The sequence below is a fragment of the Lissotriton vulgaris genome, chromosome 2_1 (genome assembly GCF_964263255.1).
Source record: "Lissotriton vulgaris chromosome 2_1, aLisVul1.2, whole genome shotgun sequence".
Taxonomy (NCBI): domain Eukaryota; kingdom Metazoa; phylum Chordata; class Amphibia; order Caudata; family Salamandridae; genus Lissotriton; species Lissotriton vulgaris.
This window is the reverse complement of record NC_141687.1, coordinates 1,808,870,936-1,809,015,114: the sequence shown is the minus strand read 5'-3', so window position 1 is coordinate 1,809,015,114 and position 144,179 is coordinate 1,808,870,936. Positions and strand designations below refer to the sequence as shown.

General features: G+C 44.1%; 1 protein-coding gene across 1 annotated transcript; it reads right to left on the bottom strand.

The window, feature by feature from the left end:
- Positions 1-57,578: 57,578 nt before the first annotated feature.
- TMEM86A (transmembrane protein 86A) lies at positions 57,579-115,457 on the bottom strand. Its single transcript, XM_086957870.1, has 3 exons — positions 115,321-115,457; positions 82,064-82,328; positions 57,579-59,617 (listed from the first exon to the last, which is right to left on the bottom strand). Exons 1-3 carry the CDS (start codon positions 115,339-115,341, stop codon positions 59,190-59,192), a joined length of 714 nt encoding a protein of 237 aa, XP_086813996.1. The 5' UTR covers positions 115,342-115,457; the 3' UTR covers positions 57,579-59,189.
- Positions 115,458-144,179: the final 28,722 nt, after the last annotated feature.

Sequence of the window (144,179 nt, the reverse complement as noted above, 5' to 3'; positions counted from 1 at the left end):
CTCTATATTGGGTGTGTACAGATTGCAATAGCGAAAGGTTCTATAAAAAGAGCAAAATGTATAGGTTATCGGGGGCGTCCTTATCTTTTAACCCTATTTATTGCACGTTCTGATATTTCTTGCATTTACAATGATTTGAACTTTAGTTCCCTTATACAAACTAGATATTAAATAAATCAGTTTTATAGGGAATCCAAATTTTTTAAGAATAAAGAAAAGTCTCTCCCAATTTACCAAATCGAAGTTCTTTTCTGCATCTACAACAGCACATATGCAGGTAAATGGAATAAAAAGATAATTGTCTGTCATGCACAAAGTCACTCTGATCTGAATGGATTACTGTTCCCATAGCTTGACTAATCCGTGTAGCTATAAGTTTTTGGATGATCTTATAATCTACATTTAAAAGGCTTATGGGCCTATATGAATTGATGTTTTCTTTATCTTTTCATTTTTTTAAATAATTGACTACCATTGCCAAGCGAAACGAAGCCGGGATCTCACCCCCTTCCAGAATATGATAAGCCAATTTTAACACTTCTGGATTTAATACTGATGCTAACTTTTTTTTGTACATTTCTGCCGGAATACTATCTTCCCCACAAGTGAATTTTGCCACCAGGGCCTGTGCTTGATCTTGTGATCATTTAGGGAAATCTAGCTTATCTAAAAACTCAATAAGCATTTCCTAATCCCCCCGTCGTTGAGTACTATATATGGATTCATCATGATTAAGAAATTCTTCCTGAATTTGTTGTGAATCTTTAATGCTTCTCTTTGTCAATGGATCTTTTATTGACATTAGCTTGTTTTTCTCTTGCCAATCTCTTGTGTGCTCTGCTAGAAACTTTCCTGCATATTCACTTTCTTCAAACACCTTTTGCAAATATTATGCCTTTGCATCATCATGCATAATAGTACTCCTGCATGCGAGATCTAGCTTTCTTAAATGCATTCTTATTGGCTATTGTAGGTGAACATTGCACATCTGCACTTGTCTGGTTTAATTCTATCTCCTGCTCTGCCCTGAGAATCAACCTTTCTTCTCTCTTGGCAATCTCCTTGGATATAATGTATCCACATATTGTTGCTTTATATGCCTCTCATATATTCTCAATACTGGCTGGGTTATTATTTAATTTAAAATAGTTAGCTATCTCTCTCTGTATCTCATTGCAACACAACTCTTCTTCAAAATTCACTTTATTAAAAATCCACCTTCAATTCAGCCTTTCTACTTTAATACCTGTTATTTCCAATTTCACTGCGGTATGGTGGGAAAATACATTTTGAATATGGAAGTATGCCTTTAACTGCAAATGTTGTGTACAGAGAAAAAAATCAAGTCTGGCAAATGACTTATGTCTACCTGAATAGCATGAATATTCGCATTTACCTGGGAAATTTTCCCACCACAGGTATAGTAGGCCTAACCCTTGCTTACATTCTGATATAGCAGCCGCCATTCATGGTTTTTTCTGCCTATGCTTCCCTGAGGATGAGTCAACCTCTGGACATAGTAGGAAATTAAAATCACCCCCTACAATAAAAAAAACTGGGAATCCAGCTCGGCCTGATCTAAACCTTCAATTGTTGTCGGATAATCAGTTATTGGGCTATATGTTGTGGCTATCCTTAGTCTGTTCTTATTGAGATACCCACTAATAAGAGCCCTTCTCCCCTCTTTATCTGTTTGGGAGAAAGTGATTTGCAGAGGGAAATGTTTGTTTATATATATTGCAACCCCCTGTGCGCTGCATTTGTGCATGATGAAACATTGATGTCTGGCCCATTGCTTAAATACTTTAAAATGTGGCTCTTTTTTTTGATAGAATGGGTTTCCTGAATAAGGACCATATCTGGAGAGTGTCCTCTCATCCACATATCTTTTTGCCCTAGCCTTGGCTTTGTTATTTAAACCATTAGCATTCAATGCCACAATCTGAATTGATTCTCTATATTGTGCTATCTTTTTGCATTACTAATATATCTAAAAACTCTATTTCGCCTCACTTTTTCCTCGTGGGTGATCATGAACCTACTTGTTTGTGAAAGGGCCTTTTGTCTCCTAAAGTGTAATGTGCCTGTAAACCATAATATTTTCGTATTTTAATACTGCATGTGTATGCCTTCAGTATGTTACCACACATTACTGTGTTTGGTTTGTCCTTTCCTAATCATTGTAAAAAAATTACCATTTACCTAATTTATATATACAGTGCTGTGTGTTGTGAAATAGGGCCCAGTGCTTGTTTGCTATATCCAGCTTAATACCCTTTTGGCTAGCCACCTCAAATAACATCTTCCCTCCTTTCTTATAAAACTATTAATTCTAGCTAAAAAGTGCCACGTGCTTGTGTGCCATACATGCACCCCATATGCTACCTAGACCTTTTCTTATATATCTAAGCATTTTTTACATTTATCGTTCCTTGCCTTCTGTTCACTAACATGCTGATAAATTAACATATTAAGCCCAGATGACCTTCTTGCAACCATTATTCCAAAATGTTTCTATTGTTCATTGCTACCCCCAGATCCCTCCTCTCCCCACCTCCCTCCAAGAACCTCCCTAAGGCGAGGATTGCCCACACATCCCAACCCTCCTTCAATCACCTAGAGCGCCATGTGTTTGCAACCCCAATGCACAAGTGCCTCCTGATTGGGCAGGGGATTCTTATGCCCATCTAGCCCCAAACTTGAAGTATATCTCAATTTATTAAATTCTGCAGAAAAGCCTGATTTGATTTAATTTGATTTTAGGATTTATATAGCGCACAATTGCCCGGTGGCGTCTAGGCGTTCAGCGGATAGGCAACCTCCATCTGGATTATGAAAGGGGAATTTAGCTAGCAAATAGCCAGGTTTTCAGTAATTTTCTGAAAGTAAGTAATGTCGGGCTGTTCTTGATCTCTATTGGGAGTAGATTCCACTGTTTAACTGTACCCAGAATAAAGCTTCTTTCTCCCCAACGTGCTTTCTTATATTTGGGTGTCTGAAGAAGTTTACTCTGAGATGAACGAAGGTTTCTAGAAGGCTGGTACCAAGTAAAATGCTGTCTCAGAAACCTTGGTCCAGTTCTCTGCAGAGCCTTGTAAACAAAACAAAGGGATTTGAATTATGTCCTTTTTATCATGGGAAGCCAGTGAAGCTTCCTCAGCCATGGGCACAAGGCTGGAATTTGGCAATGTCTAGCAGCAATCGGGCAGCTGCATTTTGTGCCCATTATAGTTTGATCATATATTGCTTCTGAAGGCCAATGTACAGAGCATTGCAATAATCAAGTCTGGTCAGGGCTAATGCTGTTTCCAGGGTTTTTACTGCTTTGTAAGGAATGAAAGTATTCACTTTTATAATTGCTTTCAGTATGAAAAAGACCGATGAGGAAACCTTGCTGACCTGATGTTGAAACGTAAGTCTATCATCAAGAATGAAGCCCAGGTCCGCACCTTACACACTGTGGTTAGGAGTAATCCCATATTTGAAGGCCACCAGTTCTGTGTCCAGAAGGAGGTGTCAGATCCTAACAAGGGCACTTCAGTTTTGCTACCATTGAGCTTTAGGCAGTTTGCGGTCATCCAATGGTCAATTTGGGTCATACATTGACGAAAACGTTCCATGGTTTCCTCCGAGTTGTTTGTGATGGACACCACTATTTGGGTGTCATCCGCGTAGGAGACCAAAGAAAAACCAAACTGCCTGATAATGTCTGCTAGGGGGGCGACATATAGATTGAACAATGTAGGGCTCAATGCTGAGCCCTGCGGCACTCCACAAAGAAGTGAAAACCGCTCAGAGCAGGAGTCACCAATCTGAACATATTGACACCATTGTTCAGATAGGATTTGATCAACGGCAGTATTTTTGACACCTGCTTCTTGGAACCTCCCGATGAGGATGTCATGGCTCACGGTGCCAAACGCCACTGATAGATCTAAAAGGATCAAGGCGGCCTTGGCACCCGTATCCAGTATTGCCCGGCGCTCCTCTACTGCTTTTAACAAGGCAGTCTCCGTGCTATGTTCCTGATGGAAACCATGTTGCAAGGAGTCCAGCAGATCTGCTGAGGAAACAAATGCAGACAATTGTGAGTTAAGAATCTTTTCAAATACCTTGGCTAGAAAATTAATCCTGGCGATTGGTCTATGTTAGAACCGGCTGTCTCCAGTTGGCAGAGGTATACACTTCTGACAAATAGGGACACTCGTTTTCTAGTCAGGGCAAGGGGATCACACCCTTCGATAACCCCTGCTCACCCCCTTGGTAGCTTGGCAGAGCAGAACAGGCTTATCTCAGAGGCTGTGTGTTAAGCAATTATGACCACATACAGTAATACAGTGAATACACTACAAATGGACACGACACCGTAGTATTATAAAAATAAGTATTTTTATATAAGGCTTAGCACAAGACCAAAATAACGACAAAACTGTACACAATCGGAATAAATACGTTTAGGAAGGAAAAAGGATAGTTCAAAGGTAGTTTCTTCTTTAGCACAAAAGTCTTTTAGTATCAAGCAAATCTTCTTCTTGGAAACACAGTTCTTAGCAACAGGGTAACTCACACGGGAGCTACACAACGCTGGGCAGAGTTAATCCACAGGTTCGGCGTCGACCGCGAGGAGCGCTACGTCGGGCCTGGAGTCACACGGACCCCCAACAACACAGTACCTTAGGAAAAGGAAGCACACGATGATCAGCGGCGTCGAGCAATCCGGCGTCGCGTCTTCGGTGTTGATCAGGCCTCAGCAGGCGTTGTCGATGATGCAGTTGCACAGAGTGAGCAGCGCTCACGGCGTCGAAGGGCACACGGTTGATGCGATCAGCAGCGGGGCAGACACGAGGTCCTCTGGAGTTAGAGCCGCACTCCCACTCACTGGCGTTGCTGCTGGCGTCGGTCGGGCCCAGCGTCCGGTCGTCGTGATTGCTGTTCCTTTCAGAGGTGCTGGATTCACACTTCCAGCGGATAGCACTTTTTAGCAGGTGAAGTCCTTTAGCCCTGTGACTTCGGCAGGAGACTGGCACTCTTCCAGTCCTTGGAGATTTTCTTAGCAAGCGTGAGAGTACACACAAAGTTCCTCTCTCCTGGTTCCTTGGCAAAAATAAAGAAGCACCGCAGGATTCCCCCAACAACAGCACACTGGCAGAAGGGGTAGGCAGTCCTTTAGATCAACAGGCTTCTTGTCCTTGGTTACAGGGTTCCTTGTCAGAAGTGATCTGATTTCCTAGTTCAGGGGTCCTTCTCTTATAGCCCTTTCCGTCTTTGATCCCTTTGTCTATGCCGGGGATTTCCCAACATCCTGGGTCTGCGGTGGGTGGAGCTAGGCAGTAGCACCTGGCCTATTCATTGAGCCGGGCCGGGTCCTCAGACGCCCCGCAGGAGGTGGAGCCAGCATTGACACTGGCAGGGGCAGAGCTATCGCCCTCCTGGCAGGAGGTGGGGCTAGGATCGTCCATGGCAGGTACAGAGCCATCAGTCGCTCGGCAGGGGGTGAAGCTAGCATTGTATCAGGCAAGGCAGGCTATCAACAACTACTCTCCCCCTACTCTCAACGTAATGTCCCACTCATCCCACACTGACTCATCCAGACCTCTTGGAGCCACCCAGCTCCTGTCACACACACGCAAGACCAGCAGAGACCAGATATGGTTAGACAAGAAAATAGACACTTTCTAAAAGTGCTATTTTCGAACCCAGAGTCCAAAGACCATCCACACCAACGGATGCGTAATTAAACCCCGAGTTCAGGGATACTAAACTCGACATTGCACCATGCTCCCCGAGCCAGCTAGGATTATAGCGTTAATAATCCCGGCTGCCCATTCTATCCAACGGAGAGCAGGCTACCTCGCAATAGTGAAGCCCTAAGATGGCGGCACTTCACTATCAGGACATGCCAACTTGGTCAGGCTTGTCCTACCTTACACTTACAATGCACCCTGCCCATGGGCCTACCACAGGGGTGACTAACATGAAGTTAAGGGAAGGTTGGAGGGGCTGGCAAGTAGGTATACCTGCGCAGCCGACGTGACAGTGCAGGACTGCACGTGGGTCTCGCAATGACCGACCCGTAGACATTCGTTTACAAGGCCGCTCCTGTGGGTGGCACAACACGTGCTGCAAGCCCACGAGCGGCATTTGTATTTACAAGCCCTGGCACTCCTGGTGCACTAGACTAGGGACTGACAGTAAACCAAATAAGCCAAACATGGATACAATAGATACATCATTTTAACATAGGGAGCACTTGCGCTATGGCACTGATCAGCAGTGACACGGCGCCCAAAGCATATACCAGCAAAACATCGTAAAACAGTAGAGGCAAACAGAAAAAATGGAGGAGAGACTCAAGCCAATGATGTCAGGTCTAACACGTGTCCCCTCCAGCTGAAATGTGGGGAGAACTACCCTTAACCTAGGGAGTCCTCATCACTAAGGCGGAAAAATCTGGACAGACCATCAGCATTGGCGTGATCTGTACCAGGGCGGTGTTCCACCGTAAAGTCCATCCCCTGTAGAGCAATGGACCACCTCAACAGTTTTGGATTCTCACCCCTCATTTGCATTAACCATCTGAGGGGCCTGTGGTCTGTCTGAACCCGGAAGTGAGTCTCAAACAGGTAGGGTCTTAACTTCTTCAGCGCCCAGACCACAGCAAATGCTTCTCTTTCTATCGCACTCCACCTCGTTTCCCTGGGAAGTAACCTCCTACTGATGAAGGCTACAGGTAAGTCTCGGCCCTCTTCATTCACCTGAGCTAGAACAGCCCCCACGCCATGCTCTGAAGCGTCCGTCTGAACAATGAATTCTTTTGAAAAGTCGGGTGCTTGGAGTATAGGTGCTGTGCACATTGCAGTTTTCAGGGTGTCAAAGGCCGTTTGACAGGCATCAGTCCAGATCACGTTTCGTGGCTGCTTCCTGGAAGTCAGCGAAGTCAAGGGGTGCACAATGTTACCGTCATCCTTGACAAACCTCCTGTAATAACCCGTGAGTCCTAAGAAGGCTCTCACCTGTGTTTGGGTTTTGGGCGGTGCCCAAGCCAGGATGGTATCAATCTTGGGTTGCAGGGGGGCAACCTTGCCGCTCCCTACTTGGTGCCCCAAGTACACCACAGAACCCTGCCCAATCTGGCACTTACTGGCCTTGATTGTGAGGCCTGCTCCGCGCAGGGCCAACAACACTTCCTGGAGGTGGCGCAAGTGTTCCTCCCAGCTGGCGCTGAACACTGCGATGTCGTCCAGGTAGGCGGCGCTGAATTCCTCCAGTCCAGCCAAGACCCGGTTGACCAACCTCTGGAAGGTGGCGGGGGCATTCTTCATCCCAAAGGGCATCACCCGGAACTGGTATAGCCCATCTGGGGTGGCGAATGCTGACCTCTCTTTTGCCCCATCAGTCAAGGCGATCTGCCAGTACCCAGACGTTAAGTCAAACGTACTAAGGTACCGGGCAGCCCCCAACCGATCGATGAGCTCATCAGCTCTGGGGATGGGGTGCGCGTCAGTCTTCGTGACCGAATTGAGTCCTCGGTAATCCACGCAGAACCGGAGTTCTGGTGAAGCACCAGGCGCTGCAGCCTTCGGGACCAAGACCACTGGGCTGGCCCAAGGACTGCTAGAGGACTCAATCACCCCTAACGCGAACATTTTGGAGACCTCCTCCTTAATGTACGCTCTGACCTTGTCAGTCACCCTGTAAGCCTTGTGCTTCACAGGAGGGCTGTCTCCGGTGTCAACGTCATGGACACACCAATGCGTGACACCCGGAACCAAGGAAAACAGATCCGGGAATTGTCCCAACAGGTGGCGACAATCCTGTTTCTGCTCAAGGGTCAGTGTGTCAGAGAGGACCACACCATCCACTGACCCGTCTTGCTCCTTAGCATACAGGAGGTCAGGAAGAGGCTCACTCTCCTCCTCCGTTCTATCATCTGTGGCTAAGAGCATGCCCACTTCGGACCTTTCTAAGTGGGGCTTCAAACGGTTGACATGCAGGACCCGCAAGGGGTTCCTGGGAGATTTCAAGTCCACCAGGTAGGTGACATCGCTCTTTTTCTCCACAACCTTAAACGGTCCAGTCCACCTGTCCTTGAGCGCACAAGGTTCCACAGGGGACATGATCACACTTCCTGACCAGGCTGAAGCTCTACCAGAGTGGCATTCCGGTCGTACCAACGCTTCATCTCCTCCTGGCTGGCCTCCAGATTTGCCTGAGCAAGTTCTCTGAAGCGCCGAGTCTGGTTCCGAAAGGCCAGCATGTAGCTGTATACATCCTGGGGAGGTTTCCTGGGAGATTGCTCCCAGCCTTCCTTGACCAGACTCAGAGGTCCTCTTACCGGGTGACCGTATAAGAGCTCAAAGGGGCTGAACCCTAGAGACTTCTGCGGCACCTCACGGTAAGCAAACAACAGGCATGGCAAGAGGACGTCCCATTTCCGCCTCATTGGTTCTTCAAGACCCATAATCATGCCTTTCAGGGTCCGGTTGAATCTCTCAACCAGCCCGTTTCCTTGAGGGTGGTAAGGAGTGGTGAACTTGTAGGTTACCCCACACTCCTTCCACAGAGACTTCATATAGTTCGAAATGAAGTTGGTGCCTCGGTCGGACACCACCTCTCTGGGGAACCCCATACGGGAGAAAACACCCATCAGTGCCCGTCCCACCACGGGGGCCGTCACTGTCCTGAGAGGGATGGCTTCCGGGTACCTTGTGGCATGGTCCACCAAGACCAGGATGAACCTGTTGCCCAGGGCTGTCTTGGGGTCCAGGGGCCCAACAATGGGGGTGCTGACCACCGGAAAAGGTTGGAGGGGAGCCTTCTGCTTCCTTCCGCTTTTCCCACTTGCCTGGCAAGTGCGACAAGTCTTGCAATGGATGTCTACATCCCTACGCATCTGAGGCCAATAAAAATGGGTGACAAGCCTGTCATAGGTCTTGTCCTGCCCCAGATGTCCAGCTAACGGTACGCCATGAGCCAAACCCAGTAGGAAGGCTCTGAAGCGCTGGGGTACCACCAGCACACGGGCTGACCCAGGTTCAGCAGCCTTAGGCTCGCTATACAGGAGGTCGTTCTCCCAGTACACAAAATGTGACCCTGACTGATCACCTGAGGATTGGGCTGAGGCCTGCTGCCTCATGCCCACAAGAGAAGGGCACTCTTTCTGTTCCGCACAGAATTCCTCCCTGGAGGGACCACCATCCTGCTGCCAGTGGGTCAGCTCGGGCAGATCTCCCAGTTCGGCAATTTGTTCCCCGGTGGGCTTCAGGGCATCCCCCTCAGGGTCTACCTCCTTCTGGACCACGGGAACAACGGGGGCCGGTTTCCCGCGCCTCCTGCCTCTTCTCTTCACAGCTGGGTCCTGGGCCGTACTTTCAGGCTCCGGGACCCCATCAACACCCTTACTCGCTGTCATGGATCGAGTGGTTGCACACACCCACTCTGGCACACCCAACATTTTCAAATGCGCTGCTCGCTCCACCTTAGCCCAAGGGGAGTCTTCCAAATCATTGCCCAGGAGACAGTCGACAGGCATGGCGGGCCTCACAGCAACTTGAAGAGTACCTGAAACTCCCCCCCATTCAAAGGAAACCTGAGCCACCTCACACTCTTTCTGGGAGTTATCGGCAGCTATCACGGGGTAGAATGCGTGGGGAACCACCTGCTCTCTGGACACCAAGTGACACTTGACAGCTGTCACACTCGCTCCGGTGTCTCTGAGAGCTTCCACTCTATGGCCATTAATGGTCACCCACTGCCTATATTTACTAGTGTTACTAGGCAGAGGGGGTGGAGGGACCATTTGCATGTCTCCTAGCGAGACCAGGGACATTTCTGTGGGACCCCTCCCACCATGGACAACCATCTCTTCCCCTCCCAAGGCTACACTTGCCAACTGACGAGGGGGTGCACGCGGCGGTGCATTTGAATCCTTTTTGGGACACTGGGGGTCATAAAACCGGTGTCCCACCTGCCCACAACCGTAGCAGGTTAGGGGGCCCCTATGAACAGGTTTACCCGTCGGGGCCCCTGACTTCTTCTCAGGGGGAGGCTGGGAACCCTTCCCTTGGTTCCCTTGGGGATTACTTTGGGGCCCTTTCTGAGACTCCTTCTGTTTACCCTTGTCCCCCCCACTCTTCTGCTGGGGACCCTGCCCACCTTTGGCTGAGTCTCCCACTGGACCCTTGTGGACCCTGGTACTGACCCAGCGGTCCGCCTCCTCAGCAAGTTTTCTAGGGTTAGATATCTTGCTATCAATCAGGTGCTGGCGCAGCTCTGGAAAACAGTTATTAGACAAGTGCTCCCAAGCAAACAAATCATAGAGAGCTTCATAACTTTCCACTTTGCTGCCCTTTACCCAACCATCCATGGCTCTGCAAAAATAAGACACATATTCAACCCACGTCGTACCAGGCAACTTCTTACATTCTCTAAAAGCTTGTCTGTACTGCTCGGGGGTTAAACCATATCGCAACATTAAGGCATCTTTCATATGAGCATACGACATCCTATCTGCAACAGGCATGTCTAACAGGGTATCTCTTCCCTCATTCACAAAGCGACCCCACAACCCCGCTCCCCAATTCTTCTCAGGGACCTGGTGGGCCAACAATGCTAACTCATATGCTTTAAACCATTGACCAATATCTTCATTCTTATTGTAATCTTTGATCACATCTTTCGGGAAGTAAAACTTACTTTCTGCAGGCTCGGATGGAATGCTGCCACCAGAGGGATTCAACTCTAACTTTTTAGCTTGGATATCCAGTTCCCTCAACCTGGCTTCAAGCTCCAAAGCTAACTTCTCTCATTCAAACTCCAACTTTTTGATCTCTAAATCAGCTTCCCTTCTACCTCTTGCATTTTCTAACTCCAACTGCCCATTTATCTTTAGCCTTGCCATCTCCATGTTGTAAGCTCGCTCCTTCGCCCTTTCTTCTCTTTCTTCAGGGGAAAGACCTTTGGAGGAAACACTGCTTCCGGGAGAGGGCACAGGTCCATTCACTGGCACCTCCTCATCCCCTTCCTCTGTGGGTACCACCACCACATCAGAGGGATTTCTGGATTCCCACCAGGCCTGCAATGCTTTATAAAAATCATCTTTTCTCGAGAGGCCGGTGGTAGGAACTTGAAACTGGTCGCAAAAGTGTTTCAGCTCATCTTTCTTGTATTTCTTTAGCTTACTCCTCTCGAACTCCTCCACAACAACGATAGCAGGGGCAGTGACTCCGTTGTCACTCATGGTTAAAACTGGCAGTGTTCAGAAAATCAAGTTTCAGGAAAGCGGAGAACAAAAATAGGATCCTTCCGAATCCGAATGTGACTGCGTTATGGTCTGCTTTCACTACGTAGCGCACACTAATCACTGTACATGGGTCATAAATGCAAGGTGCAAATCCTCACCGCTGCATCCAATGTTAGAACCGGCTGTCTCCAGTTGGCAGAGGTATACACTTCTGACAAATAGGGACACTCCTTTTCTAGTCAGGGCAAGGGGATCACACCCTTCGATAACCCCTGCTCACCCCCTTGGTAGCTTGGCAGAGCAGAACAGGCTTATCTCAGAGGCTGTGTGTTAAGCAATTATGACCACATACAGTAATACAGTGAATACACTACAAATGGACACGACACCGTAGTATTATAAAAATAAGTATTTTTATATAAGGCTTAGCACAAGACCAAAATAACGACAAAACTGTACACAATCGGAATAAATACGTTTAGGAAGGAAAAAGGATAGTTCAAAGGTAGTTTCTTCTTTAGCACAAAAGTCTTTTAGTATCAAGCAAATCTTCTTCTTGGAAACACAGTTCTTAGCAACAGGGTAACTCACACGGGAGCTACACAACGCTGGGCAGAGTTAATCCACAGGTTCGGCGTCGACCGCGAGGAGCGCTACGTCGGGCCTGGAGTCACACGGACCCCCAACAACACAGTACCTTAGGAAAAGGAAGCACACGATGATCAGCGGCGTCGAGCAATCCGGCGTCGCGTCTTCGGTGTTGATCAGGCCTCAGCAGGCGTTGTCGATGATGCAGTTGCACAGAGTGAGCAGCGCTCACGGCGTCGAAGGGCACACGGTTGATGCGATCAGCAGCGGGGCAGACACGAGGTCCTCTGGAGTTAGAGCCGCACTCCCACTCACTGGCGTTGCTGCTGGCGTCGGTCGGGCCCAGCGTCCGGTCGTCGTGATTGCTGTTCCTTTCAGAGGTGCTGGATTCACACTTCCAGCGGATAGCACTTTTTAGCAGGTGAAGTCCTTTAGCCCTGTGACTTCGGCAGGAGACTGGCACTCTTCCAGTCCTTGGAGATTTTCTTAGCAAGCGTGAGAGTACACACAAAGTTCCTCTCTCCTGGTTCCTTGGCAAAAATAAAGAAGCACCGCAGGATTCCCCCAACAACAGCACTCTGGCAGAAGGGGTAGGCAGTCCTTTAGATCAACAGGCTTCTTGTCCTTGGTTACAGGGTTCCTTGTCAGAAGTGATCTGATTTCCTAGTTCAGGGGTCCTTCTCTTATACCCCTTTCCGTCTTTGATCCCTTTGTCTATGCCGGGGATTTCCCAACATCCTGGGTCTGCGGTGGGTGGAGCTAGGCAGTAGCACCTGGCCTATTCATTGAGCCGGGCCGGGTCCTCAGACGCCCCGCAGGAGGTGGAGCCAGCATTGACACTGGCAGGGGCAGAGCTATCGCCCTCCTGGCAGGAGGTGGGGCTAGGATCGTCCATGGCAGGTACAGAGCCATCAGTCGCTCGGCAGGGGGTGGAGCCAGCATTGTATCAGGCAAGGCAGGCTATCAACAACTACTCTCCCCCTACTCTCAACGTAATGTCCCACTCATCCCACACTGACTCATCCAGACCTCTTGGAGCCACCCAGCTCCTGTCACACACACGCAAGACCAGCAGAGACCAGATATGGTTAGACAAGAAAATAGACACTTTCTAAAAGTGCTATTTTCGAACCCAGAGTCCAAAGACCATCCACACCAACGGATGCGTAATTAAACCCCGAGTTCAGGGATACTAAACTCGACATTGCACCATGCTCCCCGAGCCAGCTAGGATTATAGCGTTAATAATCCCGGCGGCCCATTCTATCCAACGGAGAGCAGGCTACCTCGCAATAGTGAAGCCCTAAGATGGCGGCACTTCACTATCAGGACATGCCAACTTGGTCAGGCTTGTCCTACCTTACACTTACAATGCACCCTGCCCATGGGCCTACCATAGGGGTGACTAACATGAAGTTAAGGGAAGGTTGGAGGGGCTGGCAAGTAGGTATACCTGCGCAGCCGACGTGACAGTGCAGGACTGCACGTGGGTCTCGCAATGACCGACCCGTAGACATTCGTTTACAAGGCGGCTCCTGTGGGTGGCACAACACGTGCTGCAAGCCCACGAGCGGCATTTGTATTTACAAGCCCTGGCACTCCTGGTGCACTAGACTAGGGACTGACAGTAAACCAAATAAGCCAAACATGGATACAATAGATACATCATTTTAACATAGGGAGCACTTGCGCTATGGCACTGATCAGCAGTGACACGGCGCCCAAAGCATATACCAGCAAAACATCGTAAAACAGTAGAGGCAAACAGAAAAAATGGAGGAGAGACTCAAGCCAATGATGTCAGGTCTAACAGTCTATAATTACTAGTGTTGCTGGGATCTACATTGGATTTTTTCAATAAAGGCAACATTGAGAAGAGAGAGAAAATGCCTGTGTTGATGATTTCGTTAAACAGTAAGTGGAGATGTTTGCTAACACTATCTGAAGCCATTTGATATATTTTTGGCGGGCAGGGGTAGGTGGGAGCTACGGATTGTGTGGAGCTCACAAACAGTGAAATCTGTTCTATGCTCGGTAGTACGAAGGTGCCTAAGACTCTGTTAGGACCTGTGAATTTTATAGAAGGGGAGGCTCTTAAACCATCTATTGCTTTGTCTAAGGGAGTATCAAAAATACTTTGCACCTTATCTTGAAAATCTCTGCCAGACGGTTGCAGAATTCAACACTACTGTCTGCTTTTATTGGTTCTGGTAATATGACTAACTTTTTGAGGGTTGAAAAAAGTATTTTACTAGATTTACCTGCCTGGCGATTTTTATTTGAAAAATAGCTACTTTTTCTGTCCAGGGTCATTTTTTTGTAGACATTTAAGGGCATATGCATCATCGGTACATTTTGCGATTTCTTAATTGCGAAAATTAAGGAATCGCAATTAAGAAATCGCAAAATGCTATGCATTAAAAAATCGCAATATTTTTTGCGATTCGGTATTTTTCCTTAATTGCGATTCACAATTTGCGAATCGCAATTAAGGAAAACCCATTCCCATTGATTCCTATGGGCCAAAAGGCCCATAGGAATGAATGGGAAGGCATTCACATTTTGCGAATTTCAAATTGCGATTCGCAAAATGTGAAAGCAATTTCAAGGGTGCAAGGGGGGGTCCAAAGAACCCCTCCCTGCACCCCTGAAATTTGACTTTGTTTTTTTTTTTTTTTTAATTCTTTTTATTAAAAGATTTTGAATATTTTCCGCCCTCTGGAACACAGAGGGGGCGTGGAACAAGTAAACAGTATTACATAACCATGAAATAATCATACAATACATCTCCATATACCATAGACAGAAACAGAAAAAAAAAGGAAAAAAGAGTTAGTTATAATAAACCTTATTCTTCAAATCAAAACAATACAACAGTCGCTTTTGGGATGGCTCAATATCCTATACCTTATATATTGAAAATGATATCCTTTATATACATTATATATACACTAGGTATTACTATCAATTAGATACAATTTATATAAAAGTACAGATTATATACATGTTCTATATACATCATCCTTCTTCCTTCCATTTCGTTATAGCCTCCCATATTTTCAAACCTAGTTTCCTCGAGTTTTTCCCCCTTCTAGAGTAGATTGCTCTTTCTAAATTATAAATACTCAGCAACCTGGCTAGCCATTGCTGAAATGATGGTGCCGTTTGATCTAGCCATGCAGATGCAATACATAGTCTGTACACTGCCATAGAGATAAAAATACAGTATTTCCCTGCTTCATCTTCATTACTATCATCTGCCCCTAGTAAAATAGTCACAGGTGTTAAGTTAACAACTAGTTTTAATGCCCTTTGTAGGAACATTTCTATTTCCTTAAGTAGTATAACTAAGCTTGAGCATGTTGCAAACATATGGATAGCATCTGCATTTACACTCATACACCTAGGGCAATGTATACCGGTTGTCGCTCCCCATTGTGCTAGTTTAGCCGGGGTATAATAAAGCCAATACAAAGTCTTGTATTGCTGTGCCTGTAGTGATGCAGAACAAAGAATATTTATCCCTAAGTCTAATGAGTTTTTAAAACATTCTTGTTCTATACCCAACTTTATTGACCAGGTTTCCCCCCATTTTGCCATGTCATCTGATCTGTGTTCATTTAGCTCTGCGTAAAACCTTTTAATAGTGCAATCTACTCCACTCTCTATTATTTCTAGAATATTGTTTTTTTCAAATCCTCCCGTCCCCCCTCTTTTATTTTGTAGGAAACTTCTTACTTGTAAGTATTTAAAAAAATGGTTACTTGGCAAATTAAATTTTTTCTGTATTATTCCAAATTGTTTCATCCCTTGTGTCCCCATAACATCCCCCAATTTTATTACTCCTTTTCTATACCACTCTCTGTATATTGAGTCAGAAAATATATCTCCCGGAAATGCCTTATTCTCATATATCCTCGTATATGTGTTGAATTTTCCCAAACCAAACTTTTTCATAAAAGCCTTCCATAAATTATGAGCTCCCAACATAGTCTTAAAGCGTGTTCTCTTGAAGTATGCCGTGTCAAAGTTTTTCAGAAAAATATTTTTGGTTTCTTCACCCATTAAAATACCGTATATTGCTAATGACCCCAGATGATCCTCTCCTTCTACTTCGGCACCCCCTATTAATCCCATCATATACTGCAGAGCAGCGGCCCAATAATAAAGCCTGACATCTGGTAATGCCCAACCTCCTCTTTCGCGTGGGAGTGCCAGGAATCTCGCCGCCCTTCTAGTTTTACCTTTGGACCATATAAACTTATTGATCATGTTCTCAATCTTTTTAAACCAGACATTGTCAAACCATAGGGGAATTGTTCGGAAAAGGTACAAAAATTTTGGCATAATTAACATTTTTATAATATTTACTCTTCCAACCAAAGTAAGATGGAGATTGTTCAGTCTGTCTAGCTCTCCCCCTACTTTCTGTATAATAGGGTCAATATTTAATTCTACTATTTTTTCTAGAGCTTAACGGTGGGCGGCCAGCTACGCTCCGTCTGCGGAGTGTGCGTAGTGCCGCCCACTCCGCATTTTGCGGAGCTGGCGGAGCCAGGCGGCACTACGCACGCTCCGCAGACGGAGCGTAGCTGGCCGCCACCCGCCTCCCTCCCGCCCTCCCTAAATACTTTAAAATAAAGGAACGCAATAATTTTAAAAGCACTTACCTTGCCGCCGCTGGCCGCCGCGTTCCCCGGGGCTCGTTATCTTCCGTCTTCCGTATTTTGCAGTAATGCGCATGCGCGGCCGCCCGCGCATGCGCATTTTCACGAGAAAATGCGCATGCGCGGCCGCCCGCGCATGCGCATTATTGCAAAATACGGAAGACGGAAGATAACGAGCCCCGGGGAACGCGGCGGCCAGCGGCGGCAAGGTAAGTGCTTTTAAAATTATTGCGTTCCTTTATTTTAAAGTATTTAGGGAGGGCGGGAGGGAGGCGGGTGGCGGGGCTGGCGGCCAGTGGTTTTGCGGAGTGGGGCTACGCGGAGTGCGGAGGTGGGCATAGTTTCTCGCCCACTTCGCGTAGCTCCGCGAAGCCCCACTCCGTGAACTCCGCCCAGGGTTAGAGCTGAAGTTATAGTTATTCCCAGATACGTTCCAGTCAACGCCACCCTAGAATCTTGACATACAGCCTTATTATTTTTAATAATTTGTGTTTTTCCGGTATTCAAGGAGTACCCAGACACTTTCCCAAATTCTTTTGCCTCCTGTTCCACGTATCTTATAGCCTCTGTGGGTGAAGATGTTATGACCGCCACGTCATCAGCGTATGCCAGGATCTTACACTCCCCCCTGAGTGTGACAATTGGGGAGATATGCCTGTTTTGCTCCAGTTTTCTAATTAACGGATCTAAATATATAGCAAACAACAACGGGGAGCATGGGCAGCCCTGCCTTGTACCCCTATCAATTTTAACTTTGTCCGTTAACCCCGCATTAATTCTGATTGCTGCACTCGGATCTCTATATAATGTCTTTATCGCTGTCAGAAAGCCACTGCCAAATCTCAATTTTCCCAGAACGTTCCATAGATATACCCACGATACACAATCGAAAGCTTTTTCAGCGTCCAATAGTAAAACCGCAAATGGGTCTCCCTTAGCCTCTGTCATATCCATAAGGGTAATTAATTTCCTTACATGGTGCGTAGTTCCCCGACCTGGTATAAAACCATGCTGAGTGGTAGTAACTAATGGTGTTATTACACTGGCAAATCTAATTGCCAGTGCCTTTGAATAAATCTTTGTGTCCGTGTTCATGAGAGTGATTGGCCTATATGACCCCGGGTCAGTCGGTGTTTTCCCTTTTTTGAGAATGACCACAATTTCAGCCTCAGACCAGGTATTTGGTATTGAACAACCCTTCTGTGCCTGTTTAAGAGTGTAAAGCATATCTCCTGCTAACTCCTCCCAGAACACCTTATAAAACTCTAGCGGGATTTTATCTGGGCCGGCAGCCTTTCCTGATGGTAAACTCTTCATAGCTGCTTTTACTTCCTCTAATTCTAACAATGCGTCTACCCTCTGCTTCTCTGTTTCATCCAGCTGTCCCCCCTCATAGTGGTTCAGATACTCCATTATGTCTACAGGATTTTTTATTTGATTTTCAGAATAAAGCTTCGTATAAAAACTCCTGAAGACTTCCCTTATTTCTTGTACATTAGTTACCATCATACCTGAGGTATCTTTTATTGCTTTTATCTCACCAAAAGATGTCTTCTGTCTAGTTCTGGCCGCTAGCATTTTACCAACTCTTTCACTCAGCTCATAGCAGTTCTCTCTGTTCACTGTGTATTGTTTAGCAGCCCTTTTTGCTATTTCTTCTTCTGCTGCCATTCTTATTTTTACAAGCTTTAGATATGCGAGATCCGTTGAATCTCCATTATCATTTTGGTCTGTTCTATTGGATAGTTCCTCCTCTGCCAACAGCAGCTCCCTCTTTATCCGATCATTTCTTTCTTTTTCCTCTTTCCTTTTTCTAGCCCCAAAGCTGATGGTCTCACCCCTTACTCCGGCCTTAAAACAATCCCACACTATCCCAACCGATGCTGTATGTCTATTTATATTCAAAAACTCAACTATCCATTTCTTCATATGTTGGATGTATGCATCCTCCACAAGCAATGCCCTTTCATATGTCCACTCGGAAGCCTTCCTTACAGCTTTCATACCCTTCAAGGTGACAATAAGAGGGTTATGGTCCGAGAAAAGTCTTGGTATTCTTTCAATCTCTGCCCCATCGATGCGTTGGCTGCTAATTAAGAAATAATCTAATCTCACGCTTAATCTATGAGGTGCTGAGTAGTATGTATAACCATCCTGTCCTGGGTTAAGAGTATCCCATACATCAAGTAATCCATTATTCCTAACTAGATTAGAGACAGCTTTAAAAACTCTTTTCTTCCTCCCTTTGTATTTAACTGGGGGTCCTAACCCCCACCCCAGGCCTCCTGCTCCATTAATGTTAAAATCGCCACCTATCAATATAGAGGGTGCCCAAGTTGCCAACTCGATGTCAATTTCTTCGAAAATCTCCGGATCGTCCCCTGTAGATCCATAAATAGACCCCAAGGTGACCCATGTTTCTCCAACCATACACTCTACTAGAGCCCACCTGCCCCATACATCCTCCCATTTTTTTCTAGTACATATGTCTCTTTGTCTTGCCATCACAGCGACCCCCCTATTCCTGGTGCCCTGCCTAGAGTGGGCTATAACTGTAAATCCTAATTGCTCTAATAGCCTAATTTCAGATACCTGTATATGAGTTTCCTGCAATATTAAAAAGTCCAGTTTTAGATTTTTAATCAAGGCTGCTGCCTTCTGCCTTTTTACCCTGTCATTAAGGCCACATACATTCCATGTCATAATACGAGTACTCATCCCGGGTTTTTGACAAATATAACCATAGGTTTAATCATTTTGAAAAAAAAGAAATTAACACACTTTGTTACCACGGCTTTATACATCACAAATATTTCTTTCATTTTGTTAACCTTTTTGTTCCATACTGTTTCCTGCATACCACATTTCTGAATTCCTCTGTGTTCCCTGCCCCCCCTGTGCCCCCCACCCTTGACCCCCACCCCAGCTAGCCCACCCCCCCTACAGGCAAATAGGTCCAAAGGACCTATGTGTGACAGCTGTGTCTGTCTGGATCCCGCGCCCCCCACCCTCCCCGCACCTGTTGTCTCCTGTACATTGGCGGAAAAAAAAAACATGTGCGACTTATTGATACCTTTCTACAGATTCTGCACAACAAAAAAAAACTTATATTTATACTGCTCTACTTCTACTTCTGCTTCCAGAGGCTATACCCTAAATCCTACTATCTTTTGCCAGTAAATCTACCACCAGATCACTATCGGCGTGCGCTTGCGATTGCGAATGGTTCTGCGAATTCCTTTCTTTAAGCCATGCCAAAAATTCAGCCGCCCTGACTTCTGAATGGAAGATTTTGAATTGGCCGTCTCTTACCACCTTAAGCCTGCTAGGAAACATTAGGTATGCCTCACAACCACTTCTCTGAAACGGGGCTATTAATTCCCGCAATCTCCACCTACGTTCTACCGTTGTGTGGCAGAAGTCTGGTCTAGCGAAAAATTCTACCTCCTGGTATCTGCATTTTGTCTGTGGCCTTGCTTTAGCCATTATCTCTTCTCTCAGCAAATAGTTGCCCACATATATTAAGATTGCTCTAGGTTTGCTTGAACCATCCCCCTTCCTTTGTATAAATGGGAATCTGTGAGCACGTTGGATCTCTGTCTCCCAGTCCCAGCCTTTTATATCTGGGAGTGCCCCTTTAAGGAGTTCTATTGTATAGGCTCTGACGTCTTTTCCTTCTCTTCCTTCCGGAATACCTAAGAGTCTGACATTATTCCTCCTCTGCCTATTCTCTAAATCTTCGAGCTTCCATAACACTTCACTATTAGTTTTTTCTTGATCCTGTCTAAATTCCTTCCAACCTTTCATTTCGTCTTCCAGATTCCCAGTTCTACCTTCAACTTCCGTAAGCCTCCCTGCCAATTCTGTACATGCCTTACTTACTTTCCGAAGGGAGCTTTGTATTTTTTTACTTTCCTGTGCTCTCTGACTCTCTACCCTCGCCTCAGTTTGAATTTGTTTAAGCATTGAAAAAATCATTTCAAGCCCCTTAGGTGAGTCTTGGCTTCGTTGATGTGACTGATTATGAGTCTGGGTCTGATTTTCAGATTGCCCTTCGTCTAGGGCTTCAGTGCCCTCCTTATACAACTGAGATGTGGCTGCATAATCCCAATCTAGTCGTTTTGCAACGTTTATAGCAGCTGGACTTATAGACCCTTTTGCTCTTCTCTTTTTCTTAGTCAGGACTTTTGATTTACGTTTTACAGCTATATCTTGGATAGAGAGCTCTCCCGAGCCTGATGTGGAGGTAGATCCTGTTTCTAACCCTGACAATGTCTGATCACTCCCCGAGTCTACAGTAGAGGGGTCCTCTGTCTCACCCCCCCCCCCGACCGCCCCCACCTCCTCTCTTTCCTCTTCACCCTCATTAACCGAGAAAAAACATTCATCACTAGGGGAGCCAGTTATAGTTGTCAATGCCTTGGGGTCCCTGCTAATCATATCCTTCGTGTTATTTTCGACCTTATCACCATTATCTCCATTGCCGTCGCCACCCCCATTACTCCCACCTTTTTCAGCCCCCCCCCCCACATCAGAATGACTACTTTCGAGTAGATTGCAAACAGGCAAATTATGAATATTGAGGCTACTTTCTCCCTCCCTTATCGCCTCTGAAATTTGACTTTGAATGCAATTTACACACACTTATGCCCTAAGGGCATGTGTGTGTGTAAATTAAAAGTTTCAAAAATGCAATTTGTGCATATTTGAAAGTTTTCAGCAAAATAGCATGAAGTACAACTTCATGCTAATTTACCCCTTCCAAAGTGCGAATTTGCAATTTCAAAATAATCATGCTTTGCATTTAAGACATCTGAAATTGCGATTTCTTAAATGCAATCGCAATTTTAGAAATCGCAACATGGTTGCGATTCCTAAAATTGCGAAATGCATGATGCATTCCAAATTAGTCAATTGCCTTCGCAAACGGCCCAAAATTGCGATTCGCACCGTTTGAGAATGCAATTGACGTTGATGCATGTGGGTGTTAGTGAATGTGCATAAGTGGATTTTTCACTATCATCATAATTCCATCCCCAGCATCTCTCTAGTTTTCTGCACAGTTGTTTCTGAGCGCGCAGTGCAACGCAGAACCAAGGTTCATATTTTTTGGCATGTTTAATGGTAAAGCTTCTCACTGGAACTAAAGTGTATACTGGGGACGTAATCCACTTCGTGAGGTTAGCTGTTGCCAGATTTATCTCTGGCATTAGAACTGGTTTTGAAACTGCTAGAGCGTTTTGCAGTGCCTGGGGGTTAATATTCCTCCAACTGCACCCTTTAGTTGTCTTGTAGGAATAATGGGTGCTTAGAGAGGAGTGAATATTAGATACTGCAAATATAATGGCTTTGTGGTCTGACCATGGAATGGGCAGAGTCGCTTAGATGTTCAAATAGGGGCTGGACGTAAATAGGCCATTGAGAGTATGACCGGCCTCATGCGTAGGATGCTTGACTTTTTGTTCCCTTCCTGTACTGGCCATCATCTCTATAATCAATACTGTGTTGCTATCATCCCTATTTTCTAGATGGTAATTAAAATCATCTAGGATGGAATAATCCTCTGATTCAAAACTTGATTCGATTATAGGACTAATCAGACCTTCAAAAAATAGTTTTGCAACTGGGGGTCTATACAGTAATGTTCCCTTGAACGTTATCACTTAGAGTGATTTTGAAATAAAGCAATTTGCATTCTGTACTTCTTACTACAGACGACCCTAGTATCTTTAGAGTGTCTTTTAGTATGATTGCTAGGCCACCTCCCCGTTTCTCTTGCCTATCATTTCGAATTATAGAGAATCCAGGGGTAATGTCTGAGACTAGGTCGGGATCCGAGGAGCTATCAGCCCACGTTTCAGTGACAAAAGCCAGGTCTATCTTGTGTGCTGTCAATAATTCAGCAAATTCTACATTATGTTTAACTAGAGAGCGTGTATTGATGAGCAAACCTAATACTTTTTTTGGAGAGATTAGTTGTTGACATGGATAGTTTGTCCCTGTGTTGGCAGTTCTTATTTTTGAAAAAAGAAATTTCGATTGACAATGCATACATGATTTTATTTCTTTGGAAGGGTTGAACTGCTGACAACTGGGCATCATGTAGTATCTATTATAGCTCAGTAGAGTATTTCGTGAATAAATCAGTCTGGACTCTGGTATAAGAGAGCAGCGAGCAGGGGTCATGGCCCTGGGTCCGGTCCATGCGGGGACGGGCGCAGACGGGCTTGCCTATGGCACGCCTTCGGAGCGCCGCCGGCACACCCGCTGCGCGCGTCTGCTGCGCATCTGCATTGGCATTCTACTTATGTGGTAGTAAGTAGGCAATGGTGCGCAAACTACAGCTGTCCCCTATGGACCGGAAGTGAGGCTGAAATCCCTCCGGTTCACCGGCCCTCCACAACAAACGGCACTTTCCGCGATGGAACGGGGCTGTGACAAGAGATTTCAAGTAAGCATGCTACAATTCACAGTGCAATCCAAACTTTTAGGACAATAAGAATGTTAAAAACTATAAAGTGTTGAGTGCAGTGCTAAGATCAATATAACAAGGTTTTGAAACAAAGATTGTGTCATAGAGGTATAGCAAAGATTCGGAGCAAGTTTAAAACAAATAGGAAAAAACTGATTCAATGCTTGGGAATGGCAGGAGTGTAATAGCGTGATATGCGGGAAAACCTACCGCTGGCCTGTGCTTCTTCTATATATGTGAACACATGGAAGCAACTCTTTATTAGAACTTTGAGGCTCATTGTGATGGTGGGTGGACATCAGTCAGCCTGTCATCATAGAAGTGTTGGGACCGCCCGCTAGTCATGCGGCGGTCCCACCAGCCCAATTAGGCTGCGCCCACCATACTGACCTTTTAACATTGCAGATTGTGCTGCTGGCTGCAGCACTGTTCGCAATATTAAAATGGCACAATGCGCATTTCTATGCACAACGTGGCAGGCACCACACGGTGCCTGCCACCTTGTGCATGGAAATGGAGTGCACCTACACCCTCCCCCCACACAGAGGGGGCCCCCCAAACCCAATTCCCGCCAGCCTTGAAATGCCTCTACCAGGGCACATCCTAATATGGCGGCGGTGCCTGCTGGCACCGCCACCATATTAGTGGCCATTTTCCGCCCGCCAGGCAATCGGTGCATTGCCACCTGCGGAAAAGCGGCGGACGGACGGTTATGGCGGTGATTCCCACCACCATCCTAATTTGGAGGTGGGTAACTCTCATTTGTGGTGACGGGAGGATTGCCACCGTCGGCCTGGTGGTGGCAGTACTCTTGCCATCATAGTGAGCCCCTTTTTTGGATTGCTGTATAATCGATGCCTGAGTGCCTCGTTCTTTGAATGTGTCAATCATTTTAACAAAATCCGTTTGTCTGCGTACAGAAATCACTGACATGTCTGACAAAATCTTAAATTGAGGAATTTCTTGAGTAGATAGTGTTTTCTTTTGAATGACTTTTGATAAGATGGATTCCCTAATGCGATAGTCCACAAAATTAACTAGAATTGTTCCGGGTATCTTGCATTAGCATGCCGTTGCGCTGGCACTCTAAGGGCCCTTGTAATAGTCAAGTCCCCGTCTAATTCAGGAATTGCCTTTCCTTTTTGAGAATCCACCCAATCACAGAGATTTAGGCCTTCACTTCCTGCTGGTACCCCCACTATTCAGAGATTTGATTGTCTATCATAATTTTCCAAATCCACGATTTTGTTTTTCGAACTTTTATTCTTCTCCAATTGTTTAATTTTTTATTTTATAATCTGTACTCTGTCTTCAAATATTCTGATTCAATTTCTGCTTCTATCAATTTTTCCAGAAACTTTGCGATGTTCCCTTCAATTTTCGGCAGTCAATTGTGCAGTGGTGCAATGTCATGTGCCCGAGTAGTTTTAAACTCTGTTATTTCTGACAGGATACTTTCAAGCATACTTTCTATTGACAGTTCTGAGTCTCTAAGATCTATTTGATGACTACCAGACCTGTCTATGCCTTCTCTTGATGCAGTTATTTGTGAGGAATCTTTCACTGTATCCTCATTGCTGTGAACTTGCTTAGCCTCCGTTGTTTTTTACTTTAAGTAGCTGCTGACTTCTATCACCTGATTGTGCCAATTGCATCTGCATTGGTGCACTTGCTTTATTCTGCTTGTAGAACAATTGATAACGCGTGCTCCTGAATATACTTGTAGTGGACTCTGCTGGACTTATTAATTTTGTATTCCCGGCTCTGAGGCTATTATCAATCCGACCTTCAGCGCTTTCCAGCTCCTCCAGTCGTGAAGGGGAGCCTGATGTTTGTAAATCAGAAGTATCACCACCACTTTCATTCTCTGATCCCCTTTCATATTGTATTTTGTTTTTATAGTCTTCATTGTTTTCAACATTTCAAAGCTGCTGGACTTTCAAATCCATTCTATGCAGGACCGCACTTTGCGGATGAGCTCTAGCAGCAGCTTTTGCTTGTTTCCCCTTTCTTCTCCTTTTCTGGGCTGGAGTATAGTGGCTGAATTATTCAGTGCTATTATTTGCAATCTTATTTTGTGACCTACACATGCTAAGGCAGCAACAAAGGCAAAGTCAAAAGTCACTCAATTCCTGTCTAATTGAAATCCTTGCCATATTCATATTTCTGTGTTAGAGAGTCAAATTAAGAGGTATAACAGTCTCTTTCCATTTTTTTTACTATATATTAACTGTATTGTTTCTCACATCCACAGCTAGGAGTTTAACTTTGCAGGCTCCACACCCTTCCGTCAGGCTGCCATGCATATATACATAGATCCACTAATCTGCTTTTGATAGCCCCCACGAGTAGTGAGAGCAACCCGACTCCTCGCCCCACAGCGTTCTCACCTAACCCTCCTGGGGTGCTACTCGTGATGCCTGTAGCCTGCAGTTGCTTCTCCTTGCTCTTCGGGTTACTCTTCTCTACCATGCCGACTCACTTTGCTTCATTCTCCGCTCGTCCTCCGTTCTGCTCACACTCCGATCAGCATTTCCAAGCCTGCTTGCTTTGCTTCGCTACTCCGCTCAGCCTCAGTGTCTATTTTACTTCCGGAGACGTGGCCTTCGAGTGCACTAGCAGCGACACGTGGGTAGCATCTGCTGCCATCCGATCTCAATCATCCACAGGTTATGTTTTAGTGTGTATCTAGTTTACCCTGACTAGAGTGGTGGTTCCTGTTTGGACAGGGAGCATACTTCTGCCACCCAGGAACCCCATTTCTAACACTAGCTAAACAACAAAACCTTACCAGTAGGCCTGGAATGGACTGGATGGGAGGGAGGTGCATATATGAAAACAAGATGGCAGGACTCAGAGTAATGCAAGTAGCAGTACGTAAATAAGGCATTAACCTTTGCCCTTACCTCCCTTACCTCCATTACATAATAAGATATAACAAAGAATGAGTCCTAGACAACCAAGGTTACATGCTGAAAATACTTTATTATATACAGCAAGAGTTCTCCCTCAACTATTCCACAAAGAAAGAACTGTGGAACCAAAAATATCCGTAACATCCAATTCACACATAATCCTTAATGTTTACCAATGTACATGGAATAGACCAGGTGGCTGCCTTGCAAACATCTGACATGGAAGCTCCCTCAACCTTTTTTTTAGAGGTAGACATCCCCCCGTGTTTACCTGCCCTGACCATATTACCCTATAAGGCAAGGATACCAGGAATCTAATCTATCTACTAAGTGAGGCAAATGATAGCTTCTCACCCCTCTTAGCTGTCCCACAGTTGATAAAGGCAGCTGCTATGAAGGAGGATACTCTATCAAGATATAGGAGAGCCCTTCTCACATCTAAATTGTGGAGCCCGATCTCTTCATCTAACTCCAGATTGGGAAAGAACTGAGGCAAAATCACCCCCAGGTCCTTAAGAAAAGGAAACTTAACTTTTGGCACAAAAGCTGGACCTGCGTGAAGGACAATTCTATCCTCAAAGATTTTGCAGAAAGGATGTCTATATGATAGAGAACCCAACTAGCTAAGCCTTCTTACTGAAGTGCCTACTAAAAGGAAAAAATAATTTAGCGCCAAGGTTTTATGTCAACTGATTAACCGATTTTAGAGGCTTAAAGGTGGGATCTTTCAAGGATTCCAAAACTAGAGGCAAATTTCAAGAAGGAAAGATAGCTAAACAATTAGGACGGATATTATTAAATCCTCTAAACAGTTGTTGTACCAACTACTCCTCCATCTGAGATGTTCTACTAGGTGGCCCTGAAAACTCTGATGGCCGTCCACTGGATCATCAGTATTAAAGCTTTCACTGCGATGTGGAAACTATCCTGGAAAGAAGAAAGGATGTGGGCCACGTCTACAGTTCGTGGATCCAATTGTTTAGACATACACCATCTACTAAAACATGCCTAATGTTTTTAATAGGATATTAAAGTAGATGGTCTTCTGGATGCTTGATGGGTTTCAGCTATGTCATTTGAACAACTCCTCTCTTTAACCTATTCCTATAACCTCCAGGGCATTAACATGAGCCTGGCCAATGTTTCCAGCTGCAGTGCCGGAAATACTAGGGGAAGTGGATAGGTGGGAGGTCAAAGCTTCTTTCCCATTCTCATGACTATCAGAAGAGGAACCCTACCAGAGAGGAGTCATACTGAAGCAATCAGGATCACTGATACCATACGTTTCTCTTTACCCTGAATGAGAATTGGAGAAATAGCGGGATCGAAAGAAAGCATTAAGCGGACGAGAGAAAGCATCTACATCCCAGACTCCTATTTCCTTTCCCAGTGAACAAAACACCTCTACGACTGGTCTCTCCACATGTCTGCAAATCAGGGCAAATATTTTAGGACATAAATGAAAGTCCTGAGATGTGGTAATGAACAGGCCTAACCTGAAAGCAATCAACTTGCAAATCCCTTGGATATAAACTGAGACTGAAACTACATTCAGCTCAGTCCAAGTGAAGAAATTGTCTGATGTTCTTGGCAAGGGGTGGTGCTCTTGTTCTCCCTCATTTGTTTATGTAAGACTTTGAAGTTAATTTGTCCATCCTGATCATAATTACCCTCCTCCTCAGAAACTGGGAGAAAGCCAAGATAGGTAAGTAAGTGGTTTCCCCCTCCCTTTAGCTGGATGACCTGATGCTCTGAAACAGAGACTAAAGTCCTTTTGTCCACTGAGAATCAATCCAAGTTCCTCGGCCATATAGACTGACATCCATTATAATTACTACAGGATCTGGAGAAGAAAGGAGGATACCTCTCAATACATTCTGGGTGTCCAGCAGTCACTGTAGTTCCTTTTGTGCCCCATGTGTCAAGATGAATAGGAAGAGACAGGTGCTGTGATGCTAGATTCCAGTATGCCAGAATGTGCACAATAACTTTGTGAAGTTAAAATCTGGTCTACGGTAACAAATCCCCTGAAACTGCAGCAATGATGCAACTGTTGGGGACGAGCGAGAGAGAAGACTCAAAATATGAGACTGTAGTTTGAACACTCTTTCATCTAGCAAAGTTACCAGACCCTTGTCTGTGCAGAACCCTGCCCATCTGCACCGTCTGTCCTGCAAAGGGACTAGTTCTGATTTCTTCAGGTTTATAAAGAAACCATAGTTATTTACTTTTGACAGAACTCTCTCCATGTGAAGTTGGAACTGAGCCCTTGACAAGCAATGAACCAGCCAGTCATCCAAACATGGGTGCACAAATAGGGGCGTGCATCCAATGGTGCCAAATTTTGGTTCCAAATTGAGTCCAAAAGGGAGAACCCAGAACAGAAATGAAAGTGGCCTTTGCTTTGGTCTATTGTACTCATGAAATGACGACTGGTGGATAAGGATATAGGTCAGGACATTCACTTGGAGATCTTTGCTGTTGTTTTTCTCGGCTGGAACAAAGTCATCTGTTACAAGTGAAAACTGTTGTCCTTCCTGTTGGATTTATAGAAGAATGGCTCCAAGACTTGTAAGAACTTGAAGGTTTGCCCTTTGAGGGTAGAGTTGTTTCCTGTCCTTAAAGGCTTTGGTGGTCATGTCGTCCAACTGATCCCCAGAGCATTTACGTCCACCAAAAGGGATCTTTAGAAAGAAAGGTTTCTCTGTAACATCTGCCCTCAAATCATGCTCACAGGTTTCTTCTGGCTAAAGCCATGGTGGTTTTAGCTACTGAAGCTGATTCCAGAACATTCGAAGAGGCATAAGCCATAAATGTTGCTTCCTGCTTCATCTGAACCAACAAATCTGAGAAGTCTGTGCATTTTTCAATTGCTCCTTAAAGAGCAGTCACCAAAAATAAGTCCTTGATCTTTTTATGGAGAGGTATAATGAACGAAGAAGTCCTCTCATGTGGAGGGAAAACTCCTCTTTGGAGAAGAAAATGGAGAAATACTCAGGTTTTCCATAATATGTTCCAATAATTCTGGCATCTCTTCTCTACAAATATACTTTCCAGATGCTGAAAAAGTATGAATTTCAAATTCGGAATGGAATGAATCATCCAGGGAATAAGACCAACTGGATTTTGCATCTTTTTTTTCTTAGTGGCCTTTTTTTCTTTTCTGTAAAGCTTTGGCTACTGCTGCTTCTGTCATGTTCTGCACCTCCACAGCCACAATTAATGCAGGGACATTAGGGGAGAATTCTGAAGGGCCTGTAGATCTTTCTTTGGCTTGAAAAAGCTACTCCTCCCTGGAGATAGATGAGATATGCCTTTTCTTGGCTCTACTCTTCCCCTCCATCACTGAAGAAATACTAAATGGAGGGGCAACAACAGCTCAAAATCAAATTCAATACCTAAGAAAATGCACCAGTGAAGAAGGCATGTCTCAGCAGTGCAACAATGGAGCATTGCCATTCTCAACCAACAAAATAATATAACTGCTAGCTTCAGAAATTGATTAAATAATGCCTCATTATTAATGTATTTTCGTCTCCTTTCTGGCTTTAGATCCACTGGGGGAGCCTCACTACTCCCTTCATAGAAACAGCAAACCCAAAGCACAACTCTGCCTTCCCTGATCCAGAAGGGTCAGCACCCAGCACCTTTGGCCCTGTCAGACGCCATCTTTGATCGCCACAGACAACTGTGTGTGGCCCACCGCTACCGCAGCTCTGGCACTCGCACACCGATGCTTGAAGAGGAAGAATGCATGCCTCTCAGTGCTCTACCCTCTGTTATACCTTTGCTGAATTTCTTTCTTGCTGGTTTTTAAAAATAGAGCAGGCAGCCGCAGCAATACACATGGCCGCCATGGTGGGTCTAAAGGTAAGACAAACTAAAAACAGGACGAGATGGGGGAAGGGGCTTTTTATTTTGGAAGAATAAATAGTCATTGGGAGTTCAAGTTCTGTGTTTTTTTACTTTCTTGATACTTTTGATTCTCTTTACTTTTAATTTCCTTCTTATTTGTTGAAAATGCTCTTGCTAATTTAAATTTTAAACGTGTCTACCAAATGAAAGCATCTTCATTTGGGACGCTTTATTTGGTTAAATGCAAGGCAATTTCGGATTGAGAAAGCTTATTGGGTCAGAAATGTAATGCTTTCATATACATGAATAATAAGGGGCACTGCCAGGTCAGAGTTAAGTACTAGAACTTTTAAATCTGCAGTGACAATCTTTGAAGAGTTGTCAATGTAGATCAACCCAGAAATTGTGTAACTATGGTATAAAATCTCCTAAGAGAAGACACAATGGTGAAGAATGCTCATGTTATCTTTGTGCTCCTGGATTTCATTTTCATCTGTACCTCATGGAGCAAACTGCAGCAGAGTGGATAGAGAAGGGTTTGGGTTGCACTTCATTAAGAACTACCACTGGTTGAGTGGAGTACACCACTCCCATTGGTTCAAGTTACTCTTGTATAGTATCCAATTACGTTGAACAAAAAGAATGCTTAGTTGGAAACTGATACTTGGTGGTGAAGTGAAGTGATGTATGGCATGTGTATCTTGCAGCCGACCAAGATGGCTGCACTTGCCTGAGCTCTGAGAATCCGGCCTCGATTCTCCACTTATCTGTACGACTCTCAACATCCAGGCAAGCCGGTAACTACCAAACAATCCCAAAGAAAGCAGTGGAGTGCCCCTGTCATGGGAGTAGGTGCGGTGACATAACATGCAGGTGATCGTGGGATGTGCGGTCTTGCAAGGGCGTGGCCCCCTATTACAGAGTGGAGGCTGCAGCCTGGCATTCGGTCAAGCAGGGCACCAGCACACCATGCGTGGGCCCCTGTGGACCCAGGGAGAGGACCAGTCCTGAGAGATGTCCCTGGTGCAATGAGGGCATTAAAGATAGTGATCGGTGGAATGACCCCTGCTTACCGCCATAAAGTAGTCAAAGCAGACACTGGTGCCCTCTATATGGAGCCATTTGCTCAGAGGATTCGTCAGAACTCTGCAGTGATGGGCATCCGCATGGGGGAATTTGTTCACACCCTCAGTCTCTATGCGGACGATGTGATTTTAACACTTGACGATCCTGGGAAGTCGCTCCCCGCCTACATCGCCGAATTGGAGACCTTTGCCACGGTGGCGGGCTTTAAAGTGAACTTGGGGAAATCGGCGGCCCTTGATATCTCGCTATCTACCACCACGAGAACTGAACTACAGAGACTCTTCCCCCTGAGCTGGTCTAGGGATCTGGTGCCCTATTTGGGCATCCTTCTGGCGCCCTCTATTCCTGCCATGGTAACGGCCAATTACACAGCCCTAGGCAAGAAAATCAAGGAAGAATTAACCCGCTGGGACAAAGGAACGCTATCGCTGCTGGGCAGAATAGCTGCGGTGAAAATGACCCTTCTACCGCAAGTCCTATATCTCTTTCGGGCCCTCCCGCTTCAACCCCCTAAGGGGTGGATTAGACAGGCCCAGACAGATATCGCACGCTTTGTGTGGCAAGGCCGCAAACCCAGGCTCATGAGAGCCTTGTCCACGCTGTCACCTGAGACCGGTGGACTCGGCATACCGACCTGCACGAATATTTTCAGGCGGCGCAACTACGGTATCTGGTGGAGTGGAGCAGGTGGGAATCTGACAAACATTGGTTATTCCAAGATCAGGCGGTGGCAGGCAGGACGCTACAGGAGGTGCCCTTCTTGCGCAGACCCCACCGCCCCCCAACCTTTATGAGTCCTTCGTTACGCAGGTTCCGCTTCAGGTGTGGGATGCTGTGAACAGCAAACATGAACTCACCACCTTTTCATCTCCGTTTACCCCGATAGTGGAGAACCCAGACTTTGGCCCCGGCATGGAGCCCGTAGCCTTTGCGCTCTGGCGAGCGGCTCAGTGCTCCGCACTGTTTCACATGTATGGCCCGGAGGGCGCCATACCCTTCCAGGACCTTCGTCGAGAATTCAACCTACCTGAAACGGAGCGCATGAGATATATGCAGGTGCGTCACTGGGCACTCCAACTGCAGGTGCGCGACCTAGCAGACCGAAAGCTCACGCCTTATGAGCGATGGCTGGTGACGCGCTCCTCAGATGCCAAGCTCATCTCAGACCTCTATAAGCTCCTGCAGCCCCCTCCATTTCACATCTATAATCCCGGACGGGAGCGCTGGGAACGGGAACTTGGAAGACCACTGAGCCACACTGACTCGGATCACATTTCCTACCGTGCACGACACTCCGCTTACCACACTGGGCTCACTGAAACGTTCACAAAGCTCTCCACCTACTGGTATTATAACCCCCAAGATTGCACGAAATGAATCATAATATTCCACAGACCTGTTGGCGAGACTGTGGACAGGTTGGCACACTTACTCATGTCCTATGGGAATGCCCTTTATTGAGTTCCTATTGGGAGGAGGTGTTGGAGGAGGTAGACCGATGCTTTGAAATTGAACTGCCACGCTTCCCTGCCTATGTTCTGCTAGGTCTGCCCAACGGCCTGATGTATCCCCTGAAATCTAAGAAAGGCAGACAGATAGCGATCGCCTTGGGCTCGGCAATCCAGAACATACTCATTCACTGGCGTACTACCACGATTCCCATTGCTGTTGGTTGGTTACACCGATTGTGACATGTCCTGGGAATGGAAAAGATGTCCCTCATGGTAGCGGGAGAGGTGGACACATTTGAGGAGTTGTGGTTGCCATTCCATACACTGTTGCAATCTGAATTCAGGGAGATTACCTGTCCCAGATACCTCAGGCTGCTACGGTTGACATCCCCGGCAGCCCCTTCCACATGAAATATTCAAGAAGAAAGTAGAAGCGAAGGGGGTGGGCATGCTGCAAAGTTGGAGAAGTGAGGCGTTCTTAGCACAGTACGTGGGTGGGGGGTGGGATTCGGTAATGGGGGTTGGGGGGGGTTGGGTAGGGGGGAGTTGGTTTTTGGAATTGTCTCACCTGCATGTGCGCCTGACATAAAGCACTGAGAGATGATGGACTTATCGCGCTGTATTTGCAGGCCGCACCCCTATAGCGAACTATTTGCACTACCCCTATCGAGACAACTGTAGTTGTTGGTTTGTATTGTTTCTCTTTTTCAATGATGCAATAAAATACTTTAAACCTAAGAATGTAATCTGAAGATTCAAAGGAATAGCAGCAAACAGGAAATTATATAAAGGTAAAACCGACATCCTGATTAGAGCAATACAACCCATTATAGAGAGAGGTAACTTGTTCCATCAAGCAAATAATGCCTTCACCTAGCTCATAAGGGGGATATAATTCAATTGGAATAAGTCATCAACATCCTCTGTGAAATACACCCCCAGATATCGCTTTGGTCTTGAATTGATTAATGGATACAAATCCCGTCATAAAGTGTCTCATGTGTAATTGCTTGGTAAAATCTCTGATTTGGACTTATTAATCTTGTGCTCACTCAAGTCTTCATATGTTTGGAAAATTGAAAAAACCTGTAGGAAGCTGGCTCTGTATATACTATACCAAAGTAAGGTATAGTATGCACAAAGTCCAGTGGATCCCCAAAGGTAGGCAGACGTAAAAGTAGATGACACCTTACTCTCTATTTGTGGTAGTGTGGGTGAGCAGTAAGGCTTTATCAGAGGGTAGTGTTAAGCATTTATTGTACAAACCCAGGCAAGAAATGATGTCACATACCCAAGGACTGAACTCAGACCAATTTGTTTGTATAAAAATATTATTTAGTGGTATTTTATTTTCTAGAACCAAGCCAGGCTTGGTACAGGTAAGTGTGATAATACTTTGCAAGAACATTGCAGTTAGATACAGCTTGAATGCAATTAGATTGGTTGCACGTAAGTTAACCAGTTACTAAATTTTCAGTTACTATTGAGATTACGTTGTACGTTACTTTTCAGATTACTTTTTACGTTACTTCTTCTACTCAGTGTGATATGCCTGGATATCACACTGGGACATTTCCTAGATAAAAGGTAAGTAAATTATTTTTTGGCCATATGCACTTTCTTAAAGTTTCCGACAAACCAACTCCACACTTAAAGCAATTTTCACAATGAAGCAGTCAATGCCGTCCTATGGGAGAAAACCAGGTTATCGGTTTAACGGTAAGTACTTTGGTTTGGGAGTTGTTTTTCTGGGGTTGGAACAAGTGCTCCCCCAGGGCTAAGGATGCACTCTCAAAGCACCCTCAGCGGCACTAGGGTGGCCGGGTGCAGAGTGCTGAGGCACAATGTTATTCAATGGAGGATGAGGGCTTTCGGTTCGTGGCTGTTCACGAGCAGGCCGCAAGGTTGTGGGAGCAAAGCTCCTGGACTTGAGGGCAAAGGGGGATCCAATTTAGCACACAAGGTGCACCCACAGTGGCAAAGGGGGGGGGGCGGGTGGAGGGTGCTGTTTTGGCATCGGGTGCCCTGTTGTTTTCAATGGGGATTCTCTGTTTGCAACTAACACTGCAGGCTCTGAGACTAAGATCTTCTGGGGTCAACCACTGGTTGGAGAGGTAAGTTGTGATGTATTGGGATGCCAGGACACCGTTGGTTTGTCCACCCAAGAGCATGGGACATCCGGTGCATGGGTGTCTTTTGGCGTAGGGTTTCTTTTACCGGCTTCGGTCGCGGTCGAGGGGATCCTCCAGAAAGAAGCTGCAGGCATCAGTTAGAGACTTGAGGTAGGTCAGGGATCACCAGATCCCAGGTCAGGATCCCGGGGAGACCTCCTCTTGGTGTTGGGCCACTTTGGCCATGGGCGTCGGGTGCAGAGTGCTGCAGACTCACAGATTTGGCCAGAGCCTGAGTCTGTTGGTGAGCACATCCGGTGCTCACGGGAGACAAAGTCTGGTTTGGGAAGGCAGGTCAGGTCCTCTAGGTTCTGGGGGGGTTGTTGGCTGCAGGATGCACCAGGGTTTCGCAGGAGCAGGTCGAGGTTGGGACAGGCCGGTAGGGCTTGGGCCAAGTCAGTTGGTGTCCTCCTCTTCTTCTTTCAGCACGGCTTCTTCGGGCCTTCTTCTTCTCTCTTCTTGTCTGGGGGGGCAAGGTTCAGGGTTGCCCCTAAACACTAAATTTAGGGGCAGTACAGGTAGGTACAGGTCAGGACCAATGGGTCCCTTCCTTGGGGTGGGTACACCCCCTATTATGCGACCCTCCAGTGGGTGGGGGTGTAAGCCTCACTCTGGTTGGCTGGGTCCCCCCCATCTTCAATATGGTGGGGACTCAGAGTTGTGCTTCACCTCGCCTCCCCCACCTGAGGGGTGTGGTTGGCAAAGGTGGGCACACCTCTCCTCCTAACTTGGTTTTCCTGCCGATTCTCCTGCCCAAAGTGGGGGTCAGAACTGGTGGGGGCCAGTTGCTGGGAGCAGGAAATGGCTGTAGTAGCTCACAAAGGCGGCAAGACTTTGAAGCTGCCCCTTCTTGGACCGGACCCATCCTAGGGGAGGAGGCTTGGCACCTCGACCCAGGATGCGCTTTGTTTCAGGACCCCGAGAGTGGCAGGCTCTCGACCCAGGGGTCCAGAATTATGTCTGGTGGTGGCAGCTGGTGAGCAGCCACTCGGCCAGGGCACTAGAGTTAGGTTGTTTTTCATGGGGCATCTCTAAGATGCCCTCTGAGTGCCTTTTTTCTTTAAATCCCACACTGGCAGTGTGGGTTTAATATGCTGAGAAGTTAGATAGCAAACTTCCCAGTTTTCAGTAAAGCCATTATGGTGCTGTGGAGTTCTTAATGACAAGCTCCCATACCATCTACTCTTTATGGCATTAATGCTCGTACAATGTCTAAGAATTAGACTCTTTAGGGGTACAGGGCTCATGCACCTGTACCCTCACCACTGGTATAGTGCACCCAGCTAGATGGGTGACTTACCTATGCCAGGGCAGTGGATTGTAGGCATGGCACATACGGATGTGTGCCATGTCGGCTCTTCGATTTGCTCTGCACCAAAGCACACAGCCTGCAATGGCAGTGTGTTTGTGTAAAGGTACTGGGCCTCTAAGGGTGGCACAATAAGTTCTGCAGCCCTTAGAGGCCTTCCCTGGTCACAATGCCAAATGAGGGTTTGCAACAGTACAGTTTAGGGAAAGAACATAGGCCTGGGTACCTGGTTGGCAGGAACCCAGTGCACACTCAGTCACAGTGCATCAACATTTGGCAAAAAGTTGGGGTCAACCATTCAAAAAGGGTCTCTTTACTACAAAACCCTTTTTCCATTTTCTATATCTGGCTGTAAAATAACACTATATCATCTGCATATTTTATTAGGAGTCATACCCTTTACAGGTGGCTCTATATTGGGTGTGTACAGATTGCAATAGCTAAAGGTTCTATAAAAAGAGCAAAAAGTATAGGTGATATGGGGCGTCCTTGTCTTGTAACCCTATTTATTGCACTTTCTGATATGTCTTGCATTTACAATGATTTGAACTTTAGTTCCCCATATACAAACTAGATATTAAATAAATCAGTTTTATAGGGAATCCACATTTTTTAATAATAAAGAAGTCTCTACCAATTTACCAAATCGAAGTTCTTTTCTGCATCTAAAACAGCACATATGCAGGTAAATGTTTCTGTGCAAAAAACTCTAGGGCTTCTGCTAAAAAAATTGAATTAAAAGATAGCTGTCTGTCATGCACAAAGTCACTCTGATCTTAATGGATTACTGTTCCCATAGCTTGACTAATCCGAGTAGCTAAAAGTTTTGGGATGATTTTATAATCTACATTTAAAAGGCTTATGGGCCTATATGAATTGATGTTTTCTTTATCTTTTCATTTTTTTAAATAATTGACTACCATTGCCAAGCGAAACGAAGCCGGGATCTCACCCCCTTCCAGAATATGATAAGCCAATTTTAACACTTCTGGATTTAATACTGATGCTAACTTTTTTTTGTACATTTCTGCCAGAATACCATCTTCCCCACAAGCTTTTCCATTAGCTAAAGACTTCCCTGCAGTTTCTATCTCGGTAAGAGTGAATTTTACCACCAGGGCTTGTGCTTGATCTTGTGTTCATTTAGGGATATCTAGCTTATCTAAAAACTCAATAAGCATTTCCGAATCCCCCTGTTGTTGAGTACTATATATGGATTCATCATGATTAAGAAATTCTTCCTGAATTTGTTGTGAATCTTTAATGCTTCTCTTTGTCAATGGATCTTTTATTGAAATTCGCTTGTTTTTCTCTTGCCAATCTCTTGTGTGCTCAGCTAGAAACTTTCCTGCATATTCACTTTCTTCAAACACCTTTTGCAAATATGATGCCTTTGCATCCCCATGCATAATAGTACTCCTGCATGCGAGATCTAGCTTTCTTAAATGCATTCTTATTGGCTATTGTAGGTGAACATTGCACATCTGCACTTGTCTGGTTTAATTCTATCTCCAGCTCTGCCCTGAGAATCAACCTTTCTTCTCTCTTTGCAATCTCCTTGGATATAATGTATCCACATATTGTTGCTTTATATGCCTCCCATATATTCTCAATACTGGCTGGGTTATTATTTAATTTAAAATAGTTAGCTATCTCTCTCTGTATCTCATTGCAACACACCTCATCTTCAAAATTCAGGTTATTAAAAATCCACCTTCCATTCAGCCTTTCTACTTTAATACCTGTTATTTCCAATTTCACTGCGGTATGGTGGGAAAATACATTTTGAATATGGAAGTATGCCTTTAACTGCAAATTTTGTGTACAGAGAAAAAAATCAAGTCTGGCAAATGACTTATGTCTACCTGAATAGCATGAATATTCGCATTTATCTGGGAAATCTTCCCACCATAAGTATAGTAGGCCTAACCCTTGCTTACATTCTGATATAGCAGCCGCCATTCATGGTTTTTTCTGCCTATGCTTCCCTGAGGATGAGTCAACCTCTGGACATAGTAGGAAATTAAAATCATCCCCTACAATAAAAAAACCTGGGAATCCAGCACGACCTGATCTAAACATACAATTGTGGTCAGATAATCAGTTATTGGGATATATGTTGTGGCTATCCTTAGTCTGTTCTTATTGAGATACCCACTAATAAGAGCCCTTCTCCCCTCTGTATCTGTTTGGGAGAAAGTGATTTGCAGAGGGAAATGGTTGTTTATATATATTGCAACCCCCTGTGCGCTGCATTTGTGCATGATGAAACATTGATGTATGGCCCATTGCTTAAACACTTTAAAATGTGGCTCCTTTTTTTGATAGAATGGGTTTCCTGAATAAGGACCATATCTGGAGAGTGTCCTCTCATTCATATATCTTTTTGCCCTAGCCTTGGCTTTGTTATTTAAACCATTAGCATTCAATGTCACAATTTGAATTGATTCTCTATATTGTGCTATCTTTTTGCATTACTAATATATCTAAAAACTCTATTTCACCTCACTTTTTCCTCGTGGGTGATCATAACCCTACTTGTTTGTGAAACGGCCTTTTGTCTCCTAAAGTGTAATGTGCCTGTAAACCATAATATTTTCTTATTTTAATACTGCATGTGTATGCCTTCAGTGTTTGGTTTGTCCTTTCCTAATCATTGTAAAAAAATTACCATTTACCTAATTTATATATACAGTGCTGTGTGTTGTCAAATAGGGCCCAGTGCTTGTTTGCTATATCCAGCTTAATACCCTCTTGGCTAGCCACCTCATATAACACCTTCCCTCCTTTCTTATAAAACTATTAATTCTAGCTAAAAAGTGCCACGTGCTTGTGTGCCATACATGCACCCCATATGCTACCTAGACCTTTTCTTATGTATCTAAGCATTTTTAACATTTATCGTTCCTTGCCTTCTGTTCACTAACATGCTGATAAATTAACATATTAAGCCCAGATGACCTTCTTGCAACCATTATTCCAAAATGTTTCTATTGTTCATTGCTACCCCCCAGATCCCTCCTCTCACCACCTCCCTCCAAGAACCTCCCCAAGGCGAGGATTGCCCACACATCCCAACCCTCCTTCAATCACCTAGGGTGCCATGTGTTTGCAACCCCGATGCACAAGTGTCTCCGGATTGGGCAGGGGATTCTTATGCCCATCTAACCCCAAACTTGAAGTATATCTCAATTCATTAAATTCTGCAGAAAAGCCTGATTTGATTTCATTTGATTTTAGGATTTATATAGCGCACGATTGCCCGGTGGCGTCTAGGCATTCAGCGGATAGGCAACCTTCATCTGGATTATGAAAGGGGAATTTAGCTAGCAAATAGCCAGGTTTTCAGTAATTTCCTGAAAGTAAGTATTGTCGGGCTGTTCTTGATCTCTAATGGGAGTAGATTCCACTGTTTAACTGTACCAAGAATGAAGCTTCTTTCTCCCCAATGTGCTTTCTTATATTTAGGTGTCTGAAGACGTTTACTCTGAGATGAACGAAGGTGTCTAGCAGGCTGGTACCAAGTAAAATGCTGTCTCAGAAACCTTGGTCCAGTTCCCTGCAGAGCCTTGTAAACAAAACAAAGGGATTTGAATTCTGTCCTTTTTATCATGGGAAGCCAGTGAAGTTTCTTCAGCCATGGTCAATAGGCTGGAATTTGGCAATGTCTAGCAGCAATCTGGCAGCTGCATTTTGCGCCCATTGTAGTTTGATCATATATTGCTTCTGAAAGCCAATGTACAGAGCATTGCAATAATCAAGTCTGGTCAGGGCTAATGCTGTTACCAGGGTTTTTACTGCTGTGTAAGGAATGAAAGTATGCACTTTCATAATTGCTTTCAGTATCAAAAAGACCGATGAGGAAACCTTGCTGACCTGATGTTGAAACGTAAGTCTATCATCAAGAATGAAGCCCAGGTTCCGCACCTTACACACTGGGTTTAGGAGTAATCCCATATTTGAAGGCCACCAGTTCTGTGTCCAGAAGGAGGTGTCAGATCCTAACAAGAGCACTTCAGTTTTGCTACCATTGAGCTTTAGGCAGTTTGCGGTCATCCACTGGTCAATTTGGGTCATACATTGACGAAAACGTTCCATGGTTTCCTCTGAGTTGTTTGTGATGGACACCACTATTTGGGTGTCGTCCGCGTAGGAGGCCAAAAAAAAAACCAAACTGCATGATAATGTCTGCTAGGGGGGCGACATATAGATTGAACAATGTAGGGCTCAATGCTGAGCCCTGCGGCACTCCACAAAGAAGTGAAAACCGCTCAGAGCAGGAGTCACCAATCTGAACATATTGACACCTGTTGTTCAGATAGGATTTGATCAAGAGCAGTGTTTTTGACACCTGCTTCCTGGAACCTCCCGATGAGGATGTCATGGCTCACGGTGTCAAACGCCACTGATAGATCTAAAAGGATCAAGGCGGCCTTGGCACCCGTATCCAGTATTGCCCGGAGCTCCTCTACTGCTTTTAACAAGGCAGTCTCCGTGCTATGTTCCTGATGCAAACCATGTTGCGAGGAGTCCAGCAGGTCTGCTGAGGAAACAAATGCAGACAATTGTGAGTTAAGAATCTTTTCAAATACCTTGGCTAGAAAATGAATCCTGGCGATGGGTCTATAATTACAGGTGTTGCTGGGATCTAGATTGGATTTTTTCAATAAAGGCAAAATTGAGAAGAGAGAGAAAATGCCTGTGTTGATGATTTCGTTAAACAGTAAGTGGAGATGTTTGCTAACACTATCTGAAGCCATTTGATATATTTTTGGCGGGCAGGGGTAGGTGGGAGCTCTGGATTTTGTTGAGCTCACAAACAGTGAAATCTGTTCTATGCTCGGTAGTACAAAGGTGTCTAAGACTCTGTTAGGACCTGTGAATTGTATAGTAGGGGAGCTCTTAAACCATATATTCCTTTGTCTAAGGGAGTATCAAAAATACTTTGCACCTTATCTTGAAAAACTCTGCCAGACGGTTGCAGAATTCAACACTACTGTCTGCTTTTATTGGTTCTGGTAATATGACTAACTTTTTAAGGGTTGAAAAAAGTATTTTACTAGATTTACCTGCCTGGCGATTTGTATTTGAAAAATAGCTACTTTTTCTGTCCAAGGTAATTTTTTTGTAGACAGTTAGTGATTGTGCATAAGTGGATTTTTCACTATCATCATAATTCCGTCTCCAGCATCTCTCTAGTTTTCTGCACAGTTGTTTCTGAGCGCGCAGTGCAACGCAGAACCAAGGTTCAGATTTTTTGGCACGTTTACTGGTAAAGCTTCTCACTGGAGCTAAAGTGTCTACTGCGGACATAATCCACTTCGTGAGGTTAGCTGTTGCAAGATTTATCTCTGGCATTAGAACTGGTTTTGAAACTGCTAGAGCATTTTGCAGTGCCTGGGGGTTAATATTCCCCAACTGCACCCTTTGGTTGCCTTGTAGGAATTATGGGTGCTTAGAGAGGAGTGAATATAAGATACTGCAAATATAATGGCTTTGTGGTCTGACCATGGAATGGGCAGAGTCTCTTGGATGCTCAAATAGGGGCTGGATGTAAATAGGCCATCAAGAGTATGACCGGCCTCATGCGTCGGATGCTTGACTTTTTGTTCCATTCCTGTACTGGCCATCATCTCTATAATCAATACTGTGTTGCTATCATCCCTATTTTCTAAATGGTAATTAAAATGATCTAGGATGGAATAATCCTCCGATTCAAAACTTGATTCGATTATAGGACTAATCAGACCTTCAAAAAATAGTTTTGCAACTGGGGGTCTATACAGTAATGTTCCCTTGAACGTTATCACTTAGAGTGATTTTGAATTAAAGCAATTTGCATTCTGTACTACTTCCTACAGATGACCCTAGTATCTTTAGAGTGTCTTTTAGTAAGATTGCTAGGCAACCTCTCCGTTTTTCTTGCCTATCATTTCGAATTATAGAGAATCCTTGGGGAATGTCTGAGACTAGGTCGGGATCCGAGGAGCTATCATCCCACGTTTCAGTGACAAAAGCCAGGTCTATCTTGTGTGCTGTCAATAATTCAGCAAATTCTACATTATGTTAACTAGAGAGCGTGTATTGATGAGCAAACCTAATACTTTTTTGGGAGAGATTAGTTGTTGACGTGGATAGTTTGTCCCTGTGTTGGCAGTTCTTATTTTTGAAAAAAGAAATTTCGATTGACAATGCATACATGATTTTATTTCTTTGGAAGGGTTGAACTGCTGACAACTGGGCATCATGTAGTATCTATTATAGCTCAGTAGAGTATTTCATGAATAAATCAGTCTGGACTCTGGTATAAGAGAGCAGCGAGCAGGGGTTATGGCCCTGGGCCCGGTCCATGCGGGGACGGGCACAGAAGGGCTTGCCTTTGGCACGCCTTCGGAGTGCCGCCGGCACAGCCGCTGCGCGCATCTGCTGCGCATCTGCATTGGCATTCTACTTATGTGGTAGTGAGTAGGCAATGGTGCGCAAACTACAGCTATCCCCTATGGACCGGAAGTGAGGCTGAAGTCCCTCCGTTTCACCGGCCCTCCACAACAAACGGCACTTGCCGCGATGGAACGGGGCTGTGACAAGAAATTTCAAGTAAGCATGCTACAATTCACAGTGCAATCCAAACTTTTAGAAGGACAATAAGAATGTCAAAAACTATAAAGTGTTGAGTGCAGTGCTAAGATCAATATAACAAGGTTTTGAAACAAAGATTGTGTCATAGAGTTATAGCAAAGGTTAAGAGCAAGTTTAAAACAAAATAGGAAAAAACTGATTCAATGCTTGGGAATGGCAGAAGCGTAATAGCGTGATATGCGGGGAAAACCTACCGCTGGCCTGTGCTTCTTCTATATATGTGAACACGTGGAAGCAACCCTTTATTAGAACTTTGATGCTCATTGTGATGGTGTGTTGGTGCTATGATGGCAGTCAGCCTGCCATCATAGCAGTGTTGGGACCGCCCGCTAGTCATGCGGCGGTCCCACCAGCCCAATTAGGCTGCGCCAACCATACTGACCTTTTAACATTGCAGATCGTGCTGCTTGCTGCAGCACTGATCGTAATATTAAAATGCCACAATGTGCATTTCTATACACAACGTGGCAGGCACCAGGCGGTGCCTGCCACCTTTGTCTAAGGAAATGGAGTGTACCTACACCCTCCCCCCACACAGAGAGGGCCCCAAACCCAATTCCCGCCAGCCTCTACCAGGGCACATCCTAATATGGCGGCGGTGCCTGCTGGCACCGCCACCATATTAGTGGCCATTTTCCGCCCACCAGGCAATCGGTGCATTGCCACCTGCGGAAAAGCGGCAGACGGACTTTGCATCTGCCGTGATACCCACCGCCATCCTAATTTGGCGGTGGGTAACTCTCATTTGTGGTGTCGGGAGGATTGCCATCGCCGGCCTGGTGGTGGCAGTACTCTAGCCATCATAGTGATCCCCTTTTTTGGATTGCTGTATAATCGATGCCGGAGTCCCTCGTTCTTTGAATGTGTCAATCATTTTAACAAAATCCGTTTTTCTGCGTACAGAAATCACTGACATGTCTGACAAAATCTTAAATTGAGGAATTTCTTGAGTAGATAAAGTGTTTTCTTTTGAATGACTTTAGATAAGATGGATTCCCTAATGCAATAGTCTGCAAAATTAACTAGAATTGTTCCGGGTATCTTGCATTAGCATGCCGTTGCGCTGGCACTCTAAGGGCCCTGTAATAGTCAAGTCCCCGTCTAATTCTGGAATTGCCTTCCTATTTGAGAATCCACCCAATCCCATAGATTTAGGCCTTCATTTCCTGCGGGAACCCCCGCTATTCAGAGATTTGATTGTCTATCATAATTTTCCAAATCCACGATTTTGTTTTTCGAACTTTTTTTTTTCTCCAATTGTTTAATTTTTTGTTTTATAATCTGTACTCTGTCTTTAGATATTCTGATTCAATTTCTGCTTCTATCAATTTTTCAAGAAACTTTGCGATGTTCCCTTCAATTTTCGGCAGTCAGTGGAGCAATGTCATGTGTCTGAGTAGTTTTAAACTTTCTTATTTCTGACAGGATACTTTCAAGCATACTTTCTATTGACAGTTCTGAGTCTCTAAGATCTATTTGATGACTACCAGACCTGTCTATGCCTTCTCTTGATGCAGTTATTTGTGAGGAATCTTTCACTGTATCCTCATTGCTGTGAACTTGCTTAGCCTCCATTGTTTTTTACTTTAAGTAGCTGCTGACTTCTATCACCTGATTGTGCCAATTGCATCTGCATTGGTGCACTTGCTTTATTCTGCTTGTAGAACAATTGATAACGCGTGCTCCTGAATATATTTGTAGTGGACTCTGCTGGACTTATTAATTTTGTATTCCCGGCTCTGAGGCTATTATCAATCCGACCTTCAGAGCTTTCCAGCTCCTCCAATCCTGAAGGGGAGCCTGATGTTGTACATCAGAAATATCACCACCACTTTCATTCTCTGAGCCCCTTTCATATTGTATTTTGTTTTTATAGTCTTCATTTTCTTCAACATTTCAAAGCTGCTGGACTTTCAAATCCATTCTATGCAGGACCCCACTTTGCGGATGAGCTATGGCAGCAGCTTTTGCTTTTTTCCTCTTTCTTCTCCTTTTCAGGGCTGGAGTATAGTGGCTGAATAATTCAGTGCTATTATTTGCAATCTTATTTTGTGACCTACACATGCTAAGGCAGCAGCAAAGGCAAAGTCAAAAGTCACTCAATTCCTGACTAGTTGAAATCCTTACCATATTCATATTTCTGTGTTAGGGAGTCAAATTAAGAGGTATAACAGTCTCTTTCCATTTTTTTTTCTATATATTAACTGTATTGTTTCCCACATCCACAGCTAGGAGTTTAACTTTGCAGGCTCCACACCCTTCCGTCAGGCTGCCATGCATATATACACAGAACCACTAATCTGCTTTTGATAGCCCCCACGAGTAGTGAGAGCAACCCGACTCCTCGTCCCACAGCGTTCTCACCTAACACTCCTGGGGCACGACTCGTGATGCCTGTAGCCTGCAGTTGCTCTTCCTTGCTTTTCGGGTTACTCTTCTCTCTACCATGCCGACTCGCTTTGCTTCGCTACTCCACTCAGCCTCATTGTCTCTTTCACTTCCGGAGACGTGGCCTTCGAGTGCACTAGCAGCGACACGTGGGTAGCATCTGCTATCATCCGATCTCAATCATACACAGGTTATGTGTTAGTGTGTATCTAGTTTACCATCACTAGAGTGGTGGTTCCTGCTTGGACAGGGAGCATACCTCTGCCACCCAGGAACCCCATTTCTAACACTAGCTAAACAACACAACCTTACCAGTAGGCCTGGAATGGACTGGTTGGGAGGGAGGTGCATAGAGGAAAGCGAGACGGCAGAACTCAGAGTAATGCAATTAGCAGTACGTAAATAAGTCATTAAACCTTGCCCTCACCTCCCTTACCTCCATTACATAATAAGATATAACAAAGAATGAGTCCTGGACAACCAAGGTTACATGCTGAAAATACTTTATTATATACAGCAAGAGTTCTCCCTCAACTATTCCACAAAGAAAGAAACGTGGAACCACAAATATCCGTAACATCCAATTCCTACATAATCCTTAATGTTTACCAATGTACATGGAATAGACCAGGTGGCTGCCTTGCAAAAATCTGACATGGAAGCTCCCTCAACCTTTTTTATAGAGGTAGACATCCCCCGTGTTTACCTGCCGTGACCATATTACCCTATAAGGCAAGGATACCAGGAATCTAATCTATCTACTAAGAGAGGCAAATGATAGCTTCTCACCCCTCTTAGCTGTCCCACAGTTGATAAAGGCAGCTGCTATGAAGGAGGATACTCTATCAAGATATAGGAGAGCCCTTCTCACATCTAAATTGTGGAGCCTGATCTCTTCATCTAACTCCAGATTGGGAAAGAACTGAGGCAAAATCACCTCCGGGTCCTTAAGAAAAGGAGACTCAACTTTTGGCACAAAAGCTGGACCTGGGTGAAGGACAATTCTATCCTCAAAGATTTTGCAGAAAGGATGTCTATATGATAGAGAGCGCAACTAGCTAAGCCTTCTTACTGAAGTGCCTACTAAAAGGAAAAAATAATTTAGCGCCAAGGTTTTATGTCAACTGATTAACCGACTTTAGAGGCTTAAAGGTGGGATCTTTCAAGGATTCCTAAACTAGGGGCAAATTTCAAGAAGGAAATATAGCTACACAATTAGGATGGATATTATTAAATCCTCTAAACAGTTGTTGTACCAACTCCTCCTCCATCTGAGATGTTCTACTAGGTGACCCTGAAAACTCTGATGGACGCCCTCTGGATCATCAGTATTGAAGCTTTCACTGCGATGTGGAAACTATCCTGGAAAGAAGAAAGAATGTGGGCCACGTCTACAGTTCGGGGATCCAATTGTTTAGACATACACCATCTACTAAAAGATGCTTAATGTTTTGAATAGAATATGAAAGTAGATGGTCTTCTGGATGCTTGATGGGTTTCAGCTATGCCATCTGAACAACTCCTCTCTTTACCCTATTCCTATAACCTCCAGGGCATGAACATGAGCCTGGCCAATGTTTCCAGCTGCTGTGCCGGAAATACTAGGGGAAGTGGATAGGTGGGAGGTCAAAGCTTCTTTCCCATTTTCATGACTATCAGAAGAGGAACCCTACCAGAGAGGAGTCATACTGAAGCAATCAGGATCACTGATACCATACGTTTCTCTTTACCCTGAATGAGAATTGGAGAAATAGCGGGATCGAAAGAAAGCTTTAAGCGGACGAGAGAAAGCATCTACATCCCAGACTCCTATTTCCTTTCCCAGTGAACAAAACACCTCTACGACTGGTCTCTCCACATATCTGCAAATCAGGGCAAATATCTTAGGTCATAAATGAAAGTCCTGAGATGTGGTAATGAACAGGCCTAACCTGAAAGCAATCAACTTGCAAATCCCTTGGATATAAACTGAGACTGAAACTACATTCAGCTCTGTCCAAGTGAAGAAATTGTCTGATGTTCTTGGCAAGGGGTGGTGCTCTTGTTCTCCCTCATTTGTTTATGTAAGACTTTGAAGTTAATTTGTCCATCCTGATCATAATTACCCTCCTCCTCAGAAACTGGGAGAAAGCCAAGATAGGTAAGTAAGTGGTTCCCCCCTCCCTTTAGCTGGATGACCTGGTGCTCCGAAACAGAGACTAACGTCCTTTTGTCCACTGAGAATCAATCCAAGTTCCTCGGCAAAATAGACTGACATCCATTATAATTACTGCAGGATCTTGAGAAGAAAGGGGATCCCTCTCAATACATTCTGGGTGTCCAGCAGTCACTGTAGTTCCTTTTGTGCCCCATGTGTCATGAGAAATAGGAAGAGACAGGTGCTGTGATGCGAGATTCCAGTATGCCAGAATGTGCACAATAACTTTGTGAAGTTTAAATCCGGTCCACCGTAACAAATCCCCCTGAAACTGCAGCAATGATGCAACTGTTGGGGACGAGCGAGAGAGAAGGTCAAAATATGAGACTAGTTTTAACACTCTCTCATCTGGCAAAGTTACCAGACCCTTGTCTGTGCTGAACCCTGCCCATCTGCACCGTCTGTCCTGCAGAGGGACTAGTTCTGATTTCTTCAGGTTTATAAAGAAACCATAGTTATTTACTTTTGACAGAACTCTCTCCATGTGAAGTTGGAACTGAGCCCTTGACAAGCAATGAACCAGCCAGTCATCCAAACATGGGTGCACAAATAGGGGTGTGCATCCAATGGTGCCAAATTTTGGTTCCAAATTGAGTCCAAAAGGGAGAACCCAGAACAGAAATGAAAGTGGCCTTTGCTTTGGTCTATTGTACTCATGAAATGACAACTGTGGACTAAGTGTATGATGCTTTGCAATATCACCACTTTGAAATTAATAGTATCTAACCAAACGTTTAGTCTCTTTAGATCCAGATCCAGCCTATAAGACCCTGAAAGTTTTAGGACTAAGAACAGGATGGAATAAACTCCTTGTCCAATCACCTCTTGAGGAATAGTAATGATTGCTCCTTTTTTCAACATATCCCATGCCCTTTTCAACACAGCTTTGCGTTTGGTAGGAGCTATGGGGACAAAAGTGAGAATGGGCCTAAAGTCTAGTAGAAGCTCTAAGAAGACTATACAAACAGCTTTCTTGATAGTGTTTAAGACGTCTTTTTGCTATGAAATTAGAAAAAACTGGATTTTCCACTCACTGTTGGAGGTGGTGGATAAGGATATAGGTCAGGACATTCACTTGGAGATCTTTGCTGTTGTTTTTCTCAGCGCCAAGAAACCGTATGGTAGTCGTGCGCTTTATAAATATTTGAATTTCAATTTCAATTTCAATTTACAAGTGAAAACTGTTATCCTTCCTGTTGGATTTATAGAAAAATGGCTCCAAGACTTGTAGGAACTTGAAGGTTTGCCCTTTGAGGGTAGAGTTGTTTCCTGTCCTTAAAGGCTTTGGTGGTCATGGCGTCCAACTGATCCCCAGAGCATTTCCTTCCACCAAAAGGGATCTTTAGAAAGAAAGGTTTCTCTGTAACATCTGCCCTCAAATCATGCTCACAGGTTTCTTCTGGCTAAAGCCATGGTGGTTTTAGCTACTGAAGCTGATTCCAGAACATTCGAAGAGGCATAAGCCATAAATGTTGCTTCCTGCTTCATCTGAACCGACAAATCTGAGAAATCTGTGCATTTTTCAATTGCTACTTAAAGAGCAGTCACCAAAAATAAGTCCTTGATCTTATTATGGAGAGGTATAATGAACGAAGAAGTCCTCTCATATGGAGGGAAAACTCCTCTTTGGAGAAGAAAATGGAGAAATACTCAGGTTTTCCATAATATGTTCCAATAATTCTGGCATCTCTTCTCTACAAATATACTTTCCAGATGCTGAAAAAGTATGCATTTCAAATTCGGAATGGAATGAATCATCCAGGGAATAAGACCAACTGGATTTTGCATCTTTTTTTTCTTAGTGGCCTTTTTATCTTTTCTGTAAAGCTTTGGCTACTGCTGCTTCTATCATGTTCTGCACCTCCACAGCCACAATTAATGCAGGGACATCATTAGGGGAGAATTCTGAAGGGCCTGTAGATCTTTCTTTGGCCTGAAAAAGCTACTCCTCCCAGGAGATAGATGAGATATGCCTTTTCTTGGCTCTACTCTTCCCCTCCATCACTGAAGAAATACTAAATGGAGGGGCAACAACAGCTCAAAATCAAATTCAATACCTAAGAAAATGCACCAGTGAAGAAGGCATGTCTCAGCAGTGCAACAATGGAGTATTGCCATTCTCAACCAACAAAATAATATAACTGCTAGCTTCAGAAATTGATTAAATAATGCCTCATTATTAATGTATTTTCGTCTCCGTTCTGGCTTTAGATCCACTGGGGGAGCCTCACTACTCCCTTCATAGAAACAGCAAACCCAAAGCACAACTCTGCCTTCCCTGATCCAGAAGGGTCAGCACCCAGCACCTTTGGCCCTGTCAGACGCCATCTTTGCTCGCCACAGACAACTGTGTGTGGCCCACCGCTACCGCAGCTCTGGCACTCGCACACCGATGCTTGAAGAGGAAGAATGCATGCCTCTCAGTGCTCTACCCTCTGTTATACCTTTGCTGAATTTCTTTCTTGCTGGTTTTTAAAAATAGAGCAGGCAGCCGCAGCAATACACATGGCCGCCATGGTGGGTCTAAAGGTAAGACAAACTAAAAACAGGACGAGATGGGGGAAGGGGCTTTTTATTTTGGAAGAATAAATAGTGATTGGGAGTTCAAGTTCTGTGTTTTTTTACTTTCTTGATACTTTTGATTCTCTTTACTTTTAATTTCCTTCCTATTTGTTGAAAATGCTCTTGCTAATTTAAATTTTAAACGTGTCTACCAAATGAAAGCATCTTAATTTAGGACGCTTTATTTGGTTAAATGCAAGGCAATTTCAGATTGAGAAAGCTTATTGGGTCAGAAATGTAATGCTTTCATATACAAGAATAATAAGGGGCACTGCCAGGTCAGAGTTAAGTACTTGGGGCCTCATTTATGACTTTTTGCCGTAGGGAAGCGCAGCAGGCCTTCCAGCTGCGCTTCCCTACGGCAAAAGAAAAGGGCAGAAATGCGCCGTATCTATAAGATACGGCGCATTCCTGTCCTTTTCCCCTGCGCCAGAGCACAATGGGCTGCCTGCGCCAGCGCAGGCACCCTTGCACAATGGTGCAAGGGTGCCTGCGTTGCGGGGAAGATTATTTTTGTACAGGAAGGGAAACCTTTCTGTCCAAAAATAATCACAAGAGGCTTTTCCTCTTTCTATGTGTGCTGCAGAATGCAGCACACATAGAAAAAGGAAATACGAGGAGAAATAAAGACATTTCTCCCTGTTGCGCCTCCCTTACGCCTCCCCTGGGGAGGCGTAAGCTTTTGGCACTGCTTCAGAGTTACGATTTCTGGTAAATCTGGGGCAGTGTCAAAAGGCCATGGATGTTGCTGGGAACGCCCCCAGCAACACCCATTGCACGCCCCTTTAGCGCAGAACACTGCGTTAAAGGGACTGATATTTATCAGGCAGCAGTACGCCACAAAAACTGGCGTACTGCTGCCTGATAAATACCACGCAGGCTTCTGCGCCACGGAACTTCATGAAAAGTGAAGTTCCGATGGCGCAAGGGGCCTCATAAATGAGGCCCTAGAACTTTTAAATCTTTAGTGACAATCTTTGAAGAGTTGTCAACGTAGATCAACCCAGAAATTGTGTAACTATGGTGTAAATCTCTTAAAAGAATACACATTGGTGAAGAATGCTCATGTTATCTTTGTGCTCCTGGATTTCATTTTCATCTGTACCTCATGGAGAAAACTGCAGCAGTAATGAGTGGACAGAGAAGGGTTTGGGTTGCACTTCATTAACCCTTTCGATGCACAGTTGAGCTGTGCTGATGACGAGCTGAGCTCGTCATGAAAGCAGCAGAAGTGCAATTTTCAGCACAGGGGGGGAAAACGCCTAGCAGCCAAGGTGTTAAGAACTACCACTGGTTGAGTGGAGTACACCACTCCCATTGGTTCAAGTTGCTCTTGTATAGTATCCAATTATGTTGAACAAAAAGAATGCTTAGTTGGAAACTGATATTTGGTGGCGAAGGGATGTATGGCATGTGTGGCTTGCAGCGGACCAAGATGGCTGCACTTGCCTGAGCTCTGTGAGTCCGGCCTAAATTCCCCACTTATCTGTACGACTCTCAACATCCAGGCAAGCCGGTAACTACCAAACAATCCCAAAGAAAGCAGTGGAGTGCCCATGTCATGGGAGTAGGTGCGGTGACATAACATGCAGGTGATCGTGGGATGTGCGGTCTTGCAAGGGCGTGGCCCCCATGACAGAGTGGAGGCTGCAGCCTGGCATTCGGCCAAGCAGGGCACCAGCACACCATGTGTGGGCCCATGTGGACCCAGGGAGAGGACCAGTCCTGAGAGATGTCCCTGGTGCAATGAGGGCACTAAAGATAGTGATCGGTGGAGTGACCCCGGCTCACCGCCATAAAGTAGTCAAAGCAGACACTGGTGCAGTGCGAGGACAACAGCAGCGTACCAGTCCTTGTGAAGGAGATTGGTGGGCCTGTTGGCATTAGGAGGGCAGTGACGGAAGGATGGCGAAGAGAAGAGGAGTTGGTCTAACGGCTAGGGCGGACGACCTCGAATCTGGGGAACCGGATTCAAGTCTCGGCAATGACAGCTGAACATACTGTGATTCTGGGCAAATCACTTAATCTCCTGTGCCCAACAAAAAATGAACGTGTCCTCATGTAATGCAGCTGGTGCTATGTAAAGTGCTCTGATACCCAATACCGAGTCAAGTTTGCGCTATATAAAACTCCGTAAAATTATTATTTTTTTTAAATAAATAAAAAGAAGGAGTACTGGCCATGGACTGTGAGGCCCTATGGAGAAGCATGTAGACTAGATCAGTAGTGATGCTGCCCCGATGAGTGTAGGTACTGTTCAGGGGGCCAAGTAGGTTGCCTCAGCGTTAAAGGGGGGGTTCTCCTCCCCTGTTCCCCTTCCAACTGGCTACTGGAGTGGCTAAGGTGTTTGGTGAGTGTTCCCCGCACCCCCGTGACTCCTGAGATGCCCCGGACTGGATGGTCTTTTGAGGCTGCAGTGGGGTAATATTGCCAGATGCAAAGCTGAGAAGCGAGTGGGAAGGTCAGCGAGGGATCCACCACCATGGCATCTGCTGTGCCAACCCGAACAAGGGAATTAGGACTATTGAGTTCCAAGTAGTTGCACCACGGACTGCTGATGACTGACCGCTGGTGTCACACTGAAGGCCAACTGAGCTGGGGGACAACCCACTGATGGCATTGCTCATACAGAGAGATCTTAGGGGAACCCTTGGCTTAATGAACTGGGGCAGAAAGGCTAACTCCATAACTGCTAATACAGAGAGTCTGATGCAAGGAGGCCTCTCCCCCCAGCATATATTGCCATGCAGAGTGCCAGTGAACTACAGGAGACCAGCGAACCTGCCCAAACTAGCTTGCCTACCGATCCTGGTGCTATGATGGGACAATCCAGGTCACTAAGGGATACCTCAAGGAGGAACACCCTGAGAGGGTTGGGTTGCTGCCTACCACCCAGAGATGTACTGCTGAGCCAAGCGGCGAGCACCTCTCCAAGGCAGAACTTCCCTGATATGTTGGACCTCATTCTCAATGCTGTTATTACAACCAGGGAGGTGTTGGAGGACAAGATCAACAAGGTAACCAGTGACTTGGGCATCCTCAGATACAAACACGAGAGACTAGCAGATAAGATCAAAATCAACACAGATGCATTCGGCGAGGTCTGACCACTAGTCAGCATATTGCAAAGTCGAGTACAGGAGCTGGTTAAAAGAGTGAAAATGCTGCACTGTACAGCTGACAATGCGGAAGGTCGCAACCCTTGAAACCGCATAAGAGTTGTGAAAATCCCCGAAAAAAAATCGAGAGGAAGATCATGATGGCCTACTGAGAAAAGTGTCTGACAGCAGAGTTGGCATCACAGGGACTGTCTCAATTGTTTGCCCTTAAAAGGGAGCACAGGGTGCCAGCTAAGCCTCCCTCCCTGCCGCGTGTGCTACCCAGGATGGTGGTGGTGCACTTGCTATATTTTCAGGAGAAGTGTGGCTCACTGGTTAGAAGCGGCAGACCCTGAAGCAGAGGTCGGCCCGGGACCAGGGTTCAATTCCCGACGTGGCAGAGTCTTGGGTCAATGTCCGTGGACTCGATAATTCTCGCCTAGGTGCCTACGCTAACCATGGGTCCCACTCTGCAACTCTGGGCAATTGCTTGCTTAATCTCCACAATGGCCCCAGCAGCGCCGGGGATGCCTGGCTTCACCTTGTAGGTGCCCTCTCACAGGGAAAGCCAGGACGGGTTCCCCAGCGGTATACAGCGCCAGGACACCACGTAACGAGGTAACAGTGCGCTTTACAAGTATACATACATTACATTACATACAGGACAGGTTTCTGATCCTTCAGAGGGCCCGAATGGAGGGTAAGATCCAATTAGACAATGCATCAGTCGCCAATTGTTCCGACTACACCTTGGAAGTGGAACAGCGAGGGTCCTCCTTCCTTGCAGTTAAAAAAGAGCTGCATAAGGCAGGGCTTCAATAAGCTCTTCTTTTCCTGGACATGCGTGAAGGCACTTGATGGAGAAAGGGCATTGTTTTTTTGATGTACTGATGCATGGGATTGGCTTGAAAAATTTAAGGTGGGGACAGATGCTGGAGACTTTAGAAGACAGCTGCTTCTGAAAAAGTGCTGGCGTAGGAAATGTGGTTCAGATCGGGCTGCGGGCCCTCTATTTCGCAATCAGCAAAGAAGAGAGCAGCTGCCTTTGATACTGCTTTGGCATGGCGGCCTTTGATTGAGCGATGCACAGAATCTGCATTGGAATCGCAACTGGGATCTCAGTGAGCCCTGGTGACTAAAAAAATGTGAGGCAGAGGAACACTCGTTCTATTTGCCAGTTCACAGCCTCCATGTTTATTTAGATAAAATAGTATACTTCCCTTAAGTTGCAGTACTACTTATGCATATGGAATACCTGGCTCTGACTTTATCAGAGCCAGGGCTACTCATGTACATGTACTGGAGTAGGCAGGGCTCATTTATATCCACCTGGGGACTCCCAGTCCCCTACTGCGAACACCCCATGCTTAGGGAACCTATAAGAGACCTGATTGCGGAATATTTCCGGACTAATCGGTATACAGAGTTAAATGACAACATTGAATGGGATACTTTTAAGGTGGTGGTGAGGGTACATTGCTTAGGTCAATCAGTGGGAGTCTGTACATCCCTCCGAAGGGACCTCTCTCAACTCAAAAACAATATCTGTAAGGTGGAGGTGGCAGGGCAGAGGCGTGCACAGGCTCACCCCGGTTGTATGACGGAACAATGCAGGGAAATACTCTGCATGCCACAATGTGTGGTAAAGGCATATGTTGTAAAAGCATATGCATTCTAAAGCCATGTGTGGCAAAAAAATTGTGGTAAAGGTACAACGTGGTAAAAACCTCACTGTTAAGACTGTTTCCTGCTCACCCCAGACTCATAGAGGTTAAGAAGTCCCATGCAATTATGTTGACAAAAAGACTGTGAGTACTTAATGGACATGAGTATGGACATGAGTATATGTCCACAACCTATGGAGAAGGAAGCCAGGCAGGAAGGCTCCTTGGATGGTTGATACACTCATAGGAAAGAGTACATCCTATCACGCAGGTCACTGGCCTTTCAGAGAAGATGGTCTATGCTCAACATGGCATACATAAAGAATTGAACTAGTATTACAGAGAGCTTTTGGGGCATGCGACCTGACAAATGAGGGGCAACACTCCCACGAATATTAGCAGAGGACAGGAAGACTTTGGGAGGTCCCATCACTGAGCTTGAAATTAGGGGTCAGACTCAGATGGCCTTCTAGTGGAGTTTTATCATACATGCTCATCCATACTGGTTCCCCCGCCAGCAGAAATGTACAAGGAGGCTTTTGAAGTGGGCCACTTACCACACACCACCAGGGAGGCTATCATTGTTTCTATTCTTAAACATTCAACAATGAGATTGATGTTGCCTCCTATAGTCCATTGTCCATTTTTTATTTGGATTATAAAATTCTCAGCAAGATATTGGCCACTCGACTACAGCCACATCTACCAACACTGGTGCATGATTACCAGAATGGTTTCATCCCAAGTGCAGCACCTCGTAAAATATAAAGTACCTGTATCGAATCCTGGGTGAAGCGCCACTGCTGCAGTAGCCAAGAAGCAGTGATTCCCTCGATTGACACCCACGAGGCATTCAATACTTTACATTGGGAATACCTACAAGCTGTTATGGCCAAGATGTCCCTGGGTCTGGAGTGGGACAAGCAGGTCTCCCTTCCTAAAACCACTGCAGTGGCACGTGTATGTACAGGCTTATGAATTTCTGAACTATTTACAATCTATAAAGCAACACAGCAAGGCTGTCCGCTCTCGCCGATGTTATTTACCTTAACAATTGTGCTAGTGGCCGGTATTCTGAGGCAGAAAGGCCAGAACAGGGGCATCTGTCTGCAAGATAAACAGCATCTTTTGTCACTGTATGTGGACGACATGCTACTGTACCAGAGAGAGGCACCGTAGGGGAGTGTGAACACACTAGAAAAAATTAGATTTGTGTTTGGGTTATGCACTAAAGGGGGCAGCCTGCACCTGCTGCAAGTCAGAAGGGCTACAGAAGCCCCTCGTGGCAGTACAACACTAGGATATCCTTTGGAAGTCTAGTTCTTTTAGATACCTGAGTGTTAGAGTCTATCACTCCGACACAGATACTCAAGAGGGTAAACTGGGAGGTGCTCTGTGAACCTTGGGAGGAAATTTTAAGTTCTGATTGATGCTACAGTTTCCCTTCATGGCCAGACTAGCTCCGACAAAGCTGATCATTCTTCCTGTTGCTCTTTACTACTGTGCGAATGTACCGTTGTGAATCCCACACAGCTGGTTTTGGTCCTTGAACACTTTGCTACAGGATAGTCAGCGCAACTGGGTCTCCCTACATAAACTGCAGCAACCGGCATGAAAGGAAGGACTAGGGGTCCTGTACTTTACTATTTTACAGCACAGCTGCAGTGGCTGGCCAGATCGCTTGTGGGTTCCTACATTGCTGAAGTGGGGGGTACGGAGATGAGCATAGAGAGGGTGCACTGCCTGCCCTGATGCTGGGAGTGATTCTACAGCCAGTGCAGAGACCAAAACTGTTAAATATAGCCCTCAGATTTTGGAAGGGTACACTGAAACTGTGGGGAGATCACAAGCTTTACATGCTGCCGCTGCCTTTGGTAGGGCTTCCCATATCTAGGGTAGGTTTATTCACCTCCTGACTAATGCAGGAGTGGACAATGGCTGAGGTGATGATACTAGGGAATTGCTATGCAGAGCCTAGACCATCTGACCGGAGAAAGCAACCTCTTGTGCACCCGGTTCGTGGTCTATGGAGCACTAATACAAGCTGTACGACATGTGATCGAGAACATTAACTCGGAACCCGCTACACATGAACAACTGCAGGTCATGCAGGCATCTCGGGTGATTTTCACCTAATCTCTTGGCTGTACAAAACAATGATGGCCATTCCGCTAGACGGCCCACCGCACTTATGTGCCCGATTGAAGAGAATTATAGGACGACAATTCCAAGGATAGAAATGGGAAAAGACCCTAGCACACACGTACACCCTATCCTGGAACACTGTTTCAAATTCAAACAGTTTAATTATTTACACACCAATTCTCACCCCACACAAACTGAACATTATGATGGGTGCCTAGCTGCCCTCGATGTGCGGAAGATGATGTAGATTTTGCATATATGGTATGGCACCACTCAGAAATCACCAGCTTTCGGACAGTGCTAACAGTAAAGCCCGAGAGAAAGTAGCAAAGACAAGCACTTCACACAGTGGAGATTTGCCTTCTGGAACATTACAGCTGAAGCCATTCTCCTAAGGCGAGCAACAGGTTTCTAGATCTGGCCTTGGGCTTAGCCCCTAGGGATATTGCGCAACATTGGAAGTCCCCATGTGGCCCGCTCCACAGTCTTTGGAAAAAAAGAGTTTGAAAACTGGCCAATGGCTGAAGGAGCTGCTTTGAGCTGTGAGGAGTACGGGGGTATCTGAAGAAAGGCTCTGGTGGAGCAATGTTTGGAGGCATTTAACAGCTTCACAGAAGCGGACTTACCAGCCCAATAGCATCCCACAGGTGGACATGGGAACAGGTCTTGAGGTCCCAGCATCTGGGGATCCTACAATAGCAACTCACATCAAACCCCACCCCTTACCCCACATCCATGGCTTACACCCACATATTCAGCAATAAATTGGCTGGCCACCTATCACCGTTGCTTTGCCCAACTTTCAAGTACATATATCGCCCTCACCTAAGTCTACGACGGGAATTGTTTGTTTAGAATTGTTAACACACACAGGCTTTCGGATGGTCCCTTGGGCCGCATGCTTCCACTTCCACAATTAAGGCTAAATTATAACGATGGAAATGTTATGTGCACAAAGTGATTGTATGTTACTGCGGGGACCACTGTACGACTTACAATTTTTTATTTGCTAAAAACGAAATCAATAAAAATATATATATTTTTTTAGGTTGGAAACTAATATTTACTGCAATGAAACCCGCACGTTTCAGGGATACTGAAAATGCTTATATGTTTCATAGGAATGTTCTTTATTTTGGAAGATTTGGTACAATGGCTGCTTTTGTGAGCTATAGTGGAACTATGTATTAATGCCCAATTTGAATGAATAAAGGAACCTGTGTGAATGTGGCAGTTGGCCAAGGAACATGATTAGGAGCACCACAAATTGAGTGATTCGTATAAGCAATGCTCCAACAATGAACCGGACTATGGCATCCAGGATTCAGCATCCATTTATGTAGTTTCCAGCATATCTAGACTCCCAATAAGTATGCAAGTGGCGCTACTTGAGATGGCTTGCACGAATTAGACATATGCCTAGTGGGAATTGGATACACCACATCACAAACATAAATACGGTCTGCTGTGTAGCCACCATATCATACTGATTTGCCATCCGTGCAAGTGTTTGCTTAATCTGAATTACGGCCTGAGTAATGTAAAGCTCGCTAACAAAATACCCTGTATCATAAACTACTCTTGCCAAGTATACTTAAAATAATTTCCATATAATAGCTTGAAAATGTAAGTGGTTGACTGAATTACATTTAATCCCATACATCTTGATACTGAGAAACCTCCTAGGCATCAAAGGCTAGATGTATGAAACTGCAAAAAATACCTATGAATAAAGTACAGTACGCCTGAACTCAGGTTCTGAAGGCCTCAGTGCTCTGGTACTAGATACACAATGGATTATAGCAGCACAGAGAACATTGAAGACCACGAGGGAAAGAAGGATACTCGTAGATTCTGAATTGTCTCACACGTTTTATCAGCACATAAGAAGAACGTCCATCTGATCAAAGTTTTTTAGTTCTTCAAGTTTTTACTGGCCGTGCAATATTTTATTAGCCTAAGGCTAGTGGGCAAGAACATAATTCTTTAAATGAAACCATGCAAATGTATTTCTAAGTGTGAGCAAAACCTCCTTTAGTGTGCATACAGGGACAAACCCAGAGCTTCATTACCCTTGGTCCCTTTCTCTTAAACGAAAACTCACACATATAATTTCTAACTCAACAATAATCAGAAAAAAGTCTGATAGAAATGAAGTGTTGTTCATGTTCTCTACAGAAAAGAACAGATGTAGAAAAAAAATGGCCCTGAGATCAAGACCAACAATGTTTGGCACACACTTTGACCACCAGTGGGGGTCAGAACGAATGCCTTCTGCTGGACAGTCTTTTTGACTGTGGTCTTGAAAATTAAGGAATATTTTGCTTGTGAAATGTGAAATGTTGCCATTGTTGGTGAGTCAAGTGCTATATAGACTCTACCTCAGGCCGGACCATAGTCTGCACATTATGAGTTCATTTAAAATACAGCCTTCTCTGACACCCAGCACCAACTTCAGTGTAACAAATACAATGTAATATTTAAGAAAACTCCAAAAGTTCTGAAGAAGGCAAAATGTACAGATGCATTCAGGCAGATAACTATTGTATGTACAAACCGAGTGCTCGTATGTTTACCACAAACACTGATATACACAGTGTTTAAGAGCAATCCGGTAGGAAAATTGGTGCTTCGAAGAAGCAATGTGTCCATGACAATGCACTGAAGCAACGAGAGTTATCCATCCGGGACGAGCACCAGTACCCAGGTCCAATACTATAAAATCCCCGAACCCGTCGGCCTATTTGAGCTTCTTGAATTCCTCTTCATCCCTGCTCTCAATCGCAGACAGCGCGATGAGCATCTGGGCTGCATAATACGTGACCATGATGATGACACGAGAACGGGGCACCGGGAAGCAGAACTTGTTCACTGCGATGGTGAGATCAGAAACTATAAACAGCACAGCACCGATACAGGCGGAGAGCTTGGTCCAGGTCCAAAGGTCATTGCAGAGCTGAATGCCGGCCACGGCACGCCAGCCCATGAAGGCAATCAATGCAGTGTACACGCCAACGAGGTAGGTGAAGGGGCCGGAGAGGTAGGAGTACAAGAGAATGTAGAGGAATCCTGAGATGAGGCCCATCACTACACCGGCTTTTAGATCCAGAGGCTCCATGCCAAACGCTGCCGAGTACAGGATATGCGCAATAGCAAACATTAGCAAGCCTGGAAAAGAAGAAATCGAATATTAATTCAAATAAATGCAGAGGCTGACAGGTAGACAAGTACAATTATTTATTTTGCAATATGTTGTTTTTCAGAGATGCGGGGAAGGAATTTATCTCGTCGGACATTGAAAATGTTATATTCATTTGTATCTTCAAGTAAATTAATGAGTTCAATAAATATTATCGCTTTGGCGCCATCAAGTGGCTGGTATTTCATATTTACTAGAAAACTGAGCTGTTAAAAAAATCATACATATGATTGTATTGGCAAGTATTTTAGCATTATTTTCTCCTCTAAACTCAGATTTGCTCAACGACAGCCTTCTAATCGGCGTTTCTTTAAGATTATACTTCACGTCCATTATTTTGGGCTTGATTCGCACACTAAATTAGACATCTGCTTCAGTACCTTGTAGCCTGGCACTCAGAAACTCTCATGGACCCCTCCCTCCCCATCCCCAAATAATAAAAAAATAGCCAGCTCGGCTAAATGCTAAGCATCTGTGAGAAATGACATTCCAAAATACTCATAACAAGGTCATGCCGTTTGAGTGTATATAGGGATGAGTATTAAAAAGCTGGATGGCACAACGTTTGCTATGGATATATTTCCGTTTTTACAGAAAACAATGTGAAGAAACGTGTTATTTTGTCAACACTTAAAGGACCTAACGGGTATAAATGAGATGTGCAAACCATGTCCCTCGACCTAGAATGCGGCGGGAATCCAGTTTCCAATAATGTGTGCGGTGTTGGGTTCCCGATGCGCCCGAAATTCTCGGTCTCACTCTACATGCCAACTTTCGGAGCAAAGGGTCGTTCCAGAATACACTTGAGGTTTTTGTCTTTCGATTCCCATGATATTTATCATTCACTCGTATGGAGCAAAAAAGACAATCTGGCATGGCTTTCGTTTGTAGAAAAAGAATCTAAAGGCATAAATGCAAAATGTGCCAAACGTTAAAAGGATTTTCCCATTCCAGAAAGCAGCCTTCCAGCTGCCACCCTATGGTTGGTTGTTCAAACGGAGGATTTCAAGGATTACTTTCGAAGCCAACACATCAGTCCCTCGCATGAAATCGGATGTGATCACTTAGTAACTGAGGAGAAAACATTGCGCAAACCCTAAAGCCGCATCACTTGTATAGGACGCGTGCATTACATATTAAAAGCACTAATTGGGGAGTTTCCTTATGTCAGCGTGAAATAAAATTCGACGGAAAAATGTCTCATTGGGAAGATGACTGGCAGATCCAGGCCTATACTGCCACCCAGAGGCTAATGTGAACCCAGCAATAATCTATCTGCCTATATGCACAAACTGATAAAGAACATTTTTTTTCAAAATACTTATTTGGTTTTCACAAGGTATACAGAAAGCGTATATCCGGGTACGCACAGGTACGCTCTGGTATCCAAGGCAACATTTTACATGTGCAAGCATAGCGTGAGGGTGGTACGCCTTAATGGATAACGCAAGCCTAACCTGGCGACCATACATAGCTCAAAGACAGGACAGGCAAAGGAAAGAAGAAGGGAAAGAAAGAGAAGAGAGAAGAGAGGGAGGAACAACGGTTAAACGAGCTGTAGCAACGGCATCATACTTAAAGAAATCTAACTGTAAGCAAACTTAGGGGCAACATACTACTAAAGAAAATGTAAACTGTTATTTAAGAGAGCTTTTAACCGCGAGTACTGTTAAACAAAGAATGTCTATATTGAGATTTCTTACAGTATAGTAGAGCATGTCTCAACCAACACACTGATGCACACAAATGTTAACAGACGAGGGACCCCTTACAGGAAAAGATACTGCAACTCAACAACCCCAGGGGACCGACATCTTCTCCCGTGTAGCTGGTGATGGGAGTACTTGTGTGGAAGCACATTTAATTTCTCATTTTATTATTATAAAACATCACGGTGTATCACTGAGGAGCATTTGAACTTCGAAACGCGTGTAAACCTGTTGAAAGTGGTTCGGCGAGACCTATTAACCAAAGGCAAAAACATACAGAGTTTCGAGTCAGTAAATTAACATTATCAGAAATACAAACTAAATAAATAACCCAGAGAGGGTAAATGTTCCAAATCAGGACTAGTGTAACAATTAATATTATAACATTTTTTCGGGCCAATTGTGCAATTAAGGATTTTAATTAACCATTTTCAGAGTATGAGAGAGCCTTCAATACGATTAGAGAGAATGTACTCCTAATACCCAGCTATTTTCTTTAAATATGCTCTCTCAAATTACCCACTCGCCTCCATACGAAAAGAGGGAACAGAAAAAACAATCGTTCATGTTAAGCAATTTGAGCTTCTTGCTTCATTTCAGACTCAGAGCTAAGCTGTACCACAACTTGCATAAAATAAATACATTTTCCAATTGCAAATTACATGGGAGATAAGTTAACATAGAAGACTAGAAAAAAACATTTTGACTACCCTGATGTGATGGAATTTTTACAATGGAATAAGCCAACATTATTTTGGATGTCTATAATAAAATCTTAACACACCTCCAAACCTTCCTCCCCTTTCTTTAGTGGTTATCATATCCCCTGATGTAAATAAAGATGTAACTTCACTGATTGTGGATCCTGAGCCCTAGGTTTTAGTCCAACATTTAACTCACACAGTGTTGATAAGCAAATTAATGCATCTGCAAAAGTATTGTATTTGTAACAGACTGGACATTTACATTTAGAAACAGATCCAACTAATAAAACAAAAAATGCAGAACAATGCTAGTTTGCTCATTTTCTTTCTCTTCTCAGGAAAAACTTTCTTTACTCATTTTCTTCTGTTTCTCTTTCCCTTTTCTCTGCATTTCTCGCCTCTATCTGAGAACAAAGAATCTTAGGCCAGATGTACGACTCGTTTTTGTATGCGCAAACGGGTTTCCGACCCGTTTGTTTATTCAATAACCTACAGGGTCATGTACAATTCCTGAATAGCGAGCTGCAACTTATTTGCAACTCGCTATTTAGAAATTGCGAGTCGCAATTAGGGAAGGGGCATTCCCTTCCTAATTGCATCTACAAATCAATGTACAAATGTTTTGTGACCACAATTGCGGTCGCAAAACACTCGCAAATTACCACCCTCTTCAAGAGGGTGGTAATGCAGTCGCAATTTGGAAGGGGTCCCTATTGGACCCCTTCCACTTTGTGACGGTCTCTAAAAATATTTCTTAAGGGCAGGCAGTCCTTAAAAAATGAAACAAAAACGTTTCATTTTTTTTTATTTTTTAAATGCAGCCCATTTACCTTTAAGGAAAACGGGCTGCATTTAAAAAAAAAAAGACTGCTTTATTTAAAAGCAGTTCCAGACATGGTGGTCTGCTGAACCCAGCAGGCCACCATATCCGGGAGGGCCTGTCATTCCCAATTGGCTCACAAATTGCGAGAGGCTCATTAATATTAATGTGCCTCGCAATTTGCGACCCGATTGGGAATCCCAAACAGTGGTCAAAACACTGTTGTACATGCAAAATAGCGCCTCGCAAATTGTGAGTTGCACAAGACTCGCAATTTGCAAGGCGCTATTTTGCGCATAGTACATCTGGCCCTTTATCTCTACGTTTGCATTAGCGTTAGCAATGCCTTCTGGTTTGCCCTCAGCAATGGCACATAAATAAAGCTCTAACATGTCAAGGACTTTCAAGGTTCATGTTAATCAGTAAACTCAATAGAGCTTGAAGAAAGAGGAACAGGGAAGAGCACTGAAAAATAACTATACATTTGTTAAAACTACAATAAGGTTACAGACATTACATTGTAAAATACTATTCTTAAACATCCCTGAAGCATACAAACCAAAATGTCATGACCCAAAAAGGGATGATACCAAGAAAGACAAACACATGTCAACGAAATCCAATGGGTCAGGCACAGCAAAGCCAAATAACACTACTAAACACACAAATATACACATACACATATAACCCTCAGTTTTAACATAACAGGCATAGAAGTGGTTGTGGAGGTAAGAGGGTGGATAGATCAGTTATGAGGAGATGGACAGATTATCAGTTGGATGGAAGTGTGAGTGGATGGAAGGATCAGTGTCTGGATGACTGTTAAGTGGAGGGATTGGAGAAATCCTTAAAAAACAGATCAGAAAAAGGTTAAGGGATGAGCTTGTTATATAAAAACAGACTGTCTAAATGGAAGGCACCTGGTGGTTATAATAAAAAATAACGAGGTTCCCTCTTCTGATCAGTTTCAAAACAATAATGACTATCACACTGCTTAGTCCTTCAAGTATGACACCATAGATGAAAGTAACTAACAGCCTCATTGATTACACCAATAAAGCCACAAATGGTGGTGGTTGACAGAGGTCTGCCCTGTGCCCCAGTATATGCTAAGCACCGCAAAGGCAGGGGTGCGAGCCCCACAAGTACGGAGCACAAGTTTCCCATTGCTCAGAATGCAAAAGGGGTAGTGGTACAGGCAACATAGGAACACTTCTTAAAGTGTAGCAATGCAAACCCCACATGATTAATTGAAAAGTGTTCATTAAGAGACGTTATGGTTCAGAAACATAAAAATATAATAAGATTTAGTTGTGCAATTCCATTGATGGCAGATGATAACATCATTAAAACTGAAGACTCCTGCCTATCTAAATTTCTTTGGAGCTATGGGAAAAATAGGTGGGCTCTTTTATACCTGTCTTTGCCCCTCGATATGGGAGGGTTAGCTATTCCGAATATCATGTTATATTTGTGGGCAGCCCTTTTTCAACAAATGACACCTTTACTTATCCCTAAAGCAGTAACAGAATCTATGCCAGCTCAGGATATACCATCAATCTACGCATTGGCAATTGGTAATAAAGCCAGAGGACTATTGCTAAGGCAGTTAGAGCCATCCTATTTAAAAAAAATCTAATTCAAGATTATATGTAGTGCATGGAATATATGGAAAAGAGCTTCTAAACTCCTATTAATTCCAAAATATACTAAGTATACTCCCCTGTGGCAGAGCTCAATCTTGCCACATCAACTTAATGATGGGCTTGCTAGAAAATGGGAGAGTTTGGGGATTAATACAATGGGGGACTTTCTTTGCCATGATCCTCATTTGGGATTTCAAAACCTACAATGAAAATGTGCTGCCCCTAGAAACGACTTCCTTAAATATATGCAAGTATTTACCGCTCTCAACCAAAAATCCCCCCAAATTAAGTTAGATAATGTTCCCTTGCTGGAAAGAATAGGGAAACGAGCTACCAGGATAGGCAGCATTTATGAATTGCTGATTCGGAATCAAAAAGATGACCTGGAGCATACCGAGAGAGGCTGGTCTAGTAGATTAGGAAATCCCAATGTTGATATTGACTTGTCTTTGTCACTCTTGTCTAAATTATTTTTAGCATCTAATCTCAAAGCCCAACTTCATAAAACCTTATATAACCTATACTTTACACCTGCAAAATTATATGCGTGGGGTAAAAGAGCAAACAGCAATTGTCCAAGATGTGGGCTCGGACAGGCAGACTTAACACATATGTTTGCAGTTTGCCCTAAATTAGACCTATGTAAAAAAATGATTTCTGACTATTGGGAAGAGGTCTTTGGGCATAAAGTCAAAACCTCAACTACACTTTATTTATTGGGTCATGATAGCACTCTCGGGCATAGTAAAGAGGAACCATCTTTATTTTTGGGGACAGCGGTATATCGGATTATTTTGGCAGCACGGTGGAAAGAAGTTGACCCTCCATCCTTCCAAATGTGGCTAACCCGTTTTTTTAGGAATTTATAAGCAAGAGTTAGCAATTTATGAAGCCAGGGGCACGAAGTCTAGAATACTAGGTGCCCAAATCTGGTCTCCAATTACCGCTTGGTATCATGATATAAGAAATATGTAAGCATCAATTGTAATGTTTTTTTTTGGTTTTTTTGCTATGTATTTTAGGAAGAATTTTCTAACTTCTTGTCTCCTTTCTCCTCTACTTGTTAGTTAACATTTTATATTTTGTCAATTGTAATTTTGGTTTTCAATTACACCTGTGTACGTTATGACTATGAAATATGTAATCTTTGCATTATCTGATCTTTGCTCTAAGTAAATAAAATTTTAAAAAAAAGAAAATCCAGTTCAATGGAGAAGCCTAAACGGGTAGAAAAGCAAAAATAGATGTAGAAGAGAGGTGGTCAACGGTACAATGAATGATGCAAAACTCTGAGACTTGAAGACCAGTTGATATAAGAATTGTATCTAACAAGCAAAGTAACACATAAAACCCTAAAATAATAGGCTAATGTGGGGAACAAATCAAATTAAAGGTGAGTTTCTCTTAATGGGCAGTAATCTGGAAAGGCAAGATTTGGGTTTCTTTAGTGACTAGGCCCAAAACTAGAAAATCTCCATCAACAGCTTCCGGGTTCGAGTCTCGGCAAGGACGCTGAACATCCTGGGCAGATCACTTAATCTCCCTGTCCCTAACAAAAATGTATGTGTCCTCATGTAATGCAACTGGTGCTATGTAAAGCGCTCTGATACCCGATTTGGGTCAAGGACGCGCTACATAAAACTATTTTTTTTTACTGTAACCAGAAAAGTTTTCTTTTGGGTATCCATATAGACACTGGATGATCCATAGACTATGAGCCCTGGCACTGAAAAAGATATTAAGGCCAAAATAACATTTCATCTTGCAGGATAAAACTTGTAGAATTCAGGAGAGAATGCAGGGGTGTGTGATTGATACTTGCCTCTATTCCATGCACCGGAGACTAGCTTCTTAGTTTTTCACCTCTGATATATTCCCGAATTAGGCCCATGTTGCAAAGCAGCTTATTTCTTACATTGCCCAAGAAAATAGCATAACTGATGTCAACTTTTGCACACATTTGCATGCATGACAATGTTGGATTTGTTTCTCTGAAACGACTTTGTTTACACATCCAGCATCGGACAACATAATCACGATGCCTTGAACATCATGTACTAGGCCTCTCCATGTACTGGGTACAAAAGTCATCTTATCTTCATCCAGGAGGCGACAATACTATCTACATATCCATAACATCACAAATTGCACATGCACATTGCGAGGCCACCTTTCCGATAGATTGGTAGAGGAGGTACTTCCGCTGACAATGAGGGTCCTTGAATTCTAAGAAATCTCGGGAGGGGTGTCCAGTTCATGGCCAAGATGGGATCCTTCACTCTATTCCAACAGGTATTGGGGTTGGATAGTCACTATGGGGGGATTCTTGGCTTTACACCCAGACAAACATTCTAGGAGTATGCTATATTACTGCCTTGTTTATGAGCCTGAATATATACAACTGTTTAGCACCATGGTAGAACTAGATCTACTATTTAACTTGTTGGTGCTTGTAATCACGTTTATCTGTTTCTGTTTACTCATCATTGCAGCACAAGTATTTTATGCAAGTATAACATTGGTTCAATAAATATTACAAAAACATCCCACTGTGAGTTCTTTGTATATTTATCTGAGAATAAGTAAGCACGACTGAAAGGTTCTGTACTGTTTCCACGATCCCTGAGGAATCAGGGGGTCATGTTCAGTGGTTGCCAGAAACTGTCCGCTCCCTGGTAGGTCAGGGGGGAGGGGGGGTTACAGTGGCACTATGAGCTAGCTGGTCTATAGGCCAACATATCCTGCAAGGTGTCTAGAATCAGTCTTGCCCCCAAGCCCTTAGTTAATGTTGTCCAAAAAATGCACAGGTCCTACGGATTGGTAGGAACTACACAACACCTCCTTATGAAAACATACAAGGCGCACAGGGCAAGAACTCAGAGTATGACCTTTTTGTCTGTAGTGCAAGCACAGCCCTTGTTTACACTACCTTGATCTTTCTTCATCAGTCAGAGGACCTCTAATAATGAACATTTGCAAGGGATATTCTTCCAGATCAGAGGCCTTGCTTTTAGTCTCAAATGCAGGTCTTGCCGAGGGCTTGTAATAAGACTTTTTCTGATGTTCCGTTTACCTTTCGTGTATGCGACTATCGATCTGGATAGTTATTTGATAAGTCCTTATAAGGAAGCAGGTCGGGCAACACTGGTGAGTTTGTCCTTCCCTCATCTTTCAACCTGTTCTAGAATAAGGTGAACAGGACGGAGACTGGCGAGTCAATCTCTCTAGCCAAGCCGTTGAAAAGTATGCAAGCCCATAGAACCTAATTTAGTTCCAAAAGCTTTTCCTAGGCAGAATATTCCTAATGTTGTTAGTCGAACATCTTTTAAAAATCTGTAAAAAAACTGGAAGGTTGTCCAAATGAGAACTGACATTAGAAACACAATTCATGGCCCATGGCAAAGCATTCTCGTTACTTAAAGGTGAAATGGCCCTGACAAGTGTCCAGAAAGATCTTAAGTTCCTAAGGTTTTCATCAAATTTCAATTCTGCCAAGCCAGCCAAAGGAGGATACACAGAGCTCTGTTGTAAAACGCCAAGAGATTGACCCTGGATCCATTTTCTACAGTCAGGTTTTGTGCTGGAAGAGTCAGGTTGTTGACTGTTGTCAATAGTTTTTGGACCAGATCCATCTTTAGATTCCACTGGTCACAACCTGCCAAGAGCTGGGATTCTTGGAACGCTTGGAGAGTTTCCTTTGTACATAGGAACAGCCTACTACCTCCAGAGGCAACCCCATACACCAGATTGACACTGAGAATCTGATTTTGCTCCAGAAATAATATCAAGTGCAGGAAGCGATAAAACGGAAGACCATTGATCAGGCCAGGCCGCAAGGAGAAAAAAACAATAAGTAGCAACTAGAGGAGGCAGAGAATCCACAGTCCATTGAACAAGCTATCTAGTCAAATCAATTGCAAAGCAACTGGACTTAAAATGGAAGGGTTGTCCTTTTTAGCTTTCTCCTGCATAGTGCTTGTGCTGTGTTTGTGAAATCTATTGAATTGAATATATCGTTAAAGGGACTTATAACCTGTCTTCACTTCTTATTGGTCCTTGTGCTAGTCAATTTACATTTCCTCGTTTCTATTGGTTGTCGGCATTTCATTTCCTGTTCTTCCTTGTGTGTTTCTCTTATCAATTTCCCGTCTGCAAAATACTGTGTTCATCTGCTTTGGTGGAACGTCTTTAAGCATCTCAATCAACCATCTGGAAAATAAAATAAAAACTAGAGCAACACCCTTGATTTAAAGTTACAGCACAGGCCCAATGCCATGGGGTCAGCGCGTAGTGACTTTGTGATCCCAGGTCTGCGTGCTGAGAAGCCAATCTTCGATCTCAACAGCACTTACCAGTCTCCACATGGCAACGAGCACTCACCAGTCCCCTAGGGACGAAGCAGGCACCCACTCTAGTTACCCTTCTCGCTTTCTTTGATATTTCCGGTCTGTAACATTGTTTTGGCCCTCCTTGCCATTATCTTCATCTCACCCTATTTACTTTAGCCCATACATATTCCTTTCTAACTTTCTGTCTCGAGGGATCCGTTTCTGTTCCAATGTTTTTTTACCTTTCATTATTTGAATTAACTTCTGCTCTTCTCTGTCTGATTTTTCCTTGCACTTACATTCAGGTCTTAGCTTTTTTACAATTGCCTGCAGCAAAGGAAGAATATGAATGTATTTAGAGCAAAGTGAAAACAACAAGACATCCAGAGCAGGATCCCGGACATTGGCCCAATCGGGGCAGCGATAGCCATGTTCTCGAGGCTCCTCACATTCTTAGAAATAGCCAGTGGCTGCTAAGCATTCTCTGAGCCTGACTGTACTTGTCAAGGGTGCCATTGAAAACAACACCCTCATGATGGAATTGTAGAGGCCGTTTGAATCTCCGTGGCAGAAGTTTACATACTAGACCTTAAGTGCATGGGTGAAGTGCTGGAGGGGGCACCGTTAACTCTCTCAAGCAAAAGGCGTCCACCCACCTTTTTCACAAGATGGACGCCGTCCAAACTGCCAAGAAGTTGGTGGGCCCCACTAAAAAATAGGCTGAATTCGTCCCGGTGTAATTTGCAAACACCGGGACACATTCAGCAGTGCCTGCACATGGTTGTCTGCTTTCTGATCGCAACAACGTGCAGGCGGGGGCTTTCTTATTTCACACTCCTGCTGGGCCGAATCTGAGGGGTCATCAGGCCTCCTTTGTTCGAGTCTCCTCACAGGCAGCAGCCAGGAGCTTCACACCAAGATGCCAATGAAGCCGAGGGGAAACAAAAGCTCACACCTTGTTAGCACTTCACACATATTTAAGAAAGGCAACTTTTCACTTTGTTCAGTCCCTGTTTAGGAGATAGGCATACACTGTAAGAACGTCAGATGCTTTGGTCTTTCCCTGTATTTACACAAATAAATGTAATTTATATAATGCTTGCTACCCCTGAGGAGGCATTGAAATAATTTCTTTTTTTTGTAAAGCACTATGGGTAGAGGAAGCTTACACTGACAAAAGACAACATTGTTTTATGTGTAGCTTTCAAAAGTGGGAATCTTCTGCCTACATCAGGAGGGTTTACCTGTGTACTTGAAATGTGCTCCAATGTACTCATGATTGACCTGCTAAACATACATGTGAGGTCTTAAGATCTGATGTAATTTCTTATGATGCCACTTCCTGTGATGTCATGCGCCGCAATGTCACACACAGTGATGTCACGAGCTGTGATGCCACTTGCATTCTCATTAACTAGGTTAGTCCCCCCACTTCTTTTTTTAGGACTTGTGCCCTGGGTATCTGCCTTATGATCCGTTCCATTACCTCATGCGACGGATGAGTGTTGACATCTGCTTGGCCTTGGCCACTGATTTACAACTTCCACATCTCCTAGATAGCCGTGACAGAGTGACGCCGCGATTGTTCCCCGTAATTGCAACCGAAAGGACTTGCACTATTGGAAATTAAACTAATTATAGTGCTTGGTTCACGCCATTAGTGTCTCAACTAGAGCACTGCCCATGCTGGAAATCATTTCATTTTATAATGTTCTATTGCACGTGTTGCTTGTAGCCGCAGACCCATGTTCTTATGCCATCTTATATGAGTATGCTCTCCAGTCCATTTCTCTTTTGCGATACGGGACATGTAGTTCTGCTATACATATAGGCAACTACTCACATGTCAATTGCAAAACCTATCCTAGACAACTGCAAATCACAGCTCAGCCTGCCCCAGACATGCATAGCCTTCTACTGGTGAATGAAGTGATCTTCAACTCAGGTTTCTTTTGTTTTATGTAGCCTAAATTGAAAAACTGCAGTCTGGAAAGTGCGATCAGATTTACATAAGTGTAAGCGGCGTATCATGGCTACATCCACACCTCTGTGCACTCACAGTATATGGTATATATAGAGGTCTTACGACCACCAGGGGTACAATGTATGACACATTAACGACATCATACAACAATTAATGATATACAAGGTGCATTGTGAGTGTGTGAGGGAAAGTTAGGTTCTAGGTTCAGATTTTGGAATTTTCAGGACCTGGCATTGAGTAAAGTGGAGGGTTGTGCGCATGAACTCAAGAATGGCTTTTCAACAGGTTTAACATCAACACTGGGCTTGCGTGGATCATCGCATTTATGTGATGCACCTTACGAACTGTGTGTTTTTTACCCATCTCAGTGGTATTCATTTTATGGACCTCAGGAGGATGAGAGACTGAGCAGCCGGGTAATGATTCAACCAAGCAATCTTTATCTTAGACATGGATTTTTGTGATTGATGCCTCCAATCAGTGAGCTCGTTCAATGGCTAGTAGGCAAACTTATGGCTGGAGCTTGGATTCTTATTGCACCAGAAGCAATTATATGTGTTGCCACCATATGTGTTACTACCCCTTTTAACTAATCTCCCCACTGGCAGTGATCTGTTGTGTACCTGGCCCACTAAGATGGTAGGGATTTACACAGCCACACAAGCCTAAGATTCAGACACAGACTCCTGTGAGAGCTTTCTGGGGCAGACTGGGTGTATCGCCCCATTGTGACCCCCCTGAAGGAACAGAGATCCAAGAAGCAGCCCAAGTAAGGGATCTGGACAAAGGATTGTCAGAGTCTTTTGACACCCTGAAGGAGGCACTGTGCACAGTACTCAAGACACCTAACTTTAGCAGAGTTTGTAGTTCAGATACTTCAGCGCATAAGATCTGGGGAATACTGTTTCTGCAAAATTAGAGTCAAGGCCAGCCAGTCACCTTTGTTAATAGGCACTATACTGCCTAGTTTCCAGCATTGGAGTACTGTTGATAGGGAGGTCTTTGTTGTGGTTCAGTCCACAACCTCTTTAGGACTCATTTCAGAGTTTAGACTGACCATAGACCTCTCAGATGGCTGATGCAGAAGAAAGGGGAGAACCAAAATTGTTAAAGTTGTCGATGTCCCTGCAGGGACTTCATTTTTCAGTGGAACACAGGCATGGAAGTAACCACACCAAAGCAGACGGCCTTTCCAGGTTCTACCATTTAGACAATGAGTACTGCCAAGCAAATGGTTAAGTTGCTCCTTGCCTTTCACCTAGGTGTGGGCAGGATGATAATTGTCTTTTTACGTGATCACCCTCCTTTTTTGGTGGACTGATTCTGCTGGTTTTCTAACTTTACGCGGTCTAGTCCTCAGTGCATGTATTATAACCCCTAAAATATGGAAAAGTAGCTAATCCCCAATTGGCATATTTCATTTTCCAGTAAGGCCACAGTACTTTGCATAAGAAAATACACCAAAGTTATAGAGTTAAATGTCACCTGTGAACTGCTTTACTTCTTATGCTAAGTTGAGAAGGGAATCATGGCTTCATGCCTACATGTGTAGCCTGACTCTTGTAGCTTTTTAACCTGCAGGCAGACCTGTCAAAAACCCTTATGGCAGGAGAGAAACATACTTTTAAATATTAACAAAGTCACACTTAAGTAGGTCTTGTAGCTCACAAGGTGCGATGGCTCGTATTTAAAAGTGGAGCACGTAAGAATGTAATGTTCGCATGCTCCAACAGTGACTAGCCCCAAAGCTATTTACACTGTTAGGGGCTTAGCTGGTTCTATTAAATCAAATATAAAGTAAATATGTACTACCGTATATTTGGTTTGGAATAAGCAACAGAGATGATTCAACAACTGTTTTTAATATTTATTAAAAAATAAATTCAACGTGAGGTTGGATTTTTGGTAAATATACAGTAAAAAGAGGCTTTTTAAAAGTTAAACTTTTCCTTCCTGAAGCACATGCAGGCAAATTAGCATTGGCCTGCCTGCTGATGGAGTTATCAGTGATGCTTTGATGAAGTGTGAAAAACTGTTATGTTGTGCAGATTTGTAGGGTGAGCTATTACTCGGAGGGTATCATGGAGCTGAGCAGATGTATATCTAGCTACACCCAGGTCCTAGTGGGACTACTCAAAAATTCAAGAAGTGAGGGGCAGGTCACTCGATGCTTTAGCAGTGATGTAGGAAAAGGCTCATCTGCCAGATATGGTTTTCCATATTTTGGTATTTGTGCAAGTAGGAGTCTGGACAGGTGGAGATGTCTGAAAAGTTTGTTAAAGGTATGCTGGGCTAATGTTATATAGTACCTTGAAAGTGTAGTTGAGCAGCTTGACTTACTGCCACTTGTGAATGGGGAGCCAGTTGAGCTCCTTCAGGTATGATGTGATGCAAGCTCAGCAAGGGTGGTTGAGAGTGGTTTCGGCCCCCAGGTTCTGAATAGTCTGCAGTCTTCTGGTGAGTTTCTTTGTTAATCCCGGAAAAGAGGGTGTTCCCGTATACCAGCTTGCTTGAGACCAGGGCATGCATGATGGTTTCAGGGTGCTAATCAAGAGTAATTTGTAAATGCAGCTCTCAAGCAAATGAAATGGCTTGGGCCTAGCAGGTTGGATCAGGGGAAGAATGAGACCCAGCTTAACCCAAGCAGGACAGTTTACGAGTGTCCAAAATCTTCATTAGCGTAAAGGGGACAAGGGAAAGACCTGCACTTTTATGGTTTAGTGATAAGGGAAGCCAGGACGAAAGGTGTGTTTTGAAGGCAAAACACACTATAGTTTCTTGGCTTTAGTGTCAGTGGAGGATGGAGCTGACCCTAGAACCAGTTTTATGTGGTTGATTGGGAAGGAACTGATTATTACTGTAAACATACCCCTCTCAGTGACACAAGCTCCCTCAAGAGGTAGAACCATTTTGCCATGTTGGATGTTACTAAAATAGTGCACTGTGGGATAGTTTGCAGTACGGCAAACAGGATGATCTGCAACAGTGGGAGCATTTGCCCTTAGGAACTTTTTACTCATGTGTCAAGGTGTGTTCAAGAGTTACCTCCACCATCAGCTAGTGAACTGAACAAAAGTAGCACCTCACCCCTAGTTCCTCAGAACACTTTCAGGACCTATGGCAAAATAAAAGAGGACTGAACCTGCTGTTTGAAACCTGTGTGGCAACCCGAAGGGCTGGACCTGCTCCAATGTGTATCTATGACTGAGAAGGAGACTCGAAGTGTTCTCCAAAGGTGTCCAATTTCAGAAGGACTTTGTTGGATACAGGTTCCAACTTGCCACACTGGAAGATTGGCATGAAAAGTATTTGCCCAATGAGAGTAATCTACTCAGGAAAGCTGAATTCTTCCACATGCAATGGTTAACATTCCACAAATCCAAAGTACTTCAATATTATATAATCACAGCCACTTGCTTCCCCATAACGGTGTTTCCTTATTGAAGCTGTATGTCTGTTGGTTTACAATGTCCCATTACCCAACCTCTGTATACAGATTTCTTTTCAGTCATTATACACCAGTCTAAATTCTTCTACTGCTGCAAATCCGGAGGCCGTTTAGCATGCAATTGTGAGACAATGTTTTGTCTTGCTACCATAAATTTCAATTGGAAGATCTTTCCACATCGGTTTACCTCATTATCCAACCAGACGTCTTGGATGTATAGCTTTGGACATGTTGGTTCTTCAGCTGTAACAATGTCACTAACACATGTTTCCACCCTTTTCCAGAAGAGCATCAGGGTGGGACAATCACATATTGTATGGAGGTAGCTGCGTGGTTGTTCAATCCTCTAAGATAAAGGTTTGTAGGCGCATTTCTAATCTTGGGCAGAGGTATTCTGGTTAGTTACATGGGTGTAAAAGATTTAGTTGGACCTGTCAGAATACTGCTTTAATTGCGACCACTCTCGGGGAAGTAATCACCATCTTACATTCCTCCTCTTAGAAGAATGTAATATATTTTTCCTACTTGTCCTTTAAATTCAACAGTGGGTCCCCTTCGTTGTTCACAATTTAATTTTTACACATCTGACATATTGCTTTCTGTGGAAGGAATTCAGGTAGTATTCTTCTTCTAGGAGGCTGAGTGCACTAGTGTTTTGTTGGTCAGGACATGTGTGGCAAAAGCATGTCTTAATTTTAAGTATCTGAACACCTCATTGTCCGCCATATCATATTCACTCTAGCTGCTCCCAAGTGAGTATTTCATCCAGCCCCACTCATGGAATCCCTCAATCGCTTCTACTTTCTTCAGCACGTCATTGTCCCATAGTATTGTCTCAGACTCTCAGTGTTGTTTGTGCATGTTGTGGCATAATCCCCTATATTTCTTTTGATATACGATGGCTGGGTAAACCTCTGGTCCCATTGCATGTCTATCAATTCTGATGGATGGCTCATCTAGGGGAGTAAAGGCCCAGTCGTTAATCAATCATTTGGGAAGCCCAGTAAAGGTTTTAGATGTCAGGGAAGGCCTCATATGCACCCCTAGTCAGTTTAGCTAGGATTAGCTAAGGTGCTCCTGCATCCCACAGGAGCATCTGGACTTCTGTCTCCACTTTGTTTCTTTAAAAGTCCGTTGAGACCAAGTAGGTGTTGTTCTGGAGGGTATAAATGAATAAAGGCAACACAGCTATTTTGAACACTGATGCTCCTCTCAGTAGGGACAGAGGAAGAGCCTGACAGTGTATGACATCATCCCTAAATCTATTAAGGACAGCATACAAGTCTGATGAATTGTTCCCTATCCCATGTGATATATATATATATATATACACACACACACACACACACACACACACACATACATGCATGCATACATACCCAAATACTTAAATCCATGTAGGTCAGTCAATACAAGGCACTGCATTGAGCCAGCCCGAGACCAAAGTGAGATGATGTACAGGACAGGTTTTCCACAGATGACACAGAAGCATGAGTAGCTTCCAAAGATTGTGAGTATATGTAATAATTGTTGCATTTTTTCTTCAGATTGATCCATATATAGTAGGGAATTATTCGCATAAATTGAAATTCTCTCATCCCATGCCACCTCCCACTTCAGACCATTGACCACAGTGCCTTTTCTTAGCCAGCATGCGAAGGGCTCCAACGCCAGAGCAAAAATAACTGGGGACTATCCCTGTTTCGTCCCCCTACACAGAATAATAGTGTCTCACTGACTTTAAACCTAGCACGTGGCCCCCTATAGAGGAGCCTTAGTCATGTCATATAGTTAGGGCTAAAACCCATTGATACCAACACTGTAAACATATATTCCCAGTCTAGGGTACTCAACAACTTAGTGGAGTCTAGTCATCACACTACAGTCAACTCCTGTACATCTCTAGTATATTCTAAGTATCTGAACAGGCACTGCAAGTTCAGCCATGCACTATGTGGCGTAATTCCTGATCAGTCATGGTGAATATGATCTTTCCAAGTCTTGTTGACAATATTTTTGCCAGTATCTTGGTCTCAATGTTGAATAAAGAGATAGGTTTACAGGATCCACATTAATCAGTGGGCTTGCTGGTTTTGGGCAGCACAACAACTGTTGCCATGCACAGATCCTTTGCCACCATCTTGTCCACTCAGCACTAGGATTGATATATTCTCCTGTTTTCGCCTATCAAGCCAGCCCAAAAACAAGTTTACTTTGTTCCTACATCATAACGCCTTTTGTGCATAGTTAAATATATTAGTGTTGTATTTCACCCATCGCTAGCCCATGGTATTCCTACTTATGCTTTTGTCAATGGCCCACCTGTTCATCTGCATCTGTTGTAGAGAGACTCTCCATTGTCAGCGTTTTCATTTTCTATCTGCTTCATCTCTCTTCAGTTGGAATTGTTTTTGCGACTGTAAGGGATATTAATCAGCCCATTGATGATCATTGCTCGTCTCTGCTTCATCTCATACAGTATCCTCTTTGAGATGGCTACCTGTCAATTTATCTTCTTTCTAAGATTCTTAATTTTCAGAATGAGTTGTGTGTCACTTTAGGGGGTGCTTGCCATCCTTATAGCCAATCCCATGTTTCTTCTAGTGTCTGGAAGTTCCAAGTCTTGTTTTCAGCGACTACTCTCAGTTTCACCAGGAACATCATCATATATTTGATTCAACAGTCTCAGTTCTCTTTTGACTGGTTTTAAACAACGCCATTTTGGACTAGCAGAGTAAAGGAGAGTACTGACATTTTCAAAGTGGAATTGACTAGGTTTTCTAGCTACTGTGAGGATTACATCTCTGCCTCCGTGATTAAAAAATGTGAGCAATGATTGTTTTCACGGGGGAGGGGAGGTTGGTGGGTACCCAGTCTTGCTGGGGGTATTGGCTCCCTCTGAGCACTTTCCACTGAGAAACAAATTGGAGAGTCCTTTAGGTTTAAGGGCATTTAGGATCCGATTTTCTACAAAGTGTTCCACACTTGGGCATTCCACCCTCTCAGGTATTCATACTATTCGTTTACTGTTCCTTTTTTATCCCAACCTGAAGCATTAATATGGCAATTTTGTTGTTCGTTACTTTTTCACTGATTTCATGCACATATGATTTGAGAAGGATTGACCTAAATCTTTATGGCATGGATTTTGGTCTTGTGCATTTTTTGTGGTATTTACTGCAGCAATGATGTCGCTAAGCATAAGTGTGTGATCTGAACTCTTAACTCTGCTGGCTACTATCAAGATTACCTCTCTGGAGAATTTTTGACTTCTAGCCAAAACTCTACTTCGTAAGTGGATGACTTCACACCATCAGACTCTCAGGCCTATTAAACTTAATGTCTTCTATTTCTCCTCTTGTGGTCTACTCGCTTGGCCTTACAAATACAATCTTTGCTTAAATGCTGTGGCATTCTGTATTGCAAATCTACTACGGTAGACAGTTCTTAGACTTGAGGCTTCATCCAAGACAAAAGACTCAATCTGTAAACCTAAATCAATTAAATTTCCAAAGAATCACATCTTGAGCTAAGACTTAGCGGAATGCGCCAGTTCACTCCTGAACAGGATCTTAAAACACTTATTCAATTGCTTGTTCTCTCACAGATCGACTATGGGAAGTCTATTCTGACCGTTCCCCCTGAAATGTATCTAGTCCCTGTAAAAGCAGTTAAATATGCAGCAGCATGCTTTATCTCAGGGATTAGCACATATGACTATATTTCAGTATTCCTGTGGAGAATGGAGCTTCGAACAAGATTGCGTGCATTACTCACAAGGCACTACACAACACCTCCCCGATATCCTGTCACTTAACTAAAAGTATCAGGTGACCTACACATATTTTGTAGTTCAGCAACCCTGTTCCTGGAACTCCCAGCCATCAAGATTACACGTATGGTACCACAGGCCTTCCCAAGCTGTGAGATCCGAATTTGGAACTCACTCTCCTCCCAAACTTCGCACCACTGCTTTTATAGAGACTTTCAGGAAGGAGCTAGAACCACTTCTCTTAAAAATGCGCCATCCAATCTGCATATCCTGACTGTGGCTCCCCATCTACATCTCCTTTGTTGGTGTGTTTTCTCCACCCTGTTCCCTTCTTTCAGCTACCTGTTCGTAACCACCATTGCAGCTTTCTTGTTTATGGTTTTCAAAGGTGACATAAATGAAACTACAATGCACGGGATGCACAATAACAATGGTACTTCAGTTAGCATGTAATAGTACATGAACAATTTAGATGCATTAAGATATACAATGCAAGTAAATCACCAGTACAGTAATAAACAGCAGAGGAGAATTACCAAAAACCATAGTCTGCAATATATCAATGTCAAGTGGGATACAACAATCTATTGCAATGCACAAATGGCACCAAAAAAAGCCAACTCTGTAGATATGTGGGAATGCACAAGTCATCATGTTCAGCTATTCTGGCACTTGTGAATGGGATCTTTCTTCATGGTCCTTCAAAGACCTTAGGGGGATACCACTGGTAAACCAATGCCAGGTAGGTGACGGCCAGCCCCAATGCTCTCCAAGTCATTTTAAAACTGTTTGTGGCAAAACACAATGTCCTTTAGCCAGTTCTCTACACTAGGCGACCGCCCTCGGCCCCAGTGTATCATAAGAGCAAAACTTGGCAGCCTCATAGTCTGATGTTTGAGGCATCTAAAAGACAAGAAATCCACTTTAAAGCATAGATCTCTGAAGGTATATGGTCGAAAATACTCCAGAGTTTCGGGCACTACAACAATTTAAGATGGAAATAATAAAAGCACCATCTAGTAATTTTCAATATTAGTTGGACATCAATGAAACAATGAGCTTCCGTTTTGCTGAATTGGAAGCAACAACTACTTACTACAGCAATGCTACGCACTGCCAAAGTGGCATCAAAGATAAAGCCAAGATTCTTTCCTTGCTGGTTGAAAAGTGAGGGTAACAAATTTAGAAGGTGTAATGAATGATACAGAAAATCTCAATTTGCAGGAAAAAAGTAATAAGCTCAGTGTTTGAAGCATCAATAAGCTGGAGAAAGTGGGCTGGCATTCAAGCAAGAATTCCAGTCAAAAGGTGTTTGAAGTCCAAGCCTCTACTATAGACAGCAGAAAATAAATTATACCTTGGAGTTGTCAACTTCAATTTGTACACACCAATGATCAATTTAATTAGTCAAAGAAAGGGTGCTGGCATACACTGGAGAGATGGTGACAAGGTGGTCCCTTGGAATACACCACACCTCAGCCTAGTGATTACAAAGTGTAAAAGCTTCATTTTAATGCGAGGAGAATGACGGAGTAAAATGCAATGGAACCATGGGGCTGTGCTGCCTGGGCCCCCACTGCCTTGGGGATTTTCGTCACTGAACATAATCTTCACAAAAGTTATTTACAAAAGTTTAAGCTATTGCCATTAAAAATTACAATCACTTTTATTTAAGTATTAATTATTTAAAAAAAATAAAAGCCATTGTTAATTGTAATATCAATACATCTAAGTCACGTCAATACAAAACATGTGACATTACAAATACTAAAAGTGTCACATATGCTAAAGTTAAAAGTATTGGCATTGTAAATAACAAAACATAAATATAAAATGTCATTTACAAAACCAATGGCTCCAACTTTCCTACTGCGAGACCTATTGGCAACGCCAGTGCTTGTTATGTAGAGGGACTAACCTTAGTTAGAAGAGAGGCAACTGAGCTTTATTTAAATAAGACTTAGTGGTGGAGATGTTAACAAGGTGAAACAATAACTCCTTATTGAAAATGCAGATTATTATTATCGGCTATGACGTCTGGAGAGTGGTATATATCTTCAAGTGAAGTTTATTCCAGCATTTAAGTTATTCTTGGAAAATGTAATACATACATCCAAGTGCCAAAGGTATAATAGAAAATGTTCTTTATCTCAGTTCACTAATTTCCCTAAAAAAGGATTAGTGCCAGTTTTCAGGATGCCAAGACCCATTTATTGCTTTGGCATTAACCAAGACCTTTTATTTTGATTTCACTAACATTATTTGGATGATTTACTTACTAAAAGGGGCTTTCAGCCAGCTCTCTTCACCCACTGGCCTGTTGTGTCATTCACACTTTGCTTCTGCCTACTAAAGTATACAGCATAGAGCAGTCAACTTTAGCCCCTCACTAACTTAACTTTGAGTGACTGCATTTAGCCCTTTCACAAGAGGCACATAAACACATGTTAGTTCACTTCAGTACCAGTGTTTTTACAGTTTTACTGTATTATTATTTTAGTGACGTCTTTGTGTGTAGAGAAATATTTGATAGCAGGATACTTTTAGCACAAAGAACATTCCAGCTTTATCAGTTCCTGTCTCCTGCTAATGGTGCTGTAAATTACATTTGGAATGACTTTTGTTTATCTGACGGTTGCTATTTCACAACATAACAGATTGTTTCCATTTGACACAGTGCCATTTGACACAGTTCTTTCAGTGGCCGCTGCCTTCAATAAAAAAATGGTGAGGCGTGAAGGCTCTACTCACTATAAACCCGGAGCTGGTGTATGACTGCTGCAGCACTACTCCCTTCCACGAGCAGGAAAAGGAAGGACTTCCTTCCTGCTTGTGGAAAAAAACTCCGTCCAATCCTGAAGCTGCTTTCATTGTGTGAGGAAAGCTCCCAGATTGCGAGCAGGCTCACTTAGCGCTCATTTTGAGGCTGGGGGCCTGTGCCACCACTCCCCAGGCTGTTTCACAGGCCTTGGATTGCTGGAGCTATACTGCACGTCGGATAGGACGGCTGTAGACATCCGGCCAATCCATCATGCGCAATGTAGACCAGTGCTATAAGCCTGCGTTTGTAGGATTGAGCCCAACCCTCATGCTGTAGATAGAGAAAGCCGATGCAGTGGCAAATAAATGAAATGTCATTCAAATGCCATTTTACTTATTTGTGTTTGCCAGCAGCAGGCTGGGCGACGCTTCTCTGCTTTTGAGGAGGAGCCGCCCCCTGTGTTCTTTATAAAGTAACTATTTAGTATGCACACAATTAAGTGCATTTATAATTGAACTCCTGTATGTTATGCTGGTATGTATTTTAATTGAGGACTAGTTATACTTGCAAACCAATTTAGTTTGAATTAGATTTATGAGGGCCTAGCAGCTTCCCGAACAATAGCGTTTTGCAAAGCAAATAAATCCAGTATTTATAAAGTGCGAACAGTTACCCGGAGGCATCCAGACGGTCCCAAGCGCCAGGATGCCTCCGAGTAACTGTTTGCGCTTTATAAATACTAGATTAAGCAAGCTATTGTCCAGAGCCACATGGTGCTGGGCTGACCTGCCGCCGGTGCCAGGGATCGAACCGTGGGCCCCAGATTCAGTGGCGCCACACCTCTTCCCTCTTCTAATGACAGAACAAAGCAGGAACTGCCAAAGCCAAAAAGCTGTCCACCATCGCCAGACCTATTGGCTTTGCCAATGCTTGTATAACTTGTAGCCACAATAAAACTTCTGAGTTTGTCCATAAGGGTCCCTGAAATCACAAAGGCCACTAAGTCAACTGAATGCCGAGAACACAACAGCAACACTGTTTAAAATGTAAAAATTTCACTACACTGCTAAGTTATGGGAGTCTGTGTATTTGCGCAAACTTCACTTACCCAAACATATTTTTTTAATGGGCATTTTACATGGTTTTGGAATGCCACTACATATACCACCTCAGAGCCACAGTCATCTTACTTTGGCGATGACGTGTATGATCACAAGCCACTTCTCATAAGTACTTTACTTACCATGAACAAAATAGCCTTGTTCTTGCCAAATAAGAAAGGCATCTCCCACTGCAGAGAATATCAGCCCTGCAAAAATCATTTTCACACTTCCACGGGTCACTACGAAATGAAATCCATGCGCAAGAAGAAAAACCCATAAGCAGAAGATGGGTAGACACTTGATGAGGGCACTGAACCAGGAAGGACTGGAACTAGGCAACCAGAGCACAAAATAGACACACGTTGCTTTAAAAAATGGCACCAGCTTCGGTCCTTCACTCTTCACCTAGAATAATAAAAGGAATTAATTAGAACTTCTGTTAGATGAAGAATAAACCCAACGGTTGGCTCTGATCCCTGTTAAACATTCTTCCTGCCTGTTAGCCATGCTTTTCTTTCAGGAGGAATTTCGTGGGGACTTAACAAACCTTGTGACCTTTGGCACACTTTTCCTCTGTAAAATTATGCAGAACCCCATAGAAACAAACTTGAAACTGTGATGCTATTTCAGAAGGGAGCAGAATAATTTGTAGTGTACAACGCAAACATGAACTCATGATTATTGTGTATTACACTGCTATACAAGCCAAATCTAAATTGTTTTATTTGCATACTCCAATTTGTATTTCTTTACGGTACATATAAAACTGAATTTTATCATTATCAGAAAATTAAAGATCACGTTGAAATTGGTTAGCATACAACGTGAAAGGCCAGTCTTAAACAACTCTGCCAGGCAGCCTGAATATTTGTCTTATTGTGAAAATCTAGCTTAAGGTGGGTTGAGAATGTTACATTGTTTAGCAAGCAGTGGCAAAGAAAATAAGTCTCGCCTATAGGAGAGCTATTGGCTTTGTCAATTTCTTTATAGCCATATTTTACAGCTGATCAGCTGCTGTGCTGCATGGCTGAAAGTTAGAAAACATACGCACTACAACTTGGCCAGTGCTGACTCCGAGGGGCAGTGATCGGTTTTCTTGGTATGGAATTGTTGTTATCTGCCTTCACAAAAAAAGTTTAATTATTTTACATACGTCCAAGCTGAAGTTTGCTATTTCGGCAACGCCTGAAGACCGTGTCAAAAGGGACAGGCAGGGCAAGAATCTCAGTGCAGTTTGTATCTTTGTATTATCTTGACACCCACTGGAGTGAATTTTGGGCACCTTTTTGCTGGAGGGCACAAGCAAAGAAGAGGGCGGTGTGGGGGATGGATGGGGCAAGCTATAATGGAGAATGGGTGGACCTGACAAGCAAAAATCCAGGAGGAGGACAATGCAGGACAGGTAGGGAGAAAGGGATTGCAAATAAAAGGAAACAAGCATCTGGCATTGTAGATGACAATGCCTTTTATTTATGTTTTGGTGTTTAACCCCTTGAGTGCTTGGGACGGAACCACTCCCTCACGAGCCACGGACGCGCTGTGCTGGTGACGGAGTGGTTGCTGATTTAAGAGAAGCAAGGGAGTGAGAGTAATAAGAGTAATACAACCAAAGGTACCCCCACAAAACATTTGTGTCCTGCCTGAGGGAAAACAGCCTTTACCATGTAGAACCATTACCACACAGTCTTTACCACCCAGGTCAGCAGGATGCAGGTAAGTAGTTGTACCTTTCCACATAGTACTGTACCACGCAGGTAAGAATTTATTTTAAATACCATTTATTTATTTATTTGCGGGTTTATAACGCGCTTGAATAAACTCCCGAAGGACTATCTCCGCGCTCCAGAAACACCAGTGGCAAAGGAGGGGCAGTTAATCCTAAACAGAGATTCATCATTGATAAATCTTGGCCAAGCCAGTTAGGCCTGAAACAAGAGGGTTTTCAGTTTTTTTTTTAAAGGCAAGATGGTCCGACCACTGTCTAAGCGGAAAAGAAGTTTGTTCCATAATGTTGGGCCTACCACTGATAGTGCTTTGCCTCCCTGTCTAGCCCTTTTAATCGTAGGCACCTTCAAAAGGAACTGATTGCTTGACCTTAGGGCGCGTGTGGGGACATATGGAACACATTTCTCTGCCAGATAAGAAGGTCCTAAGTCATGTAGTCCCTTGTGTACTAAACAACATATCTTGAACTTTACTCTTTAGCGAACAGATAGCCAATGGAGTTTTTCTAGCAGAGGTTTAGAAGGGGATCTGGGAGGAGCATTAAGGACCAATCTGGCCGCAGTGTTCTGTACCACTTGGAGTCGGTCCAGTACCTCTTCTTTTGCAGATGCCAGAAGGCCATTGCAATAATCGAATCGACTGAGCACTATGGCCTGGACCAGCGTCTTTCTAGTGGAGTCAGGGAGGAGTGGAAATACATTGCGAAGGAGTCCTATCACATGAAAACAGGACCCCTCCTATATTATTTCCATGTTGTTTCAAAGATAATTCCTGTTCAAGGCGGACGCCAAGATTTTTGATCACTTGCTTTGGTTCAGGAGGTGGTCCCAGATCTAATGGCCACCAATCAGGGGACCATAATATCTCGGCCTCCCCGAAAAGCATAACCTCAGTCTTACCAACATTACACTGAAGAAAGTTGGAAGACATCCACTGAGAGACCGCATTCATCCCTTCAGAGAAAGATCGCTTAACCTCCGAGGTGAGAGATTTAAATGGGAACAGCAGCTGGGTATCATCAGCGTATGACACTGAACAGAAACCAAAGGCTCTCATAATTTTTGCCAGGGGGGCCACATAGATATTAAAAAGGGTCGGGCTCATGCAGGAGCCCTGTGGCACCCCCTTGGTGATCTTAACCTCAGCCGACTGGAACTCGCCGATGGGGACACATAGAGTGCGGTCGGAGAGAAAGCTCTTTAGCCAAGCCAGTGCCATATCCTCCAGTCCACTCTCAGCCAGTCGATCGATCAAGATCTTATGTGATATAGTATTGAACGCTGCCGATAAATCCAATAGCACCAGGACAGCTGAAATACCCCTGTCCTGGTACATACGGAGATCGTCTGTTACCGACAGCAGGGCCGATTCTGTACTATATTTCGGCCTAAAACCGGACTGAGAGGGATCCAGGCTTCCAGCTAGTTCCAGGAAGTTAGAAAGATGTTTATTAACATGCTTTTCGATGAGTTTACCCAGAAAGGGGAGTAGGGAGATAGGTCTAAGATTGGACAAATTGGTCCATGGGACGGAGGTGTTCTTCCGGATGGGTCTTACCAGAGCCTTTTTCCACTCTCGTGGGACACAGCCCATGCTAAGCGAGAGGTTGACAAGGTTCTGGATTTCAGGACCAAGTGCCCTGCCCACTACTCCCATAATTCTTGCTGGTATCTGGTCTGATGGACAACCGCTCTTGATATTGTCAATCAGCCCCTCCACTTCCAACCGGGTGATATTAGGACAGTATATATACTTGTAGGTAGGACGGATGCCATGATTTTTCCATAGATAATGTCAATCTTATCAGTGAAAAAGCCTGAAATGTTGTCGCATAGTTGTTGCGATGACATATCCGTACTTTCACACGCCACCGGTTTTAGGAAGGTATTTAGAATCTGATATGGTACTTTAGGAGCTTTGCCAGCCACCTCAAGTTGCAAAGTAATGTGACTCTTACGGGCAACTCTGATGGCTTTGTGGTAAATACTCAAGGTCGTCTGGTAACTGGACTTATCCAGCTCCAGGTGAGACTTTTTCCAGGCTTTCTCAAGTTTTCTGGCGGCTCGTTTAAGAACCCTTAACTCTTCAGAGAACCAGACTTCCTGTTTTTTGGCAGGTCGATTTTTAAATAATTTAAGTGGGGCAATACTTTCTACCGCCGTATGTATGGCATGCTCCTATTTAGATAGGGCGGAATCAATATTTTCCGTGGGCTGAAAGTTTGGTGCACTATATATCTCCTTAAAGGCTTCATGAGATAATTATGCCATTGTCTTCGCCGTGCCGGAATCTGCAGAGAACGACTAAGAGGTACATACATTTTGGGCATGGAAAACTCTAATATAAAATGAGCTGTCCAATTAGCCTGTATTGGTACATAACACTTAATTAAAGGAAAATTAGAAAGAATCAGATCTAAGGTGTGCCCTGCCTGATGGGTGGGCCCGGTGTTACACTGCTTTAGACCTAGCAGGGAGAGATCATTCAAGAAGGACTGAAACTCCAAGTTATCCTTTAGCTCGCTGTGGGTGTTAAAGTCTACGAGCAATAGGAAGTCTTTGTCCATATTGACATGGCTTTGTCCACCAGAGAGCCAGAGACTTTTTTTATAGGGCCTAGAGGACGATACACTAGTGCTCCCTTCCTGCAATACTTGGCAGAAGTACCAATTTTAAAAATCATCATTTCAAAATCAGAATTACAGCATTGATCTAGAATGGAAACGGCTATGCTACATTTATGAACAATAGCTATGCCACCTCCTGTTTTAATAGGCCGATCTAATCTGATGATCTTGTATCCTTCTGGAATCCCAAGGGTAATAACAGGGACCGAGTGAGGTTTAAGCCATGTCTCAGTGATGAAACAGAGGTCAGGTTCATAGGTAGAAATGAGATCCCAGAACTCAGCATATTGTTTGGGCAAAGTTCTTACATTGCACAACAGATTCCTTCCTCAATGTATGGTTTCGACGGTAAATTCTGCAGTCGTGTATTGGGGGTGTTCTGTATTACATGGAATTGGATCGCCTAGTGCTTGAAAGTGACAGTGCCTACATGAAAACGGCCCCTCTGGAGGGGTTCGTACTTCTATCCCACATGTAATCCGAGGAGTTTCCCTTATGTGCATCAAGGCTTGGGAGGAATAACTCACCCTTTCCTTAAGAGCGCCACTTCCCTTTAAAGATGTTGGTGCCATGGCCCCTGGCCCCGTCCTGTCGCGGACGTGCGCAGACGGGATTCTCTTAGGCGCGTCCTTTGGTGCTCCGCTGCGCGCGACCGCTGCGCGCGACCGCTGCGCGCGACCGCTGCGCGCTCGGTAAGATGGAAAGGCTAAATAGCCCTGTCAGGCAAAGAGCTAGAGCGCTAACCGCTCGTGTGCTGAGAGGTCCCTGGCTCTGCCTGTCCCGCCCTCCGCTCTAAGGTACTGATTACCGAGTCGGACCGGGGCAGGCAGGCTGAAGAGACGAGCACAGGCTGTTTCAGGTAAAATGAATGTGCTCACCGTTAAAATGCGGCGAAAATGTTTAAAAGCAATTGACTAATAATAAATGATAAAGAATGTCTACAGGACATCCAATTGGCACAAAAGGATCAATGAACGGAAAAACGCTCCAATGTAAATACCACTGGCCTCAGAAGCGGGTCAGGAAGACACTGCCACCGTCCTCCCTACCGCACTGGGCCGGCAGTTCCTTCCGGTCTAAATAGCCCTGTCTGGCAAAGAGCTAGAGCACTAACCACTCGTGTGCAGAGAGGTCCCTGGCTCTGCCTGTCCCGCCCTCTGCTCTACGGGACTGATTAACGAGTTGGACCGGGGCGGGCAGGCTGAAAAGACGATTACAGGCTGTTTCAGGTAAAATGAATGTGCACACAGTTAAAATGCGGCGAAAATGTTTAAAAGCAATTAACTAATACTTTTTAGATTATGTTTTAAAAAGTGATTTTAGAGTTTAGGGACAGGTAGAAGTAAAGGGATGTAAGCATTGCTCTGGTGGTTACAGATGGGGTCTACTGGCACATATGTTTGGTGACAGTCACTTATTTTTCTACTTCAGACTTTGTTCCAAAGCAAGAGCAAGAAAAACTATTTTTTTTAAAAGAAGGGAGAGAAATAGAAAAAAAAACAGCAGTAAATGGAAAAAGCAGGGATAAGTAAGAATGTGAAAGATTGAGATAAATGGGCAGGGAATGACTGTGGTCGATGAAACAAATGTGAGGTGTAATCAAGACTATGCAGCCTTGGCATGTGGCAACCCTGCCAGTTGAAAGCACCTGACACGGACTTACAAGCAAAACTCTAGGCAGCAGCACTTGTGTTTTTTGCAAATAAAGCACTGGATGCAAGGGTTACTTAAGGGTTTGGGGTGGCTAGAGGTAAAGTTAGGTACGGGTGAATTGATATGGAACCGCCTGTCATTGTATGATAGGGTCTTGTATGGTATGATATGGTATGGTGCGGTTTGGTATGATAGAGTATGGTAAGGCCTGTCATTTGATAGTATTGCCTGTAATTGTATGGTATGGACGGTTATAGTACAGTATGGTATGATATGGTATGGTATGGCCTGCTGCTGTATTGTATGTTATGGTATGGCTTGGTATTTATTTATTTGAAAGGTATTATATAGCGCTGGCTCGAACGGGGGTATCAGAGTGTGTGACAAGAGTACAGAGGATTATAAGACAAGGTACAGTTATTCAATTGCAGAGCATTCATATAAAAAAACAAGAAGGGCAAGGAGCAATATACATGGAGGGCTAATTTGAACAGTAATTGGAGGCACAGGCAGCACATTCAGAGAGGTAATATTAAAAGGAGTAAATTCAGACAATGGGCAGGGAGCAATATATAAGCGAAAGCTCTCACAGATGGCTATTTTGAGCAGTAACAAGAAGCAGGGTAAGGTTACGTAAAAGTGAAAGGTGGGAGAAAAAAGATTGTGGATTGGGCTAATGTTGAGAAATAAATAGATAAGAATAGGGAGTGAGGTGGATGGCAAGAGATTTTTTGAGGAGTGGGGGATTGTAGTAGACGGAGGAGAGGGGAGAGATGAGGGGAAGGGGATGAGTGAACAGGGTGAAAAGATAAGAAAGAGGGGAAGCAGAGGTGAGAGAAAGGAATGAGATAAGGGAGAGTCAGGAGAATAGGGATGGGGCAAAGGAGAGTCAAGATGTGAGGGTGAGGGATAGGGAAGGGTGAATCAAGGGAAAAGGGATGAGGTAAAGGATAAGCAAGGCGGGGAGGCTGGGTGTAAGGTCGAAGGTGCGGATTATGGATCCCAATATTGGTTGAGGTCTTTTTTAAAGCTGAGGTAGGAGGGGTTACAACTCAGGTCATTGGGGAGAGCATTCCAGATGATTGGCGCATTTCCAGAGAAGGAGCAAGATTGTGTGGTTCTCTTTTGAGACAGGGGGGACGAGGAGGAGAGCGTTAGTACGTCTCATCGGTCTGGACTCGCACTCTTTTTGAGTTTGTGTGAGAGGTAAGATGGGGTATCTTGGTGGAGAGCTACATGCGTAATGCATGCCCTCTTGTAGGAGGATTGAACTTCAATGGGCAGCCAATTAAGGGCCTTAAGTGCTGGGGAGATGTGGTCAAAACGCTTATAGTCAGTGATCAGCCTCTCCGCTAAGTGGAGCACAGATCTGAGGGGGGACTAGGTGTACTTAAGGGATTCCTATGAGGATAGTGTTACCATAGTCAATTCTTGAGAGTACTAGAGTTTGGACGATCTCTTTGAAATCTTCAGGTGGAATGAAGGGTTGATTTTCTTCAAATGACGTAGAGTGAAGAGTGCTCCTTTGGCTGAGTTTTTTATGTGGTCGTTGATAGTTACGGTTTGTCAATGGTGATCCCAAGAGATTTCACTGAATTGGATAGGAAGAGCAGACAGTTAAGGGCATTAAGGTCAGAGATCCAGGATTGGATGGGGAGCATGTTGTTTTTTGGAGAGAAGAGGATGATTTCAGTTTTTTGGGGGTTTAGTTTGAGATGATTGGAGTAGAACCAGGATTGGATCCTGCTCAGGGTATTATTAAGTTGAAGTACGTCAGAGTGGGACCTAATCTTATAGTAAAGTTGGGCGTAGTCAGCATAAAGGTGATAATTGATTCCAGCGTATTTCAGAACAAGGGTAAGGGGTTCCATAAAGAGGTTAAAGAGAGAGAGGGAGAGAATATAGCCTTGAGGGACACCTAGGGAGACAGGAGCAGGGTTAGAGAGGCAGTCCTTGATTTTGATTTGTTGGGCTCTGTGTTGGAGATACGAGGCAAACCATTTGAAAACAAGACCGTTAAGACCAAAGCGAGTCTTGTGCGAGTTATGTAGGGAATGGTGGTTGACTATATCGAAGGCAGCAGAGAGGTCAAGGAGAATAAGGCAGGACTCACCATTGTCAAAGGAACAATGGATGTAATTGACTACATTAAGCATGGCGGTTTCAGTGCTGCAGCCTTTTCTGAACCCGGATTGGAAGGAGTCAAGTAAATTGAAGTTGTTAATGTGTTGGTCCAGTTGGAGTAAAGCACATTTTTCAAGGGCTTTGGAAAGAAGTGGGAGGTTAGAGATAGGGCGGAGATTGTTCAGGTCATTAGGGTCAGCAGTGAGGTTTTTGAAAATAGGAGTGATTTGTCCGAGTTGAAGGGAGTTAGGAAGACATTGTGTGGACAGGGAGGTGTTGATAATAGTAGTCCAGTAAGAGGCAATAACATGGTTTAGATCTAGAACAAGGTTAGAGGGGAGAGAGTCTTTGGTGTGTGAGGTCGGTTTAAGTTTGGCAATGATGTTAAAGACTTTTCTCTCCGTCATGGGATGGAAGTTAAGCCAGGATGCATTTCTTTTCAGCTGTAAGCAGGGAAGGTTGGATACAGGAAGGGAAGAAGCGTGTAGGTGGGAGGAAGGATCAGGAGGTAGAGTCAGCGAGGGGGGGGGGGAACGTGTAGGTGGAAGTAAGGATTAGGAGGTAGAGTCAGCGGTAAAGTCAGCGATGGAGTGCTGCGGGATGGTGAGGCGGGGAGGGGCAGGGTGCGGGGTTAGTGGACTCCGACATACGGCTAAATAAACCAAGTAAATAAATAAAACAATGTACTTTGCGTGCGCTACATGGCTGAGTTGGTGATGCAGCGTATGCAAGGAAAATTGTTTTAGTCTCACTTAACCCGTTCCGAGAGTCGGACGGCCAGGAGCTGTCCAACGTCACAGTGGGCGTGTGCGTCGGATGGCTCCCGGCATTCTGATGCACCCACCCATGGGGGAAGCACTTCCGCTCCCCCCGCGGGCCGCCCTTTAAGGTGCCCCCACCGTCATCTAATGACATCATTAGAGAATTCCCAACACGGTGGAAGCCATTTGCTTCCAGCACGTTGGGAAGAGAGGAGGTGAGTTTTTCCTCGGGGAGGGGGGCATTTAAACAAAAGGGGCATTGGGGAAAGGAAAGTGTTTTCCTTTCCCCTGATGCCTCTATAGTGCATTCCTGCTGCACGATCGTGCAGCAGGAAGGACCACTATACACCAGGTATTTTTTATTTTAATTGAATTACTATTAGGCGGAAGTGGCTGCTTAGGCAAGGGTTACTCACCTTATGGGGGCAATGTTTTTTTGGCTTTGTCTGCCCCCCTCGGGGCAGATTTCGCAAAAATGGCCCATTGGACCACCAGGCAATAATTTGTGGGCAGTGGCCCCTTGGACAAGGGTCGCTCCCCTTAGGGAACCATGTTTTTGGCTGTCTGCCCCCATGGGGGGAGGGAGCGGGGGCAGAAATAGCCATTTTTTTAGGTCTCGCCTAGGCAGCGCTAGCGCGGTCTCGTTGAGACGTGAAGTATATACTCAGGGCTCAAAAAATGTACTCGCCCGCTCGCAAATGCGAGTCAATTTGTTCAAGGGTGAGTCAGTTTTTAGGCCTACTTGACCGGCCTGCACCATTCTGAGCGCCAGTGCAGATCTACAGACACCAGTAAAGCACGCAACTTAAGTCCATCTCTCTCCTTTCAGATGGCTCCGCTCACCTTGCTAATAATTCATTGGTACCAAAAATGTCAAACAACTTGAATTTTCTGCAGCCAGTAAAGGAACGTAGCTGCCCAGGAAAAAGAAATACGCATCCATTTATTGACTCAACAGTGTGTGTGTGTGTGTGTGTTGTATTTCTTACTGACAGGCCCAACTAACTGCGTCACACAGGCTGTACTAGAGCTTGAATAGTCGGAGCAACAAGCTTGACCCCACACCATCTGCCTTGGCCTTTCCATTAGGTTGAGTAACTTGATTCCTGTGTCATGGGATGGCATTCTAAGAACGGGTGCCGCAGCTAGCACATTTCCGGTAATCATCTACACCATGAAGTACTTCCCAGTTCCTCAGTCCCTTGCGAGTATGGTCCTTCTCGGTAAATCACTGTAAATAGTGTTCTTTTACTGAATTGTATAGTAGCTGATCAAGCCATGGTGCTGATGGCCGATAGTGTAACCTGCAAAGGGAGGGGGATGTGAGGGTGAGCAAGGTGGGCCCATCTCTGGTTAAGGGTTCCCAGGCTACTGCATCATCTGTTCTCCCATTGTTCATTTAATTATTATATTAAGGTTATGGAGCCTGGGTCTGCATTAAAGTCCTGCACTAGTTTATTCTGCTGCTCCTAAAGCACACACAATTATTAGAGTGCAGTGTAAGCAGAACTCAAGTTGTTATCACAACAGCCTGTTAACCTGCCAGTATTAAAAAGCTGTTTATGCTTTTTGGGAGGCTAGGGAAAGATCCTGCAGATGTATGATTCGAGAGAAGTAGCAAACTATCGACAGGAAGAAAAGAAAGGAAAACGAGAAAGTGGTGAAATAGATTGTGTGTGGAAGTGAAACAGGGTGGAAAATAGGTAAAAGAAAACTAGAGAATGGAAAAAGTAAAAGGGTTAAGGAAGATGTGGAAATAGACAAGAGAAAAGAACAAAACAAATTTGGAGACATGGTAAGAAGAGTGAAGCAGAGAGAGGCAAGGAGAAAGAGAAAGCAGTGAGAGATGAGAGATGTGAGGGAAAATGAAGAGGTGGCGATAAATAGCGGTAAAATATCAAAAGGAAAATGCAAAATGCAGACCTTGGAGATAAAGCACAGTGACAAGGGGAAAGCATATGAGTGTGGACAGAATTTTTTTATCTAATAAAACGACTACAAAGAATGAGAACGAAGATTCCTTAAATGCTAAGCATGCCTTCTCGCCCCGCCCCTAGACCAGCCCTTGGCTCCACCGCGAGTGCACAGTTAAGTGGTGGTGAGTACCTGCACTTCTTTATTTCCACTTAAAGAACTGTCTATCGATGCTCCAACACCTGGCCCACGAAATAGACATAGATCTTAAAGCATGCCTCTTCATCCCCTTGAATTTGCTGTTTACAATTTGGTTTGCCAACGTTTTCTTGGGTTGTTTGCGCTGCAAATGTTTTTGAAGAAAATTCGTATGCAACCAATTTGTGGGTCGAGTGCATTGATGTTAGGTCGAGTAGAAAATTCTACCTGCAGGTCAAGTAAGATTTTTTAGAGTTGTCGAGCCCTGATACTATAGCGTGAAAGCTTTGTTTTAGCTCGCCCACTCTCCGCCCATTTTTTGTATTGGCTTAGGTCCTAAATGCAGCCTTCCCATTGGTTTTAGGCTAGTTAGTCCCTCCTCCTGACGGCCATGTTGTCATTTGTGTCCTTCCATGGCTATTGGCCCGTTTACTGTAAACAATATTTTTGTTCCTGTGCCTCCCCCGTGCCCCCCCCCCTCCCCGCAGTCCATGACTTCTTGGAACATCACCGCCCCCCCTGCACTCCTGTTTGTGCCTTTTTGCCTGCCCGAACTCCCTTTTAAAATGCAATAGGACTCGCATAAATGCAAGTTATATTGCATTACCAATGCTTGTTTTCAAAGTAATGCTTGTTTTTAAAGTGAGCTCATGGAGAAGCGGAAAGCCCAGCCCGCATTTATAAGCATGTAGAAGCGGGAGCCCACCCTGCATTTGTGAGCATTGAGAAGAGGAAGCCCACCCCGCATTTGTGAGCATTGAGAAGAGGAAGCCCACCCCGCATTTGTGAAGAGCTGCCGAGATCGGCCAGAACTGCTACCTCGAGAAATACGGAAGTCAGGCAAGGCTGCCTGACGTTGGGCAGAGCTTACGGCCCAGCAGAGGAAGTTCCTGTGTGCCAGTTATATTAGGTATGCTGTTTTTGTTGGACTTTGTTTATTTAATGTGCCTTGGTGATGTTTATACAGCGATTGATGTTTATACAGCGCGAGTTGTTTATACAGCGCATGATGCCTTGGTGATGTTTATACAGCGCGTAAGGTTTCGGCCCCTGCCGATGCCCCCCATAGGGTGGTTGTCAGTGCTTGATCCTCGTCCGCAGCAGCAGACAAGAAGCCAGCGCCCTCCCTGAGGTCAGGTGACGCAGCAGGCAGGGCTGCTCGGGCGGTGCATGCCTGTTTTTTCCTCTCGGCCTCCTTCCCCCTCTATTGTATTTTCTACTGTTGCTACTGCAGCGTTTGCTGTGTAACAACAAAATGGCGCCTAGACACTAACACACCATTAGACAGTTATGGAGATATGCGCATGCATACAGGAATGCAAATCAAGCATACTTACAGACACACACCAGCACTCACAGGCACACATATATGCACTGTCAGTCAGATACTTCACAGACACACATATAATTACTGTTAGAAACTAAGAGGAAACCACAGGCACATGTGCGCACAGGTAGTCAAACAGTAGCCCACACACGTGTGCACAGCATCAAGCAAACATGCACACATCCAGCAGGACCTCCACAGTCACACTTACACCTCTGACCCCACTCACACACCCACTTGTGCGCACACAATGTGGACCTCAAAGCGGTGGGAACAATAATCTTTGTTGGGCACAAAATATGAACTGCTTGCAATTTGGTGGCACATTTTAAAACCGCAGTTGCCACTTGCATCTGCCACTTGCATCTGCCAGGGTGCTATAAACGTCCCTGCGCTGCTTTCAGTTCTGCCACAGACACGTCACTGCGAACGCACGTGTCAGGCTGCAGCCAAACTCCATGCACACCATTGCACAGTCAAAGGCAAAGAATCAGAGCAGAGTCAACGCCTCACCTCAGGTTACAGGGGCACAGGCATTGTAATAGAGGCGAGGCTGTACTTAATAATTTTAGAGATTGGTAGATAGACGGGTAAATGGCTGACTAGGTAAACAGACAAATGGACAAAGGAGAAGACAGACAAACCCCGAAGGATGGCAGATAGATGGTGTAAGTCAGACAAGAAGGCTGGATAGACAGATTGACTGATGAATGAGAAATACAGGTATAGAGACAGTGTAAACAGAGAAACTGTTCTGTGAATGGCAGCCATTAAAACGTTTAGCTCACTCTTCTGTACCACTCCAGTAATATATTGCACTACGTGAATGAATGAATGGATACCATGTTTGTGTATTGGCAATACTTGAAAGAGTCCGACGTCTCTGAGCAGCAATGTGCACTGCATAGTGTGGGGTATATTTGTTGCTGTGATTGGATTATATTTTATTATTTCTGTTTTTTTCTAAAGCACAAACATCTTGGAGGACGTCACAGCGCTTTACATAGTCTGAGAGATTGGCATTTGATTCAAGATGTACATATAGTGAGGAATTACTAGAGATCGATAAAGTGATATGAATTTCTTCTCAGGGACATTATTGAGACGATAGGAAGTCTCTCCATGTGTTCCCATACCTGGCGTGTCACGCAGTTTGGTGCTCACTTTCACTCCATATTAAAGAACAGTAGATGTTTCAGCACCCAGGCTAATATGCTGAATTCCTTAATATATATATAAGGTCCCAAAGGCGAGACCGATGCATTGCAAATGCTTGTTTTATATAGGGCCATCTAGACCACCAGGGATTAATTTGTGGAGAGTGACCCCTTGGGCAAGGGCCGCTCTCCTTTGGGGGCAATGTTTGTGGCTGTGTCTCGCCATATTTTTATAAGATTGGGCCCACTATACCACCAGGCTTTGGTTTGTGGGGAGTGGCCCCTTGGGCAAGGGTCGCTCCCCTCTGGAGAGCATTAATTTGTCCGTTTCTGCCCCCCTGGGTGGCCGTTCCGCTGATTTTATTTTTTGGTATGGCCACTAGGCCACCAGGGATTTATTTGTGGGGAGTGGTCCCTTGGGCAAGGGTCGCTCCCCTTTGGGGGCAATCCTTTTGCATGTGTCTGCCCCCAGGGGGACAGATCTAGCCTTTTGTATGGCCACTAGGTTTTTAGGTCTCGCCTACGCAGCGTGCATGCGCTGCATAGGAGGAAACTTTTAGCCATCGGTCCCCTTTTTAAGCCACAACAGTGCATGCGTTCCATTGCCTTTAATGGCAACGCGTGCATGTGTGGCTATTCCCTTGCGGGCTCGAGCTCTGACACCATATCTTTGTAATTAAATTGCAAACATATGGTGTCAGCACTCGTTCCCGTAAGGGAAGCAGGCGCAGGCCCCCTCCTCTCTCCCTCCCTCCTGCTGCCAGCGTGAGGCGCAGCACGCTTGTTTTTCTATGTCAGTTCCCATGGGGCACAAGCAGGCAGCCACTTCCGTCTTAAAGCTGCGATCAGCTGTAATGACAGAAGTGGATGCCTGTTTGTGCCCCGGGGGAACTGCAGGACTTCAGACACAGCTCGCGCGCATTGCGCTTTCACTTTAACTCATGCCTCTCCGTTATTGCAGTTTTGCTGTTCTTGCAGCCGGAGGTGGGAGAAACTAAGGACAGATATGGGCGGCAATAAACTCTCATCAAGGCGATGTGTTAGGGACCCTGAATGCGGTCGGGAAGACTGTTCCCCCCACTTAGCAGGTGGGAGTCAGAGAGACAGAGGAGTCACCACCACCCGGCCCAGGAGAAGCCACGTCTGCCCTCAGCATCTGGCAAGGCAGGAGCAGTAGCTGTGGGTATTCACATTTCCACTTAGACCACCGCATTTTAACTATTCCTTTAAAGATTAGCACTGAATTTGGGCACCACTGTGCGATTGCATTCGCCGTATAATAAATCAAAGCTTCTTATGACTATAAAATCATTCAGAAACAGAGGTGCATGAGGTCTAACCCACGAGCGAAGTGCACTTGTGTTGTAAACAACAGAGTGCATTACTACAACCGCATATTACAAACACACTAAGGCGTTTGATTCTAAAAGAACCTCTAATAAATGATTTACAATCACAAACAAACTGCCTTTAAACCAAAAGGTCAAACCATTTCTTTTATGAAGCGGCACTTCCCTGAATAATAACAAGTGACAGAATATCTAGCCTTCCTGACCATCACCCCTTTAAAATGTCCACGCAGGGCCATGACTATAGTCTGACGTGACGTACCTGTCCTCGCTCGCCGTGAGAACCCTCTCCTCTTTGGGATGAGGAGACCTAAGGTGATTACATCCAGGTGGCCTTCTATCTTGTTAAGGTGGACTGATCTGCTGCTCAGCGGCTTGGAGTGGATCTCCGCAGCCATGTTGCTGTCTGATCACAGAGGCGCAGCATCAGCTGACAATGGCCGAAGCTCAGGTTTCACTTGGTGCGGGCAGGAAATGGCTACCTTAGTGTACATAATAGAGGGACTAGCTAAACTGATGCTGCTTCTTCAATGCTGGGGACTTTGCCTGCACAGTGCACGGCTAATTGTATTCTGCCTGCAGCCACGCAGGCCTGTAATAGATGCGCAGTTCCCCGAGCCCGCCACACTTTATAACCACGCATCTCGGCCTCCTTCTCGCAAGCCCTCTCGGCTACTTATGGCCTTCAGTCCAGCTCACACCTTCCCTTTCTCACTCGCTCAACTCCCTTCTGCCTCTCTATAGAGTACAAGTCATCCTCCCTCCCCCCTTCTGCCATGCACTCTTCCTCCCCCTGTCATTGCTTTCCACATCTCAGTCTCTCCTCGCCCTCTCTCGACTCTGAGCCTTCAGTTCCCTCTGTCTCTGCACATCTGTCATTTTGCCCATCTGTCACTCCCCCACTTCATCATTCAGTTCCCCTAAGCATCTCTTGCTTCCCATCTCCGACTCCTCCTACATCTCTTATCTTTCATACCTCTCAATGCCCCCATATTCAAGGGTGACCAAAATTTTGCAGCCAAAAATCTGTGAGATTTCACAAAAATAGAGGAAGGACTACCATTTTAATTCAAGCCTGCGCACAGAATAACCGCTCTCCTCAGCAGAGAAAACAGAACAGGCAGTAAGAACATGCATAAAATGCCATTTTTAAACCCAGCAGCTTGCCTGTTAATTAAATTGCTTCCCAAAAGCGAGACCTAATGGCTATGCCAATGCTTGCTTTTTAATGTTGGGTAGTGGCCCCTTGGACAAAGGTCACTCCCCTTTATGGGAGGATGATTGTGGCCATTTCTGCCCTCTTTGGGTGGCAGATTGGCAGTATGTTTTAGGCCCATCTGCCCCGAAGGGGGGGGGGGGGAGGGGGCAGAAGCCACTAGACAACAGGGGTTTTTAATTGTTGTGTTGGAGAGTGGCCTCAGGGGTAAGGGTTGCTCCCCTTTTACAGGGGTGAATATTTAATTTATACTCTTAGGTCTACCTACCCTTGTGCTTGTGGATGGTGTGTGGACTGCTGCATTATTTGCATATGTGATTGTAATGTTTTTCTCCTTTTTATTCTAGTGTAAAGCTTTGGATTCCTGTTTGCAGTTTGGGCAGTGGTTGTTCTGCAGTTTTGCGTAGTTGCATTTTTTTGGTAAGAACATTTTTTTTTGTTTTATTTACTCCAAATGAGTATTATTGTCATGCATGAATGAATTTTTTTGTAAGTGGTGTCATAATGGCAGCAGAGTTAGTTAGTGTTTTGAGCATGAAATTCTTTGCGATGTATTTTGCATGGTCTTATGTGTAATTTACTTTTCTTTTTCTTTTTTAGTGAGATATTGTTGATCCTTACTGTGTCTGTGCAGAGTAGGTGGTGGTGAGTCTAGCTGCTTCTGGCAAGTGAGTGGTATAGTTTTGGAGTACATAGGTCTTTATGATGAAGACGCATTTTGTTTATTACTTATTTTAAAAAGTGTTATCGAGGACTTGTTTGACAAGTTACCTTTATTAGTGTGGATTATGGCTAGCTGTAGAATTACTGCTCAGCAGGAGGTTGGTATGCTTTTTGAATCTTCATCTGAGCAGGATTATGGGAGACAGTGCGTCTGAGGGAGAGGAGGGAGTGCAAGATTCTGGCAGTGAGTTTTCCGTCCATGAGGAATCATCTGATGATTAAGCTAATCTCAGTGCAGATGAAGCTACTTTTGGTGTGGATGAAGTGCCTGTTTCAGAGGAGGATACTGATGTGCTGGTGGTGCCGCAAGAGACATCGATGCTTCCTACCGGGTACAGCCAGTGTTGCCTGCCTTTAGTGGGGATGCAGTGTGTAGATTTGATTGTGAATTTTTTCTGCCTATATAGTTTTTTCAGTTGTTTATGGATGATGTATTTTTGGCTGAGGATGTTGAGCAGACTAATTTGTATGCTGACCAGTTTTTAAGGGACAACAGTGCCAGACTCTAGAGCTACCCGGTGGATGAGATGAAGAAGTTTTTGGTTTTTACTTTTTTGATGGGCTTGATAAGGAAGACGTCCATGGCTTCATATTGGTCTACCAGTCCCTTGATGGCAACTGCCATATTTCCTGCAATTATGAGTCGTGATCTGTATTTACTTTTGCTTCGGATGCTGCATTTTGTTGATAATGCTTTAGCGTTGCCACGAGATCACCCAGACTGTGACCGTCTTTTTAAGATTTGGCATGTTCTTGATCACTTTGTAGATCGATTTTCAGAGATCTATACTCCAGGGAAAGAAATAGCTGTTGACGAGTCTTTGGTCCTGTTCAAGGGCCATTTGGTTTTTAGGCAGTACATTCCTAGCAAGAGGGCACATTATGGAATTAAGATGTATATGTTGTCTGAGAGTGGGACAGGCTATGTCTATAATTTCCAGGTGTACCGTATTTTCCGGCATATAAGACGACTGGGCATATAAGACGACCCCCTACTTTTCTTGATAAAATGTAGGTTTCATGCTATACTCGCCGTATAAGACAACCCCCACTTCCAACGCAGTCCTGCATAGCCATTTTGAGAATTTATTTTGGGCTTATTAGTGATTCTAGTCCTCCTCCGCATGGGTGAGCAGTAAGGCTTTATCAGAGGACAGTGTCAAGCGTTTATTGTACACACTCAAAGACTGAACTCTAACCAATTGGTTGTATAAACAATATTGCTTTAGTCACAATATTTTTATTTAGAACATATGAAAAACAGTCACTTGTAAACATAAGGCTGTTTGTCATCAAACATGTACTGTAAACATAAAACTGTGCAAGTGGATTAAACTTTTCATAACTCCAAGCGATTTTTACAGGATTTGCTGGCATTCCTTTTAAAAGCCTTCAAAATCCTCCTCTTCGTCATCTGATCTCATATGTTAGTCAATGAGATCTTGTGGTACATCTGTAAAGCAGTCATCGTATGGATCTGGTAATTCCGTATCAGATGGTGTGGTCTCTGCTTCGGCTTCCTCTTGCCACAAGTAGTCGTCCTCCATACCATCTAATGAATTTGATATGCCACACTTCTTGAAAGACTTTATGATTGTTTCTGCAGCAATATCATTCCAGGCTTTTATGACAAACTTGCAAAAAACATCCAACTGTGGAGCACGCATGTTTCCTCCTTTTGTGAATGACTTTTCGCCGCTAACCATCCACTCATTCCAATGTTCTCGAATGCGATCTTTAAATGGCTTGTTTAGGCATACATCCAGTGGCTGTACCACCGATGTCAATCCTCCAGGAATAACTGCAGCATCTGTTTTTATTCTTGCCAGCCTTTGCTTGGTGCTGGGAGTTAAATTAACCCTGACCACACCACTAGACTACGTTTTTGAAGAAGTCCACCTGGTTGCCTGCTCCATACATTATCAAGCCATAGCTTTACCCCTTCTTCATCCATCCAGCCTTTTTCATTCACATGTACAAAACAACCAACAGGAAACTTGAGTTTCGGCATTGTTTTTCTTTTAAAAATAACCATTGGTCTCAGTTTGGCGCCATCAGCTGTGCATGCTAGTACTACTGTAAAACTGGACTTCTCATGTCCTGTTGTTTTTATTAAAATTGTTTTTTCACCTTTTGGATGGACAGTTTTATTTGCAACCAGATCAAAATTCATTGGAGTTTCATCCATATTTCCAATACTACTTCGCGCATAGCCATGTTCATTGCACAGCTTAATAACGTAGCGATGGAAACTATGTATTTTGGCATCAAGATCTGCAGGTAATTTTTGTGCAATTTTCGTCTTTTGCCTCAATACCAGATTATGCCTTCCCAAGAATCTAGCACACCAGGATACAGTGGCCTTAAATCGGTTGCTGAGATCTGGGTTAGATTTGGCCCACTGAGTGCAAACAAAACGTATTTTATTTTGTGTCACTACATAACCGCTTTGGCGATGCTCATTCACCATGTCTGCTACATGTTTTTCGAGTTCTGGCCAATGTGGGGTGCCTCTTCTTAATGCACACTTACCCCATGGCATACTCCTTAATGCTTTTTCATTTCCTTTCCAGTCCAGAACCATCTTTTCTGTTACTCCATATTGTCTTGCAGCAGCACAGTTATTATGTTCCATGGCAAAATGTACAACTTTAAGTTTGTAACTGGCTTCATATTTCTTTTTTCTTGCTGCTGCTGGAGCCATGATGGATTCTTGACTGTTATCCATTTGCATACTGTACTGTATGTACTGGTGCTGTACTGTATGAACTGGTACAGAGACTGGTGCTGTTCGGTCTTCACCACCACATGTATATCTGCTCATCAGACTGCCTTTCCTGTTTACAACAACCAGCCAATCACGGCAAGCGATCTACTGGTACTGGTACCGGTATTTCCTGTGCACACTGCATACAAACTCTGCTTGGATTTGGAGGTTTGTAGTTCCTCTCATGTTCTAAAACGTGTTGTTAGTGTCATCTTTACTACTATGTGCTCACACTACAGGCCCTCTCCAAGCATCTCCTTTCTTTATTAAACAGTATAGTGCATTTCAGGTGTGTATCAAAAAAAGGTACCTTATGTAAGAATTCAACATAATAAGGAAGATTGTATAGCTCAGTCAGTCATATAAAAAAACTTAAAAAGAAATGCAGTGTGTTTTGTACCGTAATTCATTAGGAATGTACCATACTGAAATAACTGCTGCAAAACTGCCAATGGGAACATTCTACAGTCCCCTTTCTATGACCATGGACTGAGGAGATCAGCACACGTGGAGGAGCGCGGGTCAGACGCGCAACACAGTGGGGGGCCACCATCTTAGGTGCTTCAGCGCTGCCCGTTATGTTTTCGGACGTCCTGCTGCCTCGTCTGCCTTAATTGGGGAAGTACGGTATGCATCGCAAGCGGTTGGAGGTGCGTGTGCAGCTGCAGTCTAGGTAGGATTCACGGCGCCATTTGTTCTATTTGCTACCTCTTACGGTACTTTTTGTTTGCTTGCACAGTGACACCATTGCCTCATGTAACGTTTGTTCTTGAGTTTGAGTGCCCTCCATTTATTGCAATATTACCGTATACCTCTACGGCGCCATTTGTTCTGTTTGCTACCTCTTACGTACTTTTTGTTTGCTTTCGATACTTGCACAGTGACACCATTGCCTCATGTAAGATTTGTTCTTGTGTTTGAGTGCCCTCCATTTATTGCAATATTACCGTATACCTCTACGGCGCCATTTGTTCGATTGTCACTTTTGCCTCATGCAATGTACCGTACGGTACCGGTAACGTTTTGCAGCTCAGTGTTGGGTCACAGCGCCATAATATGCTTAACCAACCGGAGTATGGTCTCTTTTTCATCCTGTAATGCACCATTTCCTATTGTGAAGCGGTCTGACACCTTCGGGTAAAGTCCGCGCTATATAAAAACGCATGAATAAATACCGTAAAATTTGACACCCGGCGTATAAGACGACCCCGACTTTCGACAACATTTTAAAGGGTTAAAAAGTCGTCTTATACGCCTTCAATTTAGCAACTTTCAATGCTTTTGTTGTGTTCAAGGAGTGTCCTCCTGCATCAAAGATGACTTGTGTTCAGTTTCAGGAGTCTGTGATAGGCAGCCTTATTGTTGTGGAACAGGCAACTGTTCCTAGAGTTGGAGTGGCGAAGGATGTGGCTAGATTGAAAGATTGCTACTTTCCTGATTTAATTCCTCCCACATCCCAAAAAAACAATCCCTCTAAGAGATGTAGAGTCTGCTTACGAAGAGGTATGCAGAAGGAGAGTCGTATGCACTGTGCTGATTGTCCTTCTAATCATGGGCTGTGTGTGCCCACATGTTTCAGATTGCTACACACTCAAAAGAGTTTTTGGGAGCAACCATGAGTCTAATAGTGTACTGCTTGGTCTGTATGGTTTTATATTTATTTATTTAATTTATTTAAGGTTTTTATAGAGCGCGTAATCACCCGGGAGTATCTCAGCGCTATACCTAGTAGTCAGACGGGGGCACAGAACAGGAGATTAGGAGGGTTTGGGAAAAAGAAGGGTTTTGAGTGATTTTCTGAAACGGAGATGGTTGGGTTCCGTTCTAAGTTTCAGAGGCAGCGCATTCCACTGCTTGGCTGTGTGCACCGAGAATCGGCGTCCTCCTGCCCGGGCTTTCTTCACTCTCGGTACCACTAAAAGGTTTTCGTGGTCCGATCTGAGCGCTCTGGCCGGTCTATAGGGGGTGATGCAGTTTTTGAGGATTGGAGGACCTTCTTCGTGAAGCGTTTTGTGGGCCAGGCAGAGAGCCTTGAACACCACCCTCTCCCTGACCGGCAGCCAGTGCAGCTTCATCAAGGCGGGTTTCGCGGATGTTCTGGCTGGGGTGCCCGTGAGCATCCGGGCAGCAGCGTTCTGAATTTTCTGCAGAGTGTAAAAGGTTGCTTCCGGGGCTCCCAAGTAAATGGCATTACAGTAGTCCAGCCTGGACACAATCAGGCCCTGGATCAACAGTTTCCGGGAGTTAAAAGGTAGCAGGGGGAGGACTTTCCTGCATGACCTGAGAAGGCCGAAGCAAACGCCGGCCGTCTTCTTTGCCTGTGTCCTAAAGGTGAAATCTTTCTCCAGCCATACCCCTAGGCTCTTCACCTCAGCTTTGGGGGAAGGTGGTTCACCGAGGCAGGCAGGCCAGGTGTTTGGGGGAAGGGAGATCTCTCTGTGCCCCAGGAGTAGGATCTCCGTTTTTGACCCATTGAGCTTTAGGGCAGAGTCATTCATCCACTGATGAATTTTGGAGAGGCAGCCATGGAGGTCCGAGGGGTCTTGCTTGGGGTGGGAAAGCGTTACCACCAGCTGTGTGTCATCAGCATAACTGATGATGGTTACTCCAAATGGAGTAACCACTTCCTCCAGTGTGGCCATATACACGTTAAATAACGTGGGGCTAAGTGACGAGCCCTGGGGCACGCCACACCGGAGAGGGATGGTAGGAGAGCGGCTGTCACTTTCCCAGACTTGGAAGGAACGTTGGTCGAGAAATGACGCAAGCCACTCCAGAGCTTTGTCCTTCACTCCGACATTCCCCAGGCGTTGGATAAGGACCTGGTGGCTGACAGTGTCGAAAGCCGCACTGAGGTCTAGGAGGATCACTGCCACTGATCCTCCCGTGTCCAGAATGTCTCTGGCCTTCTCCACTGCTGCCAGGAGTGCGGTGTCAGTGCCTTGGCCTGGTCTGAAACCGGTTTGAGAGCTCTTGAGCAGATGGTTGGTTTCCAAGAACTCAGACAGTTTTTTGTTGACCAGTTTCTCCGCGACCTTGCCCGCCCATGGGAGGAGGGAGATGGGTCTATAATTAGATAGATCTGCTGGATCTAGGGAAGGTTTCTTGAGGAGACCCTTAACGACCGCCGCTTTCCAGCTCGGCGGTACTTCTCCTTGAAGTAAGGAGGTATTGATCAATGCGGTCAGCGGGGGCACTATGGTATGGATGATTTTTTTTAGGAACCGTATAGGCACCGGGTCGCTAGGGGCGCCACTCTTGATGGATGCAAGTGTGGTGGCTACTTCCTCCCTGGTAACCGGTCCGAATGAAGGCAGGTGAGGGGAGGATGGTTTCCGGGGGTTCGGGGGGAAAAAGCCGTTTTCCCCTTCATTAAAAGCGGCAGCGGTCGCAGGGAGGGAGGCGAGAATCTTTTTGATTTTTTCATCAAAGAATGAAGCTAGGTTGATACATTTGTCCTCCGCTTCTTTGGGGCTCAGATGTTTCTCAGGGGGGTCAGGGACCTGAAGGAGCTCTTTAAGAATAAGGAAAGTTTCCCTGGCGGAGCAGCAAGAATTTTTTATTTTTTCATCATAGAAGACGCTTTTGGCTCTGCGGAGTGCCATTTTGTATGTTCTCATGGCTGTCTGGAATAATTCTTTTTTATTCGCAGACTTGTCCTTCCTCCATAACCGTTCTGACTTTTTGCATTCCTTTCGTAGGGCATTTAGTGCAGGGGTATACCAAGGGGCGGGGTTGATCCTCTTGGCATGTTTGAGCGTGCTCGTTTGGGGGATAAGATCGTCTAAGGAATGGGTAAGCCAGTCGTTAAATTCTCTATCCGCAGTTTTGGGGTCCAAAGAGGGGAGGGGGGTGGATTCTCTCAGCTTAGCTTCCCATATCTCGGGTACCAGCTTGTGCCAGCGGCGCGCAAGGGTCCTGGCTTTAGGTGTTTGCGTCGGAGTGGATTTGAGACGCCAGTGCATGGGGATCAAAAAGTGATCAGTCCATGGGTAAGAGATGGGTGTCTCGGTTTTAAAGTTATTGAGATTCGTGAAAATCGGATCCAGAAGCTGGCCTTTTTCGTGTGTAGCTTGTGCATTCATAAGATGCAGGTCAACTGAGGAGAGGTCTGTCAATATGTTGGCTGCAGGGTGATCCGTGGGGTCAAGGAAATGGATATTGAGATCTCCAAGGAGAAGGAAGTTGGAGGCAGTGGATGCCTTTAGTGTCACGTGATCCATCAGAGAACTGGGGAATTCCCCAAGTGGACCTGGCGGTCGGTAAACTAACAGTCCGGGAAGGGAGACTGTAGGCGAAATTTGTAGGGTGAAGTCGCAGCTCTCACAGTCTTTGATATTGCCAAAGTGAATCCTACAGGTGAGATGGTCCTTGTATAGGATGGCTAGGCCTCCGCCTCTGCCGACCGGTCTATTTGCGAGACGTATTTGGTATCCGGGGGGGGAACGGCGTTGACTATATCGAAGTCGCTGTGCGGCGTTAGCCATGTTTCTGTAAGAAACAATATATCCAGCAGAAGATTTTGAGCGAGGAGGTTTATTTCGTGGGCGTGTCTAACTAGGGACCTGCAGTTAAGAAGTCCGAGCCGGAGAGTTTGTTGGTGTGCCAGATCCTCCGGTGGGTTGCATAGGGTACAGCCCAGAAATGGGGTATCTTCCCTGAGGATATGTGAGCAATTGGGGTGTTTGCTCGGGTTCAAAGCACGGAGCCTATCCTGCGAGTAAGATATACGGCCTTGGGAATCGGGCATGGTGTCTGGGCCTAGGGCCGTCTGGGCCCGGACGGGCCCAGACGGGCTTGCCTTAGGCGCGCCTTCGGCACGCAGACGGCGCGCCCGCTGCGCCCGTCCGCTGCGCGTCCGGTGGAGGCACATGTGTTTATGGGGATTTCGGAGGGAGTGGCCTCAGAAAAGGAGGCGTGTCCTACACCGGGAATCCCTCTCCCGCGTCAGCGCTGACCTCGGCTGGGCGGGGGGGTCAGGTCTGATAAAGTGCCTAAGTGTAGCAGCGTTTTTCAAATAAGCAGGATTAAAAACACAGTATACACAAGTAAAAGCAGAAAGTTCTGAAGTTAAAAACCTCCCGGCTGTGCCTCAGGAGTCTACCAGGTATTATGGCGCGGCTCGTATTCAGCGCGTCTAAATACTGGAAGGGGGCGTGGCTTAGCTCAAGGGGCGTGGCTCCACGGCGGGCGGGAACTGTGCCTGCACCGGGAATCCCTCTCCCGCGTCAGCGCTGACCTCGGCTGGGCGGGGGGTCAGGTCTGATAAAGTGCCTAAGCGTAGCAGCGTTTTTCAAATAAGCAGGATTAAAAACACAGTATACACAAGTAAAAGCAGAAAGTTCTGAAGTTAAAAACCTCCCGGCTGTGCCTCAGGAGTCTACCAGGTATTATGGCGCGGCTCGTATTCAGCGCGTCTAAATACTGGAAGGGGGCGTGGCTTAGCTCAAGGGGCGTGGCTCCACGGCGGGCGGGAACTGTGCCTGCACCGGGAATCCCTCTCCCGCGTCAGCGCTGACCTCGGCTGGGCGGGGGGTCAGGTCTGATAAAGTGCCTAAGTGTAGCAGCGTTTTTCAAATAAGCAGGATTAAAAACACAGTATACACAAGTAAAAGCAGAAAGTTCTGAAGTTAAAAACCTCCCGGCTGTGCCTCAGGAGTCTACCAGGTATTATGGCGCGGCTCGTATTCAGCGCGTCTAAATACTGGAAGGGGGCGTGGCTTAGCTCAAGGGGCGTGGCTCCACGGCGGGCGGGAACTGTGCCTGCACCGGGAATCCCTCTCCCGCGTCAGCGCTGACCTCGGCTGGGCGGGGGGGTCAGGTCTGATAAAGTGCCTAAGTGTAGCAGCGTTTTTCAAATAAGCAGGATTAAAAACACAGTATACACAAGTAAAAGCAGAAAGTTCTGAAGTTAAAAACCTCCCGGCTGTGCCTCAGGAGTCTACCAGGTATTATGGCGCGGCTCGTATTCAGCGCGTCTAAATACTGGAAGGGGGCGTGGCTTAGCTCAAGGGGCGTGGCTCCACGGCGGGCGGGAACTGTGCCTGCACCGGGAATCCCTCTCCCGCGTCAGCGCTGACCTCGGCTGGGCGGGGGGGTCAGGTCTGATAAAGTGCCTCAGGAGTCTACCAGGTATTATGGCTCGGCTCGTATTCAGCGCGTCTAAATACTGGAAGGGGGCGTGGCTTAGCTCAAGGGGCGTGGCTCCACGGCGGGCGGGAACTGTGCCTGCACCGGGAATCCCTCTCCCGCGTCAGCGCTGACCTCGGCTGGGCGGGGGGGTCAGGTCTGATAAAGTGCCTAAGTGTAGCAGCGTTTTTCAAATAAGCAGGATTAAAAACACAGTATACACAAGTAAAAGCAGAAAGTTCTGAAGTTAAAAACCTCCCGGCTGTGCCTCAGGAGTCTACCAGGTATATAGTTGTTGTTCCGTTTCGCGTTGAAAATAGAATGATGTCTTTCGTTACTGCTGTTGTTTTTGTAGTTATAGTTTTGTATCCAGTTGCAATTGGTTTGTGTTTTCCTTCTTGTACATTTTTTTTAATCAAGGTGTGAGTGGACTGCCGCTTTGCTGGCGGTATGCGTGGACTGGTGCTTAGCTGGTGGGGTGCGCGGACTGGTGCTTGGCTGGCGGTGTGCGTGGACTGGCGCTTGGCTGGTGGTGTGCGTGGACTGGCGCTTGGCTGGTGGTGTGCGTGGACTGGCGCTTGGCTGGTGGTGTGCGTGGACTGGCGCTTGGCTGGCGGTGTGCGTGGACTGGCGCTTGGCTGGCGGTGTGCGTGGACTGGCGCTTGGCTGGCGGTGTGCGTGGACTGGCGCTTGGCTGGCGGTGTGCATGGGCTGGCGCTTGGCTGGCGGTGTGCATGGGCTGGCACTTGGCTGGCAGGGTGTGAGTAGTGACTTGCTGCTGGTCATTACACACTCTGCGAGTCAAACGCCACTGCAGACACTATGTCAACCACCAGCCGGTGTGATTGCTGTGTCAGTCATGTGGGCGTATGAAAGTGATGGGCCCTTGAATGGCGCGGTCTGTTGATGTGAATGTTGTAATGTCCTGGACCCACGGCTGGTTGTGTGAATTGTCTTGTGTGTCACGTAAGAAAGGTGTGTCAATGGCCTGTAAAGAGGTTGGTGCCTTGCCGTGGCTTTACAGCTCAAGAGCTGTAAGTCATTGGTTCTGGTTTTTAACCTTTCAATTATTAACAATGCATTTCGTTTATGTGAAATCTCTTGTTCATAAAATATAAAATGTTGAACCTTTCACTCACCCTCATGCCAAATCCAACCAGTATGTGTGTGTACTTGAGGAATAGGTGGATAGGCAGTCATATTTGTCTCATTTGTCTTTCTGTGCTAAGGTGTAGTCTGTCTCTAGGAAAGATTTACCAACTTCACATATTTCTGTAAAGCAAAAATAAAAATTGGGAGTGGTGAGTGGTGTGCCTCATGGATCCCAACATGTTTTTTCACTCACACAATGCAAACCTCAAAATGTGATTATAGTCACTCATTTTCCTTGCATTACGGTCATAATATTCTGTTGTCAGAAAAACAACAATCTACCTACCACCCTGCATTTCTCCCAGGTCTCCCGATAAAAATGGTACCTAATTGCGTGGGTGGGGCAAGTACCCTCGAATTTGTGTTTAGAGGGAGAAAGGTGCACACGACTTAATATCTTGAGTGGTTGCAGAGCAAGAGTATCTTGAAATAAGGAGAACTGGCGAGTGCCTCAGTAAACGCCTCAGTGGATGCCCGAGTGATGAAGAAACAAAATGGCATGAAGGACGCAGGTAAGAATTTTAACAACATGAATCTCCATAATGGAGATTGGGTGCTGATAAAAAACCCAAGGAGGGTAATGAAGGGTTTGTCATGGTTTTCATCTCCTCTTAAATCCACTAGAGTGAGAAAGGGGTCAGCTCTCCTCTGTGATAGAGGGTTGTGGAACAAGGGGGGGCATGGGGGTCTGGTTCGTGTCTCTGACATGCAGGTGACCTCCTGGAGGAAGTTTTTTCAAAATAGAGTTGGACCAATGTGATTGGTCTTAGTGGTTGCAAAGCCCGCAGAGGTGTCAGTACCTCCAGGTTTGTCCTCCTTGGGCTGTGATGAAACTTGTCCAGAGGAGGTTGGTGTGAGGGATGCTCTCAGCACCGCGGTCCTGAGAGATATGGAGTGTCTCAGAAGAAAGACACCTTGCAGGTTTCCAGGACTATGAGTTGTTGTAAATTGCTGGGTGAGAACATTTATTTTTAAACATCTGCGGAAGGACACTATGTGAGTGGGGTATCCAGCTTTTCTACATCACCATGTGTTGTTGTGAAAGGGCTTGAATGTTTCTCGCTTATTGTACTTCGCCTTTAAGATACAACGTAGGTTTTAAGTCTATGCATAGTTTTAAGTTGTACTTTCATTTTAGGTTTCACTACTACAGTGTCTTTTCTGTAAAAACAACAACAACGAGTGATTGAGACTGGTTCCAAGTCACCACATATTTTATTAATAATTCTATGTTATTTAAAAGTTGGATGTCCTGTTGTCACTTATTTTTAAAGTGACAGTCAATATACAAATGAATTGGGTGTGAGCCTATATGCACCGTTTTAGAACGTGTGTGAAACTTTGACAAATAATAAATGTCCCAGTATCTATCGTTACACACAAACCACTGGGGTATTAGGGAAAAGAGACACATCGTTCTCACCTTATTCTCATGCAGATGCAGATTTAGTGGCTTTTTTGCATACCTCCTTTTGGACTTGGCCCTTTTTGCAGGGTCATCCCTGAACTTTTTGCCTTCCGCCTGTATTTTGTCTGGCCTGTTTTTGTTGGTTTTATGACTCTAGGCACTTTACCACTGCTGATCAGTGCTCTCCCTATTATAAATAATGTATGAATTAGTGATTCCATGATTGGCTGGCTTGGTTTACCTGTGAGACCCTAGTACAGGGCACCAGGAGTGCCCAGGGCTGGTAATCCAAATGCTGCTAGTGGGCTTGCAGCACTGGCTGTGCCGCCAACAGAAGCAGCCTGTAAAAGTGTGTCTAAGGCCTGTCATTGTAGAGCCTATGTGCAATCTGGTACTGCCATGCCATGCTGGTTAAGTACACCCACTTGCCAGTCCCTAAACCTTCCCTTTTCTTCATATCAGACACCCTATGGTAGGCCTAAGGGCAGGGTGCATTGTAAGTATAAGGTAGGACAAGCCCTGATGTGTGTGGCATGTCCTAATAAGGAATTACAGCCATTTTCGTTTTTCACTATTGCAAGGCTACCTGTTCTCCATAGGCCAGAATGGGCAGTTAGATTATTACATTTTATAATCCTAACTGACTCAGGGAACATGGGAGAAATTCGAGTTTAGTATGCCTGAGCTCAGAATGATAAAATACATCTTTTGGTGAAGTTGGTTTTAACATTCTTTGTTTGAAAACACCACTTTTAGAAAGTAGGGATTTTCATGACTAACTATCCAAACCCTGCCTCTGCTAGGTTGTGTATTCCTTGTCTGGACTTTGAGTGACAGGGCTGGGGGATTCCAGGAGACAGAATCAGTCACCCCAGTGGTGAATAGAGAGATCTGCATCTAGATGGGTGGGAGGAGTTGCACCTGGGACCTGAATATGCCTGTGCCTTTCCTCCACAATGCTGGCTCCACCTCCTGTGGTGCGGCTGATGTCTCTGCCCTGCACTGTGAAAGAAGAGAAAGAATCAGGTCAACAAAGTGCTCCAGGGCTGTTCTTTCCCTCCACAATACTGGCTCCATCTCCTGTGGGGCGTCTGATGTTTCTGCCCTGCACTGTGAAAGGAAAGGAGTCTTGTCAACAGAGTGCTCCAGAGCTGGTTTGGACTGGGCAAAGGCCCCTTTGCCCCCAGAGGACAAAGGATTTTGGGGTATAAGAAATTAGATCACTTTTGGACAAACAAGAAGAAACCTTTGCTGAGGAGAGGAACCTGAAGAAACTGAGTAGAGACTATCCCTAAGCTGAAGTGCTGTTTGGGGGATTGGCCTGCAGTGGTTGCCTGACTGCCAAAGAGAGGAGAAAGGGACTTTGTGTACTTTCATCAACTTGTAAGGATCTCCAAGGGCTTGGAACAGAGCTTGCCTCTTGCTGAATTCTCAGGGACAACAGACTTCAACCCCCAGCTCCCCAGAGTTCCTTGGGAAGTGCCTACTGCTGTTTTGGGCCTTCTGAGGGAGTGCGTGTCGCAAGGAGCTGGAAGCGCTACTCGAGGAAGTAGAGTGTTGTCGCAGCCTTCGCATCTCTGAACCAGTGTGACGCCGCTGTAGCGGACACATTGCACCACATCGAGAGAAATGCCTTGCACCGAACAAGAAGCGTGTCGCCGCTGCCGTCGCATTTCTGAACAAGGATGTTGTTCCTGTAGCTTACGCATTACACCGCATCAAGAAAAGCGCCTTGCATCCACGGAGAAGCGTGCCGCCGTCGGAGCCACTGTTGTCGCATCTCTGAACAAGGGTGTCGCCGCTGCTGTTGCTGCATTGAGCGGAAGCGTCTCACATCGAGGGAGAAGAGTGTTGCTGCCAAGGCCGCCGCATCTCTGAACAAAGGTGCAGCCGACGCATCGAGCTGAGACTTCTCGCAACATCGAAGAAGCGTGCCGCATCTGGAAGATCTTCACATCTTTATTTCTTTGCATCGGAACTTTGCCGCATCTCCATCGCTGCAACACTTTTGTTGTGGAAGGGTAACACATCTCAAGGTACATTGACTTAAAGTGTCGTATTTTAAGAACAAAGCTAAAACTACCATTTTAAGTACAGTATTGAGGATTTTTGTCGTTTGTAGTCTTGTATTAAGTCTATATAAAGAATACCTATTTTTATATAAAACCTGTGTGGTGTCCATCTGTAGTGTTGACACTTGATTACTGTATGTGGTCACAAATGCTTTACACATTGCCTCTGAGATAAGCCTGTTTGCTCGTGCCAGGCTACCAAGGGGGTGTGCAGGGTTTATTTTAAGAGTGTACCCCCTTACCCTGTCTGGAGGCAAGGGTCCCTATTTGTCACAAGTAGAGACCCCCAAATCTAACAACTCACATTTAATCTTACAGCCTCTGTGAGGTATAATGACAGTTTGCCTGCTTCCTGCGGGGACAACAGAGGGGTAAGGAAGGGGTGCATTTTGGCTCAACTGCTGCTAACCCTTTTTATTAGCAAGCTAGGGGATACACTGTTAGCCACCAGTAAACTAAACTAAACCCTGCATTAGTTTAGATGACACAGTACTGTTCGCATGGACTGCTGTCTTCAAAATAATCTTATTGCCTTCACTGATTTTATAGATCCTCAAGACTTATCTACCAAAACTATTAAATCCCATACCATGACGATTGGTAGTCGGAAGGCCATTGGGTGTATGGTTTTCTGCAGGGGGGCATAACTTACCAAAGTTTCAACCTTCCCCTATCTGGGGGTGTTGTTTGATGATAGAGGATCATGGGTCTCTCAAAGAGTCTTCAAAAAGAATTTCCTGGCAAGCGCCATAGGTGCTACCATGGATTTCGCCAAGAGACTAGGGGGCAAACCAATTCCAGCCCTACTAAAGTTTTTTTAAGATAAATGTATCCCTATGGCAAGCTATGGGTGTGCAAAAGGGGAAGCTAAATGTTTCTTGTGTATCTTAGTATAGGCCATCTGCATAGCTCAACCTGTAGGGCAGAACATAGAGGAAGCCATCTATAAGTTCCTGAGAGACAAATGACAAAACATTACATTAGACGACAGGAGCAGCCTTGTATACTATCTTTGGTAAACAAAGTGATGGACATAATCCCACACCACCCTGACTGGGCCCCAAAACTTCATCAGTAAGTGAGTTGTTTCATGGAAAGAAGAACAGGAATGAGAGAGTGCAATTTGAATAAAACATATATGCGAGCCATATTTACAAGCACATCGTATAACGTAGGAATGAAATGTATATCGTAACATGAAGTTGACACTTATAGCATAAAGCTAACCGATATAATCAAAAGTAATATAGGAAATGTAACTGTTTTACTCTTGAACATGCATTAGTTTTAGAAGACCCGTATACGTAGTGGGCTAATGTCGAAATGTGTAGAAATGCTTACGAAATGTAGAACGTGCAAAGTAGAATTCATGTACGTGTGTAACTTTAAATGGAGAAACGGCGTGAAATGTAACATGGAGAAATGTGCAGAGAACATATACGGCGATGTAACAAAGGAGAATATAAAGTTATACTCTATGTAATTTATATTCTATGTACAATGTATTCACTTATACGTAATTCGTAGTTCTGTCATTGGCAGCTCTGGTAGGGGCAAAGAGTGGTACAAGTTACATGGGCCTCCTGACAAGGAGGAACATACCACGTATGTTTTTTTTTTCTTTTTCACAGATTAAGCACTGTCCTGCACTGGATTGGGTACCAGGGTGCTAAGTGCTGTGCACTGATGTTTGTTCTGGTGCGGAAACACGTTCCTAAGCCTCTCTAGCTTTAACTAAACTTGGGGAGGGAGGTGTTGGAGTAAGGTTTCCAAAGTCTATAGTTAGAGGCAGCAGCCCTATAAAGGCAGGCCCTTTAAAAATACAGTGTCATGACGATAAGGTGGATTTCGACTTCGAGAAGAGAGGAAGGGCAAATACCGCAGGAAGCGTATCCCCAACCAATAGGTTCACCTTCTGGGATGCCAACTTAAATTAAAAAAAAAAAAAAGTGAAAAACTTTTTAAATGGTGATTGTGCAATTACATGAATACGTAAGTCGTATACAAAATCACGTAAAATATGCTCACATTAACAAGAGCAAACCGCTAGTGATTAAGACCTGCATGTTGTAGTGGAACTCGATACATCACGAACCAGGAACTATGCTGAACACCAACACTACTTATGTTCCGAGCTGCACCTAGGCAGTGGATTGATAGATACGCCATCTGTCCTTGTAACGCCATTGTGGCATTCGCGAGAGAGAGCGAGCACCGGTTCCTGCGATAGCAGGTGACGAGAAATGAGAAAAGGAGCAGCGGCTCTATGATGTCTAGCCGCCGGGTGGCACAAGGCCCGAGGGGCGATGGCAGGGAGCGAGCATTTGTCCTGAGGGACGCAGGTATTTCAGTGGAAGGAGGGAACGGTGGTGGAGGAGGGAGGTAATAATAAGCAGGAGGGAGGAGCTTGCGAGAGACCTCAGTCTGCGGCTCTCCACGAGGGGTTGCTTTGGTTTAGCAGACAGGAGGCGCGGTGGGTTACTGGAAGGCCTGTAGCTGCGGGGACCTGGAGCGGTTGTGGGCCGAGGTCTGTGGAGTGCCGTTGTGGCAAAATAGGAGCAGCGGGTGCTCGCGGCAGGCCAGCGCTATCACGTGCTCCGTGTTTACATACACAGGCTTCTGACAGAGCTGAACCACTGAAGACCTCCCCTCCAGCCGAAGCTCCACCCTCGCAGCCGGTCAACCCTACAACACCCCCTTCCCCGCCCCCCCCCCCCCCCAAAAGGGAGATTACCCTATCTCCTAAACGAGAGACACCCTCTTTCAAAAGTATGTAAATTAGAGCTCTTTACACCAAGGTCATGGATACCGAGTAGGACCCCCCCCCCCCCCCCCCCCGGCACGTTGCAGCAACAAGACTACCCTGTCCACCCCAAAAAACACTAACATCATCCCTATCCCTCCGTACCACAGCACTCACCCCAACCCTACGCAGAGAGGGCCTCCTTAAGCAGACACCTCGGTGGAACACAGACCGATCAAAACAGCTGTCACATCTACAGATGACAAAGAGCAGAGCCTGGCAGGGACCGCAGACTGGGGAAGAGCAGCCGAGGACCTCCTCCTCTTTTCACTTCTTCAACCGGGACTACTCACCACAGTGACCGGCGACACCATCTCTGCTCCGCCAGCGGTGGGTCTGCTCCTCGCAGTGTTCAAGCCTCCCGTCCTCTTCACCGGCGAATACTGACTGTTTGTGTGCTTTTTTAGCACGGCGTGACGTCACGGAGGGAGGGATGCACTGTTGTGACGTCAGAAAGGGGCGGGCTTGCAGCCCCGTTGTTCTGGACCAGGGGCTGTCAGCCTGAGCGTGAGAGGGATTCAATGCACCAAAGCGTCCAATCAAACTTTTATTTCCAGCCCAAAAATAATAGCCCTTTGTCCTTAGCAGCGGTGCCACGGTCTCTAAGGAAACCCCAGGAAAATGGGTTCCCCCATGCTCCCTGATTGAATAGTAAAAGACAGACTTTAAGAGAGTGCCGTGGGTGCTAGTGGCACTGCACCGTACCACTGTTAATAACAAAGTCCATAATTGTCGCAGTTCAAGTCCTTATTCCGAAGCCGGCTGGCATCTACATCACTGGCGTCTCGGGTGCAGGTTCCGTATTGACTTAAGTAAAACTGGACATTGCATATAAAAGGTTTCTCTTTGCATTTTTATTTTGTGTTATAATTTTTTATTAGCATTTTATAAATACAGTACAATAAATATATGAAAAAAATGTATATCTTAAAATACGTTATAGTAGAGAAAAAATAATGAATATATTTGAAAATATAAAAGCAAAGGTATCAAACTCCATAGAATAGCAGAAAAAAAGGAAATTAGGGGCAAAACATATATCAAATAAAGGAAATACAAACGTCATTAAATATTAAATAGTGAATATAAAATAGTAAAGCATTAAACAATTAATTTGACAACAAATCAATAAAAGCATAAAATTATAGAATGTCAAGCTAGTAAAACATAAGTTACGTATTTCATTAAAATAATTCATTTGGAATATTCTCTTTGCATTTTAAGATACTCCTTAACGATCAAATACAAAAGATTAGCTACATACAAGTATCTCAGTGTCCCAAGAATGTTGTTTTTAACTTCTATCCTTGATTCAAGCATTGTAATGGGTTACGTTTTTTTTATACTTTTTTTTTATACTGTGTTCTTGAAAGATTGTGGTAATTGTTAAGCCATTTTTATGCTATTTCTAACACGTGTGTAGTGTAGGTTTTGAATGGGCCTCCCGTGAAGCATTCCAAAGCTTTTATGGTGAGCCTTTCATGACATACCTTTTCCTGGGGGTGTTTGTAGGTTCACTCTATTCAAAAATATTTTTATCAGTAGTGGAAAACAGTGCGTTTTTGGCACAGTTTCTGAAAAAAATGACTACAAATATATATGCAGTTTAAAATTCTGGGTACGCATTTTAACATGGACTAGCATGCTTTACATGTATAATAACATATTTTTTTCACTTCTACCTTGTGCCGTTCATGGTTGTGTACTGTCACGGACCAGTGGAGTTCTTGTTCCCTACCTGTGCCCTGGGCTGCATTGGATCATTGCTGGGCGGAAGAAGTCGGAGCGGGACTGCGAGTCCCAGGAGTGTCAGAGGTGTGCTCACTAGCCGCACCTGGAGACTCTTCCCGACCGACACCGCCTCCCTCCTGGGCGTCCTTAACCACAACTCGCGGCCCCGCTTCGCGGGAGCCGCTCGTAGTTGTGTGCTGTCACGGACTAGTGGAGTTCTTGTTCCCTACCTGTGCCCTGGGATGCATTGGATCATTGCTGGGCGGAAAAAGCCGGAGCGGGACTGCGAGTCCCAGGAGTGTCAGCGGCGTGCTCACTAGCCGCACCTGGAGACTCTTCCCGACGACCCCGCCTCCCTCCTGGGTGCCCTGCCCGCAAATTGACTATAAGTTCACGCCCCCAGATGCGCATCGCGGAACGCGCGTGGGACGGCGCCGAGCGAAGCCCGGGCCAAGGGCGGGCCTGTTGTAGCCCGAGAGAGACCGGACCAGGCCACCCTTCTAAGTCCTTGCCCAGTTGCCCTCGGACTCTCTGAACCACACCTTTGCAACCTGGACTGGTCTTGACTCATCTAGGATCTGACCAATATGGCAACGAGGGAGACGAGGAGTAAAGCGGCTACTCTGGTAACAGGTACTTTGGATAGCTTTCTAATTAAAGCAAATACTGTGGTAAACAATGGACTCACAGCCCTGGAAAAACAGCTAGTAGAGGGGATCGAAAGTTCACAACGATCCTCCCTGGGCTCAACCACGAATGCCAGATCTCCAGAACTTTTGGACATTACCCACCTATCCCTTTTGGATAGTATCGATCAAACAATCGAATCAGTGCTACAGCAGCTGAGGACACCCACCAATTCACACCGAGATCGAGACTCACTCCTCATCATGCCTGAGACGATGCCACCCTCAATATCCCATCCAGTTCTGACTCGGGAAGTGGGGAGTGATACTAACCCAACACATTTAAGGGGTCTTCGTGAGGGCGCTGTGCTGAAAAGAAAGAGACCTAGACAGTCAAAAGGTGGAAAGAGGGCAAAATTGGATCACATCCCAAACACCACTGTTAACATCACTGATGTCATGGAAACTTCCTCCGCCGTGATTTTCAACGAAATGGTAAGCCCAATGCACCCTGCCCACACTCAGACGCCACTTCAGCCTGACCCGTTTATTTTCGGAGACGGGTCTTGTAGTAGTATGGACCATTCCATCCACCTCTTTACTAACATCCTTAAAGAATTGCTAGACTCCCTGTTGGTTAGGCCTGATTGTATTGACGCCAGACTCCTAGCAATAGACAAAGCAACTGGGGGTATGGATGATCAGCAGGGATTGCGGACCAGCACCCAAGGAGTAACTGCGATAAACACTGGGATTTCCCCTCCCCTTAGTGTTCCTAGAACAGTGATTCCTAACCAGCCCACTTCCACTGCTAATGCTCCTATAGCTACCGCACCTCAACCCAACCCATCACCCCCTCCAAGGCAACTCCCCAGTGCCTTTAGTCCGAAAGTCAAAGTTGCCTAATCCGACTACTACATCGAGGCAGGAAAAAACGCCCACTAGAATGGCTGACCGTCCCCAGCCAATTGTAGTCAATCTGCCTCCAGAGGCGGCGGCCCACACTGTAATCCTAACTGGGGTACCTGAGCTCTCTAACTCTGCGGTGGAATCTTTTGACTCCTTACACAATAAAGTTATTAGCTGGTTAAACATTCACAGGCCATTACCATCAAATTTGAGAGGAGAAGTACTGATGGTCAGGAGAGTTCCATGGGTTGGTCACACGGTAAAGAAAATAGGGGGTGATTGTATCCTTGTAAGTTTTAGGAATTCCCAGATTGTCCCCCATATCTGTAACTGGCTGGGGTACACAGGGAATACATCCATTGAATTGGTCCCGCTGTCGTTTTTTTGCCCAAGAAGCGACGACTCGCATCTTGGGGTAAATGACGGCTGGACCAGGGTGGGATTTCCCATTGATGGTTCAAGGTATAGGCCCCCACGACATGACACATTTACACATAGTAATTATGTTCATGCTAACAGATATAGCTGCCTTGACCAGGTTGACTGACTTTCGAGGGCTGTATGCACCGGGAGTACCGAAGGGGTGGTCCCTCATTCTGTTCAGCTTGGGACAGGGATAGATGTCACTGAAAATTGTACCCCTGACCCTCTATCACCAGAACGGCCAATTATTATTAGTACGCAGGGTTTACCTACTGATCAACCACCAAGAATCCTCCACCAGAATATACTACCCCAAGAAGTAACTGATTCGGGGTCCAAGATGGGCAGGTAACTTTGGACGGGTTTCCAGTGCCATGTACAGATATAGATGGTGAGAGAGTGAGGGGAACAGCACCCAAGCCAGGTCTGAAGAGGATGAAGGTCCGGAACGTTGCAGGCATCACCAATAAAGTAGATTCCAGCAACTGGGGGTCCCTAGTAGATAGTAATGACATCTGTCTCTTTCAGGAGACTTGGGCTAGGGAAGCTTTCCCCAGGGTGGGTTATGCAACTTTGTATGACCATGCTAGGTGGGGCGGCAAAGGGAGGCCTTCCGGTGGTCTCGCTATCTGGGTGGCTAGTCACATAGGTTGTATAGCAGAGATAATACCAACCCATTCGGAGGACATACGATGTGTTCTTCTTAAATGGCCAGATGCCTACAACCTGGCGATTGTGAATGTGTACTCACGTCCAGTAAGTGTGTCCATGGAATCATCCACCCTAGACGGTATATCTTCATTTCTGGGACAACTACCCACTGATTGTAAGATATTGATGGGTGGGGATTTCAATTGCCACTTTGAACCACTAAAAGGTTTAAAGGAGGGTGCCTTAACAGCTGAGGATGATTACTGGGGGATTCCCCCCTGTCAATCTCAAAACCCGAAATCATGGTCCCCCTTAGCGTTGCAGATCACGTCTCTTACCCTGAACCACGCTCTGAGGGCCTGTAATGGGCGCACACCATCTGATGCCCCTTCAGTGTGCACCTTCAATAGGAAGGACCAGGAATCGCGTTTGGACTACATTTTTGTAGAAACAAGCGTGTGGCCCACGGTTTTGGACTTCAGGGTGATTGAAAGAGCAGACAGCGATCATAATGCTCTCTGCTTGGATATGGTACACCCAGGGCCCAAAGAAGGCATGCCACTCAATGACCCAAAGCAAGACACAGGGACCCTAGTTCTATCTAATAACAGACGTAGGGTAAGATGGGGGAAATTAGTCAATTCAACAGAGTGCATCACGAAAATCTATGATTTGGCGCTCCCTAAGTTAGTTGAAATGGATGAACTGATTAATAAACCCAAAGCTACTGACTTTAACAAGAAACTAGGTAAAATTCATGTAGACCTAGTGGGAAGCTTAGGAGAGGTTTTTTACCCCAAGACCGTGAGCAGGAAGAAGAGGACACCAACCTCAGCTTGGTACAATTCGACGTGCAAAAAGATAAAATCAGAGTTGATCTTTATGGTCAAGTCTGGCTCCGATAAACATAAAATATCTGAGATGAGACGGAAATACAGGGAAGACATCACCCATGCAAAGTCTGATTGGGATTGGGACAGATGGCATGACCTATCAATGGCACTCGAAACCAAGGATTCAAGAACATTTTGGTCACTAGTCCATACAGGTGCAGGCGAACCGAAATCAGCTGTGGAGCCAAACATCGCTGCCTCAATATGGGAATCCCACTTCAGTAAACTGTATCAAGATACTTCTGTAATTCCTACAGAGCCAGTTCTTGATAGCCCCTCTGAGCCCAATGAAAAACTAGAGTTGACACTTGGTGAGGTATTAAATGCTATAGGGAGACTAGCGTCGGGTAAGGCTCCGGGTCTCGACAAACTCCCTGGAGATTTGTTTAGACACCAACCAGAGATCTGGGGTCCCTATTTGCTTATTATTTTCAACTCTATTCTAAGAGGGATGGAGATCCCTTGTACTTGGCTGGGGGCAGAGATAGTACCGATTTTTAAAAAGGGCTCTCCTCTGCTCGCAGTCAACTACAGGCCGATCAGCCTTATAGATGTACCTCAAAAACTCTTCGCCCGTCTCCTGCTGGACCACCTCCTGGACTGGATGGAGGACAATGCGATTCTTAGTCCGCTCCAGGCGGGCTTCAGGAAGAACACATCCACCATGGACCAGATTTTTCGCCTCGTCCTTCTCTACTGGAGAACGGTGGGGATCGAGGGGGGGAGTCTGTACATGTGTTCGTGGACCTGAGGTCCGCATTCGACTTGGTACCATGCAAGATATTATGGGCGGTCCTCAGGCAGCTAGGTGTTACTCCACAGCAACTACAGGCAATAATTAGGCTCCATAATGGAAATTTTGCCCAGGTCAGGTGCGGGTGGGAGGGGGCGTTGTCATCTAGATTTCCAGTCCTCAGGGGGGGTAAGACAGGGTTGTGTCCTCGCACCGACCCTGTTTTGCCTCTTTGTTAATGGTGTAGTATCTCACCTTGACAATGTCAGGAACAACGATGCCCCCAGGGTTGGCAGGCAGGAGGGTACCGGCAATTATGTTTGCCGATGATACCCTCCTGCTCTCCAAATCCCCGAAGGGGATTCAACGGATACTAGATGGGTTTGGGGATTTCTGCAGGGCGCATGGCCTTGAGATCAACGCAGAAAAAACCAAATCCATGGTATTCAATCCCTCGACAACCACTAGGCCTAATCCAACCTTGGGATCTGATACGCTGGAAAGGGTTAGAACGTTCCAGTATTTGGGGGTAACTCTACATGAAAATTTATCCTGGGGTCCACAGATAGCAAGATCCCGTTTAAAGTTATCCCAAATGGTGGGGGCAATTCTGAAGGTCTTGAATTCATCAACCTTCAAACCAGTTAGTCCAGCCTTGGAGATGTATAAAACCCAAGCCAGAGCAGCTTCATCCTATGGTGGTGAGCTGTGGGGCCATAATGTTGGGACAGAACTTGTCAAGGTGGAAAACAACTTCCTTAGACGCTTGCTGGCTCTACCACAAGGTATACCCCTGTTACCACTGAGATTAGATCTGGGGCTCCCTTCAATAGGGGATGAACTGGCTCTAAAGCCATTGAGGTTTTGGCATAGGCTTTGGTTTACTAGTGAACTCTCCCACTATAGACAAGATCTGAAGCACGTCCTGAGTCTGAACTCCTACGACAGAATTCCATGGGTGGCATATGTAAAATGAGAATTCTATTGACTGGGACTGGCTGATCTGTGGGATGATCCCGAAAGAGGCAGTTTAGGGGTGTCCCGCAAAACGCTCACCAAGACTTTCAAGGACAAGAGCCTAACTTCACTTGTGTGTGCCCTGAAAACCGGCTCCCTCACTGAACAATTCCTGGCCACCAAAAGTTCTTTTTACTTTGAAGGATACATGGATATTATATTCTCTATCACTGCAAGGAAACTTTTTATCCAGTAGAGGTTTGGCACACTGCCCCTTAAAGCCTTTACAAGTAAATGGACAACGCTGGACGACAAAATCTGTCCTGGGTGCAGCACGAATGTGGAGGACGAACTACACGTGCTGTTTTTTTGCCCTGCCTACATCAGACCGAGAAAGTACTGGCTAGTGCCACTATGTAGGAATCTGGGCTTCAGAAACTATCTACAATCATACAGAATTCCGAAGACAAGCACCCTGCACTTTATTGTTTTTGCTGTAGCCAAGTATTTAATGGCTATGTGGCAGATAAGGGGAAAAATACTGAAAGGGTAACTCTTAACCTCTAAATGTGAAATGAACTGCAACAAACTGTAGTTAATAGGGTTTTTAATTTCCCATATTCTTGTAGGCACTGAATTAATTAGTCCTTTGCTTCCTTGCACTGTTTTTATATTGTATGCTTGTATGTGTTTTATATGTTTTTATTGCATCTTTTATGGTCTCAAATGGCCGAAATAAAGAATTTTTGAATTGGATTGGAATTAATTGTTTAATCTTGTCCTTTTCGTGCAGATGTACAGTTTCATGTTTTGACTGAAAATGCACTTGTAAGTTCATGGGTGGGAAATGTAAAGGTTATACAGAGGCTGCAATATCGGCCTTAGATGGCAGAGTGTAGTGGTAACAACACTGCTCTGCAATACCTTTAGATGCGTATCATTTTAGTTGAACAGGAGGATAATGGAAGACAGGTTAGCACCGCTTCAACCTGCCACAGAACACTCCATGCATCACTAAGGGCATACATTCTTTAAAAGAACACATTACATGCCCACTGCATGCATGAGCCCACCACAAGCCCATAACATTTCCCCTCCCTTCCAAATATTATTATTATTATTATTATTATTATTATAAACCATTTTATAGCGCGCTCTGCTACTGGGGAGTATCCTGGCGCGGGAGAAAGAAAAGCAGACAACAGACCCTCAAAGAACTCTTAAATAGCGCTGTTAAACAGATGTGTCTTCAGATGTTTTTTGAATGCGGCTACAGTAGGTGTGGAGCGCAGGTGAAAAGGAAGAGCATTCCAAGCGCGAGCCACGACCACCGCAATCGACTGACCGCCAAGTCTGGCACGTTTAAAACGGGGGAGGGATAGTTGAAACAGAGTGGAGGATCTCAGAGTACGTGTGGGGACGTAACTAATGAATCTTTTTCTCAAGTACTGGGGGCCTTGGTCATGAATAGCACGAAACGCCAAAACCAATGACTTAAACCGGATACGCTGTGCAACCGGGAGCCAGTGGAGTGTGCGCATCTCCGCGCGAACGCTCTTCCATCTAGGAATGTTGAATAAAAGACGGACTGTCGCGTTCTGGATGATTTGCAAGCGTTTTACCAGGTAAAAGTGGATTCCACTGAACAATGCATTGGCATAGTCCAACCTGGACAGTATCAGCGCTCGCGCAACAGACTCCTTTGCCTCTCTGGGAAGCAGGGGAAAGAATTTGCGAAGCATTTTTAAGGTCGCAAAACAGGTGCCAGTAAGTTTTTTAATATGATGTTCGAATCTTAAATCCTCTCCGAACCAGATGCCCAGATTTTTGGCAGGCCTCCCCATCTCTTTCGGGCCTGGGATGTCAGAAGGCCATAGGGTGCTCTTGAACGAAGGGGGAAAGGAGCCATAAAAAAGAACCTCGGATTTGTCCTCATTGCACTTCAACTGGGCCTTCGTCAACCAGCGAAATACAGAGGACAAACATAGATGAACTATAGAGGTACCAAGGTTATCATCTGGCCAGGTAAACAGCAATTGGGTATCATCTGCGTACCCAATAATCTTAGCCCCGAACTGTTCAGCTAGATAAACCAAAGGTGTAATGTAGGCATTGAACAGTAGGGGGCTGAGGGTGGAACCTTGCGGGACACCTGTAAGCAGAGGTTCCGGCTTGGAGGCATAAGGAGGCAGCCAGACCTGCTGGGTCCTGTCAGACAAGAAGGAGGACAGCCAGTCTAACACAACCCCTCCAATACCTATATCCGCCAGCCGGCCAAGAAGAAGCTCATGGGGGACGGTATCGAACGCGGCAGAGAGGTCCAAAAGAATTAGGACCGCTCTGCCGCCTCCGTCTAAACAAAATAATAATAATAATAATAATAATTATAATTATAATAATAATAATATACCTATTCCAAAACACCATCTCATGTAGCACTGATTGTAGAGATTGAGACCTCTAACCAGTCAAAATCCACAAATCCTGTGAACCTACAGCTATTCTCTTCATATTCCATACCCTGCTACCACTCTGACTGCATTCTGTAATACTTCGACTACCATCTCAGGATCAAAATATTGGCTTGCATCTTTAGGAACTTTTCATGGCTTCTTGATACAAACCTAGTCCCCTACCTTTACACTCATCACCTGTTTAACACCATGCTTGTCATTGTAGTAAAGCTTACTTTTACCATGCATCTCCAGTAACCTTCCTCACACCAATTCAGTTGACCAGCTCTCTACGCTTGCACTTTCCATGGTAGAAGGAATTCCTTCTGCAATGAAAGTCCCATCCAACAACTTAATCACTGTTTCAGTGTCTACCTTGTCTACAAACGTAACAACAGGCCATCTGGTAAAAAGGTCCAATAAAACCCCAATACATTTTTGTGACTCTCCAACTTGTCCAACCAAATCAATCACCACCGATTCACTAGATAGTTTGGGAATGCAACCATCCCTCAGGGGAGGCTTCATGTGCTTAAAGACTTGTCAGTAAAAGTGCACCCTGGGCATTCCCTGACAAACCTTGCTACAGATAAATCCATCCCTTGGCCACATAACTGTTTCTTCACCGCAGATTTGGTTATAACAACCCCAAAATGGCCTTCATGATTCAAATCCACCACCCATTCCTCTCTCTTTATCACTGGGTACCACCTTCATGGAGCAGTGCCATCTCGAAATCATCCCACACATCGGGCCCGATTCACAGAGCTAACTTACGACAAAATCCTAAGCTTACTACTCATGGTATTCACAGAATGCACTTACGACTGTCCTAAGTTTACATCCGCACTTGGGCCGGAATTCCGCACCCGGAGTGTAAGCTCCGCACTCGGAGTGTAAGCTCCACACCCGTAGCAGAATTTCCACCATCGGGCCCGAATCTCCTTCAACCACAGCAACCAAAGCAAGTTCATCACAGCAAGTCAACCACAGCAAGTCAATCCAGGCATCTGTGTTATGGGTGGCAGAGTGGGGTGTGTATGCCCATGCTGAGGGGGTACCAGGAACACCACGCGTCACATAGTCCAATGGAGTCAGCCAGAGTCGAGAGAAATGCAGAGCAGGCCTTCCTACCAGGACCGGGGTCAGCGGAAGTGTCTCGGTCCAGGTAAGGGACAACATTAAAATATCATCCAATCAGGGTGGTCCTTGGGGGTAGTATCTTCAGTAAAGCTTGTAGCGTTTGGAAAGTAGGCTGCAACAACTGCAGAGGGTCATAGCAAGAGACTGAATTATATTGTCTGGTGAGTCTGCGTACCTTACTACCCAGGGGGTCCTTGTTTAATTCTCACTTATATTGTCTGGTGGCCATGCGGGCCTCAATCCCAACATATCTCCCCTGGTGTCTGCGCTGCATGTACCTTAGGTAATGTCAGTGAAAGGGACCTATGGAGGAGGAGGTTCACACACCTGGAGCCCCAAGCAAAGTCCAAATTGAAAACCCTGTCATACCCAAATTGTCTTAGTGGGTTTATTGCAGTAAGACTACATTCAGTTTGTACCTCTTAATGTAGCACAGTACAGCTGACCGTTTAATACAGTCTAGGAGATATTTATACATAGAAAAGACGGTTGATTAAAGATTTCTGCACCTCATGCCAGTTCCAATATCCAAGATCTTCCAACGCAACCAGCCCTGGCATCAACGTCTATTGGTGCCACTGTGCTCCAGATCCTCCAAATTGCAATATAATGGGCGTGCGCGGAATAATAGAGTCCAAGAGATAGAAAATTATTTTGACTTAAATTCCTTTATTTTTATATTCAGTATAAAAAAAGAGCTTTAAATTCCAGTCAACGCGTTTCGTTCTCCATCGGGGAACTTCATCAGGGCTGAAAGAGTACAAAAACCATAGTTAATACCACACAAAACATATTTAACACATAAGAAGAGAGAACAAAAGACAAAAAAACAACAATATACATAAACAACAAACAGGAATAACATAACATTAGTTTAAACATATAAATATACATATATAAATATTTAAGACAATCTGTGGAGATCAATAACCCATCATGAATTTTCTCAAGGAACAATAACCACATTTAAGAGAACACATAAACCTGATTTTATACACCATAATCAAACGACAGATGTCGAACAAGAACGGTTGTCTGTATTACCAGTGATATAACAAACTGAAGGTTTTTAAAATTCTCAATAAATACAAGAGATTTTTTAAAGGTCAACAAACTTTGGTCATGTGTTGTAGCAGATATATGGGAGAGCATTGCTACATAATCAATTCATGATTCATGTTAAAACCACGAAGATGTGGGCAGGCTTAATATCACCTGTCAGAAAGAAGGATGTTAAAAAGACCTTATAGTAACATTTAATAATGGTTCCTGAATTTCCCAAAAATACTTATGGCAAGAGATTAAAAGACAGAGAGAGACACGTGAATATACTCCATTAAACAAATTTGACAATAATAAAAAAGGAAGAAAAATAAATATAACACAAACCATCATATTTTTTATCATTTTAATTTTCTTTTAAAACGAACAACAAGTAACATACGGAGCATTAAATTTCCCAAAAGGTAAATAATTTTTTCCTTATTACTCATAAATTACACATTACGTGCAAAGTTCAAGAGCTTTTAAAATAATAAGGCTAAAGCAAAACAACATATAGATATGAAAAGTGGGTAACATCCTGGTCATCATGACACTCCTATATGGTCTTGGAGGGTAAACCAAGAATAGCTAATGACGGACCTATGTTTACATAAGAGGACATCTACTCAATGAGACTCATTGGATGCCAATTAACAAAAAAAAAATTATTACGAACTCACCTTAAGGGTATAAAGGCACCAATCGGTGCGAAACCTGTAGCTATCTGGATCCTCTCAGTTGAGAAAAGTATCTAGGATCCCGGATGTGACGTCTATAAGGATGAACAACACAAATATTCAATAATCCAAAAATCTAAATGACTGAAAAGTACCATAAGGAGACGACAAAGATACTAATCTTTAAGAGGAATTGTCTTACAATGTATCCGTGCTCAATTTCCAAGATTTGAAAAAGGGAATTTCTGTGCATAAACAGATAATTGAAGTAAACTAACCAATTTCAGTTCGAAGGTGCTTTGCGTCCTAGATGTCGACCACTGGGATTCCGCTATGAAAAAATGGAAAGGCGCGAGCAGGATGTCATAGCACCAAGGACATAAACGTAGATACTGTAAAGGCCTGATGTAAGGCAAAGAGAGACAGAGAAGCAAACTCACTATACCACACGTTGACTATCTATCATAAGGGGGAGATAAAAGTCTAGGGCAGTTAGCTGACTTGTGTCGAATCGTAATCCAGACGGAAATTGAAATGACAGTCAGTTCACGCCACTCACGATACGATGGTAGAGAATCAGTTGACTTTGCTTGGTGGCACAAAAAACGCCAATATCCATAAAGGTCTTAGTGAAAATAAAAAAACGAAAGATACCCTAGGATCAATTATCACCATCAGTGCTTTGGCCTTAGAGAAGAAAATCAGAGATAAGTGGTACCATTATATAGAACCTTAACATATAAGATTAATACCTGAAATATCAAAATGTAGAACCGGACAGGAATAGAAAACGGTCCTTGAGAGGAACTAAAATACTATAAGGGGAGACGTTCCCAAGGCTGTGATAGGCCTAAAAAAGAAAAAAGCCAAAATTAAGTAGACGCCATTTGTAGGAATAAAACAGGACAAAAAGGTGTTTCTAAGTCCATTATCGTATGGGTATTCAGAAGGAGCCCACAGTCAAATCTCCCTTGCTTCCTGCTTTACTTGTTGTCCTTATGAAAATTAATCATTCTTTAAAATGTTACGTTTCGTAATATCTCCAATAAATATATTAACCCTAGTGGATTACGGACTAAAGGTAAAAGAAAAAACATATATATCTTTAAATGTAAACCCCACTTTAAGTAGTACCCGCCGTCACACTTAGAACATTTACAACTTATGCTAGTGCCATAGTCCATACGCAGACACCCCAAGGCTGAGCAATGTAACAGGATAACAGGGGAATTGCCACCCAAACAGAAAGACGCTGTCAGCATATATCCAACCACTCATAACGGAACCTCATGTAACCATACAGCCCCAATATAACCAGCACCCAAAAGAGATTACGTTCAAGAAGTCCGCAGCCTGAGTAAACTAACCTGCTCATTCCATCCACGAGGTCGGAGTGCTGAAGTTACAGGCATCTCCGATTCTCGTTTTTATTTCCGCATTGAGCGTGGCCAATGCGTAACGTTGGTGTCAGCACATCGCCCGCAAGCTAGACCTACACCCATTTATGTTACAGTTAACCGGAAGAGGATCAGGATGTCAAGATAAACATCCGGGTCAAACAAGGAAGAGCTGGGATGTATACTTGTGTATTGTGTAAACGGCTCAAGTAGGATTAATATAGTGCTATATATACAGCTTATTCCATCTCGGCTTAATCATACTGAAAGGGTAACAGACCAAAGATATGTCTAATGATTAAAAACCACACACAAAATATTGCAAAAGGGTTGGTAAATAAAACAGAATCGACAAAATAGTAAAAAGGATTTTGGATGGTCTAATCCAATTAATACCGGCATTCGACACAATATAATAGACCAGAGATGTAAAGAAGAGAGAGAGGGAGGTGTAGTGTAGTTGCTATATTCCCAATAGGCTCTGCGCATTGGAATAATATATACTGTAGTTTAGACGTAGGACTGAGGTGTACTAGGTCTCTACCAAATATATTAAACTTAATAGTGAGTGCCAGCTAGCTCAGAGGTCACTAGAAACTTTCTCGAATTCACAAGAAGGGATTAGTTCTGACAACTGCATAAACATGACAACTTTGTTTCCCAAGAATAAGAAATCAAATCTCTAGAGTCGCGAACACAATAGATAACTATTTTACTCAGTCAATCGTGCATGCTTCATTTTACCAGAAATGCAGAGAAAGAGAGAGATGGGCGTTTTCAATAAAACTATTTATTGAACAGTCTTCTTTCTCAAGCATTGGAAATGAACTGCTACAATCAAAATACTGGTTATAAAGTACAATGCATATAATACGAACAGCATGTAATGGTTTCTAAGCCATAAAAGTGCATAAAATGTATAAAATACATACAGTAATAAATAATGACTAAAAGTACTCAACTGGTGCTTCAAAAATACGCCCACCCCCATCCCTAACCTAAGTCTAGTACTAGGGAGGAAGTAAGTGAGGAGTATATAAATCAACAGGAGAGGGGAGGTGTAATAACATAGCAATCACCCCCCAGACGTTCTTGAATGCTCATGAAGCAAGCACGCAATACTTGATAAGTATGACCACAGCTTCTATAACATTATTAGAGTGGTTTATGTTTCTATGTTGTGTGTTTTTGTAAGTGTCTCTTTTTTCCACAGGGCTAATAAGCACATGGTTTGTTCCAGGTGATTGCACCTGTAAGAACTACCCATTACCAGGGTGACCATTATTCCTTTTCTTTTTCTTTTTCTCAGGTCATGCAATTTGAATAAACTTGAGCCAATCCGCTGTAGGCACATAGTAGCCTGTAGTTACATACACCTATATATATATTTTTTTAAACTTTTTGCTAAGAACACAAAAAACATTTTTTTACATTATAGTGAAACGTGAGTAAGGTGGGGAAGTTGTGCCCCCGTCCTGAAGAAGGAGCTTTGCCTCCGAAAGATGTCGACGCACACCTGAGGTACTGTCCATAATCACGACAGGTTTACCTCGCACTTCACTTCTTTTAATAGTACCAGCCCGGGGTCATGAATAAACATTTTTTCAAGTACGCCCACGAGCCAGGTGCTTTTTAAGTTTTTTCACCTCAACCCACCACTCACATATAAAATATACCCAATCACATGCACCACATATAGTCAAAACTATAAGTGCTCCCGCGTAGTCGTAGGTCGCAGCACACCGCATCCCTTTAGAAGGGTGCGAAGACCCCTATGATGAAGCATGACACCAAGGGGCCTTTTGGGGTGTGAGGGGTATTTTACAAAACACTATGTGCTCCCATACAACTGTGGCGAACACTTCCCCAATACCCCAGTAGGATTCCTTTTGTAAGTGAGGAGTAGCCTAAGTTTAGTAGTTCTCCGCCAGGAATCTATTCCAAGAATTCTCTAAGAGGTCTAATCAGCTCCGTACCTTGGTTTTAGAATGAAGTAGGTCTCTCGCAGGACACGATTTCCCAGATACCCGCAAGGGTAAGCCGGAAACATTGGAGCTGGATTTCTCGGCAAGAGAAAAGACAGCGTCTCTCAGTGCGTCAGCTGGAGGGTCGGCTTCCTTCGGCACTTGCTGCTGCAGGGCGTCGGCAAGTAGATAGTCGATCTGCTCCAAACCACCGTGTGTTTGACTGGGCATATTTATACTTTGAAGGTGCCGAGTTTGACGCATGTTTGGACTTAATATCGTCACTCAAAGGCTAAATTCATGGAAAAAGCCAGGAGTTCTTGGAGAACTTAATATTCAAGCAAGGGGAAGTTCCTAGCTGCTGAAGGCGGGTTTTTCCAAGAAATCGTTAATTCTCGGAACCTAGTGGAAGTAGCCATGCCGTATTTGGGCTGTATGGCTTAGACCAAATAGGGTAGTGATTTTTATGCCTATATAAGGATATGATAAAGTATACCTATATAAGGGCATGAATCGGGAAAATTACACCAGGGGCCTAGATTCGATTACAACACCCGCTCTATGATCTTAAGTTCAATTAAGCTGACCTAATAAGCACTGAACATATCTAAAGCTAGTGTTTACACTCCCACCCCAAAATACATAAAAATACACTTGAAATTGTACACGAGAAAAATATTGAGTATTTCTACAGTTCGCATTTTAAGGAAGAGATGACATTCTAAGCGTATAGTATGGTATCTAAATATGCAAACTGAACGAATCATGAATTTACATTTATGAAAAATGGCTCTTAAATACAGAAAGAAAGGTCGAGACCATTTCATAACATAACATATCATGGCAATGGTTATATGAGGACAAGCCTATCTCAAGTGTGACGCACACTTAACCTCAGTGCACTGTTGCTATTGTGGTTCAAAAAGAAGAACAACACTTTACCTACTCCAAATGTTTACTAAAATAATAATCAATCTTTTTTCATTGAATTGAAACCATTTAGATTTACTTCATAAACTTCACAATATAAACATTCATATGGATTTAACATCAGCATAATTGTGTTGAATCACAAAATATCTAATACAATTTGAACATAATCATAATTGCATGCGGAACATCATTAATAGTTGACTCTTCTCTGTGCCCAATGCATTTCGAGCTCATGGAGCTCTTCGTCAGGGGACTGTAAACTGAAATTAAAACGGAAATTACTCAACTGTATGATGACAGGAATTTCAAAGCTTCTCAACGTACTTGGCAAACTGGTGTTGGAATTATGGAAAAAAGAAGAAAGAACCCTTTTACCCACTGCTTGTGCGCCAAACTAAAACATCAACTATACTCACTAATCTTTAGAACGAAAATATTCAGTGTCCTGAAACATAAACGAGATCAGTATGAATCATCTGGGCGTGCACCACTGATGCCTCTAATGTCAACGGTGTGAGCCTTGGCCACCATCTTACCTTTATGCAAACTGTGGATTATTCTGTAAGGGGAACCTTCTCTCAAGAGTCATCACGCTCTCAGAAACCGCTATTCAGACTGCTGCAGACAGATGAAAAAAACCGAACTTACTACCAAAGTCATGGAAACGCTCACGGTTCCACAGATACCATTAAAACCACCTGCGTGTACCAACAACTCTCTCAACCCTTACCTCCATAGGATATTGACTCGGTTCTACGACTCGCCCTCACGTTGCACAGAAGCTGCACTAAACGGCAACCACCTCATTCAAAAATACCGCGATAGCACTCGTATATCAACTGCGATCTGCAACTAAAAAAGGACTAATCGGAACTCTGAGTAATCTCAAACGTGAAGAAGTAGTCATTCTACAAAGGTTCATACTAAAGCAAAAAGCTAAATTTCAACGACTCAAAGGTCAGAAAACAGCGGACGTCATCTATTTAGGGCGCCAAGAATCTCACTTCCCAAACTGAAAACTAACACTGAAAACGACTAAGTCAATACTCCGGTTAGATCACGAGCACCATCTTAGAGAGGGGTATCTACCAAGAACACTGTGTCTAGAGCTCAATATTCAAAAGGAAACCAAAAGGATTAGTAGAATGTGAGAAACAAAGTGAAAAGTAAAGGATTAAACAAAGATTCAAATACTCAATGCATCATGATGACCAATCTGATTCATATTTACAGAGTGCAGGCATCAACCTTTATAGCGGATCCAAAGCGAAAAGTTCATAGAAAACACATAAGATCAATTTTTTCATTAAGACCCATTGGCTCTTGTGTTTCAAGGATTCTGATCCAATATATCTCTCTCTGGAGGAGGGATCTAGTTAGATCAACCCCCTCGTAAATTTTCACTGTCTCCAGTATGGAAAACCTGACCTGGGATATGTTGTGATTATTGTCAATCCAGTTTTTAGCTAAATTGCTTCTATAGTTTTTATTCCTAATCGTGCTTTTATGTTCAGAAATTCTGGTTTTTAATTTTCTTTCTGTTTTCCCTGCGTATAATTTCCTGCAGGGACACTTTATGTAGTAAATAAGATTTTTAGAATTGCAGTCACCATCATAATGTAAAGTGATTTCTCGTCCTGTTCGCGGATGGTGTAACAGTTTGCCTTCAATTACATTTGAACAATGCACACAATTATGGCATTTTTTCATTCCTTTATGGCTTACTTCTGCTTGTCTTACAGGTGTCATCAATAACTCCTTCATGTTTTTAGATCTAGTGAAGGCAAAAATAGGTTTGCTGGAAAAAATGCCATTAAAGTCAGTTTCGTTTTGCAGTAGTTCCCAATGTCTGTTTATGATATTCTTGATTTTCTGTGACGAGGTATAAAATTTGGAGACAAAAGCATGTCTTTCACTCGACTTTTTGGGTTTTTGCTTCAGAAGGTTTTCTCTGCTGTACGTCTGTATCCTCATCTTGGCTTTGTCCAATACATCATCTGGATATCCTCTTTCCTTGTATCTCTGTTGTTGCAAAGTCAGATTTTCTTCTAAATCCTCTTTTGTCGAACAAATTCTCTTAATTCTCATGTACTGAGACACAGGTAAATTGTTCTTTAGGTTTAGAGGATGAAAACTGTCAAATGATAGAGAATTATTTACATCAGTCTCTTTTCTGAAAACTGTCGTCCTCACTTTTAAATCTTGAATGTTGATCATAACATCCAGAAATGGCAATTCTTTATCGCTGATGGTATGCGTAAATTCAATTTGATCTATACACTGGTTTAGTTTTCCAATTTCTGTCTCTAGGCTCTCCTTGGATCCAGACCATAATACAAAGATGTCATCTATAAATCTGCAATATATAATCGCTTGTTCTTTCCATAGATTGTTACTGTAAACAAAATCTGCCTCGAATTTTGCCATAAAAGTATTTGCGTAGGCAGGGGCCCCCGCAAATCCCGTTGACGTTCCATTCTGTTGGAGAAAAAACTTGGTGGACCATTGGAAGTAACTGTGGCACAAGCAAAAGTGTAATAATTCCAGTATGAAAACTTTATCTGCCTTTATTGATGGTTGTTGTAACAAAGCCCATTCCACGGCTTCCAGACCGGATTGATGAGGGATAGATGTGTACAACGACTTAATATCGATTTTGCACAAGAGCATCTGTTTGGTAATCTTGATTTCCTGCAATTTCATGAGAAAATCATTGGTATCTTTTATGTATGAGGGCCATTGTTGAACGAATGGCTGGAGAAATTTGTCAATGTACTGACCGAGTGGTTCAAAAATTGTACCACACCCGGTCACAATTGGACGCATGGGGGGATCTCGTAGATTCTTATGCACCTTGGTGAGCATATAGAGGCGTGGTCTCCTAGGATACTGGACGGTTAGAAAAGACTTGGTAGTTGTTGGGATGTGACCTGATTCAAATGCATGTGTCAAGATGTCTTGCAGGGCTATTTTTAGATCCTCAGTTGGGTCCTTTTCTAGTTCAAAATAAGTGGATCTGTCTGCCACATGTTCATCAACTTTTTGGTTATACATGATCCTGTCCATTACTATAATGGCTCCTCCTTTATCAGCCTTTTGAATCAGTATATTGGTGTTTTCTTGAAGTCCTTTCACTGTGTTTCTGTCATATACTGATAGATTCTTCCTTTTTGATTTGCTCAAATTCAGACTGTCTAAATCATTTTTAACAGCATTTTCAAAAACGTCTAAGATTTTGTGTGACACTGGTGCTTGAAATTTTGATTTGGGTCTGAATTCCAAAAATTCTGGTTCCTCTTTATCAGGCTGGGGTGGAACTACATTTGTGAAAATATGTTTCAGTTTCAGTACTCGCATGAATCTAAAAAAAGCGATTTCACTCTCCAATTTATTTGTGTCATATGTGGGAACAAATCCCAAGCCTTTATTCAAGACTCTAACTGCATCTTTAGTCAATTGTGTTCTGGAGATGTTTTAGACTATGTTTGTCTCTTGCTTCTTGTGCGAGCTCCTTCGGTGTCCTCTGCGGATTTTTTTGATTGTTGTTGTTTCCCTGGTGGTTGGCTTGAATCCCCTCCCTGGGCTAAAAAAGACTGACTAGTTCCTGCTGCTCTTGAAACATCTGTTGTGGTTGAATCAGTTGATGACAAAACTTCCACAATTTGGGTTTGAGCTGACGGTCTATTAGTATTCAGATCTGTGTCAGAAATTAGACTTTCCTCTGATGTTGTGGGTGCTTTTTTCTTGGGATATACTTTCCTTTGAGCGTAAACCTCGGCCCACGTGTAAACTTCGTTGAGTTTGTAATCCGACGTGTCCCGTTTGAACTTCCTTAATTTGCCTTCCTGCAGCTCTTTAGAATATTTATCAGTTTTGCATTAATCTCATTGAGTGACTTTTCCCAATCCTCTTTATCCATTCTTGTTTCCAAATTATGTTTTATTTCTTCTATTTCATTTGAAAGTTCATGGATTACCTTAGCTAATTCCTCAATCAATAAAAGAATCAAATCCCGGGAGCATTTATTAAGAAATGAGTACCACCTCTCCATAAACTCCTTGTTAAGGTGAAATCTGTAAAGCATCGGTTTGATTGAAATTCTCAAACCTCGTGGAATTCTTTTCACTCTGTGATACTGCACCAGGGTTGACGCGTGCAGTTTTTGATTTAATTCTCGTTTTACCAAATACTCAAGTTTTTTTAATTGTTGAATAATTGTGTCGCCTTGTACATTGGAAGATTTGACATCCTGAATTAGTGAATAGATGTCAGCAGCTTGTTCATTGGTATAAGCAAGGATGTTAGCTCTGTTTTCAGTGATAGTTGAAATTTGTTCGAATTACATGATTGGTTGCTCTACTCCGTGTAGACAATATCTCAAAATGCGTTAGTGGATAAGAGAAGCACACCTATGATTTATGGGAAATAATTCAATTATTTTACTAAAATTTAGTTCAAGATTTCAAATTTTTGACATAAGCGTGCAAACGAGGTGGCACGTTTGTCCTCACCGGCCCTGCACAGAAAAACCTATCTTAAGTGTGACGCATACTTAACCTCAGTGCACTGTTGCTATTGTGGTTAAAAAAGAAGAACAACACTTTACCTACTCCAAATGTTTACTAAAATAATAATCAATCTTTTTTCATTGAATTGAAACAATTTAGATTTACTTCAAAAACTTCACAATATTAACATTCATATGGATTTAACATCAGCATAATTGTGTTGGATCACAAAATATCTAATACAATTTGAACATAACCATAATTGCATGCGGAACATCATTAATAGTTGACTCTTCTCTGTGCCCAATGCATTTCGAGCTCATGGAGCTCTTCGTCAGGGGCCTGTAAACTGAAATTAAAACGGAAATTATTCAACTGTATGATGACAGGAATTTCAAAGCTTCTCAAGGTACTTGGCAAACTGGTGTTCAAGAAAAATTATGGAAAAAAGAAGAAAGAACCCTTTTACCCACCACTTGTGCGTCAAACTAAAACATCAACTATACTAATCTTTAGAACAAAAATATTCAGTGTCCTGAAACATAAACGAGATCAGTATGAATCATCAGGGCGTGCACCACTGATGCCTCTAATGTCGACGGTGGGAGCCTTGGCCACCATCTTACCTTTATGCAAACTGTGGATTATTCTGTAAGGGGAACCTTCTCTCAAGAGTCATCACGCTCTCAGAAACTGCTATTCAGACTGCTGCAGACAGATGAAAAAACCCGAACTTACTACCAAAGTCATGGAAATGCTCACGGTTCCACAGATACCATTAAAAGCACCTGCGTGTACCAACAACTCTCTCTACCCTTACCTCCATAGGATATTAACTTCGGTTCTACGACTCGCCCTCGTGTTGCACAGAAGCTGCACTAAACGGCAACCACCTCATTCAAAAATACTGCGATAGTACTCGTATATCAACCGTGATCCGCAACTAAAAACGGACTAATCGGAACTCCGAGTAATCTCAAAAGCGAAGCAGTAGTCATTCTACAAAGGTTCATACTAAAGCAAAGAGCTAAATTTCAACGACTCAAAGGTCAGAAAACAGCAGACGTCATCTATTTAATACCTTGTTTGTACTGAGGGCTCCAAGAATCTTACTTTCCAAACTGAAAACGAACACTTAAAACGACTAAGTCGATACTCCGGTTTGATCACGAGCGCCATCTTAGAGAGGGGTATCTACCAGGAACACTGTGTCTAGAGCTCAATAGTCAAAAGGAAACCAAAAGGATTAGTAGAATGTGAGAAACAAAGTGAAAAGTAAAGGATTAAACAAAGATTCAAATACTCAATACATCATGATGACCAATCTGATTCATATTTACAGAGTACAGGCATCAACCTTTATAGCAGATCCAAAGCGAAAAGTTCATAGAAAACACATAAGATCTATTTTTTCATTAAGACCCATTGGCTCTTGTGTTTCAAGGATTCTGATCCAATATATCTATCTCTGGAGGAGGGATCTAGTTAGATCAACCCCCTCGTAAATTTTCACTGTCTCCAGTATGGAAAACCTGACCTGGGATATGTTGTGATTATTGTCAATCCAGTTTTTAGCTAAATTGCTTCTATAGTTTTTATTCCTAATCGTGCTTTTATGTTCAGAAATTCTGGTTTTTAATTTTCTTTCTGTTTTCCCTGCGTATAATTTCCTGCAGGGACACTTTATGTAGTAAATAAGATTTTTAGAATTGCAGTCACCATCATAATGTAAAGTGATTTCTCGTCCTGTTCGCGGATGGTGTAACAGTTTGCCTTCAATTACATTTGAACAATGCACACAATTATGGCATTTTTTCATTCCTTTATGGCTTACTTCTGCTTGTCTTACAGGTGTCATCAATAACTCCTTCATGTTTTTAGATCTAGTGAAGGCAAAAATAGGTTTGCTGGAAAAAATGCCATTAAAGTCAGTTTCGTTTTGCAGTAGTTCCCAATGTCTGTTTATGATATTCTTGATTTTCTGTGACGAGGTATAAAATTTGGAGACAAAAGCATGTCTTTCACTCGACTTTTTGGGTTTTTGCTTCAGAAGGTTTTCTCTGCTGTACGTCTGTATCCTCATCTTGGCTTTGTCCAATACATCATCTGGATATCCTCTTTCCTTGTATCTCTGTTGTTGCAAAGTCAGATTTTCTTCTAAATCCTCTTTTGTCGAACAAATTCTCTTAATTCTCATGTACTGAGACACAGGTAAATTGTTCTTTAGGTTTAGAGGATGAAAACTGTCAAATGATAGAGAATTATTTACATCAGTCTCTTTTCTGAAAACTGTCGTCCTCACTTTTAAATCTTGAATGTTGATCATAACATCCAGAAATGGCAATTCTTTATCGCTGATGGTATGCGTAAATTCAATTTGATCTATACACTGGTTTAGTTTTCCAATTTCTGTCTCTAGGCTCTCCTTGGATCCAGACCATAATACAAAGATGTCATCTATAAATCTGCAATATATAATCGCTTGTTCTTTCCATAGATTGTTACTGTAAACAAAATCTGCCTCGAATTTTGCCATAAAAGTATTTGCGTAGGCAGGGGCCCCCGCAAATCCCGTTGACGTTCCATTCTGTTGGAGAAAAAACTTGGTGGACCATTGGAAGTAACTGTGGCACAAGCAAAAGTGTAATAATTCCAGTATGAAAACTTTATCTGCCTTTATTGATGGTTGTTGTAACAAAGCCCATTCCACGGCTTCCAGACCGGATTGATGAGGGATAGATGTGTACAACGACTTAATATCGATTTTGCACAAGAGCATCTGTTTGGTAATCTTGATTTCCTGCAATTTCATGAGAAAATCATTGGTATCTTTTATGTATGAGGGCCATTGTTGAACGAATGGCTGGAGAAATTTGTCAATGTACTGACCGAGTGGTTCAAAAATTGTACCACACCCGGTCACAATTGGACGCATGGGGGGATCTCGTAGATTCTTATGCACCTTGGTGAGCATATAGAGGCGTGGTCTCCTAGGATACTGGACGGTTAGAAAAGACTTGGTAGTTGTTGGGATGTGACCTGATTCAAATGCATGTGTCAAGATGTCTTGCAGGGCTATTTTTAGATCCTCAGTTGGGTCCTTTTCTAGTTCAAAATAAGTGGATCTGTCTGCCACATGTTCATCAACTTTTTGGTTATACATGATCCTGTCCATTACTATAATGGCTCCTCCTTTATCAGCCTTTTGAATCAGTATATTGGTGTTTTCTTGAAGTCCTTTCACTGTGTTTCTGTCATATACTGATAGATTCTTCCTTTTTGATTTGCTCAAATTCAGACTGTCTAAATCATTTTTAACAGCATTTTCAAAAACGTCTAAGATTTTGTGTGACACTGGTGCTTGAAATTTTGATTTGGGTCTGAATTCCAAAAATTCTGGTTCCTCTTTATCAGGCTGGGGTGGAACTACATTTGTGAAAATATGTTTCAGTTTCAGTACTCGCATGAATCTAAAAAAAGCGATTTCACTCTCCAATTTATTTGTGTCATATGTGGGAACAAATCCCAAGCCTTTATTCAAGACTCTAACTGCATCTTTAGTCAATTGTGTTCTGGAGATGTTTTAGACTATGTTTGTCTCTTGCTTCTTGTGCGAGCTCCTTCGGTGTCCTCTGCGGATTTTTTTGATTGTTGTTGTTTCCCTGGTGGTTGGCTTGAATCCCCTCCCTGGGCTAAAAAAGACTGACTAGTTCCTGCTGCTCTTGAAACATCTGTTGTGGTTGAATCAGTTGATGACAAAACTTCCACAATTTGGGTTTGAGCTGACGGTCTATTAGTATTCAGATCTGTGTCAGAAATTAGACTTTCCTCTGATGTTGTGGGTGCTTTTTTCTTGGGATATACTTTCCTTTGAGCGTAAACCTCGGCCCACGTGTAAACTTCGTTGAGTTTGTAATCCGACGTGTCCCGTTTGAACTTCCTTAATTTGCCTTCCTGCAGCTCTTTAGAATATTTATCAGTTTTGCATTAATCTCATTGAGTGACTTTTCCCAATCCTCTTTATCCATTCTTGTTTCCAAATTATGTTTTATTTCTTCTATTTCATTTGAAAGTTCATGGATTACCTTAGCTAATTCCTCAATCAATAAAAGAATCAAATCCCGGGAGCATTTATTAAGAAATGAGTACCACCTCTCCATAAACTCCTTGTTAAGGTGAAATCTGTAAAGCATCGGTTTGATTGAAATTCTCAAACCTCGTGGAATTCTTTTCACTCTGTGATACTGCACCAGGGTTGACGCGTGCAGTTTTTGATTTAATTCTCGTTTTACCAAATACTCAAGTTTTTTTAATTGTTGAATAATTGTGTCGCCTTGTACATTGGAAGATTTGACATCCTGAATTAGTGAATAGATGTCAGCAGCTTGTTCATTGGTATAAGCAAGGATGTTAGCTCTGTTTTCAGTGATAGTTGAAATTTGTTCGAATTACATGATTGGTTGCTCTACTCCGTGTAGACAATATCTCAAAATGCGTTAGTGGATAAGAGAAGCACACCTATGATTTATGGGAAATAATTCAATTATTTTACTAAAATTTAGTTCAAGATTTCAAATTTTTGACATAAGCGTGCAAACGAGGTGGCACGTTTGTCCTCACCGGCCCTGCACAGAAAAACCTATCTTAAGTGTGACGCATACTTAACCTCAGTGCACTGTTGCTATTGTGGTTAAAAAAGAAGAACAACACTTTACCTACTCCAAATGTTTACTAAAATAATAATCAATCTTTTTTCATTGAATTGAAACAATTTAGATTTACTTCAAAAACTTCACAATATTAACATTCATATGGATTTAACATCAGCATAATTGTGTTGGATCACAAAATATCTAATACAATTTGAACATAACCATAATTGCATGCGGAACATCATTAATAGTTGACTCTTCTCTGTGCCCAATGCATTTCGAGCTCATGGAGCTCTTCGTCAGGGGCCTGTAAACTGAAATTAAAACGGAAATTATTCAACTGTATGATGACAGGAATTTCAAAGCTTCTCAAGGTACTTGGCAAACTGGTGTTCAAGAAAAATTATGGAAAAAAGAAGAAAGAACCCTTTTACCCACCACTTGTGCGTCAAACTAAAACATCAACTATACTAATCTTTAGAACAAAAATATTCAGTGTCCTGAAACATAAACGAGATCAGTATGAATCATCAGGGCGTGCACCACTGATGCCTCTAATGTCGACGGTGGGAGCCTTGGCCACCATCTTACCTTTATGCAAACTGTGGATTATTCTGTAAGGGGAACCTTCTCTCAAGAGTCATCACGCTCTCAGAAACTGCTATTCAGACTGCTGCAGACAGATGAAAAAACCCGAACTTACTACCAAAGTCATGGAAATGCTCACGGTTCCACAGATACCATTAAAAGCACCTGCGTGTACCAACAACTCTCTCTACCCTTACCTCCATAGGATATTAACTTCGGTTCTACGACTCGCCCTCGTGTTGCACAGAAGCTGCACTAAACGGCAACCACCTCATTCAAAAATACTGCGATAGTACTCGTATATCAACCGTGATCCGCAACTAAAAACGGACTAATCGGAACTCCGAGTAATCTCAAAAGCGAAGCAGTAGTCATTCTACAAAGGTTCATACTAAAGCAAAGAGCTAAATTTCAACGACTCAAAGGTCAGAAAACAGCAGACGTCATCTATTTAATACCTTGTTTGTACTGAGGGCTCCAAGAATCTTACTTTCCAAACTGAAAACGAACACTTAAAACGACTAAGTCGATACTCCGGTTTGATCACGAGCGCCATCTTAGAGAGGGGTATCTACCAGGAACACTGTGTCTAGAGCTCAATAGTCAAAAGGAAACCAAAAGGATTAGTAGAATGTGAGAAACAAAGTGAAAAGTAAAGGATTAAACAAAGATTCAAATACTCAATACATCATGATGACCAATCTGATTCATATTTACAGAGTACAGGCATCAACCTTTATAGCAGATCCAAAGCGAAAAGTTCATAGAAAACACATAAGATCTATTTTTTCATTAAGACCCATTGGCTCTTGTGTTTCAAGGATTCTGATCCAATATATCTATCTCTGGAGGAGGGATCTAGTTAGATCAACCCCCTCGTAAATTTTCACTGTCTCCAGTATGGAAAACCTGAACTGGGATATGATGTGATTATTGTCAATCCAGTGTTTAGCTACATTGCCTTTATAGTTTTTATTCCTAATCGTGCTTTTATGTTCAGAAATTCTGGTTTTTAATTTCCTTCCTGTTTTCCCTGTGTATAATTTCCCACAGGGACACTTTATGTAGTAAATAAGGTTTTTAGAATTGCAATCACCATCATAATGTAAAGTGATTTCTCGTCCTGTTCGCGGATTGTGTAACAGTTTGCCTTCAATTACATTTGAACAATGCACACAATTATGGCATTTTTTCATTCCTTTATGGCTTACTTCTGCTTGTCTTACAGGTGTCATCAATAACTCCTTCATGTTTTTGGATCTAGTGAAGGCAAAAATAGGCTTGCTGGAAAAAATGCCATTAAAGTTAGTTTCGTTTTGCAGTAGTTCCCAATGTCTGTTTATGATATACTTGATTTTCTGTGACGAGGTAAAAATTTGGAGACAAAAACATGTCTTTCACTCGACTTTTTGGGTTTTTGCTTCAGAAGGTTTTCTCTGCTGTACGTCTGTATCCTCATCTTGGCTTTGTCCAATACATCATCCAGATATCCTCTTTCCTTGTATCTCTGTTGTTGCAAAGTCAGATTTTCTTCTAAATCCTCTTTTGTCGAACAAATTCTCTTAATTCTCATGTACTGAGACACAGGTAAATTGTTCTTTAGGTTTAGAGGATGAAAACTGTCAAATGATAGAGAATTATTTACATCAGTCTCTTTTCTGAAAACTGTCGTCCTCACTTTTAAATCTTGAATGTTGATCATAACATCCAGAAATGGCAATTCTTTATCGCTGATGGTATGCGTAAATTCAATTTGATCTATACACAGGTTTAGTTTTCCAATTTCTGTCTCTAGGCTCTCCTTGGATCCAGACCATAATACAAAGATATCATCTATAAATCTGCAATATATAATCGCTTGTTGTTTCCATAGATTGTTACTGTAAATAAAATCTGCCTCGAATTTCGCCATAAAAGTATTTGCGTAGGCAGGGGCCCCCGCAAATCCCATTGAAGTTCCTTTCTGTTGGAAAAAAAACTTGGTGGACCATTGCAAGTAACTGTGGTACAAGCAAAAGTGTAATAATTCCAGTATGAAAACTTTATCTGCCTTTATTGATGGTTGTTGTAAGAAAGCCCATTCCACGGCTTCCAGACTGGATTCATGAGGGATAGATGTGTACAACGACTTAACGTCGATTGTGCACAAGAGCATCTGTTTGGTAATCTTGATTTCCTGCAATTTCATAAGAAAATCATTGGTATCTTTTATGTATGAGGGCCATTGTTGAACGAATGGCTGGAGAAAGTTGTCAATGTACTGACCGAGTGGTTCAAAAATGGTACCACACCCGGTCACAATAGGACTCATGGGGGGATCTCGTAGATTCTCATGCACCTTGGGGAGCATATAGAGGCGTGGTCTCCTAGGATACTGGACGGTTAGAAAACACTTGGTAGTTGTTGAGATGTGACCTGATTCAAATGCATGTGTCAAGATGTCTTGCAGGGCTATTTTTAGATCCTCAGTCGGGTCCTTTTCTAGTTCAATAAAGGCAGATAAAGTTTTCATACTGGAATTATTACACTTTTGCTTGTACCACAGTTACTTCCAATGGTCCACCAAGTTCTTTCTCCAACAGAATGGAACTTCAATGGGATTTGCGGGGGCCCCTGCCTACGCAAATACTTTTATTGCGAAATTCGAGGCAGATTTTGTTCACAGTAACAATCTATGGAAAGAACAAGCGATTATATATCGCAGATTTATAGATGATATCTTTGTATTATGGTCTGGATCCAAGGAGAGCCTAGAGACAGAAATTGGAAAACTAAACCAGTGTATAGATCAAATTGAATTTACGCATACCATCAGCGATAAAGAATTACCATTTCTGGATGTTATGATCAACATTCAAGATTTAAAAGTG

Bases quoted from the DNA above. Each gene is read 5' to 3' on its own strand.
- TMEM86A (XM_086957870.1), bottom strand. From the start codon at position 115,341: ATGGTGTCGCCGGTCACTGTG. The intron at 82,329-115,320 runs GTGAGTAGTCCC...TTATTATTCTAG, and splicing joins TGGTGTCGCCGGTCACTGTG to GTGAAGAGTGAAGGACCGAA. The intron at 59,618-82,063 runs GTAAGTAAAGTA...CTTCTTTTCCAG, and splicing joins ACAAGGCTATTTTGTTCATG to GCTTGCTAATGTTTGCTATT.